General features: G+C 46.2%; 3 long non-coding RNA genes and 1 pseudogene across 7 annotated transcripts; 2 read left to right on the forward strand and 2 right to left on the reverse strand.

Annotated features, from left to right (window-relative positions):
• Positions 1-2,417: 2,417 nt before the first annotated feature.
• Positions 2,418-64,423, reverse strand: LOC309861809. The gene is made up of 3 exons (XR_014310213.1): positions 64,334-64,423; positions 3,400-3,508; positions 2,418-2,704 (listed from the first exon to the last, which is right to left on the reverse strand). It is a non-coding gene; the product is annotated as an uncharacterized lncRNA (long non-coding RNA).
• Positions 46,207-54,520, forward strand: LOC309861806. 3 transcript variants are annotated; one of them, XR_014310208.1, is made up of 5 exons: positions 46,207-46,270; positions 47,945-48,019; positions 51,650-51,769; positions 52,001-52,093; positions 53,826-54,520. It is a non-coding gene; the product is annotated as an uncharacterized lncRNA (long non-coding RNA). The 3 variants fall into 3 exon arrangements; XR_014310209.1 differs by adding an exon at positions 46,730-46,897 and having other exon boundaries at positions 46,208-46,270; positions 52,001-54,520; XR_014310207.1 differs by having other exon boundaries at positions 52,001-54,520.
• LOC309860802 (GTP:AMP phosphotransferase AK3, mitochondrial pseudogene) lies at positions 56,227-56,948 on the forward strand (annotated as a pseudogene). Its single transcript has one exon. The product of its transcript is annotated as a GTP:AMP phosphotransferase AK3, mitochondrial pseudogene (transcript).
• A 41,261-nt stretch (positions 64,424-105,684) lies between the features above and the next one.
• On the reverse strand, positions 105,685-118,190 carry LOC309861807. Of its 2 annotated transcripts, none has more exons than XR_014310210.1 (4): positions 118,066-118,190; positions 114,267-114,365; positions 112,489-112,569; positions 105,685-106,081 (listed from the first exon to the last, which is right to left on the reverse strand). It is a non-coding gene; the product is annotated as an uncharacterized lncRNA (long non-coding RNA). The 2 variants fall into 2 exon arrangements; XR_014310211.1 differs by lacking the exon at positions 105,685-106,081 and adding an exon at positions 111,491-111,790.
• Positions 118,191-144,179: the final 25,989 nt, after the last annotated feature.

Below are 144,179 nucleotides of genomic sequence, written 5' to 3' on the forward strand. Positions count from 1 at the left end.
ATCAAAATCCTTGGGAGTTCAAATGTAATCGTTACTTTGGAGAACAAAGTTTTTTTGTTTGTTTTGTTTTGTTTTTAATTTTTTTATTTAATTTTTAAATTTTTAAATAAACATATAATGTATTTTTATCCCCAGGGCTAAAGGTGTGTGAATTGCCAGGTTTACACATTTCACAGCATTCATCATAGCACATACCCTCCCCAGTGTCCATATCCCCACCACCCACTCCCGTCCCCCCTCCCCCCAGCAACCCTCAGTCTGTTTTTTGAGATTGAGTCTTTAATGGTTTGTCTCCCTCCCAATCCCATCTTCTTTCATTTTTTCTTTTCTTACTCCCTCAACCCCCCACATTGCATCTCTGCTTCCTCATATCAGGAAGATCATATGATAGTTGTCTTTCTCTGATTGACTTATTTTGCTAAGCATAATACCCTCTAGTTCCAACCACGTCATCGCAAATGGCAAGATTTCATTTCTTTTGATGGCTGCATAGTATTCCATTGTGTATATATACCACATCTTCTTTATCCATTCATCTGTTGATGGACATCTAGGTTCTTTCCATAGTTTGGCTATTGTGGACATTGCTGCTATAAACATTTGGGTGCACGTGCCCCTTCGGAGCACCACGTTTGTATCTTTAGCTATACCTAGTAGCGCAATTGCTGGGTCATAGGGTAGCTCTATTTTCAGTTTTTTGAGGAGCCTCCACACTGTTTTCCAGAGTGGCTGCACCAGCTTGCATTCCCACCAACAGTGTAGGAGGGTTCCCCTCTGGAGAGCAAAGCTTTTATGGTCAAATCAACTCCATCTGTGTTAAGTACTAAATGCAGATGGAGAGAAAGACAAGTCAAAGAGAAAGTTTGTTCGGTTACATTTTTGAGCCCCAAAGCTTACCTTCTTTTTTTTTTTTTTTTAAATTTTGTATTTATTTATTTGTGAGAGAGAGTGAGCACATGAGTTGGGGGAGGGGCAGAGGACGAGAGAGAAACTGTCGAGCAGACTCTGTGCTGAGTGTAGAGCCGGCCCTGAGGCTCCATCTCACGACCCTGAGATCATGACCTGAGCCAAAATCAAAAGTCAGAAGCTTACCTGACTGAGCCACCCAGGCACCCCCAAGGGTCATGTTCTGTATATCATTTCTAATACCATAAGGCTCCCTTTCTAGATAGGTCTATCAAGGAAAAGCTAACGTCTGCAGTGGAAATTGATCTTCAGGACTCCTGTATTTCTTTTTCGTATTATTGTTTTAAGTTTTTATCTTGAGAAGAATTAGAGAATTACCAGCAGTTGCAAAATATCTATGCAGGGAGGTCCCACATGCCTTTCTCCCAGCTTGCTCCAATGGTACCACCTTGCAGAGCTGGAGTTCTACATCAAAACCAGGACACTGATATTGGCAGAGGACCCAGAGCTTCACCAGGCATCACCAGTGTTATATGCTGGTGTGTGTGTGTGTGTGTGTGTACACTTCTATGCAATTTTATCACCAGAATCAGAATGCAGAACGGCTTCATCAATCCAAGCTTCCCTTGTGCTACCCTTTTATAGCTAAGACCTCTCTCCTTCACAGTTTTTTCAGCCAGTGATTTGTTCTCCATCTCTGTAATTTTGTTACACTTCAAGAGAGTTCCATAAATACAGCCAGAGGGTATATAACTTTTTGAGACTGGCTTCTTTCCTTCACAGAATTCCTGCTGCATATATCTGGAATTCATCCTTTTTATGGCTGACTAGTGGTCCACAGTATGGACATAGCATGATTTGTTCAACCATGCCCAGGGAAGGACACTGGGGTCATTTCCAGTATGGGACAATATATTGTAAATAAAGCTACGATGAGTACACATAGGCAAGTTTTTGTGTCAATGTAAATTTTCATTTTTTCTAGAATAAACACCCATAAGTACAGCTGCTGGATGATACCAAGTACATGTTTCATTTTTAGGAAACGGACACAGTGTATTCCCAAGTGACTAGACTATTTCATGTTTATTTGCCTTTAAAGTATAAGTTAAACTGGGGCTCCCGGGTGGCTCAGTCAGTTAAGCATCCAACTGTTGGTTGCAGCTCAGGTCGTGATCTCAGGGTCGTGAGACCGAGCCCCATGTCGGGCTCCATGCACAAAGGGGAGTTTGTTTAAGCTTCTTTCTCTCCCTTTCCCTCTGCTGGTCCCAGCTCAAATAAATAAATAAATCTAAAAAAAAAAAAAGTATATGCTAAACATAAAAACTCCTTTGTGAGTTCAACATTAACTATAATACCTATCATGCATATTTGAAGATTTAACTCACTGATTTCTTTGGCTATCTGATAAAGTACAAAATTCATCATATATCAAATCTACTTTTAACTTAAAATTCACTCAGTGGTGGAGAAAAATGCAATCCTCTTCACGTCCCTACTATTGAATACACTTTATGGGATGTCTCTTTATTGATATCATCTTCTAAAAACACAACAATCACCACTGCATTCAAAAACCCATTTTTCTCCTCTTTTTCCAAGTGGAGAATATAAAGCAAAGTGAAACCACATTTTTTTTTCTCCCAATATCCTATAGTTTAAGAGCAGAAAAAAACAAGTTCTTACTGGGTTGACTCAAAAGGTACACTTTAAAAAAAAAAACTTGATTTTTTTCTCCTTTCTTTTCCTTGACCTCATGTAGGTAGACCAAAAGATCAAACTGTAGAAATTTCTTTTTCTAAAAAAATAATAAAAAAAGAAGTCAGAATGTGCTTAGACACAGGTGTCATTCTCTATAAAAGAGCAAACAGAAACAAGGGCAGGTAGAGCCACAGGATCTCGGGGGCTGCAGGAGAAAAGGGGGTGTCTGAGCTTAGCTGCAGAACTTAGGAGGCAACGGACAAGAAGCCGTTCAGAACTCACTGTACGCCCAACACGGTGCCGGGGGGAGAGATGGGAGGGCACAGGACACGGGCTGAGAAGAACAATGGTATCCATCACCTCCTGTCCAGCTGGGTGCCATGTGGTTCCCCCATGAGGGACAGGAGAGGGACTCAGGCCAGCATATGCTTAGTGACAATGGCCCACATGTGTGTTGACCACGGGCCAAATGCTGGACAGAGAGCTTAGCATATATTACTTGTTCAGTTGTCCCCACTGCCCTGTGGAGCACCTGCCATCATTCCCATTTGACAGATGAGGACACTGAGGCTTGGAGAGTTGGTTAAAATACAACATGTCCTTTGCCACAGCCTGATTTTCCATGGTCACTGAAAATGTCTCTCATCTACGTTACCTGTCCTGTGCCAAGAGTAGAAGGTACATGCCCCCTCCTGTAGGCCACCACAATTGCCCTTGACCTGATGTGACTTTTGGCCAAAGCCTTCTTTGACCCAGACTTATTTCATCGTAGCGTCTGCATACTGAACTCACCTGAGCTCGGAGAAGAAGGAAGCAGAGCCCTTTTCCATTCCAGAAAACATGATCACCTTCACTTTCCATCTTTATTGGGACACAGAACTCCCTTTTTCAACAAGTTACACTGGAAAAAAAAAGGGGGGGGACAAACAAGGGATTGTTTTGGTTGAAGAAGAAGGTAGAGGAAGGGGGCGCTTGGGGTGACTCAGTTGGTTAATCCTCTGCCTTTGGCTCAGGTCATGATCTCAGGGTCCTGGGATCGAGTTCCGCATCGGGCTCTCTGCTTCTCCCTCTCCCTCCTCTCCTTCCCCTGCTCGTGCTCTCTCTCTCTCTCAGATAAATAAATAAAATTTTTTAAAAAGGAAGGTGCCGTGGGGCCCAAGGTCCCACCCATTCTCACAACTTTCCTCCCCTGGAGGCTTCTGAGAGGCTCATCTCTGAGCGGTTAACTGCCCACGGCCTGGCTGACTCCTATCCACCTCATCTCTGAACCTAAGAGGCACAAAAGCAACACCCTGTTTTGGCCACAACTGGATGAAAGCCCCAGGGAGACACTGGAAGTGGCACCCAGGTGTGCAGCTGACGGGGGCACTTTTTAACCACCTCACACGCTGGAATGTCCGGGCGCCCACATGGTCCCCCGCACCTGCTCCACACCTGCCCACTCACCCCAGGCTTCCGTAATTCCAGCACGTATGTTAACAAGCAGGCATTTTCCAAGCAGTAGAAAGCTGAAGCTAAAGCCATTCATTTGCTCCTAAATTTAATAAAGAATCTGAACATTATTAAGGGCTGGGAGACAGAAGAAAACACAAGAAGAAAAAGACTGCCCAAAATGGGGAACTAGGGTGCTTTAAAAAGACCAAAAAAGGGGTGCCTGGGTGGCTCAGTGGGTTAAAGCCTCTGCCTTCGGCTCAGGTCATGACCTGAGGTCCTGGGATCCCGGGTCCTGGGATCGAGCCCCACATTGGGCTCTCTGCTCCACGGGGAGCCTGCTTCCTCCTCTCTCTCTGCCTGCCTCTCTGCCTACTTGTGATTTGTCTCTGTCAAATAAATAAAATATTTTTTTAAAAAGGCCAGAAAACCCCCCCAAAACAAAACAAAACCCCAAAACAAAAAACAAACAAAAAAACCACAACAACTCTGCTTTGCGGCATTGCTGAGATCCAGCCTTGAGGCCGGGCTTTGTGGCCAGAACCCTTTCTGCTGATCTGAGCAGGTGAAATTCTGCGGTAGCTCAAGGTAGGGCACTAGTGGGACAAAACGTTTGCTTGGACTCTTGTACAGGACTTGAAACAGAAAACAAAATGCCTGGGTCCCGATTTAAGAGTTTCGTATGGGACACGAGGTCATTTTGCTGCTCTTGAAAACAAGCAAAGCTTTTAAAGGAGATTCTATTGCTTCCAAAAAATTATTCTTTATTCTTTGGAGGCTTTCTTTCTCTGGCACCATGGGTTTTCTTTCAGGCTCTTAGATTAAAAGTCTATGATAAATATACTCACCATTAAAAAAAAAAACAAAACACAAGCTCAACGTTCTACCTTTTCAAAAGAGAGAACTTTTACCCTTGCATTGGGATGTGAGTCTTTGATACTCTGCCAGGATTTGATTTTGAGCCATTCATCATTAGGGTGATATAAAAATGTCCATCCTCTGCTCCATGACCCACAGCTAGAGGCATTCACCGGAAAAACTAACAGTACACAAGATGTTTCACAGAGCCCATGGGCGGGTTTCAGGGTCAGAGATTTCCAAAAGAGAAAAATTTCCTAGAGAGTTTCTATGTAAAGATTCGGAGCCAGTGTTTCTCTTTTGACGGTTCTGAGAACGTGATGTCAGTCTGAGCCCAGAGGTCCACCTCCCCAAATCCTTTCAATTAACAGGATATATATTTTTAAAAATAAGTAATGCTTGGGGCACCTGGGTGGCTCAGTTGGTTGAGCAGCTGCCTTTGGGCTCAGGTCATGATCCTGGAGTCCCGGCATCGAGTCCCGCATCGGGCTCCCCGCTCAGCTGGGAGTCTGCTTCTCCCTCTGCACCACCCCCTCATGCTCTCTCTCTCTCTAACAAATAAAATATTTTAAAAAAGAAAAAAAAAAGTACCACAGCAACGCTAGAAGACAAGAGCTGCCATTGCATGGAGGATGTGTTGCAGACTCCCCGGGAGGCAGAAAGAAGACAGGATTGGATTGACAGAAGACACTGCTGGAGAAGGTTGCCGCATAGATGGGGAGCTGTTCTGCCCGAGGCTCTCAGCTCGGAGATGGTAGGTTCCAGATGTGGGGCAGACACTTAACCGACTGAGCCACCCAGGTCCCCCCAGGATCGGCACTTTACATGTGCATGATTTTCAGTTAGGAAATTCCGATTATAATTTATTGACCCCAGAAAAATACATGTACACGTGTATAAAGAGTATGAACAATATGTCCCCTAAGAGAGTGATTGATTTATGAATAATTGTGTGCTATGTCTGTAACAGTGGGGAGGGGGGGAACCTGTACTGACTGTAAATATCATGTATGAGCATGTGGTATCATGATAATGTCTTTTTAATTTTTTTTATTTTTTTAAATTTTTATTTATTTGACAGAGAGAAATCACAAGTAGATGGAGAGGCAGGCAGAGAGAGAGAGAGAGGGAAGCAGGCTCTCCGCTGAGCAGAGAGCCCGATGCAGGACTCGATCCCAGGACTCTGAGATCACGACCCGAGCCGAAGGCAGCGGCTTAACCCACTGAGCCACCCAGGCGCCCGATAATGTCTTTTTTAAAAGACTTTAAGGGGCACCTGGGTGGCTTAGTGGATTAAGCCTCTGCCTTCAGCTCAGGTCATGATCTCAGGGTCCTGGGATCGAGTCCCACGTTGAATGCCCAGGGTCCTGGGATTTAAAAAAAAAAAAAAAAAATATATATATATATATATATATATATAAATCATATATATGTTTATGTATTTTATATATGTTATATATGAATAATAAATATATATAAATAAATATAAATATATTTATATAAATATAAATTATACATAAATATATATATAATATAATATAATGTTATATTATATTATATTACACTCTGCTCAGTGGGGAGCCTGCTTTTCCCTTTGCCTCTGTCCCTAACCCTGTGCTTCTGCACACGCAGGCTCTCTCTCTCTCTGACAAATAAATAAATAAATAAATAATCTTTACTTAAAAAAAAAAAAAGAAACACAGGCCAGATGCATGGATTAAATATACATTAGGACAAGGCTGGGCACAGGACGAGCATTCCTAACTTATCAGCTGGTGATAATTGCTCGATTTCCCAACACCCCTGCATTTCACAAACACACATAGAGTCGTAGGTGCCCACAAGCTCCCTGACCTTCATCACTCTCCTTTGATAAGTTTTGGACAGAGGGGACAGGAAGCTAGATCTGTTAGTGACCATGGGGAAAGGGCCGGGAGCGAGATCTCAGAAGAGCAAGGCTGAGCGGGGGTGTGGGGGGGTGCGGGGCGGGGAGGAGATGGACAGACAGCTGGACAGCTGGATCTAAGGAAGGACGAGGGCAAAATAGTATGTAAGCAAAGTCAAGGTTGTTTTAGATTGAAAATGCCTGGCTGACAGCCTTCTGTTTCCAGCCCCGCTCACACACACACACACACACACACACACACACACAGTCCGTCCTCTGTGATGGAATTTGGGAAGGTGCTGGAGGAAGGCGTTTCTCCCCTCGGAAGGCGGAGGGGGTGTGAGACTGTCTACTTCAGAGACGAAGCAACAATGCTCTTCTCCCCTCTGCACTGCAGGAAATCAGTCCCTCCCTATCACCATGTCCACATTTGCTCTCAAATATAGGCTGGCCCGGAGAGGTAGCGCTTTTCCCCAGGTCCACCACTCCTCTCAACGTTGTTTTGTGTTTCTGTTTTTGTGCCTTCTTCATTGACTTGATCATTTCCACGCCTCCCCCCTTTAAACAAAGCCAGGTTAATCGGGCGTACGGTTGGAAGCCAGGCTCTACACAGGAGCAGTTAAATTCATTAGATCTTGGAGGGATGAATTAGTTCAAGTCATTTTTGTTTCCCCCCAAGAAACGGTACAACAGCATGAAACCTGTTTCACAGCTACATTCCAATGCCTTCAATATTATGAGAGAATACGGGCATTCACTCCTACGGAACTATTTATACTTTGCCATCCTAATGCAAAGGATCTTCTGTTGCTGAACTCCAGGGATGCGGAAGAATTTGAATAATGAATAGGGAACTTCCTTTAGGAACAGAGTCTCTGTCGTGGAAAGACTTCATTTCTTAGAAACAGCCAGCTGGGACTAGGCCACGATACCCCATTTATCCCGAGGCCTGTGCTGTGGGGACAGGACAAGGGACAACAGACATTCCCCATCAGGTACTTGCTTGCGCAATATTATACCTTGAGAGGGGGCGGGGCATTTATTACCAATTTTACCTGCATATGATTTTTCCCAAGTACAGGACATATCAATGTTGTGGAAGAGCACAGTACGAAGCTGAGGCTCTATATTCATTCCTCATAAACACCAATCTGAATTTATCTGTTTAATAACCTGAATCCTCCTCACTGATCACATTATTGGACTGAGTTCTTTTTTTTTTCTTTTTTTTTTTTTTATATGTTTTAGTTATTTATGAGAGAGAGAAAGAGAGAGAACAAGCAGGCAGTAGGGCAGAGGGAGAGAGAGAAACAGACTCACTTCTGAGCTGGGAGCCCAATGCAGGGCTCGATCCCGGGACCCTGGGATCATGACCTGAGCCAAAACCAAGAGTCAGCTACACCAGGGTCAGTGTCACCCGGCCGCCCTCATCAATAAAGGTTTTTAAGCAAGCATCTCTCTCCAGATTCATCCAACCTCTTCCATGTCCATTTAATTTAAGAAGAGGAGGCGTTATCTGGTTGTGGATGAGTGTTGTGTTGGATTTTCCACATCCGGGCTTGAGTTTCCGCTTGCCTGGGTCATTTGTCAGACATGCCAGTGAGAGCTGCCCCAGGGACCAGTGAACACTTCACTGTGAGTCGTCCTCATGGATACCGATCATACATAATAAGTTCACCTCATCTATTAAGACTTCTGGGGGGCGCCTGGGTGGCTCAGTTGGTTGGGTGTCTGCCTTTAGCTCAGATCATGATCTCAGGGTCCTGGGATCAAGTCCCCGTGTCAGGCGCCCTCCTCAGTGGGGAGTCTCCTTCTCCCTCTGCCACTCCCTCTGCTCATGCTCTCTTTCTCTCTCTCATATAAATAAATAAAATCTCAAAAAAAAAAAAAAAGACTTCTGATAAATATGGGTCCAGGAACATTTGGTCCCCCACCAACATACCATACACAGTGCAATTCTTACTCTAACAGAGGACTAGTCAAATGCCCCAAGTAAGAAACATTACACTTTCTGGCTATGAAAAACTAGTTCAACTTCTCTACTCACCACCCAACAGCAACTACTGAGAGATAATTCTCCCTGGGGTCTCTCAAAATGCTGCCTGCCTTGTGAAAAGAGGCACTGGCTGCCTTTGTTCTGAAATAGCTTCTCAAGGAGGTTTGTATGGAGAACAGCCTTCGAGAACAGAGATCCTGCCTCCCTCTGGAGCAAAGGGCAGGTGTGTTTCCCGCACCGCATAGAAAACATTGGGCTTTCTTACGCTCTGGGTTCCTCTCTTGACATGCAACTTGCTGCACGTGGAGAGGGTCATGGGGTCTTCCTGGAATGGCCCTGTGGGGCTCGGGCCTCAAGGACCTGACCCAGGAAAATGCTGATACCCTGGCTACAGCTCCCAGTACTGAGGTTCCATGTCTCTGCCCCACGAGCGCGGTGTCCTTTGCCAAGATGGGTTGAATGACAGCAGGTTAACTTGTGAAGCCTGCAAGTGGTGTGAAATCTCAGGCCCTTCACAGTTCCTGACAACAGTGATGCCACTATGACCGCTTTGAATGTGACTAACCGCCATCTGTCGAGGACCTCTTGGGAGCCAGTGAATCAGACTCGGTTCTAGAAATGCACCACCCGATGTCATCAGGTCCTCACCGGATTGTGGTCTGGGAGAGAATGCCGACAATGAGAATATTCTGACTTTTGTTCCAATATCCATCCCTTTCTGACCCAGCGGGGAAGTCCTCCCTCCCTCCCACTCACCTTAGGGGTAACCCGATCCCCTTTGCAGGTGACTAGATCTGAACTTTATTCTAAAACGAACAAGGTCACGGGGTGCCTAGGTGGCTTGGTCGGTGAAGTGTCTGCCTTTAGCTCAGGCCTTGATCCCAGGGGTCTGGGATCGAGTCCTGCATTGGGCTCCTTGCTCTGCAGGGAGCCTGCTTCTTCCTCTCCCTCTGCCTCCCCCCCGCTTGTGTTCTCTGAGAAATAAGTAAAAGAAGTAATAAAGCCATAGGGAAAGACAGGCTGTCCTCCTGCAAATGTTAACATCTGTTGAATCGATGCCTATTTATTGCGATGGACGTTGGATATAGCCAAAGCAGGGTCTAGAGTTCCCCAGTGTGCCGTACATCGCCCTGTTAGTGCTGGACCAGGGGGAGGTTCTGGGGGTCGGGGAGCTATAGCAGCTGATGTTGGGAGAGCTTAGCGGGTTCAGAGCAATAGTGACTCATCAACGGGTACCGAAGTATTTTACTACGCAAATAACGGGTATAGCTATCGTCGGGTTGGCAGGTGTGATCCCTGGCAACCGACCCACCCAACTCACAGCCGTTGGAGGAAGACACTCACGCACCAAGGAGGGCCCAGGCAGAACCATCACAGAGGGATGGCGAGACAGCCAGTGGACTGAGAGGACCCCGACAGCCTTCCTCCCTCGAGTCTCTTTTCCAATGAGTAGACTACAGATTCCCTGTTCACGGGAGCCAGCCTGGGTTTGGCTCTCAGTTACCTGCAGCCAGAAGCACCCACCTAAGCATGAAGGAACAGGTCCAGGAGCTCAGAGCACAAAGACGGCCACACTAGAAAGGAAGAAGGGCAAGTCCCTCTGGCTTCCCTGCGCCACGGTGCTCCCAAGACTCAGACGGATATGAAAACGTTATTTGCAAAACCGTAGAGGCCATATTCAAATTTTAGTCCCAGACACTAAGAACTCCCGGAAAAATACGAAGAGGATGCAGTTACCTTCCCGTATCTCACTGAGAGTTCGCCCTACCCTGACTAGAAACATCTCGCTTAATAACAATACTATGGTAGAGAAGAAGATATATTAAAATGTATCTGATGTTCAGATTATTTTCTGAGCTGACTGGTGATTATTTTCTTCATCTGACAGCTGAAGTCAGACCAGATGACCGGAAACTGGTTCCAGGAAAGGCCTCTTGAGAGCCGTCTTGAGAGCACACAGGAGCAAGTTCTGAATTCGTCCCAGGAATATTTTGAACACTGTCATCAGCATGTCCCCATGATCCTAACACCTCCCAGAGGCCTGCACAGGGAGAATTTGCTTCTTTTTTCATCTCACAGTCAAGCCAAAGTCCAAAAAATTAACCACTCTTCCATTCTTCGCACAACCAGGAATCCATGTGAACAAAGGCTATTCACATGCGTCTAGTTTAATTTATGGCCCCTAACCATGTATTCTGGTAACCAAATCTATAGGCCTTGAAAAAAAAAACAATTAAATTGTTCCTTTTCTGGTAGATGACATCAAGTAAGAGTTTGCTTTTAAAATGAGGAAAGCCTTAGCTACTGACGTCTGCCAATATATATATATATATATCTCCAGAAAATAAAAATGACTGGAAATCTGGCTGTGGTGTCATTAGAAATACAGCTCCAGAAAGTGTAATTAGAAATACAACCCTGGTAAATTCCTTCCTGGCTGACTATTTTACCACTTGGACAATAAAGTCCGTTCATAAATGCAGGTGACACACAGATACCTCTTGGGTATGCCTCAATATTTGAACTTATGGGGTTACATCTCTTTAATTTTCAAAACAGTATGCTTGGAATGACCATCCCAGCTTTCCCCAGGTATTTCCAAGGATTCTCAAAAGCTGACACATCTCTGGCCATCTCTGGTCCAATTGTTTCCTTCCTCTGAGTTTTTAATTTCTGCTTCAGTCTCTCATCTAGGACAGAAAGAGACCCTTTCCAGGTTAACACTGCCTCATGCTAGCCATTAGGAAACCCTCCAAGGCACCGCGAACAAAGCTTGGCCGCCGAGTTTAGATGCGTTTACTAAACGTCTCCACGCTTTAGAATACAACAATGCCCACCGCTACCTTCAACCTGTACTTTGAAAATCACTGTTTCAGGAACCTAAGGCAAAAAAGTCAAACCCTTTGCAGGTGTGCCAGCTTCCCAGCCTTTCTGCCTGCATCAAGGCCCACCTTGCTCTCATTTATGGGAGAGGACACCCTTTTATAAATTAAGAATGTTCCACTCAGGGCCCCTGGGTGGCTCAGTGGGTTAAGCATTTGCCTTCAGCTCAGGTTATGATCTCAGGTTCCTGGGTTCAAGCCCCGCAGTGGGCTCTCTGCTCAGTGGGGAGCCGGCTTCTCCCTCTCCCTCTGCCTGCTGCTCCCATTGCTTGTGCTCTCTCTCTGTCAAATAAATAAATAACAATCTTAAAAAAAAAAAAAAAAGAATGTTCCACTACCTATAGGAGTTGGTTTTCCTCTGGGACTCATTAGACACCCTCAGAACACATTTCCAAAGTCAACGCTGTGACAGAAGCAGGGAGCAAGTGGTTCGTACCTAGAGCGGAACACTACAGGACGGCTGTTGGCATGATAAGTACGGTCTATGTGGAAGTTTCTGGGCCTCAACCGAAGACTGACTGTAAAGTATAAGGAAGCTCTAGATGGTATCCTACAGCTAAGAGAGTTCTCAGAAGGGGAAAGACAAACATGAGAGCAGTTCAGACCTCACTGGAGAAGGTGTAGTTCAGCCCAGTTGACAGAAGAGAAGTTGACTGGTTTGCCCCAGCAGGAGCTGGTTTGGAGTCACTGGGTAAGCAGGAAGCAGATGGAGGCTTCAATGGCAGCCCTCCAGACCGAGGGTGAGCTGAAGCCGGGAGGTCTGCAGAGGGAGTCCAGGGTGCTGTTGTGAGAGGAGGCCCATGCCATGTTGAGAGGCAGGAAGTTCATTACTTACATTTCTGTGTATCTGACTGCAATAATTTTCCCTTCGCCTGAAAAACTTCATTTAGTGTTTCTTAATTCAGGTCCATGGGTAGCAGATTTTTCTCAGAATTATCTGGAAATTACAATTTTGCCTCATCTTTGAAAAATATGCTGACGTGTATAGATTTCTACGTTGGCAACTGTTTTCTTGTAGTGCTTTAAAGACGCTATTACATTGTCTTCCGACTTCCAGCATTATCTCTTGGGAACCAATTTGTCACTCTTCTTGTTCTTCTGAGGATAGTGCTTATTTTTCCAGCTTCCTTTACTCCCCTTTTCTGTCTTTCTTTCCCCTCCTTCTGTTTTCAGAGATTCCCACTTTGTCATTTTTAGCAGCATGACTACGATGGGCCCAGCTGTGGTTTTCTTTGTAGGCATCTCTACCTGGGGATTGGAGAATCCACTGAATTTGTGGCCGAATGTACTTTATCATTTTTGGAAAGTTCTTAGCCAGTATCTCTTCAAACACCCCATGTCTTCTCTGCCTTGAACTCATCTTGAACTCTCTTCAAACACCCCTTGTCTTCTCTGCCTTGAACTCATCTCACATTAGGCCTTTTTACCATACTTCATCTGTACCTTCTTCATGTCCCATATGTCCAGTCCATTTCCTTAAACATATTAATTACACTTAACATAGAGTTTGTGCCTCATAATTTCAATAACGGGGTCATCCATGGATCTCTTTCTGTTGTCTGTTTTTTCTCCTTTTGGTCTTGTTTCTTGATACACTTGGAAGGATTTCTTAAATTAAATGCTAGGCATTGGGTCTAAAAATTGTGGAGGCTTTGGAAGACATTGTATTTCTCCAGAGAAGGATTTACAGTATTCTCTGTGGCAGGTAGTGGGTTAGGCTTTTGGAAAACGGAAGCGAATAAAGCAGGCAGAATCCCTGCCTTCACAGAGTTTACATCCAGTGTGGGCACTACACGACAACAAATGAATAAATAATAATAAAGCAAACAGTGATAATGGGATACCAAGCAAATAAAGTAAGGGGATAGAGGTTAAAAGATGGTGCATTTAGAGAGAGTCATCAGAGGCAACATTTGAGCTAAGACTGAATAAAGTGAGGGGAGACAAACATGAAAATATTTAGGGAAAAAATGGTCCAGGCAGAGGGAGAAACAAATAGAAAGGCCTCAAGGTAGTGGAGTGTTGGACTTGGTATAGGAATGGCTACAATGGAGTGATGAGTGGGGATAGTGGCAGACGTGAGCAGGGGCTGTATACAAGGACCCTGGAGCCTACAGGAAGGACTTTGGATTTTATTCTGTGTGGGATGGATAGCCATGAATGGTTTAGGGGAAAGGGATGATGTAACTGGATTTCGATTTAAAAGGATCATTGTGCCTGACATGTTTGGAACAGAGGGCAGCAGAGCAAGGGGGGAGAGTTGCTAGGGGGAGAGTTAAGGGCCAGAAGCGTAGGCAACCATGCCATTGCTGGTGGTGGGTTGGTTTAGAGAGGGAGTAGTGGATGTCAAGAGGAGCAGTTGAACTTGGGACATATTTTTGAAGCTAGAGGCCAAGGACAGCTATGGTGGAGGGTCAGTGGAGGGGGGCTCCCTGTCACTTGCACAAGCCCACCCAAAATCAATATTCACTTGTGAACTCAGCTTTGTAGTCTTTTTCTTATTTTTTTTTTTAAAGATTTTATTTATTTATTTGAGAGAGAGAGAGTGAGAGAGAGAATGAGAGGGGAGAAGGTCAGAGGGAGAAGCAGACTCCCCATGGAGCTGGGAGCCTGATGTGGGACTCGATCCTGGGACTTTGGGATCATGACCCGAACTAAAGGCAGTTGCTTAACCAAATGAGCCACCAGGCAGCCCTAGTCTTTTTCTTAAAAAGAACCCTTGCTCTCCACCAGTGTATGAGATTCATTTCCATAACACCTGACCCTGTCCCTGGGGTCTGAGAGAGAAACAAAGTGAAAGATGATGACTCTTAGGTTTGGGCCAGAAAAACAGGAAGGATGGGAGGGCCATTTGGGAGCCATGTGACCCTGGGAAGAGAAGAGTTTGAAGGCGATCTGGAGTTCTATTCTGGACATACTCCTCCCACCGGTACTCAAGACCTCATCCAACTCACAGAAGTTGCTCTTCTACAGCAACTTGGGCTTCTGTTGGTAAGAATTTTCAGGTGACAATGTCTTTTCCTGCTCTTATTCATTTTTATTCTTCTGTTTTGGAAACCTTACCCCCTCTTCAAGGTTTATTTCAAACAAAACTTTTCCAGAAGGGTTGACTTCTTCCTCATGTTGCAGGGTTGGAAACATGGAAGCCCACAATAGGCCATGGGTGATTTTTTTTTTTCAATTAAATGTGAGTGTTTTAGAAGAGCAAGCATCCTCCTGTTTGTCTGCTCCTCCCTCCTGCCTTGGTCACAGCCACACATCTGCGTTACTTGCTTTGGTCCTGAAGCCTTCTGAGTTTGTGACACGTGATCATCTCAAGTCACCGCATTTGTGTCTCTTGCCTAGGAGTTACCCACGAGTACTTTATAAATATCTCCTAAACCAATGGAAGGCAAAAGTGCTGCATTTTCCACACAGATACACTTTTCAACCAACAGCGATTTTGCCAAGCCCTATTTTACATATTTTCATCGCATTCCACATTTCTTATTATTTCCACTCTTTAGTTCTTTTTCTCTGCTGTTACATTTTTCCCCCTGATGGAAAATTTAAGGCTGGTGGGAAAGGAGGCAAAGGTAGAGGAAAAGACCTGTTACCCAACCTGACTGCTGACTTTATCTGACCTGATTTCAAACTCCTCTCTGAGTTTATTTTGTGATGGAGCAAACAGTTTCTACTCCTGCTACTGAGGACGGAAGGTAAATTTTATCTTTTACGAGGCTAGGGCTATGTGAAATAGGTCAGTTTATTTTGCATTAGAAATGCACAAGAACAAAATAAATATTCTGACTGTGAAGCCTTTGAAGTGCTTTTACGAATAAAATCCACTCCTGGGGCGCCCAGCTGTCTCTATTGGAGGAGCACGTGACTCAATCTCAGGGTCATGGGCTTGAACCCCACGTTTGGGTGTAGAGATTACTTAGAAATAAAATATCAAAAAAAAAAAAAAAGAAAAGAAAAGAAAATCCCAAGTCCACCTCTTAGGTCAGCCCTTGGGCGGGGGGCAAGAATGAAGTCAATCCACCTTTTATCAGAATAATGTCTTTGAACCTATTTGCAGTTGATCAACACAGCCAGGTGGTCAAGTCCATGGGCGCCTTTCACAGAGAAGGGCTTGGTGAAGCCCGATGACTCAGTGTTTGTCTGATTTAGCATTTGGAACACATACTCTTGCCAGTTTGTTCTGTTCCCACTTAATTCCCAACTTCCCATGTCCTTTCTAATGAAAAATCAAGTCTGAAACACAGCTCACCAAACCGCCTTCGGCGTGTCAAAATCTCCTAAGATAGCCCTGATTGATGGAGTCCCTGGAATGCTGGCTATTTGCTAAGTTACCTCTGGGAATCAGTCGGTGGGGGAGCGATGGGGGGAAATGAGCTGACAGGACAGACCCTTTCTTTTCAGCATGTTCCAGAACCAGAGTGGGGTTGTAACAGTGATTGCTTTGGTTTTTCTCCCATCTCTTTTCGGAGATTTCTTTTCAGAAATTCTCTCTGAGGAAGTGTCTTGAGGTGTCCGGATGAAGAACATTATGTAAACTCAAGGTGTTCAGTGCATCTCTGGTCTTTGCCTTGGGGAAAAGGAGGGTTATTCTGTAGGCTCCACAGACAAGAGAAGAGGGACCTTCTAGTCCTACCTACCTCGGCTGCAGAGCTGACTGTGGGGGGGATGGCTGCCATTTCACATGGTCTCTGGGCTCTCTGTTGCTTGCAGCCATGGCCAAGTGCACCCAAGGTGCCATCTGCCCCTGCCCAGTAGCTCTGACACCTCCTGTAACTTAGTCAGAAGATTCATGGGTCTGTCTCTATGCTTCTCCAGGGTTCTCATTCCAGGCGCTGATGATAGATACATGGAGGGAATCTTTTCAGTTCCTCCATGGCCAAAGGGCAATATAGTGTCAGTGGCAAAGCCATTAGTCACATTTAACCTCGTGCGAAATGGAGGGAGCCTCTTTTCGGCTCCGAGAGCTGCCATTTTGGGCAAGAAGATGGCGGCAGGTAGGGTCCTTCTCCATGAGATTCACCTGGCTTTCCTCCCTGAGGTGCCACCAAGTCATGAGGCATCCCCCCCCCCCCAAAGAGGCTATTGATGGGGAAAACACATGCCCCTTTCAATGCAGACCTAACGAGTCCAATGATGGGGTCAGGGCCCGAGGGTGAAGCTGCCTATAACCATTTTTTCTGCTCACACTGGGGTGGGATGCTTCCCAGCAGCAATGCCCAACATTTCCAAGGGGGAGCCATGAGCACTGAGAGAGGGGTTTTCTCTCCTTCATACGCAGGAGGCTGCACTCAATTCTGCATTTCTTCCTTCCCAAAGTTAAAAAAGCAATGTGTGTATACACACCATACATACACATGCGCACGCACGCACGCACACACACACATCAAAATATATAGTCTATATCGGATGTCAAACAGAGATGTGATGTATATTAAACACAATGTGTCTTGTACAAATACACGCCTTCTGGGTATAGAGACACGGCATCTGTGTGGGTATCGGGAAGATCTCAGTTTGCATTCCTGTCCACGGTCAGGCACGTGCTGGCCCTTCTTTTCTTCAACAGACAATAAGGTACTCGAATCAAACAAGACCCTGATGTGTCAGGATCCCGCTCAGCCCCTCGCAACTGTAATTCTGTTTGGGAGAATTACTCCCTACCACCTTAAGACGTGCATCACAGGCAATGCATGAACTCTGCTCTAGGCATTCATGGCAGCGCTTGTGATGGCTTATCTGGCCTCTACGCGTCTAGAATGGTATGTGCCATTCTGAGCAACCCGCTTTACTGTCCTCTCCTGAAAGTCTGGACCCTGGAGAGGGATGAGCAGAGACTTTTTCCTTCGCTTAGATGGCAGAAGCAGACAGCAGGGTGGGAGAGACACAACAGAAAGTATACGTCCCCTGTGCAGTGTGGGAGCTGACTTCACACTTTCTTCCCTGAGCACCCCCTCCCCCGCACCATCTCCTCCACCACCCCCCCAACTTCCAACCAGGGCTGCGGGAAGACTCCACTCAGACAGTAAGGCACCTGTAACATGTGAAAGTACATTCTGGAAGCATTCCAGTCAGGCCACGTGTAATGTGCGTCCGATGCACTGGCTCCCCGAGGGAGAGACTTAAGACCACCCATTTATATGGTGATATAAGACGTACTTTGCTTGATAACAGGAGCAAATGCTGCTTGTGCTGTCGAAACAATCTAAAAATAAAGATCCGAAGACCGGCTTTCAACGCCGATGTGTTGTTGATGCTTCAAGGAGGTAACATTTTCTTCGTCTCACGCACCTGACTCTCGGCAGCCCTGCTCGGCAGTTGAGAGGACGGAACTTGCTTTCGCCCTAAGTAAGAAGCTCACTCCTTAACCTGCATTATGCAGCTACTATGTGTCAAGCGCTAAAGATTAAATAGCATCATATAAGTAACAGCAGCTTAAAAAGAACTAGGACGGTGGAAAGCACACTCCTTGTTGTTCAACTCTCAGAGCTGTTTCTTGTCATGCACTCAGAGTGTGTGGTTCACAATGGAATCCACCTTGGCCTCCAGCGTGGTGGGTGCGGGGTGGGGGCGGGGTGGGGGAGTGGTGTGTGGTCCACAAACCAAAAAGGATCCACATGACCCTAGACCCCTGAGGTTCCAGAAGAGCAAGACCCTTTTCTGGACAATTATGCAAGAGCTCCACATTTTTTGTTTGTTCATTCCCTCATCCATTTTTAAAGATTTTATTTATTTATCTGAGAGAGAGCACGAATGGAGGGCAGGGGCAGAGATGGAGGAGGAAGCAGACTCCCCACCAAGCGGAGAGCCCGATGCAGGACTCGATCCCAGGACCCTGGGATCATGACCTGAGCTGAAGGCAGACGCTTAACCCACTGGGCCACCCAGGCGTTCCAGAACAGAATTTTTTTTTTTTAAAGCTAGATCCAGAAACTGTGAAACCAAGAGAGGTCCTTCCATCAGGTACTTGCTATCAAGACCACAGGCAACCCTAGGCAATAATGTCAACATGATAAATAAGAAAAACCGTCTTTAAGAGTCCGAGGTCTTGGAGATCAGAGACAAATTACACTCCTCTGCCTCCCTGAAGGGGAGCCACAGGAAACAATGGCTTTGTGGGAAGGTAAACAGACTCTTCCTTGGGCAGACGCTATGTTAAGTCAAGTTGTGTTCAGACACCATCAGTTTTAACTGCTAAAATCAAATTGAGGAATGCTGTCCTGGCCCTTTACAGCGTTCCCCTGTCTCATGCAGCTCAGGGCAAGGGCCACAGCTCAGCAGTGCATTTCCTATCTTTTTAATTTGCTTATTATTATTTTTGAAAACACTTGATTCCAAAGTTTTGTCAGGTAGGATCCTGCTTATCATTTTTCTTGGCTCTGTAGATTTTCACAAGTATTAAAACAACAATAACAACTCCCTGGGTGAGAACTTTTCCCTGAGATTCTAAAACTCTCAACGAAGTCCTCAGTTTTGCTGCAATATTCCCCGCAAAGCAGAGGTGAGGACCCGGGGTAAAGGGGCAAGGCAGGCTCTCCCATGAGAAGCTGACCCCTCCCCTTAGAAACTGTTCCACTGCATGTTCTGTGTCTGATTCCAGGGACAACTAATCTCGTCCCTATAAGAATGGACACTTTGATTTTTAAAAACCAGACTGCTTGAATGTTTTCTGTTTGTCTCTGGATAGGATCTAACCCCTCAAGGAGGAGTGCGGCAGACTGCATTTTCCAGAAAGGACCACAAAAATGTCTCTGGCACTGGCAACAGGATGTTGGGTCTCCCACTTCAAGGACTGGAGGTCACGCCTCTGTCCCCCCACCCCCCACCCTTGCGCTGGGGCAGGCCCTGTGACCGCTCCGACCCATGGCACACAGAAGTGATTCTGTGTGGTTTCCAGTGGTGGTCCTTAAGTGCCCCTTTCCTGCCTCTTCCAACCTAGCTGCCATTTATGCCCACTGTGAAGCCGGCGTGTTATGAAAGCCACGGGGAGGGGCCTGGAGGTTGGGACATGATGAAGAAAGAGAGAGAGAGAGAATGAAGACAAGGAGCCAGACGGATCAGGAAAAGAACCATCCCCTGTTCAAGAAGATTCCAGCCAGCAACTGTGGAACGGCAACTGCACGAGACACCTGTCAACCCCCGGAATCAGGATAATAATAAATTGCTGTCCTAAGCTACTAATATTTGGGGGTGGCTTGGTAGATGCGGCCATAGCTACCTGGAACAGACATAATTTGCCTACCCGGGGATCCCTTAAAGTGGAGTAGATGAGGTAGACGTTTAGAAAGAAAAGAATGGGGCGCCTGGATGGCTCAGTGGGTTAAAACCTCTGCCCCACATCGGGCTCTCTGCTCAGCAGGGAGCCTGCTTCCCGGCCCCCCGCCGCCTGCCTCTCTGCCTGCTTGTGATCTCTGTCAAATAAGTTTTTTTTAAATTAAAAAAAAAAAAGAAAGAAAGAAAAGAATGAGTTTAAGATAATAATGACTCCCGGATTAGCTAGAGATCTTTATAACAAGCCACAGAAAGCTAATTCCAGTGGAGTTAAGCAGATGAGTTTTTTGGAAGGAGGAACCATAGGAAGACGGACAAACGCTATATTCAGGAGGCACAGGAAGGAAGCGCAAGGGAGCTATGGCTCGAAACCACGCTGGGAAGCTCACTATGGCAATGACAGAGTTCCTGGCCCTTGGGTTTAGCGTCACTAGCTCCCATAGCAAAGACTTGGCATGGGTGGCTCTGGGGGGCAGAGCGAGTGCACAGACCTCTGCCCTTGCTGAAAGGGTGGGGGTGGGCAAATGGTTATCTAGCCTTTCTAGACTCTGTATCAAGAGGTAATCTTTGTCCCCATGGAAGTCATAAGGGCATGGATGACACCTCCAAGGACAGAAGTTTAGGGGCTGGGAGATCAAGGTGAATGACAAATGTCTACCATTGCTACCAAGACTCAAAACATACATATGGGGAGGTACACATATGTATGCACATGTATAAATGTGTGAATGTGTGTATACATATCCGTGTATATGTATGTGTCTACACATGTGTATATTGTGCATGTGTGCACATGCATGCATTTGTTTTGCATCATGCAATTTCTGCTTTACTACAATCTCCGTCTTCCCGATCAGTCCAGCACTCTGCAAGATTCAGACTAAAATGCGCTTTCACCCTTAAGCCAGCAGGGCTTCTGCGAAAATATCGGTAGGAGTGTATCTCTTAAAATCTACAAAAATTCATAACCAGGGCATCAACAGAAATCATCCTCTTAATAAAAACATGAGTACAGTAAAAAACAAACAAACAAAAAGCACATTCCTAACAAAGAGATAGATGCTACAGTAAACTTGATATTTTTACCTAAAAAAATTAGGACGTGAATGTATCTTCACAGGAGGGGTGTAAAAAGGCCCGTGGGCCTGCTGAGGTAGGGTGGTGACAGAAACACGCCCCCAAGAGTGGGGGAAATTACATTGTGAGCACTTTCTGAGAGCAGCGGGTTGAACTGAGCCAAAAATGTGACAGGCAACCCGTCATCACCAACAGTGCTGTGCTCCTTACACTTGCCATATTGAAGCTCTGTAGGTAGATGTGGTCAACTGCTGCTACCCCAGTGGGAAGAGTTAGTGGACTGGGGAAACTCATCAGGACCTCCATGTAATACTGCCATTATTCCAGGATTTAGCAATCAGATATGAGCTAAGTCATGCTTACAGAAGCACGAGTGCAGCAGAACAGAATGTTCTGTATGCGTGCGTGGGTGTGCATGCACACCTGGGTGCTTGCGTGTGCATGTGTCCGTTCAGATAACCTTTGCAAGCTAGCTGTTACTCTCATTCCAGAAATGAGGACATGGAGGCTCACACAAGAAGGACTCTGATCTAGTTCAAACAGATGTTAAGTGTTCGGCTGAGATTTGAACCTCATACTGTTAGGTTTTCAGATCAATGCTCTTTACACCCTGTCTTGTCACTTGGGAGGAAAACAGCTTCCCCCTTTATTTTACTGTATTTTAAATGCCAGTATAGTTAACCGACAGGTGTGTGAGGTTCAAGTGTGGAGTACAGCGATTCAATATTTCTATGCATTACTTAGTGCTCATCATTGTAAGTATGCTCTTCATCCCCATCACCCATTTCACCTGTCTCCCCACCCACCTCCCCTTCAGTAACCACCAGTTTGTTCTCTAGTGTTAAGAGTCTGTTTCTTAGTTTGGCACTCTCTCTCTCTCTCTTTTTCCCCCCTGCTCATTTTGTTTCTTAAATGCAACATATGAGAGAAATCATATGGCATTTGTCTTTCTCTGGCTTATTTCGCTTAGCCTTATACCCTCTACATCCATATTGTTGCAAATGGCAAGATTTCGTTCATTCTTGTGACTGAAAGATATTCTATTGTATATACATGTGACCTCTTCTCTATCCATTCGTCAACTGATGGGACATTTGGACCGTTCTGATAATTGGGTTATTGTAAATAATGCTGCTATAAGCATCAGGGTACATGTATCCCTTCAAATTAATGTTTTTGTTTTGGGGGGCAAATACCCAGTAGTGCAATTACTGGATCTTGTTAACTTTTGGAGGAACCTCCATACTGTTTTCCACAGTGGCTGCACCAGTTGCCTTCCCACCAACAATGCATGAGGATTCCTTTATTGCCATGTCCTCCTCAATGCCTGTCGTTTGTTGTGTTGTTGGTCTGAGCCATTTTGACAGGTGTGAGGTGATGTCTCACTGACCTTTTGATTTGCATTTCCCTGATGATGAGTGATGATGGTTGTCTTTTCATGTGACTGTTGGTCACCTGGATGTCTTCTTTGGGGAAATGTCTGTTCATGTCTTCTGCCCATTTTTAATTGGATTCAATGTTTTTTGGAGGCGTTGTTTCAGTTCTTTATGTATTTTGGGTACTAACCCTTCCTCAAATATGTCATTTGCAAATGTCTTCTCCCATTCGGTAGGCTTCCTGTTAGTATCCTTTGCTGTGTAAAAGCTTTTTGTTTGAACGTAGTTGCAATAGCTTATTTTTGCTTCTATTTCCCTTGCCTCGGGAGACATACCTAGGAAAATGTTGCCAAAGCTCATTTTTTAAAAATTTTATTCATTCATTTGACAGAGAGAGAGAGAGAGATATCACAAGTAGGCAGAGAGAGGGGGAAGCAGGCTCACTGCTGAGCAGAGAGCCCGATGCGGGACTCTCCTGAGATTATGACCTGAGCCAAAAGCGGAGGCTTAACCCACTGAGCAACCCAGGCACCTGCTAAAGCTCATGTTAAGGAAATTACTACCTGTGCTCTCTTCTAGGATTTTTATAATTTCAAGTCTCAAATTTAGGTTTTAATCCATTTTGAATTTATTTTTGTGTATGGTGCAAGAAAGTGGTCCAGTTTCATTCTTTTGCATGTAGATGTTCAGTTTTCCCAGCACCATTTGTTGAAGAGACTATCTTTCTTTCACTGCATATTCTTTCTTCCTCTGTCAAAGATTACTTGACCATATAACTGTGGGTTTATTTCTGGGTTTGCTATTATGTTCCGTTGATCTGTGTGTCTATTTTTGTACCAGTACCATACTGTTTTGATAACCATAGCTTTGTGATATAACTTCAAGTCCAGAATTGTGATGGTTTTGGTTTTCTTTTTCAAAATTGCCTTGGCTATTCAATGTTTTTCATGGTTCTGTATAAATTTTAGGATTTTTTTTGGTTCTAATTCTGTGAAAACTGTTGTTGGCATTTTGATTGGGATCACATTAAATCCGTAGAACAGCTTCCCCTTTTAGAATTATGACCTGGATCTCCAAGTTGGTAAGCAGTCATGACCCTCATGAGACTGGACTTGGATGGTCAATGGTGTCTTTCCAACTAAAGATTGTTCAACTTGATTTTTCCCCAAAATGGAGACTTGGGTCCTTGGGCCCTCCAGCAACACAGCCTCAGCCTGTTCCAAGCTGCCTCCAGAAGTCCCTGAAACTGGCAGATGACTTTCCTTTTTTTCTGCTCTCACCCAGGAGTTAGCATGCAGGCGATACAGAAGTACAATGATATTTTTCAAGGGGAGTTTCCTCTTTGAATAATATGACATTTTCCCTTGCAGACTGATTTCTCATTTCTCACAGAGATCAAAGGGAGAGAAAATGTTTCCAGTGTAACACAGATGTCTGCTAATTCCTTTGCCTGTTTCTAACTTTTGCATAAATTCAACGCGCTGAGTAACTGAAAATGCCTGAGCTGGGGACCTGCCAAGGACTGGATCAAGTTCCATCCCTTAAGGCCAGAGGAGTCTGCCAAATGTGGCGCAGCTGATAAAACTTCAAGGGTGCAGTTCATCTAATTGAGCATGAGAGGTGAAAAAGACGCGAGCAGGCAACCGCCTTCCAAATCCTTCCAGAACAATCCTTCCAGAACATAGCCTCCTGGCCAGGCCTGTACTTTAAGAGCACTGTCAACCCATACTTCCTGGCAATAGCTATATGAGCTGAGATGTTTATAGGAGGGGATGTGGGATGTTAGCACTGGATAAACCCCCACCACTTAGCAAATAGGAGGGAGGAATCATTTAATGCGCTACTTCCACACGGCCCAAGCCCCTCAGGGGTTCCCAGAATTGATAGCACCTTCCTGACACTTAAAACTTGTTGGCTCTCAGAGCCCTGGTTCTCATCATGATCACCCCAAGGGCTTGTTAAAAGCAAGATCGTGGCCCCACCCCATAGCCTTGGAAGTAGATCCACCGACCTTTGATTCCCTGAGTGGGGAACACCTGGAGAATTTGCATTTCTAAAAGTTTCCAGGTGATACTTTGAAGACTACTGTCCTAGAGAAAGCCTGGGCCGCCCAGGAAGAATGCAGTCTCACCTTGTTCCAAGTGGCAATGGTAAGATTTTTTTTTAAGGTTTTATTTATTTATTTGACAGACAGCCATCACAAGTAGGCAGAGAGGTAGGCAGAGAGAGAAGGGAAGCAGACTCCCTGCTGAGCAGGGAGCCCGATGTAGGGCTTAGGCTGATCCCAGGACTGAGATCATGACCTGAGCTGAAGGCAGAGGCTTCAACCCACTGAGCCACCCAGGCGCCCAGGTTGTTATTTTTTTAAACTTCTTAGAAATCAGTGGATTTTCAAAGAAATTATATTTTTCAAAAGTCATCCATATTTCTTTGTATGTGAGCTGTCTCTGCCCTAAAGTTCGTTTGGTTTTGATTATTTCAACAGAGGGAGAAAGAGCAAACTATTTCCAGAGACTCAGAAACACATTTTTTTCTGCTGAAGGGCGTGCTAATAGGCCTAATGTGTTTTCAATGGTGTGTGTGTGTATTTCACAGAGTAAATATGTTATACCAGTGCACACTGTATGTTCACGTACATAAAACCACGAATACATGCATCTCATAAGAATTCTAAAAAGGACTTTTGCTTTATTGATCCTTTTTTTTCTCAAGTATTTTATTTTTTTAAGATTTATTTATTGGAGAGAGATCAAGGGTGAACACATGAGCAGGGGGAGGGGCAGAAGGAGAGGAAAAGAATCTCAAGCAGACTTTCCCGCTGAGCAAGGAGCCTGACGCAGGCTCGATCTCAGGACGCTGAGATCAGGACCTGAGCCAAAATCAAGAGTCAGAAGCTTACTGCCTTTCAAGTATTTTAAAGAAAGTATCAGGCATATTATCATTTCACCCCTACAAACTTCAGCATACATCTTTAAAAACTATGGGAACTTTCTTACTGCAGTGCCAATATCATAACCAACAGAATTAAGGATAATTCCTTGGCATCATGCAGCCCATATACAAGATTTCCTAACTGCCTCAATCCCCGCCCAAAACACACACACACACACACACAGACACACACACACAGTTGTAATTAGGATCCAAATAAGGACCATATATTGCATTTGTTTATTATGTCCCTGAAGCAACTTGTTTGTTTAAGATTTTATTTATTTACTTGACAGAGAGAGACACAGTGAGAGAGGGAACAGAAGCTGGGGAGAGGGAGAGGGAGAGGGAGAAGCAGGTCTCCTGCCGAGCAGGGAGCCCAATGAGGGGCTTGATCCAAGGACCCTGGGTCATGACGTGAACTGAAGGCAGACGCTTAACGACTGAGCCACCCAGGCGCCCCTTGAAGCATCTTTTAACATAGAGCAGAGCCTTCTCCCACATCTTTTGCTTCTTGTCCTTCTTCTTTCTTTTTCTTACTTTTAAATCCCAGTGATGTGTTGAAACAAAACAAAACAAAAAAAAAACAAGGTCCGGGGCACCTGGATGGTTCAGTGGGTTAAAGCCTCTTCCTTCGGCTCAGGTCATGATCCCGGGGTCTGGGGATGGAGCCCCGCATCATCTGGCTCTCTGCTCAGCAGGGAGCCTGCTTCCTTTCCTCTCTCTCTGCCTCTCTGCCTACCTGTGATTTCTGTCTGTCAAAATAAATAAAATCTTAAAAAAAAACCACACAAAAACAAAAACAAGGTCCAGTGACTCAGAGAACAATCCAGTACCTGCTTCCTGAAAGGATCATCTAACTTTGTTCCTCTACCTACGTATTTCCTATAAATTGGAAATCAGACTTCTAGGACTGATTCAACATAGGTTAAGATCTGAGGGCAAGAAGGGTGCCTGGATGGCTCCGTCGTTAAGCGTCTGCCTTCAGCTCAGGCCAGGATCTTGGGGTCCTGGGATTGAGTCCTTGGGGCTCCCTGCTCAGTGGGGAGTCTACTTCTCCCTCTGTACCCCCACCCCACTCGTGCTCTCTCTCTCAAAATGAAATCTTTTTAAAAAGTGGGGGGGGGGGGACCAAGAACACCTGCCAGGTGAAGCTACAGATCACCTAGGGTACCACCAGGAGATGCAAGTCCAACTGTCCTGCTCTAAGAAACTCTGAGCTTCCTTACCTAGAACCTGATGTGTTCAAGTAGGGCCATCTAGATCCCTTCTCCATCGAACTTTTGTTCTATGGTTTTCTCTACTGATGACCATTTGGGCAGGGCTCCTGCCTCCCTGGGTAGATACCCAAGGGCTGAAATCAGAGTTTCTTTCAGGGCCGCTGCCTGTGACCCCCCATCCTCCCTGTCCTCACCCCTCCTCGGCAGTAGGCAGTGGAGAGGAGCTGAAAGTAGTAAGCTCAGGGTGGTGGGACCCCTCTCATTTGGAAGGAGACTTTCCAGCTCATTCTAACATCCCCACAGGCGTTGCTCTAAATGTTCCAAGATGATGGGCCATGTCCACGGAGGAAGAATGTTTAAGCTTGGAATGTGATCTCACAGTATTTACTAGAATAGTGGAAACTGGGAGAGGTCGCCATGGCTGTCCATTGACAGCTTCGCATGCCAAGAAAGTATTTCTGTGCGGAGACTTAGGGCCACATTCTTGTACAATTAGGCACAGTATTTCATATTTCTCGGCGAGTCCTTGGAGCACCAACACTTCCCTCTTCAAAGCACGTCCTCAACAAAAAATGGGCTAATGTTTCTGTTGATTTTTTAAAAAAGATTTTATTTATTTATTTGACACAGAGAGAGATCACAAATAGGCAGAGAGTTAGGCAAAGAGAGAGGGGAAGCAGGCTCCCTGCCGAGCAGAGAGCCTGATGCGGGGCTTGATCTCAGGACCCTGAGATCATTACCTGAGCCAAAGGCAGAGGCTTCACCCACTGAGCCACCCAGGCGCCCCTCTGTTGATTTTTTTTTATTTTATGAAATTCCAGATTACTTTATGTCAATGTATCAATTTTATGGTCATGGTGTCAATTCTCATTCTTTTTTTTAAAAATATATATGTGATAGGTCCCCCAATAATGGATCCGTGATCAAAGGAGTGAGACTGATACAAATCGAAAGTCAAGCAAAGCTTTATTTTGCCCCGAGCATCAAGAATCAAATCAACCCATCGGGTCCGTCTCTTACAAAGAGGCGACCCTTCCCAGCCTCACAGACTAACTTTTACAGAGCAAAGGCCATGTGGTTGGGCCTGGCCACACACAGGTGGCCAATGAGATTGTAACACACAGAGAAAACTGCACAGTCATGCTAGGTCACACACAGGTGGCCAATCGAATTACAATTTACCCTAGTAGATATTTGAACTAGCCTATCACCTTGGTCAGAATTGGCGCCCAAAAGGCGGGGCCCACTCTCCTCGGTAGCTAGGGAGACAGTATGCACGCCCCACTGATGGGATGTCTCCACCTGGCCTGACCTACCCTTGTATCTGGGCTTTGCTCCCTGGGACTGGTTTCCCGGACTTGCTTTTAAGTAAGTTCCTCTGGGAGAAGCAGGGTCAATCTAAGTTTATTGCATAAACAACAAATGGCTCCCTCTGGCTAAGTAGGCCCTTACATATGGTTTCTCTAGAGGTTGCTCTGTGATGGGCCTGACAAATCATCAAAGGTTTCTAGAAGCTCCCACTTGTTGTTTTTTTATTTTCCTTATGGGTCACTGCATCTATTTCTGGAGGACAGAACTGGGTGAACAGAGAGAATGGTCAGGCCAAATACTGAAGAGAGAAAACGCATCTTGGCCGTGACCTTCAGCCCTGACCCCCTTCCTCCTTCACCTCCTCCTCCAACACGAAATGCTTCTTAGCTGCTTTTACTCTTGCTCTCCATTTTCTGCTCTTAACACCAAGGCAGAGGGCGGGATCTTTTGTTGTTGTTGTCTTTCTTTCCGTCTGCACTGCAGACACGGAAGTGACGTAGTTCCCAGCAAGCCAACTGGGCACAAATATAGTGTTGTGCAGATGAGTGGTTGGCGGTTGCCTGATGATGTGTAGGTGGTTTGTCACAAAGGAAAGTACTATCCTGCGGAGCAGGAGTCCATCTGCAAGCAGGGGGAATGAGGAAGAAAAGCCCTTGTCATTCTAGATGGACGGGACCATTCTGATGGTCTCTGGGTCCAAGGGCATTGTCTCCTCGATTTCTTTTTTCTTCTCTCTCTCCTTTTATTTATTTATTTACTTATTTAAACCGAGGTCCAATGGACAGTGAAATTGGGTCATTTGCAACAACATGGATGGACCTGGAGGGTGTCACGCTATGTGACGTAAGTCAGACAGAGAATGACAAATACTGCATGATGGTGCTTAGATGTGGAATCTAAAAACCCAACAAAATAAAACAGAACTCATAGACACAGAGACCAGACGGGTGGCTGCCAGAGAGGAGGGGCTGAGTGAAATGGGAGGGGGCAGTCACGAGGCACGTAAATAACTTCCATTCCGTGTCCCCTCCTCCCTTGCAAAGAGCCTGAACCTTCCAGTGCCACAGGCATGGCCCCAGCCTAGGATGGTAGGGGGAAAGAGGGTGGGGGCTGGTGTGAGAAGACCTTGCTTTCAGGATCTGGACCCCCAGGTCCAGCCTCCTGCCTGTCGTTGAAGGGCTGACCTGCCCCATGAACGGACCTGTTGTTTTACAGGCCTTGGGAGAATCAGGCTGGACCCAAAGCATGCTGCAAGGTCCACCTGTCCTCTTCATGCCTGGGCTGAGGACCACCAAGTCCTTACAGATGTTTATTTCGCTGCTCTTTCTCCTCGGGAACAGCAGCCACCCCTTTACCCAAGACCCGACAGGCTACTCTACCTTTGGGGGAGATGGGAGCACATAAACCCAAGACCTTAGAGAAGGAGGTGAGAGCCTGAGGTCAGGCTGCAGGCAGCGAGAGTGCTTTCCTCCCCCTCCACCCCAGACCGCCATGCAGGTTGATGGGTGCAGGGAGAAGCCAAGAGCCTGGCTCCTTCCAAGGCCTCTGATGCTCCGGTCCTCTTCTACTCACCTTGGACTCCTCTATTTCTTGTCCCTGTTTTGGCTCTTTTTGCCCTTCCTCATTCCATGAAAGACACAGATCTCCTCCAAGGGGTACTGATGAATCCATCCTCCGTGAGGGGCAAGGAAAGACCCTCTGCCTACTCAGTGACTTCCGTGGGACAGGAATGGGCCTCGGGCCCATCTGATCAGCCTGGAGCCCGGAGGACACCAAGGAGCTGGTTGGGCCTAAATCTGGAGTTGCAAGGGACATGGGGCACAGCTCACAGCCTGAAGGCCAAGTGCACACTGAGCTGGGAGGACTGCTAATAACCATGCCAGGGCCTCCCTCACCGGAGGAAACGGATTTGTTGCTATGGCGAAGGTGACCTGTCTTTTTAAAAAAGGCTACGAATTGTTATAGGAACCTAACGAGAAACGTCAGGCTGTTTGCAGATGACCGCGTTTTCCTTTTCTGCCTCAAAACCCGAAGGAGATAAAAGACCCCAGCTTCTCTATAGCTTCTCTATAGCTTATTCGCTATTAAAGCATGACACACACCTTGCTCTCAAGCAGCAGCTACAAGGTTCTCTGCGGGCGCAGGACTCCACACGTAGAAAGGGAGAGCTCTGGGCGAGGATCACAGACACTGTCCCATGTCTAAATGGGGGGACTGCTTTACTAGGAAAATGTTTAATTTGGGGGCGCCTGGGTGGCTCAGTCAGTTAAGCGTCTGCCTTCGGATCAGGTCATGATCTCAGAGCCCTGGGATCGAGCTCTGTCTTGGGTTCCCTGCTCAGTGGGGAATCTGCTTCTCCCTCACTTTCTGCCTGCTGCTCCCCAGCTTGTGCTCTCTCACTGTCAAATAAATAAATAAAATCTTTTTAAAAATGGTTCATTTTCTAAAAAAAAGAATACACACACACACACACACACATACACACACACACACACACACACACACACACAGATATATATTGTCCCCTAAGGCAGTCCTAGTCTGCTTTAATATCCAGTTATGAGAAGTAAATTTCCACTAGACTTTCTACTGCTCCCACCGTGGTTGGGGACATGGGGGGCAGGGAGGGGCAGCACGGGTAATAGGCTGGAAACTTCTTGAAAGGATATTATACAGAAGAGAGAAAGGTTCATCTTGTGTTATTCCAGAAGCTAAAACCAAGGAAGGGAAGTTACAAAGTAGGTCATTTAGCCTTAGTATAAATAAATATAAAAAAACTTTTTTTTTCAGTAAAATGTACATGAAATTAAAGTTTACTGTGCTAACCTCTTTGAAGTGCATTAACCACATTCGTGTTCTTGTGCAAACATCGCCTCCAACCCATCTCCAGAAACTTCTCATCTTCCTGAACAGTGACTCGGTACTAATTCCCGCTCCCTTCCCCCCAAACCCCAGGCAACCACCACTCTGCCTTCTGTGTCTAAGAATCTGAGTGGAATTATACAGTACGTGACCTTCTACGTCTGGCTTCCTTCACTCGGGAATGTCAAAGATTATGATGCTTTGTGTCCACGGTGCAGTGTGAGAGAGAGAGAAAAGGGGTGCAGGGTAGGGCAAGGGGAGGGGCAGGGGGAGTGAGAGAATCTCAAGGAGACTCCATTCCCAGGGTGGAGCCCAACGCGGGGGCTCGATCCCATGGCCAGAGATGACGACCTGAGCAGAAATCGAGTCAGACACTAAATTCATGGAGTCACCCAGTGGACTCACCCTCGAGTCCCTGCTTTTATTTTTTTGCTTTTGGGCATGAAAAATATGTTGTAACGAGCTATGCCAGTCGGAGGATCAGTCTGCCACTGAAGACTCTAAGTTCCCTTTTACCGGAGCCAAAATAATTCTTCCAAATGCCCCACCTTCAGAGACCCCCCCTGCCCCCTCAGGACGAGACCCCCCCCACCCCCCAACCTCAGAGCAGTGTAGTTGACTGGTGAATCCCAAATGGGACTCTGCATCAGAATCACACGGGAGCAACTAAAAATATCCGAGGGCTAGAAATCTGTGGGGTACCACATCCACCAAGCAGTTAAATCTAACGTCCCGGACGATGAGACAAATGGACATGGTGTGTCTGCTAACATGACACACATCATCTATGCAGTGTTGCTGCCAGAAACGCTCCAACTGTATCTAACCACGAAGAAACAGACATCCCCACTGAAGGCCATTCTGCATCACTGCGAAAATGTCAAGGTAACCGAAGAACAAGTTGGAAACTGTCCTGAGGAGGCTAAAGGGCTGTGAAAGCCAAGGGCATTGAGGGCTCTTGATAGGATCAGGGATGAAAAACAAAACAAGAGAGGGCACGTAGGGTATGGAGCACTGGGCGTGGTGTATAAACAATGAATTTTGCAACACTGAAAAAATAAACTAACATTAAAACAAAACAAAAACAGCAACAACTATGAAGGACATCATATAGGACAATGGGAAGTGTGAAAATGGATTGTTAGATAATAGTCTTCTTAGCAAAATCTCCTGAGGACGACCATTATACGGTGGCAATGGAGGTAGGTATCTCGGTTTTCAGGACAATAATGTGGAAATATAAAAAGGTGAAGAGAAATTTGTAACTAACTCTCAATGGGCTCCAAGAAGAAATGTGTGTGTGTGTGTGTGTGTGTGTGTGTGTACATAAATACATGGAAAGATAAAGTAAATGTGGGGAAAATGTTAAGAATGGTGAATGAGGGACGCCTGGGCGGCTCAGTGGGTTAAGCAGCTGCCTTCGGCTCAGGTCATGGTCCCAGGGTCCTGGGATCGAGTCCCACATCGGGCTCCTTGCTCGGCAGGGAGCCTGCTTCTCCCTCTGCCTCTGCCTGCCTCTTTGTCTGCCTGTGCTCGCTTGCTCTCTCTCCCTCTCTCTTACAAATAAATAAATAAAATCTTTTAAAAAAAAAAAAAGAATGGTGAATGAACCTGGGGGAAGTATGCATAGCGATTATTGAACTACTCATGAAATATTTATATGCAGTTGAACAATTTCAAATAAACAGGGGAAAAAGACAATAATTTAACCCTTCACGACCTGAGGCCCTCAGCATTGGAAGGGCCGGGGGCAGGGACCTGTATTTTTAGGAAGCCCCTCCTGAGACGGTCAAGTGACGGGTGTAAGACCAATCTGCAAGCCAACATTCATGAACCACAGAGCGAGCTGTGTCCCTAGGAACCTTTCCCCTGCAAACTCTGGGATTTTCTTGACAGCAGTGTTTCCAAGCAGTGGGGAGAAGAAGAATCGTTGAATGTTCAACAGGCTAACAATGAGGACAGAAGGGAAACAATGCCTACCTTACTCTGAAGTAAGTAGCAGGTGAGTCAAATGTTTAAATATAAAAAATATAAATATAAAATATAAATATATGTTTATATATTTATAAGTATATAAACATAAAAAAAAAGAAATGATGAGGTGCTGGCTCAGTAGGAAAAGCGCAGGACTCTTGATCTCAAGGTCATGAGTTCCAGCCCCACATTGGGTGTGGAGATTATTTAAGTAAATAAAAACTTAAAACGGAAATAAAAACCATAAATGCCCCTGAAGACAATATGAAATAATTTGAAAAATCAGTCTTGGCATGAAGAATGTCTTTGTAAGGAAGACACAAAACTTAGAAGCATAAACTATTAATAAATCTGCTTGTATAAAAGTAAAAAAAACCAATTTGGCCATCTTCATGGCCAAAAACACTTCAAAGAATGACAAAGGACAAACTACAAATGGGAATTACTTTGACAGATGGCTAAGACCAATTTACTCCACATATCAATAAGTTTACAAACCAAAAAGAAATAGTCCTTATAAAAACCCAACCGAAAAATGGGTAAAGGACATGAAAAAAGTTCACAGAAGACACACAGAAATACAAATGCCTTATAGACGTACTAAAAAGTCTGTCAACTCTTACCATAAATAAGACAGCCGGACATTAAAATTAAACTGAGATATTATTTTTCACTTTCCAGATTTCTAGGCTGTGTTCCTAAAGGCTAATGCCAACCTATTTTGCTAAGGCTGTGGGCAACTGGGCAGGTCCATGCACCGTTGGTGGGGTTCCCAAATGTGTAACCTCTTTAGAGGCCATTTTGGCAAAATCAATCAAAATATTAAATGCACATACCTTTCCACCCAGTAGCTTCACTTCCAGGAATCAATATTCATCCGTGTGTTCAAAGATGTGGGCGTCAGATATCTATAGCGACATCTTTTGAAGTAAGAGTCTAGAACTACCTAAGAGACCATCAACAGAACATTAAGTAAATATTGGAATGTCTCCTTTATGGTCATTGATCTGTTGGAACACCTATACATTGCTCCACTCCTAAAAGTTAGATGGTATGTGTCGCTATGGAATTTTCTGTAATGGAGAAAAAAGCAAGATGAAGGGTGTTTTTATGTTAAAAAAGCCAGTCAGTGTGTACATTCTATGTTTCCATATCAGCAAAGAGTTGTGGAAAATATACAGTGCACTGTTAATAGTCACTGTCTCTGACTTGAGGGTAGGATACCATTTTCAGGGTAGGATACCATTTTCAATCATTCATACCAGCAAAATCTGGGTGGTAATATTCAGGGGAGGTAAGGGCATAAAAATAGATATTCTTATAGACTATAGGAGGTTGTGGAAATTGGTCCAGCTTTTTTAGAGGCCAATTTGACAATGCCTACAACATATTTAATACTGTGTTATCAAACGATTCCCACTTTTGAGACTCTTATTTCACAAAGATACTTGAACCAAGTCATAATATTACAGGTACCCAATGACAATTTGGGGCCAAATTAAAAAGTTAACCAATGAATAACGGAGAGGCCATGATATAAGGTCTGGTGGTCCATTTAATGTGGGATTAAGGCTAAGCAACTGTGGGAATTACAATCCCCAATAAAGTATAAATTCTATTATAAATCTTGATGATGTAAAAATACTAATACAAAAAACAATCAGAAGATAGAAGAGATGTGAGACAATAGGTGATAATTCTTTTTTTTTTTTTAAAGATTTTTCATTTATTCATTTGAGAGAGAGCGAGAGTGTGTGAGTGAGTGCAAGAGCAGGGGAGAGGATCATTGGGAGAGGGAGAAGCAGACTCCCTGCTGAGCAGGAAGCCCTCCGTCGGACTCGATCTCAGGACCCTGAGATCATAACCCAAGCTGAAAGGCAGATGCTTAGCCGACTGCATCACCTGGGCACCGTGGTAAGTGATTATTCTAATAACCACATCTCTCATGGCAAAGTGAGTTAACTCAGTCTGTCAATCTGGAACATATAATTAAACATATTTGCCAATTACTTAAAGATTTACATAATCTCTTTCCTTCCTCTTATTTTCTTTTGCTTTCTTTCTTTTTTTTAAGTAGGCTCCAGGCCCAATGTGGGGCTTGAACTCACAACCCTGAGATCAAGTCATGTGCTATATTGATTGAGCCAACTAGGTGCCCCTGCTTTTCTTTTTCCATAATCAACTTTCCTTACTTTACTAGGATCATTTAGGAAATAATATTTCTTTTGGTGAAGAAGCATTTACCCAAAGTTCATCAATCCTTCAGGCTACTCAGGGCCATGGCATCCACTTGTGGATACTGTGTTCTCCCCAGCTTTAACAGGTGTACTATAGGGGCTGTAACATAAACACATGCCCCTCTGGAGTTGGGCAGTGCTCACCTGTACAACTGTACATGGCAGCCCAGGTTTATGACAGTTTTTTTTAGTTCTAATATTTAAGTATAAAGTTAATGATTTTCCATTAAATGTAGTTTCTATAACAAGAGCCCAAGTACTTTTCTTTTTTTTTTTTTTTTTAAGATTTTATTTATTTATTTGACAGAGAGAAATCACAAGTAGATGGAGAGGCAGGCAGAGAGAGAGAGAGGGAAGCAGGCTCTCTGCTGAGCAGAGAGCCCGATGCGGGACTCGATCCCAGGACTCTGAGATCATGACCTGAGCCGAAGGCAGCGGCCTAACCCACTGAGCCACCCAGGCGCCCCCCAAGTACTTTTCTTTAGAGTACAACATGGTAGTTGGCATGCTGGTTTGAGAGTCAGACTGCTTGGGTTAGACTCCAGATTAGCTAGCTGTGTGATTTGGGGAAAATGACTCAGCCTCTCTGTGTCCCAGCTTCTTCATCCATAAAACACAATAATTAGAGCCTAACTGGTAGTTGAGACGATTTTGCAAAATAATCCATTTACATTCTTTAAACAGTGAAACTAAGACAGTCAACCTGATTGGAAGGAGAGAAACAAAACAAAACAAAACAAAAAGGAGATAAACAAAACAAAACAAAAGGACTCCGGTCTCTCACACTCTTCTGTGGTCTGAAAAAAGGTGGCTCACATGACTGTAGTCCAGAAGAGAATTCTGCCCACCTCAGGCATGTGCTTATTTCCCAATTTCTCATGGTTTAGGGTAGCAATATGAATAGTATGGTATGAACTTTTTAAATGTCCATCAAATGCAAATACAATGGAACAAATCTTGTGCATGTCTTCCTTTCCTAAACCAAAAAAAACTCCACAAAACAACAACAACAAAAAGCCTCTGAAGTTTAAAGACTGTGCAGAGAAGCTATGACAGAATCTTCATTCAGTAAGCTTATTTTTAATATTTTTATTTTTTATTTATTTTTAATTAACATATTATGCATTATTAGCCCCAGGGGCATTCAGTATGCTCATTAAGTACATCCTAGTTTTTGCCATTGGCGTGCTCTCAAGATGTTTCTTTCTTCTTCTTCTTCTTTTTTTTAAACTTATTTATTTATTTGGCAGAGAGAGATCACAAGTAGGCAGAGAGGTAGGCAGAGAGAGGGGGAAGCAGACTCCCCACTGAGCAGAGAGCCGGATGCAGGGCTCAATCCCAGGACCCTGAGATCATGACCTGAGCCAAAGGCAGAGGCTTTAACCCACTGAGCCACCCAGGCACCCCTGCTTTGAAGACTTTTTCCTGCTGCTAGCCTGCTGCGGTTGACCTGCACATTTGCAAACCAGCTAGCTTTCTGGTGAACAGTAACCTCCTCTCTGGGGGCTGTGCTGGGAGGGCTCTGTGGTAGGCTCCCAGTGTATTAAGCTCATCTGTCACTGAGAAAAAATGACAGGTGTACACACAACGGATTACAGAAACAGCCTTAACCAATACTGTGAAGCAATCTCCGTATACATTATTTATTGTTTCTGCCAGGGAAGACAAATTTATTCTGTTTTGAGGAGAATGGAGGTTCATTAAAGGAGACGCTGTGACAGGGAATCATCGAAACCCAGCACCTTCCTGCCCAAGACGTAAACAAGTCTCACAAAATTAAACACTTGGTACGTTTTCTGATCCCTAATTGATGGGGGGCCCCCACGGAAATGCACACATGCATTTATGCAGACTTGAGCACAACTGGCAGGCTCCGCTGGAGAGACCACTCCGACTCATGAGGGCTTTCTAGATGTTTACCTCCAGCATCTCGTGTTGGCCTGCCATTGGCCTGCCTGTCTGCTTCCCAGTCACGGGCCAAGGGAACCCAGCACACACACACATACACATTCATGAGGCATGTCTTAATACGTATTTCAGAAAAATGAAAAAACCACCACAAACAAAGAAACCCAACCCTAATTCTGCACAGTTGAATCTTCTTCCTACTCCTGTGATTTCCTGAGGGACTCGCGTTGTCTGTACTTGCATACTCCTCTCATCTCTTTGCTCCATTTCCGGTTACCACTAGGGATGGTACCTCCTTGAGTCACAACACTCCCTCACCCCCTTTTGGAAGACTTCATATTTAAAAATGGATTTTGTTTATTTTTTTTTAAAGGCTATAATAGTCACTCAGTTTAAAATTCAAAAGGATAAACAGGGAAAACCTTCTCTTCTCCCACCCTGACTCTCAAACATCCTCAGAGATGACCAATGTTCAAGCTTTCTCCCTACTTTTATGAGAAAGTAGTGGAAGTCCAGAATCAGATGCTAGGGATATAGTCACATGAGGACTTCAGGGAATATGGTGGGCCCCGCTGCCTACATTTTCCAAAATCCATGGAAGCACATGGTGATAGTGCCAGCAACAAAGTCCTCAGAGATCCTAAAGCTCTTCTAAATTGGCAGAGAAAGGGTCCACTAATTTAAACAGTGTCCGTATTCAAGCATTTCATTGAATTCTGATTCTTTGAAAGTTGATAACCTGGGTATGACCACAGTGGATGGCTCAGTAAGACACAGTGATGAATCAGGACACACCAGATGCCTATGATGCCAACGAAGGAAGTCTTCCAAATCAAGAAACGCATTACTAAGTCATCCGCTGAAGACAGAGAATCTTCTCTTCCACTGTAGACTATTAGGCTCATACCAAAACCACACTTGCAAAATAAATGTCTTTATATCAGGGTTTGCAGATTCAGCAATGTAACCTCTCTACAAATACCTGTGGTGACCTGAGGCCAAGCAAGAGGAAACCACCCTCTTGTGAAATCTTGTTCCAGAGTAGACAAAGGTTAAAGCTTATTATAGGACAGCTGGGGTTTCACAGCCGATGTCAAAAGTCCATATATTTAGAAATCTTACTCAGTTTGCTTTGTGCCTTGTCTGCCCTGGCAGTCACTGCTGGCTAGCCACTGGTGGACCCAACAATGAGAAGCTTGTGACTTTGTGTGCCTCCCACGTGTCCACAAACCATGGCCCCTTGTTTTGCCTGTCCCAGTCCCCTGATCCTGCACCCGAGGGTTCACTTCTGTGGTGCTGCCACCCCATAAGTGCACCCCTGCTCTGCTCCCTTAGGTGCCTCATCGTAGGCACCACTAAATCAGCCAAAGCTACTTATTTTTATGTAATTCTTGGAACTTACTCATGTTATGCTATCTTGCTATCTTGAAGTTGAATCTGTATATTAGAAATTTATCAAAAATATATTTTTCCCTGGCATTCATTCATATCTACCCATGACCTATGACTTTCGGGATCCTGCAGCAAAACAATTAAGAACTGGAAGATGAAGTTAACCATCAAGAGGAGTGAGTGTGGGAATTTGACAGAAAGCAAAGACCAAATGCCTCGCTGTTTTTATCATCATCATCACCATCATGATTATCAAGATCATCACCACCACCACCATTATCATCATCATCATCACTACTATCAAGATAATCATCACAATCATTACCACCATCATCATAACCATCACCACCATCACCATCATCACCATTACCATCATCACCATCACCATAATCATGAGCATCATCTCCACACCACCATCATCATCATCACCATCACCATTATCAAGATCATCTCCACACCACCATTATCATCATCATCACCATTATTAAGATCATCATCACATCATCACCATCATTACCACCACCATCATCACCATCACCACCACCATCATCATCATCACCATCAACAATATCATCATCACATCATCACCATCATCACCATCATCATCATCTCCATCACCACTATCATCACCACTACCATTATCATCATCACCGTCATCATGATCATCATCATCATCACCACCATCACCATGATCCGAAAGAAGAGAAGCTCACACTATTGATGCTAGGGCCTATCCCAGGCTCTTCATGGGCATCACCTCACCAAATCTTCCTTATAAATAGTGTCTGGAAGAAGCAGCTATTGTAATCTCCATTGTACAGATGAGAAAGCTGAGGCTTTGAGACAATGAGTTCTCTAAGAACACAAACCTAGAAACCCCAGAGTCAGAACAGTCTGACTCTGGAACCTGGGCTCTTCACCACTAGGCAATACTGCCTCCTCTTGGGCTGGCTGAACTCTTGCAAAGACCACTTAAGGCCTTTAAAAGGGCAATTCCATGTTGAGATGGAAAATCCAAGGAGGGCTTTCCTAATCTGCTATAAATGCAGCAGATGATAGCTGTATGTAAATCAGATTTTTGGAAATGAAATCCTATTCTAAATCCACCAGTGAAGCTAACTTCATTCCTTCACCAAGCAAAGAAAACTAGGATGGCAACACAATTTGTTGCAGTAGATCTACTTGGTAAAGTCAGATTTTTTTATATCTATGACTACCTTAGAGTTGGGTTGGAGTGCTGAGCTCTGACCCTCCCCTTAGTCCAAATGCACTCCCTGCTAGCACTGAGGATACCTTGTGATCAGACAGAAGAGTGAGAAAAGTCCACATCCCCATCTGCCATGCCAGGAATTGCTGGCTAAAAGCTAGGGTGGCAGGAATCAGGGCTCCTTTGGGAGGAAGAGGAGGAGGAAGGGGAGGAGGAGGAGGCATAAAATATGCATGAAGCAGACTTGCACGGATGGCTAAGTGAGTTCCTCAGTGAGCCCACCACTTCCAGCTCAGCTCCAGCAGCAAAAGGAAGGTAGCAGTCCTTTGAGTCAGAAACTCATCACGAAGTTAGTTATCTGCAAGCTTCTGAGGAGAACAACAGTCAATAAATATCTCGCATTATGTGTCCATGCAGCTTCTCCTGCAGACTAGACTGGCTATAGGTCGTTAGCTAGAATCTCCCTGTGATTCCATGAACATTCTGTTGAATCCAGAAGGAAGGACCTTCAGCCCCAGAACTGTAATCAGCAGACAGCCTTCACGTGTTGGCACCATCGGGGATTGTCTCATCTGTGCCCAAGGTCATGTCCTTCCCCAAAGACTCCCACAGATGAGTGGTTACGAAGGGCCCAAACCTACTGGCCCAATCTGGGACAGCCCTCGGACAGGCTCCTGACAGGAGAGAGCTCTCCACAGCTTGTCTGAGGCCGTGGGCCTGCAGGTCCCTTCCGCTGCTCTCTACTCGACCCTCCCTCCACGGCAGGTGTTGGTCCCAGGTGTGCGCCTCGACACAGACCTTTTTCCCGACATTCTGTCTCCAAGTCGACCTCCCACAAACCTCAGCCTGCAACAAGCATCCACACAAACATTTGCAAAACAGAAATGATTGTAGCGTGAAGGGAAAGGGCCTCACATTTATTGGGTTTATAACATCTAGGACGCCCGACTACAGCTCGCTGAGAATTTGCCCCATGTTCTCTGTTTTCATGGCGTCAGTATCAGCAAGAATGACTGCTCACAACCACTTCAAATAAGGTACAGATCTGTATAGTTTTTTGTCAGCCCACTTCTCTTCCATGGAAAAATTCCCCTGCAATCAAATTATTTGGATACACTCTCCCTTTTTTGGTGGGCATCACAGATTGCAAAAAAATGGCTCCCACTCTTCTTCCTGCATCTGTTGCCTTCAGCAACGTAGTCCTTTCCACCCTTCCCATCAAGATAGAGGCTAAACCTTGAATCAGGGATGACCTTGGGTCTTGCCTTGGCAAATGGAATGTGATGGAAATGATGCCATGCCAGTTCCAAGGTAGGCCTTGAACACTTCTGCTCGCTCTCTCTCAGAAGCTTATGCGGACAACTATGTGGAAAAGCCTGGGTAAGCCCCCCAGGAAGGGTGAGGAGGTTATATGAAGCAGAACGAGCTGAACAAGTTGAGACCACCCCACAGCTCTCAGCCAACCTAGCCAACTCGTGTCTGAGCCCAGCCAAGACCAGAACTGCCCAGAAAAGCTCAGCCCCCAAATTGTCAGCTACAGAAATTGCTCCTGTCTGAACCCACAAGGTTTCAGGTAGTCCACTACGCAGCAAACACCGTCTGCTGAGAGAAGAGTGGTGATTTCCAAGACTGATTCTGAGGACTGCGTTTTGGGGCAAACTGGTCCATTTCCAAAAACCTATTAAGATCCGAGTCAAGGATATTAAGTAGATGGGAAGGAATACAGAAAATGCTCTCTAGAGGTAGAGTTAAAATTGCAATTTTAAAAATGGCTCAAGACAAAACAGCTTAGTCCAAGAAACAGAGATCTGCGCTCAAGTCGGTAGTTTGAGAACTGCGACCTTGAAACTTTTAGTCCCCGTGTGACCTGCTATTGCCTTCTCCGTCCTGTGCATACAGAAGTGGAGAACTCCAGCTGGAACTTAGAGAAACTTTAGGAACCCAACACTCTTCCCTTGCCTGCCGTGGATCACAGCACACGAGAAAAAGAATACCTCCATTTGTCCAGGGACAGAATAAACAGTCTTTGGCTTTTTTAAAATAAAGTTATTTCCTAGCTTGATGCTAATAATTGTTCCAGTATCTGGTGCAAAAAGGTCATTGTCCCTGCAGCCATTTCCTAGGGGCAGAGACAAAAAAGCCTCCCCCGTCCCTGGTCCAGGTCCTGACATAATCCCGGTTCCTTTTCTGCCGCTCTGCTCCCCCAGAGAGATGTGCACAGAGCAAGTGTTCCCACCCATCGCCTTGACTCAGAGAGAGAGGCGTGCGTTCCTCTGATGATCTGGGGCCTTGTGGTGGTGGTTTGCTGAGTCATAGTCAGACTTCAGAAATCAGACGCCTTCACCTCAATCTCCAACACAAGATTTCCTGCAAATTCGACATTGGTTCACCCAGGGTTCTGAACTTCTTGAGAACCCTAGGACTTCCTGGTAGTTTGCATTTCTCCCCTGCTCGACACCTCGGAGGCACCTGCATTAATGGGGCTACTTCCTGCTACCCTGCAGCTGGAGGAAGCCTCAAGAGGCAGAATGTTTACTGGCCTCCAGGGGTGGGATTCACCTACTGACTCACCAGGTAGCCCCAGAGAACCTTCCACGTGGGCAGCTGGCCCTCGGCCAAATACGGAACTAGCATGGAGGCTTTAGCAAGGTACCCAGAAGGTCCTGTTACCAGGTCCCATTAAATCCTCGACCTCTCAATAACTTCCTTATAGCTGCGTGAGTCCCTCTGCCAGGTCACAATGGCATCGGAAAGGACGGGGTTTGCACTCAGAGGATGACAAGACAGCGACGATGGCGACATCCCCTGCTGTCCACCAGCATCAGCATCAACGGTGAGGAAGACCTGAAACACGCCATTCTTCTTCACAGACTCCCCGGGGGTATTTTCTATCTGAGCCAGCTCAAGCGAGTGTGCTTATATGCAAGTATAGTTTCGGCAAGGTGGCCGGCGGGGTTGCGGGGGGTGGCATGGGCACACTAGTCTACTCCTGGGACACAGTCTCTCTCCCCTCCCTTGTGTAGAGATAAAATCTGATCAAGGTGAACATCAGGTTCATATGGGTATGTAGGTGTCTAAGGAGGAACATGAAGCCCTTCGGCTCTACCCATGGGCTCTACCCGTGGGTTCACACAACAGGAGGGAAAGCAGACATGCTTCCTGCTGACTCATCTGAAGGGCGTTCTTCCCGGGACCCCACCAGTTAATGAATGGACAAGGACCCAGTGATCACATACGTATCTGTGAATTAACAAACTGCCAACAACGTCAGGGGACATATCGTCATGATGTTATGCATTTCTCAGCTTTGCTGGTGGCGGAATTTTTGTGTGTGTGTGTGTATGTATATATACATTTTTAAAGATTTGTTTATTTATTTGAGAGCAAGTATGCACATGGGAGTGAGAGCATCAGGGGAGGGGCAGAGGGCAAGAGAACCACAAGGAGACTCCGTGCTGAGCGTGGAGCCCGATGAGGGGCTCAATCTCACAACCCTCAGGACATGATTGGAGCCGCATCCAAGAATCGGACGCTTGACTGACTGAGCACCCCCAGTGCCCTTGGTTGCAGATTTTAAAATAAAACCTTGAGTTTCTACCATTAGAACTTTAAAACAGGTGCTCAGTACTTCGAAGCTAATAAATATGGACAAGTGCTCATAAGAATTGCACACGCTTCTCTGTGTTTACAGTAAGGATACTTTCTTGTGCAGTTTGAGCATTTATGTAAAGGTTTTTAAGTTTAAGAAATATATATATATATACACACACACATAAAACAACCAAACAGATGAGCTGTAGGTAGGAAATGTTAATGCAGCATTAGAGAAAAGGTCACATAGATATGAAATGAATAAAATGCTACAAATGAAGAGAGAAAAAGTAAGAAGCAAGTTAAAAAATCTGAAAAGTACATATAGGCTAACACAATCTCTGGATGTGAATAAATCAATGAGCTGTAATGAAAAAAGAGAAACCCAAGAGCCACCCGGTATCAACAGGCCTGGAAAGCAAGACTTTGGGGACAAAAGTTAAATGCAATATTTAATGAGTAAAGGTGAACATTTTCTCAGACAGAAGATGTAGCTGAATTGAATGTACAAGATGGCGGGGTGTTTTGGCACCCATGTAGATGTGTGAGTTTTAATTTTTCTCTTTAAGGATTTTATCTATTCATTTGAGAGAGAGAGTGAGTGAGAAAAAGAGAGAAGAAGCAGGGGAAGGAGGAGAAGGGGAAGAGGGTTCCCCGCTGAGCAGAGAACCCCAACCTGGGGCCCCGATCCTGGGACTCCAGGATCATGACCTGAGCCAAAGGCAGGCACCTTACCGACTAACCACCCTGCACCCCCCGCCCCCTGACCCTGGCCCCAGGACACACAGCTGCTGGAGCCACCAACTTCTCCTACTGATTTTGAGTCACTGGCCAGTCAGGCACCACGATACCCAGGGCCTTGTCAAGACTTAATCGGCTGTGGCTCTGTTTCAACACTTTGTTTTCAAGTTATAAGCACAGCAATAACATAGGTAACAGTAACAACTTAAGTATATTATTTGCATGGAAGCTTTATCGAGAACTCATGGTATACGATGATTGGTTTCAATCCTTGGCATGTAATGTGGCCTGGGTCCTTTGTACAGGGGTTATGACCCTCACAGTACAGACAAGGGGTCTGAGATGGGGTTACTAGTCGTAAGCTCGGATCCGCGTTTATTGCTTTTCCAGTGTCAGAATGTTCTGGGCTGACGCAAGGTGGAAACCTACGCTCAAAGCCTGGCACACACACAGCCCAGGAGCTTTTTGTCTTCCTCTAGCACCATGCTGCACCCTGACCCACCTCAGTCTTGCCTCCATTGGCCAGTGGTTCCCAAGGCAGCCTGTCTTGGTGACAACGGCTGACATGGGGCCCAGGACACAGAGCTAGAGACATACACACGGGTTTGTGGCCAATGGTGGGCACGACCTCTAACCTGAACTTGCTAAGGGACTGAATTATCTCGTCGGCTGAACAATCCCCCTGACTAGGCAAGGCAGGCTCATGGGTCAAAGAACAAAAGAGAAGGCGGTTTAGCATCGGACAGGCCGGGGTCCAGATCTCAAGCCTACCACTTACTTACGAGGAATGATTATGGACAATTTAACCTCTGGTAAGCCTCTGGTTTCCTTCTACAGCAAAAAGATGAAAGGAATTGCATTTTACCTGCAGCTTGAAAAATTTAAGTTAAAAAAAAAAATCAATAGACTCAAGTTTCCCAGAGTCAGCATTCCTAATAGCTAGAAGGTTTTTGCCAGAGAGGTTATGGAATCCTCTTTTTTATAAACCTTTAAAACAATGACAGAGATTCACTAATTAGAGAGGGGTTTTAGATGAGACCTTCCTCTCTCTGGATTGCAGTTCTGGTGGTCTGAGAAGGGCTTGACAGGTCTCTGGTCTCTCAGTATCAATACTGGTGACACTCTTCTGCTTCTAATCTATTTAACAAAAGTTAATTTGGGGGCAAAAAAAAAGTTCATTTGGGGGCACCTGGATGGCTCAGTAGGTTAAGCATCTGCCTTCGGCTCAGGGATTGAGCCCTGGGATTGAGCCCCACATTGGGCTCCCTGTTCAGTGGGGAGTCTGCTTCTCCCTCCCTCTCCCCCTTGCCCTGCTCATGCTCACTCTGTCAAATAAATAGATAAAATCTTTTTTTTTTAAAGATTTTATTTATTTGACAGACAGAGATCACAAGTAGGCAGAGAGACAGGCAGAAAGAGAGAGGGGAGGCAGGCTCCCTGCTGAGCAGAGAGCCTGATGTGGGGCTCGATCCCAGAATCCTGGGATCATGACCGGAGATGAAGGCAGAGGCTTTAACCCACTGAGCCACCCAGGCGCCCCAAATCTTTTTTTTTTTTTTTTTTTTTAAGTAACTGTGCCATAATCACTTTTTTGTTTGCCTCTACCCACTTTCCAAACGTCACCGAAATGCATTAAAAATCAAGCTATTTGGGGGCACCTGGGTTAAGCCTCTGCCTTCGGCTCAGGTCATGATCCCAGGGTCCTGGGACTGAGCCCCGAGTTGGGCTCTCTGCTCAGCGGGGAGCCTGCTTCCCCTCCTCTCTCTGCCTGCCTCTCTGCTTACTTGTGATCTCTCTCCCTCTGTCAAATAAATAAAATCATAAAAAAAAAATCAAGATATTTTGGTTCAAAAATTATCAGCCACCTCTCATTTCCAGATTCAGAATGCCCGCCCCATTCAAACCCAAGATGTATCCGAGAGTCTCTACTAGTATGCCAAAGGTAGCAAAACCAGTCGATTACTTCCACGCATCAGTGAAATGAATAAGGAGAGACAGACCCAGGACGAGTAATGGTTACGTTTAACGAACAACTTAGCAATTCCCTTTCTGTGTCCAAGTCCCACATTTCATTAAGTGAGGTCTTGTCTACTTTTCGTGCTAGCCAGAAAGTGGGGAGAAAGACAGGTGGATCAGGTGGATGGGTGGACAGAAGGTGCAATTGTGAATTTCAGGCACTTGTGGAGGAAGAGAACCAGCCTGAGTACGCGAATGAATGAGGCAGGGGCCAGTTTTCTCCAGGGAGGCCTCGCTGGGGAAAATCAGCTCAGGGCTTCAGCTCAAGGGAAGACCAGACCCAGAATGGGCTTTGGACTGAGCGTCGCTCAACAGTCTGAAAGTATAGACAGATTCATCGCACCCATGGTGCCAGCCTACCACGCCACCTTCTGAGTGAGCAACCCGGAGAATTCATTCCATGATGTCACAAATACTGACAGCGTCCTACACGTGCCAAGCTTCAGGAGGTGCTGGGAACCAAGACCTCATCCTTCCCTCAGGACACGTGAAATTCAGTAAGAAAACAACAGAGTTATAGAAAGAGTTATAGGAAAGCACGATAATCCCGATGGGGGAACCGAAGTGATCTGGTCTGGAGTGGGGGGTGGTTGGGACATTGTTAAAGAGAAACCAAGCTGGACCCTAGGTCAAGGTGGTCAAGGCAGACATTACTCAGTAATGACTGGAGAAAGAGATTTCAAGATGGACTGAGCTCGATTCCAAATACAGCAGTGATAACTGCGGATCGAGAGCCAGTAAGAAGAACCAGGGGGTCAGTGGATAAAAAAATCACAAAGAGGAGACATCAAGGGTTGCAGATTCTTGCTGCAGTGGCCAAACAGGAATTTTGCTGGAGGCAGGCCAGGGAGTTAGGTGTCCAGGGTGGGGGATGAGGAGGGTGATCAGATACCCAGGTAGGGGAGGGCTCACTAAACAGACTGAGCAAAATTCTTGCTAAAATCGCACCTCGGTAGGCCAAGGAAGGGCTCAAGGTCAGAGCCTAGTCAACAAGAGGGCTCCCAGGAGGCTTTGGTCAGGAGAGAGACTTGGTCAGAGTGCTTCCAGCAGGAAAGGCCTATTTGGGCTTCAGAATGAAAGCCGACAGACGTTGCACGGCGGCAGATTTCCAAGCAGAGAGAAGGGTGAGTGAGAACGCCCCAGATGGGAGGGAAACACCACATTTTTCGCAAAGAAGACAAAGCTGGTCATATTGGCAGACGACGTCTGGGGCAAAGAGGATGGGAAGGGGGGCTAGAGACAATAAGCGAAAGGGAGATTTTGCAGGCTTTGCAAACTGTATCAGAAGATTGGATATGTCCTGAGGTCCAGTGGGGAAAGTTTCCCTGGGGAACTAAGAGAGTCTGATTTCTCCAGCCTGGAGGCTACAAGACGGAGTGGTGGGGTAAGGCTGGAGATAGGGAGTACAGCTGGGTGTGGGCCATAGTAACTGGGGGTGAGATCATACAAGTGATGAGAGTGACAGTCTAGGGCTGGACAGAAATGGAAGGACAAAGGTATTTTGCAATTGGGAATAGTAGCACTTTGAGAGGCACCTGGGGTCAGTCAGGGAAGCGTCTGCCTTCGCCTCAGGTCATCCATCCCAATCCTGGGATGGAGTTCCACATCAGGCTCCCTGCTCAGCGGGGAGTCTCTGCTTCTCCCTCTCCCTCTGCCCCTCCCCCCTGCTCATGCACACATGCTCTCTCTCCCTCTTAAATAAAATCTTTTTTTTTTTTTTTTTTTTTTTAAGGAATAATAGCATTTGATTTAGTGGCAGGATTTAGTGAGAGAGAGAAAGACAGGAGTCAAGAACAGCTCCCAGGAAGCTGTGGTGACCAGAGAGATGTTAAAGTTGGCAATATTGATGCAAGAGGAGCTTACAGGGGAAGACCATGACTGGCTTGACACACACTGAGTCTGAGTTTTAAGATGTCCAGGTTTGGGGCTCAGGCACTGAAACCTTGTTCTCTTCATTTCTGATGGTGCCTTGCATTGCCTCTGGAGGGCTGACATGGTGGCCTCCTGTCATGCCTCACTGATTATAAGGGACTTGCTCTAAGGGCACACGTACACCAGGGGAGGTGAGTAGCCAGGGCAGAAATAAGAGTGGAAGAGGCAGCCAGTATTTAGAGAACATAGGAAGCAGCAAAAAAGATAACCAGTTCCTCTTTTCCCTCTTCTCTTTCTAGAACCTTCCCCAGTCCTGCTTCTAAGAACAAAGTCCAGGAGGTGTCCTGTGTGTCTCACCAATTCACAAACCAAAGGTATGATTAATAGCCTGTAGGAAACAGGGCGTGTGCGCGGTTCAGCCACCTAAGCATCCGACTCTTATTTTCAACTCAGGTCCTGATCTCAGGGTGGTGAGATCAAGCCAGACGGGGGGTTCTGCGCTGGGTGTAGAGCCTGCTTCAGATTCTTTCTCTCCCCTGTCCCTCTGCCCCTCCCCACCACCTCCCTCTCAACAAAACAAAACACTTAAATAAATAAATTAAATAGCTGACAGGAAAACTTTCTACAAAGAACCCAATTCGTAAAGGGATTTGGGGGCCATTTACCGGGAAGATTATGATGCCGTCCCATATACATTCTTCAACCTGAACAGTAGCATAAAATTGCATGAAGAAAACAAGTTGCATAATGCAACAGAAATACTGGACGTCCTCTTACAGAGACAATATGGAGATAGCTAGCTGCTCTGAAGGGAAGGAGAAAGGACAATGGGATAATGGAGAAATAGGAGGGATACCTCAACCATTTCTGTCACGATGTGTCCAAGTTTATTTAAAACAAAGAGTTGGAACACCTGGGTGGCTCACTAGGCTGAGCGTCTGATTCTGGGTTTGGGCTCAGGTCGTGACCTCAGGATCATGAGATCCAGCCCCGTGTTGGGCTCCATGTTCAGCCGGAAGTCTGCTTCTCTCTCTCCCTCTGTCCCTCCCCCTGCTTGCACTCTCCCTCTCTCTCTCTCTCTAATAAATAGGTCTTTAAAATAAATAAAAATAAAGAGTTGATACATCTTTGGGAAAAGGTTAACATTTGTTTAATGTGGGAGCTTGGCAGATGTATTTATTTAAACTTTTCATTATAATGGCTGCATGGGGTATCTTTCTTACAGAAAAATTCCAAGTAAGTAGACACTGGCCACCCCTCCAGGAGGTGGCGCTAAACCCCATCCGTCCCAAGGGTGGGACTTCGTGACCCACTTCCAGAGTCTTGACAGAATGGGGAAAGAAATAAGCAAAGAAGGAAGGAGTGAGAGGTTGTCACAGACCAGAGGACATGAGGGAGACGTGGCCACTAGAGGCAACACAGTCATGTAGACTGGAGTGTGGAACAGAGAGAGGACATTGATACAAAATGGGGTGAAATCCAAATTTAGTCTGGAGTTGAGTCAATAGCGATGGAGGTACGTTAGTTTCTCAGCTGGGAAAGATACACCTTGGTTGTCCTGTAAGATATTAACTAGAGGGGGAACCAGATGATGGGGACGTATGAAAACTCTTGGTCCTGTCAGTGCAACTTTTCTGTACTTGTGACATTATTCCAGTAGAAAAGTTTGTTTGTTTGTTTTAAGGATTTATTCATTTGAGAGAGAGAAAGCATGAGCAAGCAGAGGGGGAGAGGGAGTAGCAGGCTCCCCGCTGAGCAAGGAGCAGACATGGGGGCTTGATCCCAGGACCCTGAAATCATGACCTGAGCCAAAGGCAGATGCTTAACCAACTGTGCCACCCAGGCATCCCAGAAGAGTTTATTTTTTTTTAAAAAAAGGACTGGGGCGCCTGGGTGGCTCAGTGGGTTAAGCCTCTGCCTTTGGCTCAGGTCATGATCCCAGGGGCCTGGGATCGAGTCCCGCATTGGGCTCTCTGCTCAGCAGGGAGCCTGCTTCTCCTCATCTCTCTCTCTGTCTGTCTCTCTGCCTATTTGTGATCTCTCTCTCTGTCAAATAAATAAATAAAATCTTTAAGAAAAAAAAAAAAAAGGACTCCATGCATCAAGAACTCTGCAATTCAGATGGAAACCAACAAGGGGTCACCTGCGCCTTTGGGGCTCACAATACATGATGAAAACACAGGGGTCCCTCGTTTCCCCCTGCAGATGAAAAAGGAAGCAAGCCACGGAACTCCGTTTTTCAGAAAGCCAAAACTAACCCTAATGTGGCCAAAAAAAAAAAAAAAAGCAGCTTACTTTTTCAGCTCTTTTGGGATGGCAAGCTTTCAAAGGATGATCCAATCCCCCGCCCTTTCAGAGGACAGTACGTGTAAGGGAATCCTTTCTGGGTAAGTCGGGGTCACTGGTGAGAACATCAGCTAGTACGTGATGCCAGGCCAAGAATGGGTCTGCCTTCAGTTCTTGTCACCGTGGAAGGGAGCTGGGGAGGCAGTCGCCACCCATCACAGCTAAGAAATGGCTCAAAAAAGGCCCCAAAGGATGGATGTGGATGAAGATGTCCTAACCTCAGGTGAGCCTGCCCCGGGTAGAGTGCACCTTGCACCTTAAACAAGCAAGTTAGGTGAGGAGGGCAGCCGGCTGCTGAGTTTCCCGTGTGTCTGTTAGTTTCCCCTTTCACGGTTAGTAACAGCCTCTCCTGTCATTGGCTGAACTTGCAGAGCGTGTCCTTTGGACATGGTCAGAGATTCTGGCCTGAAACTAATTGTCAGCTAACTCATCTGAAGCAGAAGTCTGACTGAGGAAAAGATACCTTAATGTCCAGACTGGGTCCCCCTTCCCCTCGGAAAGCATGTAAACATCTGTACTTCATTGAGGGTGGGGTTTTGCAACTTGAGTACCGTTTAGACTTGGGGGCTGATAATCCTTCCCCGTGGAGGAATGTCCTGTGCACTGCAGAAATATTTAAGCCGCTAGGGTGGCTAGAGTTAGCAAATCAGGATACAAAGGTCTCCGTTAAATGTAAATTTCAGATAAACGACACGTCATAGGTATGTCCCCTGCACTATTCATAGCATCCCTGGTCTCCAGCCACAGGATGCCACGCGCCAGACCCACCCTGGCCCAAAGTTCTGACAACTGAAAATGTCACCAGACATTGCCCAACGTCCCCTGGGACGGGGGCGGGCAAAGCTGCCTCCGCTGGAGAGTCACTGATTCAGGATGACCCAACAGAAGGCCTCCAGTTCCAATCTCTTTATCCTCACTTTCAGAGCTCAGCTGAATCCGTCTGGTAAAAGCACCAGCCAAAGAGAATTGAGCACACTCTTCTGTATATTTCACTTAAACATTCTGAACATATTATGTATTCTGCTTTTCTTTTTAGAAGATTTATTTGTTTATTTATCTATTTATTCGGTGCAAGCTGGGGGAGGGGCAGAGGGAGAGGGAGAATCTCAAGCAGACTCAAGCAACCAGCCAGGTGCGGGGCTCGATCTCATGACCCTGAGACCATGACCTGAGGTGAAATGGAGAGTTGGACGCCCCACCTCCCGAGCCAGCCAGGCCAGGTGCTCCTTCTTTATTTTGCTTTTTAATGTCCCTTGGGATGGATTCCCTGTAGGTTTTTATGCCACATAAATTCTTGGCTCTCCTTCAGGATTAGCAGGCTCATTTCAATCAGATGTTTTATTTTTCCGTCATAGCTGGAAAGCTTCGAGGTAAAATTAACACGTGAGGTTGCAGAAATCACCTAAGCTCACGTGGCTGGTGTTCCATTCTTTTAATCAAATGTCTACATCGCAGCTTCTGTAAGCACCTATGTTTTAAATGCTTTACAGATCTTAACTCCTTGAATGCCTCTAACTTCTTAATTACTTATGGGTTCATACTACTATTATCCTCCTTTTCAGGATAAAAAAACTGAGTTCCTTTTTCAGGTGTTTTTATGGATTATTTCCTCTTTCATTGCTGTCCTTGTTTTACAAGTCCGCCCCCCTCCGGTTCAGTTTGGCAGCTGGTCGGGCCGAGCTACGGGATGGCACAGCAAGACTGCTTCCGACCCTCAGCCTCACCTGTCTCTCATTCCCACGGCCACCCTAGCCACCAGCACCTGTAACTTCTCCCAGGTACCCCCTCCCCGAGCCCAGCCTCACACCCATGCACATGCCTCTCATCTCCCACCTTGGCTTCCCTGGGAACCCCAAGATGTGGGACAGTAGGGGACCTTGCTTCAGAGCCCAGAACCGCACGATCCCTAATTGCAGAGGAATTAATATGACACCCCATGGTCTAAATATTGCACCATGGGAGATGGAGACGGGTAGATAAATTCACTCTCTTTTTTTTTTTTACTCCAGACTGTCCAGAGATGCCGCTTTTCAGAGGTGGTGCTATGAAATAAAGTCGTCGGTGGGTACTTCGTGGCAAACAGCCCAGCTGTGCCTGCTCAGGTGCCCTTCCTCCTTCTCTGTCTCATTCTTTTTCTCTTGCTTCAGAGCAAGGTTGCGCAGCAACCTGCTATTGTCAGGTTCGGCTTTCTAAGGACTGCAGACTATGATAATTACAATTACCAACCAAGAGCACACTGGATGGAAGCTGATCTGGTTCTTTTCATTAACTTCAGAGTCAGGACTATTTACCCTGGCCCAATCGGAATCCAATTCTGGAACGTTCTCCCTAGTGGGGCTCTTGGGGTCAACCCCATGATCTTGACAGCTGAGGACACCAAGACCCAAAGAGGGAAGGGGATTGCTTGAAATCGCATATGCCCTGTCCGTGGTGTGTGAATATAGCACACAGACTTAGTGCCTCCAGCGTCAGATTTCCGTAACCCATTATTTCATCCTGTGCTTGCAAATTGGGTCATTAGCACTGCTGTCCCCGTTTGATGCATAAGTCACAGAGGCTCAGAAAAAGTGCAGTGAGATGTTCAAGGTCACCATGCTAGCAAATGGAAGAGTCAGGTTGATGCTGGGAATCCCAGCTAGGTCTTTCCCTAGCTGCCTTCTGGTAGTCTTGGGAGCCGGGCAGAAAACTAAACCTGGCTTTTGGAGGAACGCAGGCTTTCAGTTCAAGCCCCAGTCCAGCCACTGAAGAGCTCTGTAACCTTGAGTTACTTAATTTCTCCAAGACGATTTTTTAATCCCCAAACTGGGGATCCTGTCATCTACTCCTAGTGGGGCTATGAAGAGGAAGTGAGATATTTTAATCTTTAAAAACAGTATCTGTACACAGTAAGTGTTTAATAAATACTAGCTAGCATCGGTTTCTGGAATCAAAGATGCCTTCCTAAAACAATACTAGCTTCTCTTCTTGAGGTGTTTACTAAGCGACAGGCATGGCGCTAAAGGTTTTCCATAGAAGGAATCTCTCTGACCATCGTAACCTCACTGATGGAGGGAAGATGAGGGGAACATCTGCTACCCCCTCTTCATTTCTTGTTGCCTCTGCCAATAGTTCAAAACTTCCCGTCACTTATGTACCCTTGTTGGACTTTGCCGTATCTGTGTACCAGTTTCCACTGTTTTTTAAAGCAAACTCAACCCACAATATGAGGCTCCAACTCAAGCAAGAACACTACCAGATATTGGGTCTGAGTGCTAGTTATATTTTTCCTTATACATATTAAAACACACACATCCACCATTAAAATGGAAACCGCTGTTATTTAAAATATCCCAGGGCGGGGAGGATAGGACAAGATTGGAAAATACTCCAGGAAGAAATAAGATAGGATAGTGTTGGGAAAGCATCAATCATTCTGATTCTAATTCTAACATCAATCTAATTTTCTGTGTCTTTGACGTTTTCATAATAAAATAGTTTTTTTAAAAAAACGAAGTAAAACACAGTTGTCAGACCCAGAGGTGGGGAGGAGAATGTTCTTTCGTGGAGACCTAAAACCACGTCACACTCCCCAGTAGGAAACACTAGCCCATGATACCTACTAGAAGGTCAGAGTCATGGGGACAGACGCTCAGGCTTCATTCTTTCACATGGGCTACACCCCCTGTGCTTTGAACAACCAGTCCTAGAGATAAACCCGCATGAAAGTCTGCTGAATCGATGAGTGAAGGATTATCAAGCCTCTTACCTTCCTTGTGGTCTCCTCGGATGCCCTGACATGCTAACTCTCTCCAGAAAGGGGGCAACCAATTAACTTGGAGATTTGTCCCCCAACAGGACTAGCACTGCAAAAAGAAGCCTTGTGGGAGGAGCCCCAGCTGTTTTCCCATTCAAGGCCACACCATTTGGCACCTGTGGCCACGGAAAACATCCAGGAAGTCTCAGTAACTGTCCACAATCACACTCAGCGGGTACAAGACATTGTCTGCTAAATGCGGCCAAATGGATTCCGTGATGGGCCTAGGCTATTGGGCTTTATGTATTTGGTCAGAAAGTCTCCTAAACAGATGCTGTGAAGTTGTACAACCAGTGTGTCCCAAGTGGCTTTAAGTGCCATCAGCCTGGGAAAAGAGGAGGGACCGAGGTGGTCTTGGGAACCAGAAATGACCCTGTGCTTTAGTAGGAACCCGACGTCTACCTGCAGCCCAGCATCCTCTGTGCCTCTTCTGAGCTGCTGGGAAACACATCCTCGCCCACTCACACCTGCAGCTGAGCAAAACGCCACCTTCTCTCCGAAGCTACTCTCTGGGATATTCTGGGATCGCATCCGGGTACCAAATTAGGTGCCTCAATTAACGGTTGAATATACTCCAAGTCTAAATCTATCCGGGAAGATAGAAAGACCTCGGTGGGATCACTTTTTGTGTATATAATTAAAAGACAGTAAGAGTATGCTGCTTTATCACGCAAAGCAATTACAACATCATTTCTCTTTTCCTTTGCTGGAGGATATGGGCCAAATTTCTATTAAATATCTGTACACCTTTTGAATCTTCTTATATATTCAATGTAACTTTTTTGAATATGGTAACAGTAGGAGATTATATGACTGACTTAAAGACCCAAAGTAACAGAAACAATTAAAAAAAAAAAAAAGTCTTAGCGTTTAGAACGGCAGTTCTATCAGTTCCCACAAAACACAAATACAGAAATTGGGTTTCTATGCCCCTAAATCTTTCCCTCTTGCTTATCGGAGGGGAACAGCCCATCACCTCATTTCTGTGGATCTTCTTGAGAAATGAAGTAGATGCTGGGGTAGTGGGTCAGCACTCTCTCTTGAGCTAATGCTCCCTACAGTCCAGGGTCCCACACTGTACTGAGCCAACTGGACCACCCAAGACCAAGCTGAGGACAGATCTGTCCCACGGCTTGTGTAATAAATGAAACCTAAAGCATCCTTCCAAGGAAGTGATCAGCAGATAATTATCAGTTTAAAAATTCTACATGGAGGGTGACTGGGTGGTTCAGTCCGTTGAGCGTCTGCCTTCTGCTCAGGTCATGATCTCAGGGTCCTGGGATCGAGCCCTGCATTGGCCAATGGGGGGGGGGGGAGCAAATCCCTGCTCAGTGGGGAGTCTGCTTCTCTTTCTCCTTCTGCCCTTCCCCACTACTCACGCTCTCTCACACACACACAAACTTGCTCTCTCAAATAAATAAATCCAATCTTAAAAAAAAAAATCCTACACAGAAATAAAGTAGAAATGGCCCACAGTCAAATGAAAAGGTGCTCACTCTCACTCCTGTCGAGGCAAGAAGAGTAAAAATGGTCCTCTCTCACCTGTCTGCTGGTCTGCTGAAGTAGCCTAATCCCAGCACCTTCTCACTTCATTGACGCAGACGGAGCCATCTGTTAAATGCAGAAATCAAACTGTCTTTCTGCTGCTTGCAACCTGGCTTCCAGTTCACGCCACAGATATATTTATATAAATTGTAACATACCTTAGCATCAACCGAATGCACATGATACCATGCTGCAACTCTGCATTTACTTTCATGTTAGCACACAAGATCTGTCTTTGTAGCTGCTATGAAGGGCCGGTCGGGCTAAGGTTCATTTCTTTCTTCTCTCATTAGTGAGCACTTAGGTAATGAGCAATTTTGCACTGTTGCAATATAGCCGAATTGAACATCCTGTGTGTGCCTTCTTGTTTTACTTGGAGAGTTTGTCTTAAGGAAGATACTGACAAGTAATTTTATAAAACCTCCAAAGCCACCGCCAGGGCTGCCCTTCCAAACCAGCTGTGATGGTGAGGACACCCCTCCCCGCTTGGAGTGCGAGAGTCCTGCTTACTCACACCTCGGCCAGGGCTTGCTTCTCGATGTCCTGGACTGTCTACGCCTGTGACTCCCATCATTCCTTCAGCTGGTGAAAGAAACGCCCCTGTGCTCTTGAATTGTTTCTCTAGACCCCGTCTCTCTCCATGCTCCCCATTTTCTGCGTGTGAAGGGTGGAACTCTGAATCGACAGCTCCGGTGTCTGGGTTGCCCTGCTGCTTACCATCTTTCCCACTGCGAGCTGCGAGGAGGTGGCTGCTCCGTCTTGCAAGTCACAATCCGACACCTGCTTGCACCTGCTCGCAGCGAGGTGGGAGGGGCTGGGGAGGCGGGGTCCCGGCCGCACACGCCGCAGGGACCCGGAGGCCCAACAGTCCGCAGACCCCAGCCGAGCCCAGCAGCCATGGGGGCGCGGGGACGGCTCCTACGTGCGGTGCTCATGGGCGCCCCGGGCTCCGACAAGCGCACCCTGGCGTCGCGTATTGTCAAACACTTCCCGCTGCAGAAGTTCTCCAGCGAGGACCTGCTCGGGGACAACCAGCTGAGGGACACAGAGTTTGGCGTGCTGGCCAAGATCTTCACGGACCAGGGGAGGCTCATCCCGGAGGACATTATGACCTGGCTGACCCTTCAGGAGTTGAAAAGCTCCCCCCGGGGGGAGCTGACTGCTGTGCGGGTTCCCCCAGGGTTTATCACATACACCTGGCGATAAACATGGACGTGCCGGTCGAGGTCATCAGGCGACGCCTCTCGGCTTGCTGGATCCATCCGAGCAGTGGGCGCGTCTACAACCTCGAATTTCACCCGCCCCAACTGGTCAGCGTGGATGATCTGACTGACGAGCCCCTGGTTCAGCGTGAGGTTGACACACCCAAGACACTCACCAAGAGGCTGAAGGCTTACAAAGACCAAACCAAACGCGTCCTGGACTATTACCGGGGGAAGGGGGTGCTGGAAACCATCTCCAGATCGGAAACCAACAAGATCTGGACCTGCGTGCGTGCCTTCCTGCAGACAAAGGTTGCAGAAATGGACCCCAAGCTTCGGTGGCTCCGTGGTGGCCGATGCTTCTAAAGAACCGAGAAGAGCAGATTCGCTTCCTCCTTTCTTTCAGAAGTTCCTTGTTCTAAGGCTCCACCGCGTGTGAATTCCTTGAGACTCATAGTAGTTTCCTTTCTATGAGTTTTATTTTGGATACTTAATAATGCCAGATGAGTCTCATGCTGAGATTTGTCTTTAGAAGCTGCCTAGTGTGTTTTATCCAGCTAAGGCAAAATTAAAAGAGCAAGGGGTATTAATCTGACTTCTCTTCAGGAGGGAAAAGCAATTGGTTTCATATTTTTCTGGAAAAGTAGAGGGGGAAAAATGACACTAATTTGAAGACAATATCTCATCAGAGGCTTTTGTGCAGCCAGATGCCAAAAAAGACATTTCTGGCACATGGGGCATGGTTTTGTGAGAGGCTGTACCTCTAAAATTCCAGATAAAAATAACTGGATTTTCATATTCCAGGCAGGAGGAGAATTCATGGCTGCCTTTAAACTAAGAAACCTATCAGGTGGCTGGCTAAGTTACATTTATTTTGTTGCTAAACATACTTTCAGTTTACTCGGATCTTCAAGTTGCTATAAAAATGTATCAAGTAACATTTAGGAAAATGTTACTTTGGTGGGACTTGTTTTCTTCTGAGGGATATAACTGATGTTAGAAATTGACATGATGATACAAGCTCTTGAATTAGCCCCAAAGTTGAATGGACATTCTTTAATGGAAAATGTAATTGCCATCTTAACATTTTCAGAGGTTAGGAAAGGTTCAGGGGTTAAGAAGTGTGTGCTTTACAGCAAAGGAAACAGTTAACAAAACCAAAAGACAACTGACAGAATGGGAGAAGATATTTGCAAACGACATATCAGATAAAGGACTAGTGTCCAGAATCTATAAAGAACTTAGCAAACTCAACACCCAAAGAACAAATAATCCAATCAAGAAATGGGCAGAGGACATGAACAGACATTTCTGCAAAGAAGACATCCAGACGGCCAACAGACACATGAAAAAGTGCTCCATATCACTCGGCATCAGGGAAATACAAATCAAAACCACAATGAGATATCACCTCACACCAGTTAGAATGGCTAAAATAAACAAGTCAGGAAATGACAGATGCTGGCGAGGATGCGGAGAAAGGGGAACCCTCCTACACTATTGGTGGGAATGCAAGCTGGTGCAGCCACTCTGGAAAGCAGCATGGAGGTTCCTCAAAATGTTGAAAATAGAACTGCCCTATGACCCAGAAATTGCACTATTGGGTATTTACCCTAAAGATACAAACGTAGTGATCCGAAGGGGCACATGCACCCAAATGTTTATAGCAGCAATGTCCACAATAGCCAAACTATGGAAAGAACCTAGATGTCCATCAACAGATGAATGGATCAAGAAGATGTGCTATATATACACAATGGAATACTATGCAGCCATCAAAAGAAATGAAATCTTGCCATTTGCGACAACATGGATAGAACTAGAGTGTATCATGCTTAGCGAAATAAGTCAAGCAGAGAAAGACAACTATCATATGATCTCCCTGATATGAGGAAGTGGTGATGCAACATGGGGGCTTAAGTGGGTAGGAGAAGAATCAATGAAACAAGATGGTATTGGGAGGGAGACAAACCATAAGTGACTCTTAATCTCACAAAACAAACTGAGGGTTGCTGGAGGGAGGGGGTTTGGGAGAAGGGGGTGTGATTATGGACATTGGGGAGGGTATGTGCTTTGGTGAGTGCTGTGAAGTGTGTAAACCTGGTGATTCACAGACCTGTACCCCTGGGGATAAAAATATATGTTTATAAAAAATAAAAAATTATTTAAAAAAAAAGAAGTGTGTGCTTTAGGATTTACTTGATAGTTCTTTTTGATCATTATGCCTTGAAGGGTAACAAGTCTTTCTTTCTTTCTTTCTTTCTTTCTTTCTTTCTTTCTTTCTTTCTTTCTTTCTTTTTTAACAAGAAGAAAAACTGGTGACACTACATAAAACACACATGCTTTGTCATTAGGAGATAGAAATAGATCCGGCATACCTGGTGGGAAATTTCCTTGATAAATACAGCAGTCATAATTAATAAACAGGTGTAGCAACAAAAAAGCTTTCTATGAGAGGTAAAAAGGACCAGGAAAGTGAGTTTGCTGAAGGCAGAGTTCTTTATTTCTGATCGAAGGTGATACCGGGGAGCATTCACTGACATCCTCTCTTAAGGGGAGAAGTCCTGGCAGTGTGTGTAATCTGACCAGCCATTTTAAAATCCTTATTTTAGGTTCCTTCATGGGGTTGGGAGGACACATACATACCTACTATGGCCTAAAGGAGTTGGGGAGGTAGAGAAGAAACACACTATTATCTTCAATGACATATTTATCCTTATTTTAGTTGGTGCTACATCAAAGGAAACAAGTTTTTGTACATGTTGGTACTTAACTGCCTTTGAAAATGAGGCCCATTTCATTCGGGGCACTTAAAATACAAAAACCAGCGAAGATCTCTTAGATATATGGGAGAAAAAACTTACTTTTCTTTCTTTCGATTGTATTTATCATTCGTCATTAATTTTCCAAAATGGACCGAGTCTTTTTAAAAGGGTTACAGAAAACATTTCATCCTTCAAAATACTCTCTGTAACGACCTGCTTGGATACTATGTACTTTCTAGAAAAGTGAATTACTCAACTTATGAGCAATCATGAGTCCCTAGGTTATAAGACACAAGTTAGTCTTCATTACAATAAAATTACACTTCAGAAAAAAAAAAAAAAAAAGCTTCATCTGCTTATTCGGGTTACTTTAAGGATAAAATCTTTAATCTCTATGACCACTAGTTGGTTTGTTTGTGACTGCTGTATCCTCACACAGCGGAGAAATTTACTTATGCTTATTTTTCTAACTGAAGCCTAGTTTACATATAAATTTCAGATACACGACACAGTGATCTGACCATTCCGGACAGACACAGTACTCACCACAATAAGCGTAAGCCACTATGTCCTATTGACTATATTCACTTCACTGTACTATTCATTTCTATACCTTACTCATTTTATAACCGGAAGTTTGTATCTCTGCATCCCCTTTCCCCATTTTGCCCATCTCTCCCCTCCTTCCTCCTCCCCTCCCCTCTGGCAATCATCAGTTATTTCCCTATATTTATGAGTCTGTCCCTGTTTTAGTTTGTTTGTTCGTTTATTGTGTTTTTGAGATGTCACATGTAAGTGAAGTCATATGGTACCTGTCTATGTGAAATCATAAGGGAGTTGTCTTTGTCTGGCTTATTCTTAATTCCTCTTCTCCTTGCTGTGTGCTTTATCTTGCTTGGGTGTTAATTGGCTATTTTGTTCAGTTGTCTTTTGCACTGTTGGGTCTTCTTCCAGTGTGTGGTGATCCTGACCCTGGGATCTTCTAGATGGGCTGAGACTCTCCATCAGTCTATATTCCCTGCCAGCGGACATCATTTGCTTGGGGACATTGCTGGTCTGAATTGGATGCCTCTCAGGGAAGCCACTGAGTGAGATTTCTCTGGGGTGTTCAGATCTACCCCATTCCCCTGGCAATGGACAGCCTCAAGACACATGGCCATACCCACCTAATTTGGGCTCCCTGGCCATGACTCTATTCTGTCACTGCTATTCAGGTCAAGAGCAGACAGAAGGGCACCAGTGAAGGATGAATCATTGGCCCCTCCTGCAGCAATGGCCCAAGGGCCTACATGTTGATTGTCCTTGAAACCCTTCTGCTTCTGGTGCCTGCCACCTTTGGGGATGGAGCAGACTTGGTGCCCCTCGCACCTTTCTGACGATAGCCTTCTGTGTGCATTTTAGATTGGATTTTCTGTCCTTGCATCAGCCAGCTCTATGAGCCACATTTCAGGATCTATCCCGATTTCTGGTTCATGGGAAGAGAAGAATCTGTAGGACTCAGTAGGCTCCTTACTCCACCATCCTGAAATGGAACCAGATTTCCTTGTCTAGCCTCAAAATCTAAATGCCACCACACCTGCAGCTGCAGCTTTCAACTCTTGGCTGCACACTAGAATCATCTGGGGAGCTTTAAGAGAACGGTGACAACCCTGACAATTTGACTGAACAGTCAGGTGTAGTGGGAAAGGGAACAGAATCATGCTCATTGCTATGTTTGCTGTATTTTAAGAGCTCCCTACTTTTTATAAGTCACTATAGTAAAGTAACAAGTTGATTAACTGAAAGCACCAGACTACAAATCCATGTTCAGCAGAGACTCAAGACCACCAGGCCCTCTCACCAGCTGGAACTTACATCACAAAAGGTTCTGAGCCCCTTACCCCTTTTCCCCCTGACACACAGGGATATTTAAGCAGTGGATATTTCCTCATTATTCTCTCGTGAGTCATTACCACGGCTACCATTTTTTCATTTTTCACTTTATCTGTGTTGTTGCTGATCAAATGTCACCCTAGTGAACTAGGTTCCCTGGCTTGTTTAAATAAACACCTTTTCCGGGAGGCCAGGGATGGGGGGAGTTGGTCAAGCTCTCTGATGACTCTATGGCATTTCAATTTGGCTGTAGTGATGCTTATTTTCCAGTGTGCGGGTTGTGAAGCCAACTTGCAGTGAAATCATAATATATGGGTTTAATGTTGTCTGATCTTCAAAATAGCTTTTGTTCAGTTCCAACTAAAAACCTGAGTTTTAAAAAGCCAATTAAGCGGACTCTGAAGATTAAGTAGCCCTAAAACACAATTTGTTTCTTGGGAAACAGCTATGTTTTATATTAGTAACTGACTGACATACACTTAGATCAGCTGAAATGGCAATTGTGGGATATCCTTATTCTCCAGTTCAGCCCACGACTGAGGTCGAGGTCCCTGGTCTCATGAGGTCCTTGCACACTTTTGGTGCTTGACCGCCCAGACAAGCTTATGGTAGTGTCTTCTCCAGCAAGGGGCAGGGAAACTCCGGGTATTCGGAATAAATGGTGAGTTTGAACAGAGGACGGCTGGGGCGGAGGTATGAGGAAGAAGGAAGGCACACTGAGGACACATGGAAGAGGACTTTGAATAGGGCACAGTGGTACCACCCTCCCTTCAGCAAGCTGACAAAATCTGCAAAATATAGAGAGACTAGAAAGTGTATTCAAAATTGGTGGTGGTAGCCAGGATTTTCTGTAGGTAATCAGAATGTATGTTTAATGAAGTGGACAGATGTCCGGCCACACGGATACCAAATGTGGCGATGGTCAAAGTATTGAGGATTTGAGTAAAGCTTTGAGGATTGATCAAACACCCAACCAGTCATGATTCTATGGGTAAGGGCAGGGCCCACTGAGTGGGAGAAACGAAGTTAGGGTTAGATGTTGACTGGAAAGACTCAGAAGAGAATGGGCAATTGCTTATTCGATAGGACATGGGATTTGAGGGTCCAATAGATTAGAAGGAAATCTCTAGAACTAAGAAAGAAATGAGAACAAGAGAATGGATGGCATTGCAACAGGAGTAAAGCAACAGACCCATGCTTATTGGTCATGAGTTCAAGTTCCCCTTTCTTGATGTTTTTATTTCTTATGAAAAAATCACTCTGACTGGGACATTGATAAGAACCATTAACTGTGATAAGTGAAGAGAGGTCCAGGTAATTACTTTGAAGCAAATGAAGTCTTTTTTTTTTTTTCTTAAAGATTTTATTTATTTATTTGACAGAGAAAGAGATCACAAGTAGGTAGAGAAGCAGACAGAAAGAGAGGGAGAAGCAGGCTCCCTGCTGAGGGGCTTGATCCCAGGTCCCTGAGATCATGACCTGAGCCAAAGGCAGAGGTATAACCCACTGAACCACCCAGATGCCCAGCATCTGAAGTCTTAATGGGTTTTCATCTAGCAACGATAGGACTTGCTTCCTAGAGTCATTACCATTTGGAATGGCCATTTCATGAGATCCTCAACGGTGGGAACATTGCATGCAATATGTCTTCAATGGTGATCATTTCAGAAATCTCTGGAGCACCCATGAAAATCTTTAGCAAGTTTAATAGTCCCAGCGCCTTCTTTTTCTTAGTCTCTAGGAGAGTGCTCCTAAAAGTTAACACATTTAAGCAGTAGTTTGTTAGCTCTCTTGTCACTTAAAATGCCCTTGTGAAATGCAGTAGCCAGGAACTGTCAGGAGAGAAAATCTTACCAGGAAGCTGTAGGGATTACAGGGCCTCAAAGAGATGTCAAGAGCTGGTCAGTGCTGTGTCTGCATTTGAGGCCCCAGGGGAAGGGAAATGTCAAGTCCTCAAAAATAAAACAAAACAAAACTGAAACTGAAACAAACAACTCTAACAACAAGAAAAGCAGCAACACATAAGAGCAATGCCAAGTCCCTTTTGGGGACACTGTCCTTCTGTGTGGGTGGTTTTAAACTCCTGGTCCCCATTAGATATGTTGTTTGCTTTTTTTTTTAGTGCCCTAAACCCTGATCTGCAGGTTCAGGAAAGTAAAAAAGCCCTCCTGTTACTAAACAGGCAGCATCCTCTTCCACCTTGGCCGCAACAACTTCTCGCTAGGCATGCCTCCAAAGGCAAGGGAAACAAAAGCAAAAATGAACTAGTGGGACTTCATCAAGATCAAAAGCTTCGGGACGCCTGGGTGGCTCAGTTGGTTAAGCGGCTGCCTTCGGCTCAGGTCATGATCCCAGCGTCCGGGATCGAGTCCCACATCGGGCTCCTTGCTCAGCAGGGAGCCTGCTTCTCCCTCTGCCTCTCCAGGCCTCTCTGCCTGTGCTCGCTCTCTCTCTCTCTTCCTCTATCCCTGAAAAATAAATAAATAAAATCTTAAAAAAAAAAAAAAAGATCAAAAGCTTCTGCACAGTGAAGGAAACAGTCAACAACACTAAAAGGCGACCTATGGAATGGGAGAAGGCATTTGCAAATGACATATCAGATAAAGGGCTAGTATTCAAGATCTATAAAGAACTTATCAAACTCCACACCCCAAAAACAATCCAGTCAAGAAATGGGCGGGAGACATGAACAGACATTTCTGCAAAGAAGACATACAAATGGCCAACAGACCCATGAAAAAATGCTCCACATCCCTTGGCATCAGGGAAATACAAATCAAAACTACAGTGAGCTAACACCTTACACAGTCCGAATGGCTAAAATGAGTAAGACAGGAAACAACAGATGTTGGCGAGGATACGGAGAAAGGGGAACCCTCCTACACTGTTGGTGGGAATGCAAGCTGGTGCAGCCACTCTGGAAAACAGCATGGAGGTTCCTCAAAAGTTGAAAATAGATCTACCCTATGACCCTGCAAACGCAGTACTAGGTATTTACCCCAAAGATACAAACAAATGTAGTGATCCGAAGGGGCACCTGCACCCCAATGTTTATAGCAGCAATATCCACAATAGCCAAACTATGGAAAGAACCCAGATGTCCACCAACAGATGAATGGCTAAAGATGTGGTTCATATATACAGTCTGAAAGAATGAATACATACCGTTTACACTGACCTTGACGGAACTGGAGGGTATTTTGCTGAGTGAAATAAGTCCATCAGTGAAAGACAATTACATGGTTTCACTCACATGTGGAGTATAAGAAATGGCGCAGAGGATCACAGGGGAAGGGAGGGGAAATTGAATGGGAAGTCATCAGAGAGGGAGAAAAACCACAAGAGACTCTTAACTACGGAAAACAAACTGGGGATTGCTGGAGCGGCGGTGGGTGGGGGATGCGGTAACCGGGTGATGGGCATTAAAGAGGGGACCTGATGTGATGAGCGTGCAACTGACGAATTACTGAACTCTACATCTGAAACAAAGGATGTACTAGATACGGGTTAACTGAATTTAAACAAATAAATTTTTTAAAAGCCCTTCTATAGCCCCCATGCCCTTCCTCTTCTGGTAATAATTGCCAAAGGGGGACACGTTCTTCTCGGCACGGTTAACAATAATGCTTAGCGTCATCTCAGAAGACTTTAACACAGTGACTGATAGGCAATCACAGGATAAAAATGGAGAATTTAAGAGGGCGGAGGGAGTGATGGTTGCTTCTGGCATGGCTGGTGGTGAGGTGGGATGTGGTGAAAGCCAAGAGGGAGGTCAAGAAACTGTTCTAGAAAGGGAGGTTGATGGATAACCTGTGCCTAGGGCAAGGCTGGGCGGTGATGGGATTTTTCCATTGGTTCAGCAAAACCTTCCTCCTCACCCCCCTATAGAGCGATCACGAAAATTTCCTCCGACCCAACAGGTACTTGCCAGTGACTAAGCTTCTTCGGCACCGGTGTTTTGCAATTCTTCTAAGCAACTACCTCCTTCCTCTGGCTTTTCTTCTAGGAAAGAATGTCTATTTCTGTGCTCGGATGCATTACAGTCAGGGATTGGGGAGGGGGGACGGGGGGGGCAGTTAGCTCATCACCTCCTCCAAGATGTCTCAAGGGCATTTGCCAATAGTCATGTGATTACTCTTTCCGTGATCTACAGCTAAGCCACCCGCTAAGCCTTACCAGCCCCAGGTTGCTTTAGAACTGAGCTCTTGGTGCCACAATCAGCATGAGCTACTGGGTAAACGTTCCCGGGCACATCTCCAGGATACGTTTGCGGGCGTGCACGCACATGTGTGCATGTGTCGGAGAGTGTTGGGGGGGGTACCTCATTTCCAAACTTACATGTAAACATGTAAACAGCCCAAACATGCCTTAGTCTTGAGCTGCATGAAGGAGCACGCACCTTCCTTGCTAACCCCAGGTTCTGGACAGTTTATTGGGGAAGCCCAGCCCCAAGGACGTGCCTGCTTCATGTCCAGACATCTGGTAAAATGCACCTGCTCCCACCTCCCTGAAGAGGCAGCAGGAAGGTGCATGTGTGGCTCCTGGGGGCAGCGAGAAGCCCGATAGCGCAGCGGGCGGGTACGCTCCGTGCGATCCTGGCGCAGGTCCCGTGCAGCCTCGCTGAGGCTCTGGGGAAGGGGCCACCTCTCCCTGGGAATCAACTCCATGCCTTGATCTGGGGTTTGGACTACCCTGCCCACACCCTCCACCTATTTTAGACAGCACATGACTCTGACTCACGCGAAAGAGCAAAGAACTGCCTGATGGCTTGAAAACATGCCGCACACCCACTACCTTGGGCGAGAGGCCAAAAGAAAATTCAGGTCTCCGAGTGCCCCTGTCGGAGACCCTTTCCCCTTCTGGTGTTTATGAAGAGACCCAATGAGTGAGGTCATCAAAATACAGCAGGAAAGAAGCAAACATTTAAAAATAGCCCCCAAAGGGACAAGTGGAGTACCTGTGCCAACATGTGGGGGCCAAAAAAAAAAAAAGAAAAGAAAGAAAAAAAAGTCATGTCGTTTCTAGCTTGTTGTCTTCTATGATATAGTTAGCTATGCCCAGATGCCGTGGGTGGGAAGAAGCCTAAAAGCATCCGTATCAACAGGGTCCTGAGGCCACCAAGAAGGGGCAAGGAGAACCTTGCTGCAGGGGCCAGCGGCTTCAGGTGACGGGCCTGTTGTCAAGGGCTCTTCCCTCAGGCGCCTTTCCTTGGCCAAGTTAATCCTCAGAAGTCGTCTTAGCCGAGAGCTCTTTCGGCAGAGAGGTCTGAAACCCACTCAAATTTGCTCCCAGTAAATTTTGTGTTGTGTGGGGGAAGCAGGGAGGAGGGAGAAATCTCACTCTCTGTAGGGTTAGGGATTGGGGAATCATTAACGAACCAGACCTCCATAGGGGCAGGAAGTGGTTCATCAGAAGCCCCCACAGCCAGAACCAGGATCTTTCTCTTAGTGCAGGCTCCCTGACTCCCCTCTGGTGGGTTTGTGGGCGTTCACACATGCCACAGTGGGTCTAAAACAGAAAATCGCTTGAGTCACTCGGACTCCGGGTCTGGGGAGCGAAGGCAGAGGTGGGGACTCTGGGCCACTTATATAAAATTCTTCATTCATCCTGTGCCCCGTTAAGCTTGCTAGAAGCTCCGTTATTCTAAGTAGAACGCCACAGACTGCTCCAGGATCTGGAGGGTGGCCAGTGGTGCTCCTAAAGGGACCCTCCTGGGAACATGTGTGATCTTTGGGGACTGCAGGTCCCCAAAGTCTGAAAAGTCCCAAATGCACCCCAAGTGACTTATTCTTAGAAAGTCACAATTTCCCCTCTCCCTGTGTGCTCCAGAAGCCCACCCATTGTAAAATGTGAAAGCGTAGAGTTTTTTAAGGGTTGGCAATCATTTCGAATTTCAAACCCTGTGGGCCAAGCAAAACATGTTGTGCCTCAGATATGTCCTGTGGGCGGCTGGCTTCCAGCCACCGGTGCCCCGGTGACTCTCCTTCTGTTCCACGTATCTACTTCCTTCTGTTCCTCAAATGTACTGGCAAATTCTGTCTCTGTCTCTGAGTTCCTAATCCCTAAAGAGTAATTTCAGTGCTGCTGCCTTGCTAAGTGGCCATCGCTGGTCCAATGGTTGGCTTGGGTGGCCCTTTCTAGAAGTTGTGGGTGATCGTTGTTGACACTGCCAGATTTGGGTTCCTCTTTGGGTCGCGTTCTCAGACTGAGAAGGGAGCAGAGGACCTGTCTTCCCTGATCTTTCTAATCCTTCCTATAAGTAAAAGGAGGTGGCAGTTGGCAGTGATGAGATGCCCTGTGAAAATTTCCCAGCATGCTTTGGTCGGGGGGTTGACATCTGAGAGGAACTGTGGTGGCATCTTCTCTGCCAATTGCTTCTCAGTCAGGGTTTCAGAGCAGACTTGAATATGGGCCATCACCCCAGCTTCTTGTGCGGTCAAGATGGACTCTTTTATTTTATTTTTTTTTCCTTCACATTTACAAATGACACTCCTCCTTTACTCACTCTTGCTTGGAAATAGGTCGATGCCTGATGGCCACTCCTGTAGGACCAGTTCCAGAATATCCTCTCACCAGTAAAGAAGAGAACTGACGGCTATCAGGTTCTGAGGGGAGCTGCTTGTCTTCACCCACTTCTCGTTTTCAGAAATGAAGCAGAGGGCTGGTGATGCTGCATTTCTCTCTCGGCTTCCTTGGTCTGATCACATCATTTGCATTCGGGTCCAGCCTTTTCCAAGTCTCCGTAGATTCTGCTCAATCTGTGTATTCTGTAAGACGACGCTGCTCAGTCTTACAAAGATTTCTTTTGAAACATCCCATTTATTTGGTTTGTTTGTTTTTTTTAAGATTTTATTTATCTGACGGAGATCACAAGTAGGCAGAGAGGCAGGTAGAGAGAGTGGGGGAAGCAGGCTCCCTGCTCAGCGGGGGCTCAATCTCAGGACGTTGGGATCATGACCTGAGCCGAAGGCAGAGGCTTAAAGCACTGAACCACCCAGGCGCCCCACAAACATCCCATTTCTGGAAGGCGGCACCAATGTCCTTTGCTGCTCTTCCTACCCTCTCACGGCAGAGCAGAGGACAGCCCGCTTGACCAGGACCAGCACGCCTGAATGTCTGGCTCACCATTAGTAAAAGTCTCTAAAAACACAGGCAAATATGGAACGAAGAATAAGTTAGGCTGGCTCCTTTAGGTTTGGGACAGAAAAACCCCAGGAATCCCCTAGGAACACTATGGGATTATTTTACCTTTCCAAGGGGAATCCTAGACCAGGAATCCCTCCATGCTTGGAGAATATTCCTAAGAGTATATATATGTTTTCAAGTCCCAATTTATTTTCAACCCCAAGCTCAGGATAACCACAAAACACAAACAAAACCCCAAAGATCCTAGAGCAAGCCCTAAAGCCTTGGTTGTGGTCTGGGAGCCTCTAATCTCTAACATTTCAAAGAAGGATTATATACTGGGGGTCTGGGGAGTCCCCTTTCTGCCTTTTATTTAGTACTGGGAAGGAACCTGAAGCTCGGAAGTATACACTGGTGTAGTGGACATTTATTTATTTTTTAATTTTTATTTATTGGAGAGACAGCACAAGCAGTGGGGAGGAGTAGAGGGAGAGGGAGAAGCAGGCTCCCACTGAGCAGGGAGTCTGATGTAGGGTTCCATGGCAGGATCCTGCGACCATGGCCTGAGCCACAGGCAGACGCTTTACCAGCTGAGCCACCCAGGCGCCTCTAGTGTAGTGGACATTTAATTGTCTGACGAATTCCCACCCCCCCCCACCCCTGAGAACAACATTCTGATTTTTCTTTGAACGTGCACCTCCAGCGGTGGCCCCCCTAAACATCTGCTGTGACCCAGGCTCCAGGCTTCGGCACCGCGTCTGCAGGGGCTGTGTTGGATTCGGAGATGGGCATGGGTCCCAAACGAGGCGTGGAAGTCAGCCCAGACATTGTCAGAGCTAGAGAGAAAGAAGTGTCTGACGTGGGGATTGCAAAGCTGGTGGATGGAGCCCCTTGTAGGGAATGCCAGCCCCGGAAGGAAACTACCACAGCGGAAAGCGCGGGGGAGGGAGGGAGGTGGTGAGACTGTCCTTCACGCACTGCTGAAAGCCTTGGATCTAAACGAGCTTGAGATCGCCTTCCGAGTGTTCCAGTTACAATAAATTCCGATTTTCCTTCAAGCCAGGTCAAGCTGGGCATGCCTTTCACAACCAGAGTGCGTGGGACCCATACACTGGAGATCCCGTAATTCCCACATGCCCCTCCCCCTTCGCTGCTCAGACTTTGTCAACTCGAGTTACTGTATGTGAGAGTCTGTCCCTGAGCAGCCCTGGCATTCCCACTCCTTAGATATGAGTGTTCTTGATCATCCTACGTAATCCTTCCTGCACCATGGGGCTGCCAGGGTTCGGATCTTCTCCTTAAAGCATGCAGTCCTCTAGAAACCTGCTCATTGAGCTGCTCTTGTGAGCTCTCCAGGGCCTGGAGATCCTTTGGAAACAAATGTTACCTTTCCAGCCATCTGCCTCCTGGCACATGGCTGTCTTCCCGCTAGCTGCCTGCTGTGTTCCCGTCCGGCTCCCATACGCGGAGCTCTCTTTTTTTGGGAAGCCTCAGATACACCCATGGAAGCCTGGGTCGCTGACCTCCAGGACAAATGCCAACTGCTGTCAGAGAGCGTGTGTCCTCATTCATCGGCAAGAAACAAACAAGACGGCAGGTGAACACTACCTGGAGGCCACTGAGTGTTACCAGGACTCTGCGTTCAGGAGGAGTATCACCACCTGCCCTAGGGCCGACGGCTGGAATCCCTAGCCAGCCCAGCACTCCTGCCAGCTGCTTTCCTGGGCTCTGGTCTCCCCGCTCCTCTGCCTGGGCCCTGGGAGGATGAGGTCTTTGGAGAATCCGTAACATCAGACACTTATGGAAAGTGGAGAGGAGGGACCGGAGAGAGAGAAGGACAGGGAGATGGGAGGGGACGAAAATATCTTTGCTGTGACCATCTCAGTTAGTTCAGATGGGAAATCAGACTGTACCTTAGATCTGAAGATAGTGATGGCAGAGAAAGTCTACAGACTAGAAACTATTCCCTGGGATCATGACCTGAGCCGAAGGCAGAGGCTTTAACCCACGGAGCCACCCAGGCGCCCCTATTCATGCTACTTTTTTTCAGAAATTAGGCTTTGAGCAAAGGTGTGCTATCGGAAGTAATTTTTTGTATTAGTATTGGGTAAGAGAGAAAATCCAATCTGTACAAAAGTATATTCCCTGACAAAGTAAAAACCTCTCTCCATGCTGACCCCCTGGCCCTCTCTCCCTTCAGTTGGCAGGTTTGTCTTTCCTGCTAGGAAATAAACGCACATGTTTTTATATTTATTTCACAAAAGAGATCAAAGTAAACACGCGTCTTAAAATAACTTCCTTGTTTTCAATTACTAATAAGACCCGAGGCTCTTTCACAGAAACACAAGCAGGCCTGTCTCACTCTCCAGCGGCTGCCTGATCTCCCACTGAAGGCTCGTTTCCATAACCAGTCCCCATGCCTGGATGCTGAAGGTTTGCTGTGTTTCATTTTTAACAGCGTTTGCTCTTGCAAACAATACTATTCTTGATGCAGTCAGACTGTATGTCTACAGTCTGCAATCCTGATTCAAATTGCCAAGTCAATGACTCTGTGCACGTTGCTTTTTTAATATTTATTTATTTATGAGAGAGAGAAAGAGAGAGAGAGAGAGAGAGCAAGCACAAGCAGGTAGAAGAGCAGAGGCAGAGGGGGAAGCAGACTCCCTGCTGAGCAGGGAACCTGACGTGGGCTTGATCCCAGGACCCCAGGATCATGAGCTGAGCCAAAGACAGACACTTAACTGATTGAGCCACCCAGGCATCCCAGCACTTTGCTTTTAGATAGATGATGCCATATAGTGCTTTACTCATTTACACACACTCTCCTGTATCAATCAGCAGTTAACTCTGCCCATTATTAAAAACCTAAGGGGCGCCTGAATGGCTCAGTCAGTTAAGTGCCTGCCTTCGGCTCAGGTCATGATCCCGGGGTCCTGGGATCGAGCCCCGCATCGGGCTCCCTGCTCTGCCAGGAGCCTGCTTCTCCATCTCGCTCTGCCTGCTGCTCTCCTTGCTTGCGCTCTCTCTCTTTCAAATAAACAAAATCTAAAAGAAAAAAAAAAAAGCCTAGAGCAATTTTGGCTTAACCACGTGAAGGTTCACTCTTCCTTCCTTCAACCAGTTCAGAGACTCATCAGCGACCCAGGTTCCTCCTTTATTCTTCTGACACGTAAGGTGTGCGCCTTCTATCCTCAAAACCACTTCATGGGCCAGCATGGGTCCGTGGGGGGCTCTGCACCCCATGCCCACATTCCAGGCAGCAGGAAACAGATGGAGGAGAACAGAAGAGGGAGACACCTCCTACAAGAGTCAGCTCCCCTGAAGAAGCCTTCTAGAAAGTTCCACATAACACTTCTGCTACATCTCACTGGCCAGAACCAAATCACATGACCATGCCTTGAGATAAGGAGACTGGGAAGTGTCTGGCCCACAGTGAAGCCTGCCAAACAATTAGGGTTCAGCTTCGAAGAGGCAGAAGAGGAGGGGGACAGCTAGCCTCTCCCACACATCATGACAGGCGGACCTCAGAGATATTCAATTCCAGGCCACCAGAATGCAGTCAATATCTCAATAAAGCAAGTCAAATGAATTTTTGGTTTCCCAGTGTATATGAAATTTATGTTTACATCATACCGAGGTCTATTAACTGTGTAATGGCATTGTGTCTAAAAAAGCAACATTCCTACTTCGATTAGCGTTCTTGCCTAAAATGCTATCCTCTGAGCTCTGGGCAAGTTGTAATCACCGATCACCATAACAAACGTGATAACCACGAAAAAGTCTGAAATACTGCTCATTACCAAAACGCGAAACGAAGGCACGAAGTGAGAAAATGCTGTCAGAAAAGCAGGTTGCCACAGATGTTCAGTTTGTAAAAGCAACAACAACAACAACAGAAAAAAAAAAAAAAACACAGAAAAAACCCCAAACCCCAAACCCAGTGTCTGTGAAATGTGAGATGACGATGCCTGGAATCCTCTGGGTAAGTTCCAAAATGCTGCTTCTCTTCCATTTTTAGCAGGAAGGGCTAGAGCTATCCATCTAAAACACACAGTGGAGCTCCCCCACCTTCTGGAGGCTGTCTTACGTCCCTACCAATAGGAGTATCTGGACGTCTTTGTCCTCGAGCGATAGGAGACTTCAGAGATGGAAGGAGCAGACACGGAGCTCTGAGAAGTTTCTGGGGCGCGAGCAGCTGTCATCACAAGGAAAGCCTTGGCTCCATACACAGTGAGCTCCTGGAGCCCATCATTCAGCTTTAACACATTGTCACTCAGAGCCAACCCAGTTTCAGCCAACGCCAGCCCGCTCCCCCATATTTTTTGGGAGAAAACTCAAGTCATCTAATTTCATCCAAAAATGCCCCAGCATAATCTGGAAAACATAAAAACTCTAAAAACAACAACAACAACAACAACAACAATGCCACAATGCCAGGATCCCATGTGAAAATGACTCGTCCTTAATACAAAGTCAGTATTCCACATTCCATCTCTCCTGAGTCTTTCTCCCGTTTGCCTGAATAAAGACCCCAAATACGCTCTAGGCATTCAACGGGTAGATGCGTTGGAGTCTTTCTTCACCTGCAGGTTTCTGGTTTTCTAGGTCGTGTTTTCTCATGATTGACAGAAATTTATTAAGGTGTTTCGATTTGCAGTCTAACTAGCGTTAACTAGCTATTTGCGGTCTAACTAGCGCTCATCCGCCTGCCTCTTCTGCATCTCCAACCCCCTCCTGCTCTAGGCCACGGTCATCTGCTCCTGGACGCAGCGATGCCTTCCCAATAGACATCCGAGACACCCATCCATCCTCTACCTGCCAGACATTCGGTCTTGCCACCCCTATGCTTCCGTAGAAAGGGTAAAATAATAAAACCATTGACAAAGACCTCAATATATTTGTTTTTCCCTGTGTTGCCCCAAAACTTGTCTCTGGAAACAGTTTCCAAATGTGTCTTCCCAGAACGCTGGGTGATCATCTGAGCAGATAACTTCATGTAAGCCTGTAGGGTATCCGAGTATTCGGGTAACAGAATCTGCTGCCCACGGTACAGACCAGGAGCCCTCTGGGCCTTGTGGCGGACGCTCCTTTCGCTAAGCTTGATATTTCAGGAATGTCCCGGGTCTTGTCAAAGCCCAATTCCCTGGTTCCCATTCCATACCCCCTTCCTGTCATAGGACAGCCCTTTCCTGATTTGGTTCCTGCCTTCCAGATTTGTCCCTGCTCCCATGCCTCAATGTCCCTGCTTTCAACCAGCTGTGAAGGTTAGTTTTCACCTCTCTTTCCCAGATCCTGGTTTGGCAGTCCCTTTCCCAGCTTTGGACCTACCCCCATCCCCCGCAAGTGAAAATGGTCATTTCCAATAGACTCCACACACCCATCGCACCCATCACTCACACACACACACACACGCACGCACGCACATCACCACCACCACTAAAACCAAGAGTTCAGATAATCTTTCCTTAATTAGTCACATGAGATGATCCCTTCGTTCTGTCCTCAAGAACTAACCACCTCGCATGTGCAGGATAACGGCCCTTCCAGCAACCTGACTACAATAACCAGTGTTCAGCCTGGCACGGGGACTAGGAATCATCAGGATTTACTGTACCTATTTATGCACAATCTGTACTCAAATCTAAGTGTGGGTTGGTAGTGAAGACAAAAACCACAGTCTTTATAAGTTCTATTTTTTCTAAATCCTGAGGTTGAATCTGTACAGTAGCCGAAGGAGGCCATGGTGACAGGAGGAAGAAGGGCTCCTGTCCAAGTGTGCGCTCCCTCTGCTTTCTTCCCCTGCTCTGATCCCAAATGTGCTTGGCACATCGGTACAAAAGAGTGTCCCAAAATAACGCTCTCCCTAGGCGTCTCTATCTCCGCTCCCTTCAGTGGAGTAAATGAATGTCTTGCCGGTGGCTACCCTTCAGCTGAACTTTCTGCCTTCCAGAAATAGAGCCTGGCTGTCACCGGCTAATCCCGGGTCCTGGTGAGCTGTCCCCGCAGGGAGGGGCAGGCTGGGGCCGCCGAGTCTTACATAAGGCAGGCCACGTGAGGACCGTGCCCGGCAGAAGCAGGAATGCACAGGAGGGCCTCCCAGCTGTCCTGGGGCTCTCTGCGACCCACCTGTGAGCTCCAGAGTGGGTCCCAGCGGGTCACTGAGTCTCCGGTTACTTTTACTGCAGCTCTGCTGCTGCTGAACCAGGGAATCTGAAGGAAGGTATCCTTCCACTTGCCAAGTTCTGATCAGGAACACAAGACCTTTGGAAGAACAAAGGTCTTGAACCTGCCAGAGGGCTAATACCGGAACCCCATCTTCCCTCAAACCATTGTGAAGAGCACGTTTCCAGAGCTGAGTGTGTTACGTGCCCCACGGATGGTAGTTCCTGAGGCACCGAATCTTGGAACCAGAGGCGCCTTAGTAAGAGAGACTGTCCAAGGGGCACCTGGGTGGCTCAGTCAGCTAAGTGGCTGCCTTTGGCTCAGGTCATGATCCCAGGGTCCTGGGGTTGAGTCCCGCATGGGGCTCTCTGCTCAGTGGGGAGCCTGCTTCTCCCTCTCCCACTCGCCCTGATCGTATTTGCTGTCTCTTTCTGTCAAATAAATAAATAAAATCTTTTTTTAAAAAAAGAGAGAGAGAGGGAGGGAGAGACTGTCTGGGACTATCCTCTCATGATTCCAGTCTCGGGACATTGGGGGAAGTGTCCCGTAGGCATCCCCCCCCCCCCAACCCCTCCCCGGGAGCACATACATGGAAGGGAGCAGTTTGGAGAGCAGCCCCAGATGCACCCATGTCTACTCCACTTCAAGCAAAAATCTTACAACAAAACTCTGGGAGGAATGGCAAACCTGGGATGTCACACTCCTGGCCCCCGTGGTGGAAAATTGAGAAAGGTCGTACACAGGGAGGGATCGTGGTTAAGTGTCGTATCTGAGGAATGCAGACGCGGGTGAAACGTGAGGCGGTCTGGCAGGTACATTCCTCCCCCGAACTCGGGCAGCTCTGTGATTCCGTCCACGCGGCCATGACCCCTTTGGTAGCTGGTGTTACGATGTCAGAAAGGAGAAGGTCATTCACACAGACCTGCAGCCTCACTGTCACAGGCCAGGCCACCGACCCTGCCAAAGGGAAGTCTGGACACCGAGTCCTTGCTCTGCAGGACCCAGATGGCAGCTCTGAGAGCCAAAAGCTCCCCGAAACTGCCACAGGGTCCCGTCCCTCTAACGCAGCTCTCGTTAGCCTATGAGCAGCTTCTAGTGGAAGCCCTTCTTCCTCCTTGAGGCCAGGCACAGGGGCAGAAACACCCTTCCAAGGGGATCAGGGTCCTTCTCGTTGTGTGTCATTGTAGATTCCCACACCTTCTTACTTCCATATGTGGTTGGGCCTTAGCAGAAGCCCCTGAGCCATGCAGGGCTGATGGCATTACTCACACCTCACTCCCAGAAAGAAATGGTGTCGGCGTTGCTGGGTGGCTCAGTTGTTTAAGCGTCCAACTCCTGATTTAGGCTCAGGTCATGATTTCGAGGTCCTGGGATGGTGCCCTACGTTGGGTTCTGTGCTCAGCGTGGAGTCTGCTTGAGATCCTCTTACCCTCTGACCCTCCCCCATTTGCACTCTCTAAATAAATAAATAAAATCTTAAAAAAAAAAAAAAAAAGGAAGAAAAAGTGTCCCAGAGAGCCCAATGACCTAGCCAAAGGTCAGATGATGTTTGTGGCAGAGCTCCCCCTCCCCGCCCTTGCTTTTAGGTCTCCCCCCCACATACCCTTTCATTCTGCAAAGATTCCTTGTGGGCTCCGAGCCCGACAGCAGCCCCACACCAATACCTGTGGGGGTGATGGATTCTTTTAGCTCTCCCTGACCCCGTCTGAACGTACCATTCCCTACCCGCCTGGGGTGGAACATCTCTCTGAATTTGAAGATTTCTATGATGGCAGGAGAGCGTCCCCTGAACGGACCCTAAGGTGTGCCGTTAGGTAGTCTCTGGAATTCTGAGAGGAAAATCATTAAGTGAGGAGCAGAACTGGAAAACCCCAAGGAACCACCCAGCGCTGCCTGCACTGACTAGCAGGGTGAGGCAGATGGCTTGAGGCACATGGACCAAATCCCCAGCCTGGCTGGCCACTGGCCGAAGGGGCCAAGACCCCAGGTTTTCTATCTGCTCTTTTACTTAGGCTGCTGGTCCTCTTCTGACAATGTACGCTTTTCGGTTGTTTTTTAAAGAAGGAAAAAAAAACCCCACAAAAAAAAAGGGGAAAAAAAGGCTACAGGCTAAGTCATAAATCCTATGTTGGAATTCCAACAACTAAAACTTCTTCCTTTTCTATGATAAGATCCTGCGGTTTCTTTATTCATTCCACCCAGTGCAAACACTGGAAAAGGACAGCTAAGGGAAACAGTGTTTCATATGTAAAGGTCTCTGCCTTCAGCCGTGTGGAGGCATTTTTCTTCAAGTAGCGGTGAGGTCTAATTCCTAGACAATGCGATCTCCTTTCCCAATGGAGACCAAACGTCCAAACGAGCAGCGTGAACGTCGTGCTCAGCGCGGAAGGTTTTGGAATCCTAGGGAATTTTCTTTCGCATCTCTGGGACATTCTTTTGCAGGTCGTCAGTGAAACAATTCTCAGTCTTGGTGAGATTGGACTCTCCGCACCTTCTCTAGAAAAGCCTGCAAAAAAAAAAAAAGCCCATCGTTCCTCACTTCCCCGTGGGGGTGATTCACAGCATGTTGACCACTCGTGTGAACCTGAGTATTTCCACCGTGACGAAATGAGCCTCAGATGGAGAAACTCTCAGAGCTGTGCTTGTTCTCAACCATCAAGAGAGCAAATCAGTCTCCCTTCAAGGCCTGATCAATGGCTCCAGTGAGGTTTGGTGGCAAGTCCCCTTCTTCCTCCTCCTCCTCTTTGTCCCAGTCTTGGGGCCTGTTTGCCCGTGCTAACAGTTTTCTTTTAACGCTAAAAGAAAACATAGCTAGCAATTTTCTTTCGAAGATGTTTGCACAAAGAAGGAGAAGGCGGAGTCTTAGTGGGGGGAGAGAAGTGACTGCAGTAGTGAAGGCTTTCATTCTGCAGTAAAAGATTTAAAAGTTCAAGGTAAACACCTGGGTTGAGTCACCCTGTCAGGGGAGTCAGTAAGTCTCCAAACAAATGCTTTGTGTAAATGATCCATTTTCAGAGTCTCCGGTGCTGGGGTGGGCAGAGTGGTGGAGAAATCAGGAAGCAGGAAATATCTTCAAGAGAAGGAAGGATGTCCATGGATGGTTGTGGGCAGAGTTGTTTGGGGCTCTTTTTCCACCCGCTTAACCAGAACAAGACGTAATAAGGCCAACAGAGGACGAATGACGAATGGCCACATGACGGGTGAAGCGTACGCTCAGGGTTCCTCGATGGCCCAAACTCCTTCCAAGGCTCCCTAGCTAATTTCCTATTTCAAAGCAGTTTCCCTTTCCTTCAAGAAGCCCCCTTCCCAAGACTGAATAACTTTCAGTCTCCTAAAATCGGGAGTAGCCCCTGAATGTGCCACGTAGAGATTCTGAGGGGCAGAACTGTGAGCGCAGGTCAGTCTGATGTGGGTCATGGAGGAAAATGCTGACAGCTGCTGCCTTTCGGTGGCTGTGCAAGAAGGACCACATCTCTCTGTATTTTATGTGAATCAACCTGATTTCCCTTTGGAAGCCCCACCCTACTGGCGCGCGCACACACACACACACACACACACACACATACATACACCCCTCTCTGAGGATGGCTGCCCTGTCTGTTCTTGAGACTCAGCAGTTCCCACCAGGACCCAGAACCCCAGAGCCAGTGTCCTCAGGCCCATCATCCAACCATCTCCCGCGAGGACTGGCCACTTCCTTAGGAACCTGGACTAAAAGACAGGCACATTTCCCTCTCCAGGGACCCACAGACCTCTTCCCTCTCCTGTTCCAAGAGAAACTCCTCTTTCCTAAGCAGCTTCCTCTAAAACACAAGCCTCTTGTCTGTCCTGTTCTTTTGCAACCATTCTTTAGGCCTATTCTTCCCAGAGCGTGATGATTCACAAAGCAGATGTTGGTTTGTCTTTGATCAGCAAACTTCTCCAGGAAGAAAGGAGACTTTGCATTTCATTCCTTGAGTGCAGACACGGAAGGGAGGGGGAGAAAGAAAACAGCACATTTCCATATGAAAATAGAATGGCTATTTCTGGGGCGCTTGGGTGGCTCAGTCCCTTAAGCATCTGTATTTGGCTTAACCTTTGGCCCTGAGATCGAGTCCCCTGTCAGTATCCCTGCCCAGCTTCTCCCTCTGCCTCTCCCCCTGCTTGTGCTCTCTCTCTGTCAAATAAATAAATAAAAGCTTTAAAATAAAAATTAGAATAGAATAGAACGACTGTCTCTACAAGGCCACATGTCATCAAATACAACTCATCTTGCCTCCTCATTCTTCCAACTGCTGGAAGAAAAGGCTCTTCCAAACCGGAGAAGAAAGCCCTTTATGAATTCAGACAGGCAGAGAAGACACCCCCAAGGAAGACTACAGGTTCCATGTAGAGGAGCGCTCGTTTCTGGGCATGATCCCAGGGCCAGCAGAGGAGTCCCGCGGGACATACCCAAGCACTGAGTGGGGTTGGCCCAGCTATAAACCACGTTTCTTTTCAGCTTCCTACTCCGTGAGTCAATTCAGCAAAAGAGCTGCAAATACTGCCTTAAGGAAATGTTACAAGGGCAGTCCTCTGGAGGTGCCTGGGTGGCTCAGTGGTTAAATCCTCTGCCTTTGGCTCAGGTCATGATCTCAGGGTTCTGGGATCGAGCCCCACATCGGGCTCTCGGCTCAGCGGGGAGCCTGCTTCCCCCCTCCCTCTGCCTGCCTCTCTGCCTACTTGTGATCTCTGTCTGTCAAATAAATAAATAAATCTTAAAAAAAAAAAAAAAAGGGCAGTCCTGTGGTCTCATTTTCATGGTATTTCATGTGTATTGTTTTTTTGTTTTTTGGTGACTCTAGAGCCATTACAACATCTCTTATCAGATGGTTTGCAGCCAGGTATCAAATGGCATTCTGCACACAAACAGCCACCTCACTGCTCCTGACGCCCAGAAGTGACAGAGTAAACCCTAACCTCTTCTTGCCCCTTTAGTTCCCAGGACTGCCCCCAAGGGCAGGAGAGCTCGCACCGTGGGGACAGACCAGCTCAGTGTGCAGAAGCGGTCAGGCCATACTGTGAATAGACCAGCATAAAGAAATGGGTGAGTCGGGGTCGGCACGCTGTGAGTTTTGTTTGTTGGTTAGTTCTGGGGACACGGCATCCTGATTCATGGGAGTCCCTCCCATTGACGGGACAAGGAAAGGCAAGAGGGGGTCTTGCGCTCAAAGACGTGCAAGAATTAGATTCTGTAATGAACCAGGTCCTTGAGGGAGACTGAGCCTTTCCTAGGCATCTTCTGGAAGGTTCTGTGAACTCTGTGGTACAAACCCAGCTGCATGTCTGCAGTCCTGAGGACCGACAGCCTCTGGTTGAAGCTGGGATGCCACAGACTCACGGGCCCAACACTGGCTGATGATGTCCTTAATTGCCCCCGATGTTAACCAGCTTCATGTCAGACACACACGGGGAACTGAGTAAACAGTCCTCATTGGACTCCGCCTCTCTCTGTGCAGCCTGCAACTCGCATGCCCACGAGGAGAATTCCTCCTGATCGGCTTGCTGATGCTGGACACTGTTCCAAGCATCCCTGACACCCTTGAGTTTTCTCGCACGATCATCATTCTGTAGCTACAGCCGATTTGCCCCCTACTGAAGTGACGTGAAACCCTGCAAATGGGACAGCCCCCCAGTTCATGAGGCTTGGCTATTGCAATATTTACTAGTAGAGGAACTCTATAGCAAGATGAAGAGGAAAACAAACAAACAAACAAACAAACACAAAAAAAGAGAGAATACTTTTTTATACCTCACTATGTTCTTTGAATATGTATTTTCCTTTACATTTCTGCCTTTAATTCTTTTGTTCCAAAGATTGTGCATTTTTTTCTTTTTATTTTCTTTTTTTTTTTTTTAACTGTGGTTAAAAAAAAAATAATGCAAAAAAAAAAAAAAAGAAAAAGGAAACCACTGGAAGGCTCCCTCTGCCTTTGGCCACAGCACCCCCAAATTCAGCCCAGGATGTTCACCAGCGGTTACTCATCAGAGTGCCCCTGCAGGGCTGGGGGCAGTCACCACTGGCATTTTAGGGGCCACGGAATACACTCTTGATGACACACAGGGAATGAGAGACACTACTCTGTTCAGGACTCCAGGGCTGCACATGACCCAAGATGAAAAATACTCTACTGAATTAGGTGGTCTTTCGTCGTTTTCCAATGGCCCCATTCTTCAATGCACTACCTTCTCTAGAAAGCCTTTCTCAACCACTCCAGTCCATGGTGACCCTTTCTGAGACCTGCCCCCCCACACGCCAACTCAACCACCTCCCCAGCTCCTAACACATTGTATTTGCAGGTTACCTTGGTCTTTAACACATCCTCTTGACACAATCAGTCATTATTAATGGATTATATAACCTTCCCTCTGGAACGTTTCCTCCTTAAGGAAACTCTTGACTCCCAGCACCATGCCTGGTCTCAGATGGGGCTGGGAATGGACTGCCCAGGGACCAACACTAGCCTGAAGGGCTGCTGAGGACAGTTAGCTAATACAGACATAAACTGGAATGGGCTCCTCAGCTTGATTCAAAAAAACGTGCGGGAAACCCAGCCCAGCTACAGCCTCCCCGGTGGCCTCCTATGTCGTAAGCAAGGGATAGCCAACTGCCTCCCCATGGCCCTTGCAGGAGTCTGGCTGGGCACAGACCATCTGTGAACTGCCCTATTGGCCTTGCAAGTTCATGCAGAAGCAGACTCATGAGCTAACCTTGAAATGAGCACCTACAGATTGTCAGATTGCCCTGGGGAGTTGGGCTGAGTTCCCGGCCCAGTAACCGAGCCGAGTAACAGCCTGCCCTCTGCGTCCAAACCAACGAGCTCAAGAGGGAAGTCCACCTGTCCACCCAGCAAGCTTCCCATTTAATCTGATCACACAGAGAAAACCAAAAACCTGTTTACTTATTTAAAAAAAAAAAAAGGCAAAAATGTTCAACTGTAGAACATTTGGGAAAGGAAGAAAAGCACAAAAAGTCGTCAAATTCTCCATCACATCACTGCCCAAAGATAGACACCGTTTAACATCCTGGAAAATTTTTTCTAGTCTTTTTTTTGGTTGTGTTTTTCTTTGTGTAAAAAATTTTTTTTCTCACATAACTGAAATTGGAGTTTGAGAACCTGCTCTTTTTTACTTAACAAAAACCATTTCACTAGGCATTTTCCTGTTCTTAAAAATTCCAAAAGCATACAGCTTCATAATATGGCCCAGCGCTCAGATAATGCAACCATGTTTTTCTCTTATGTTGTTCACACATCACGTTATGGTTACTGGAGGGTGCGAATGGGAAATGTAGCCCAAATCATTTCGCTGGAATCTTTTTAGGAAACAGTCAAGTAGACCCTCTTCCTGCTGGAGAAAATAAACACAACTTCTGAGGACAAACCTACAGTTTTCCACCAGATAAAAATGGCCAGTGGACGGGTCCCATTGATGGGCACCCCCATGTTTCCCTCTATCTGTTCAGCTGCAGCCACCTTCTTTGTCCCCTGACAGCCTCTCATGGAAGCCCCAAGCCATTCTCCTCTGCCTGGGGTTTTCTCAGGAATTCAAAGACTCCAAGAGCAATCCTTGACCGATAACAGGGAGAGTTGGTTGATAAGTAACCCAAGTTCCTTGGCCTTCCCTGGGAACTTTCTGAAGCTCATGCTAGTCTCTTACTTACAGATTCTTGGTAGGATCTGGTAGGATGGAGTTGTAGGGACCTGGGATAGTGACCCACTGATTTACTGGCTTTCTTCCCTTCTTGCGTGACCATACGCATCCTTCGAGGCGGCTTTCTGGAATCCGCTTCTGAATAACTAGCTAAACTCAGCCTGGTCTCTGGGTCTCCTTGGGCGAACCCAAAAGCATGTGGTCCTCTAAAAGCTTATCTAAGAAAGAACATAGACACGGGAAGCCCAGTATTTCCCAACGGGCCACTAAAATACTACTGTGACTCACGCACTCCTTGTAGAAAATACGAGTTTGCCTCACTAACATGAAGACAGTCTGGAACCTCCTTCCTTTCTGAGCCATCTTGACTTCCCTCTACCCGCCCCCGCCCCCCCCCCCGCCTTTGAAATGTTTCCCCATGACTTTGAGTGTCAATAGAATGCCAGTCCCTATTCCCCCAGCGGTTGTTCTTTTGAACACACGTTTGTCACAAGGGCTATTTAGAAATAGCCTCGTCACCTTCAGTTGTTGTCCCACAAAGAATCTGAAGACCAAGTAACTGGAAATTCCAGTGGGCATGTGCAGACCAAAGTGTCTCCGAAATCTAACCAACAGGTTGACAGTCTTTGTTTACACAGCTGGGGCTTGATACAAACCCACAGCGGCTGTCAACATTAACAGCCTATCAAGGAGGGCTCGAGGCCACTTCATAAAGCAATGAGTGTTTCAAATAAATTAGAAAGCCAAAGAGTCTTTGAAACCTCAAACCGTTTACGAAAGAACCGAGACTCCTCTCTCTGCATAAAATAATGCAAACCTTTAGCACATTTCTAGAACATTCTCTACTAAGAAGTGTCTGGTATCCCAGTGATGAAAAAAGTCAAGGCCCATCCCTGCTTTCCCATTCTTGGGACCCTCATTCCCCATGCTAGCACACCTGTTCTTCTTCAGTTCTTGCTGGCAGGCTCCTTGGCGTTTAGAGACAGATTAAAATCTTCAGAGGCTACATTACGGTACTTTTTCCACTCCCCTACTGTTGGGTAACTGAAAATCAGCACAATTCTAAATCACCAAATGAGTAGGGGGAGGAATAAGCCCCACAAAGTTCTCTAATATTTCCTACGATGTATGTTTTTGGCGCTTCTTTGGAAATGTCAGATATATCCCCTGAAATACTTACTGTCTTTTCTGGGACCAAAAGCACAGACTGAGTTTGCCACATCAGTGACCTCATCAGTGACATATCCATAGTCATGGATCACTTTGTAGGGCAGAATTATGCACTGCAAAGCCCCTTAATGTCCCAAGTCACGTATTCACCCACATCCCACATATATGCTAATAGCCAAAGAATTTACAGGCATGCCAAATTTGGTCCTCTAGCTAGTATTCAGACTAATGAATTTATTTCACAGGCAAGTGGTAAGTTTCATCAAGAATGACTTTTGAGGGGTGCCTGGGTGGCTCAGTTGGTTAAAGCCCCTGCCTTTGGCTTAGGTCATGATCTCGGGGTCCTGAGATCAAGCCCTGCATTGGGGTCTCTGCTCGGCGGGAAACCTGCTTCCCTTTTTCTCTCTCTGCCTGCCCTCTGCCTACTCATGATTTCTGTCTGTCAAATTAAAAAAAAAAAGAAAGAAAAAATCTTTAAAGAATGGCTTTTATGATGCTAGAGCCCCACCAAAAAAATCAAATTAATCTACGTATCACGAAACAAATGTCCTCAGCAGTTTCTCCATGGGCCCCTGAAAATAAATTGACCTTAAAGTCTCCACAAGACAGGTCTGGCAGCCCAGCTAATTTATCACCACTCATGCTGGCCAAAAACCTCAGCTGGGTTTGACGTCCCAAAGATGAATGGGAACAGACTGTCCAAACAACTCAAGTGGTCGGAGATAAAGCTCCATGACTTGGGGCTCTTTTGGTCGACAAGGAGAAAAACCCAACTCCAGCTAGTTCAAGAAGAAAAAAAAGGGTCGGGGCGGGGAAGGTGAGGAGGTTTTGATTTATGTACCTGGGAAGTCCTGAGGCTTCAAGAAAGCCTGGAGGAGTTCAGGCAAGGCTGAATCCAGGGGTACAAGTAGTGCCATCAAGGAAACACCCTGTCTCTCTGCCCTTAGCTCTGGTTGCGGGGCCATTCTACAGACTAGAGACCCTCTTTACAACTCCAGTGAGTCTTAGGGCTGCCCCTATTTGGCTTAACTTGGAGTACTTGCCCAGTCCTTAGTCTTGGGCTATTCTGGCCAAGACTGGGGTTTCTGCGCAGCCATAAACCTAGAGCGGGGGGCTGCCCACATACATACGAACTGGGAGTGAGAAGAGTAGTTTCCCAAACAGAAGATGTTGGGCAAGCAAGAAAAGATCTTCATTCTGATGGCTCATCCCTCCTTTGTGTCATATGTTGATTAAGATGAGGGAGCAAAATGTAAGCTGAGGGCAAAGCCCAAGCTAACACCCCACAATGCTGCCCTCCCCCACCCCACCCCCACCCCTCTGGTACTCCTGCCCACCAGAGATCAAAGGAAAGGGAAAAACAAAGGGCCAACTGATAGAGATCACTCTTGTCTCCTGGGATGAGAGACTCCATCAGTTTGCAACAGTGTCAATGGTTTCCAAGGAAAAAAGCAAGCTTATCAATAGGCAGACCTCCAGAAAACCAGAGACTCCGTTTCTTGGAGCCGTAACGTCACCCTCCCCTCCCTAGGATAGAAAATCTTATATAATCAGTTATTCCTCACACTCACAATGCAGCTCTTTCTGCCCACAGATCCTGTCCCCGTGCTGTAATAAAAACACCCTTTTTTGCACTGAAAACGTCTCAAGAATTCTTTCTTGACCCTTGGCTCCCGAGCCCATTTCAAACCACAGCAATCAGAAGCAGCAACCATGTCATTCACCTTTCACGCTCAAAGCAGCTAATGCAAATCCTCACTGCTAGCTGACCAACTGATTGACTAGCACAGAACAATTAAAAAAAAAAAAAAAAAAAACCATGGGGTTTCCTGGGTGCAAAGACCGTGTGCGGCAGTCTGCAAAGACAAAGGACCCCGCCAAAGAACAGAATTTACTCATTCAGGTTACTAATGATTCTCGGTAGACACTTGGCCTATTTTAGCAGTTCAACTTCAAACAGGAAGCCCAAAGAGGGATAGGCTAGGAGACAGGGCTCCAGCCAGATCTAGAGACCCAGCAACCCAGTCCCATATCTAGGGGCAAGAGTAGCTATTTCCACAGTATTCTGACAACTTCTCAAGCACTGGTAAGTCCCTAATTTGTCCCCAGCCAATCGACCAAACACCAAGGGGTGTTACAGAAAAAAAACACTGGGGTGGGTTCTAGTCCCCATACTGCTATTAAGAAGGTATGTGATTTCCCGCAAATCCCGTGGTGTCACTGAGCATCTGCTGTTTCCTCTACAAAGCGAAGCATTCATTCTTGTCAAGCTTGGGCGTTCTGCACTCCATAATGTACTGAGCTCTGTGGGGCTGCCAGCCTTGGCTTGCACATCGGAGATAGATTTGAGAGCTTTAAAAAGAACCCTGACTACCTGGGCTTCAACCCAGATCAATTATGTCAGAATTTCTGGTGATAAGGCCCAGGCATCAATATATAGTGTAAATCTCCCCAGGTGATTCTGAGTTTCCACCGAGAGTGAGAAGCAGGATCCTATTTCCTTATACTGCAACCTTCTCGAAGAGCAAGCTGAGTGGGGTGAAAAGCACACCTCCCAGGGAACCCATCAGTAGCCCACGTGACCCTGCAGCTAGGGTCGTATGCCATGTGCAGTCTACTCGCTGCATTAGAAATTATTGTCTTTGGGGCACCTGGGTGGTTCAGTGCGTTAAGCCTCTGCCTTCCACTCAGGTCATGATCTCAGGGTCCTGGGATTGAGTCCCGCATCGGGCTCTCTGCTCAGCAGAGAGCCTGCTTCCCCGACCCCCACCTCTCTCTGCCTGCCTCTCTGCCTACTTGTGATCTCTCTCTCTCTCTGTGTGTCAAATAAATAAATAAAATCTTAAAAAAAAAAAAAGAAATTATTGTCTTTTATCTATGCTCCCTAGGGCCATCTGCCACTCAGCATATTCTGAGGGCAGGTTTCCAGAATTAGGTTGTCATTGTTTGGGGCGTCTTAGGACCAAAGAATTTGGCCGAAACCATTTCAGCCGATAAATACTTTTCACTCTTAGGAGAGGAAAAGTCAAGGTGCTCCCCACATTGCAGAATGAGCTAGAAACAGGCGGCACCCCAGGGACAACTCAATCGTTTCCCTTCTCTTATGTAATAACGCATATTTCTGTTCAATTATGTGAATCACCAGATTTGTTCTAAGATCAGAAACACAAGGAAAAGCAGGAGAAAATATATCGTGGGCAATTAGCTGCTTTTTAAAAGAGGAAAGGAAATCATAATCAGCCGAGCTTTCTATTGTGCAATAATATTAACCAGCATTCATGTCACTTTCAATGATAGGTTGGTCTGCTTCATTGAACCATTTTTTCCCCTGGGGAATCAAATGGTTATACAATTTCGTGATTCATATCCATACCTCCTGCCACATAATCGCATGTTCCATGCGAGCCTGCCTCCCACGAGCGAGGACCAGGTCTTCACCTCTGTTGTTTGTTCCTTCTCGTCTCTGCTCTGTGAGCTCTGACACCCTTTCAAAGTAACAAGACAGAAATAACTTGGCTTGAAGTTTCAGGAAGTTACCTTGTCCTCCTGAAGCTCCATTCATTTCAAGCCTTTTTAAAAACATGCTGGACGGGATTAAAATACAGGATATGGGGACCCCTGGGTGGTTCAGTTGTTAAGGGTCTGGCTTTTTGGCTCAGGTAGTGATCCCAGGGTCCTGGGATCGAGTCCCGCATCAGGCTCCCTGCACAGCAGGGAGACTGCTTCTGTCCTGCCTGCCACTCCCCATGCTTGTGCTTTCTCTCTTCTGACAAATAAATAAATAAAATCTAAAAACAAACAACAAGACATGAGTGAAGCCGATAAAAAGAGGAGCCCTCTTTATTCCTCTCTTTCCCTCTAAGCATTAAAACAAGCAAACAACGTAGTGATTAAATAAAAGCAAGTGACTCATTAACCATAGTTCACATAATTAATTTTCTTCGGAGATGCTCAAACCCATGGGATATATTTTCCAGCTCATATAGAGAGGACCCTGGGTGGGAAGGGGGGCTTATGCTTACTTTATACGGCTTCATACAAGCATTTCCTACACTTCAGGATATATTTTGTTTCTCTGCAAATGCCCCAAACCTTCCTTTTCTACAAGACCTTTTCTATAGCAATTTTCCCTCATGAGCTGGATTTTGGCTTGTCTTAATTAGTCAAATTGTCTGATAAAACCAGACTCCATTCCCCATGGCAACCCTTGCCTGGAGTTGAGGAGAAGGCACTCCTTTTAGAAGGAGTTTGAGCCCCCAATTCACCACTGTCCCTGCCATTTCTACTTGACTGGCATCAGTGATCACTTCATACCAGCCAGGGTAGTCCCCATTATTTTCAGGTTCCCCGAACCTTTCTGGGACTTTTAGGGAGCTTGTATTTGTCATGGTTTTTCAGACACACAAAACCTTATAGGATAGGTAGAAATAGTTAGATATCCTATGTATACATACACACACTTACCCAGAAAGTGATCTTAAAGAATTAGCTTATGGGATTATAGGGACTGTAAGATCTAAAATTTAAAGAGCAAGCCAACAGGCTGAAAATTCAGGTGAGTTGATCTTGCAGTCTTGAGTCCAAAGCCTGGACACGCAGGCAGAGTTTCTATATTTCAGTCTAGGGGCAGAATTCCTTCTTTGGGAAGTTGGCAAGATGGCGGAGGAGTAGGGGACTGAAATGACATCAGATCCCAGGAGTTCAGCTAGATGCTTATCAAACCATTCCGAACACTTACAAACTCAAGAGGAGATCGAAGAGAAGAGCAGCAATTTTAGGAACAGGAAATCGACCACTTTCCGGAAGGTAGGATGTGCGGAGAAGTAAATCCAAGACAACCTACTGGAAGATTGGCCATGAAGGGAAGGGCAGGCTCCTGGCAAGTGATAATAGTAGCAGAGCACAAAATCGGAACATTTATAAGTCTGATCCACTGAGGGACATTGCTCCAGAGGCTGAGCAGAGGTGGAACCCTCATGGGAACAGTATGGTCTCAGGACCCTTGGGGTCACAGAAAGACCAGGGGTGTCTGAGTGTGGCAGAGCTCCCAGGAATTGGAGTGGGGAAGCCGGCTACAGAGACAGAGCCAAGGAGGGGGCTTTCAGTTCAGGGTTACCTTAAACAATGATCTGAGGCACAGCCAGGCTACTGCTCTTCGAGCAGGGATATATCCTGTGGACCCCACAAGTGGCAGATCCAGAGAGACTCACCTTCCTTCTGGGAGGAGTGGCAGGAGTTCGTAGCAGAAATCTGCAGGGTTTGGAGACTTCAGTCAGGGCCCTGCGCCAGAGACAGAAACACTTGGTCACAGGCCAGTGAGCTTGGAGCACGGACTGAGACCAGGGAGAGGAGAGGCATTGACTTCTTTTCTTTGAGGGAGCACTGAGGAGTGGGGTCCCGAGCTCTCGGCTCCACTGGGCTGGAGACTGGGAGGCCGCCATCTTCATTCCTGGCCTCCAGAGCTCTACGGAAAGTGTTCAGGGAAAAGGTCCCCAGAGCGAACCCAAGCCGATTACTTAGCCTGGCCCCCAGCAAGGGTGGTACAATTCCACCTCTGGCAAAGACATTTGAGAATCATGGCAACATGCCCCTCTCAAAGATCAGCAAGAACATCCAGTCAATGCCAAGCTCATGGATCAATAACTGCAAAACCTCATAGATGTGAGAATACAGCACAAAGAATTCATGGCTTTTTCCTCATGATTCTTTTTCTGGGGCCTTTGCCACCCTTTTAGTATTTTATTCTCTCGTTCTTATATTCTTATCTGGATAAAATGACAAGGGGGAAATCTCATCACAAAACAAAACAAAAACAAGAGGCAACACCAACAGCTAGGGACCTAATCAATATGGACATTTGTAATATGTCAGATCTAGAGTTCAGAATGACAATTCTCAAGGTGCTAGCTGGGCTCAAAAAAGGCATGGAAGATATTAGAGAAACCCTTTCTGGAGAAATAAAATCCCTTTTTGGAGAAATAAAGGAACTAAAATCTAACCAAGCTGAAATTAAAAAAGCTATTAATGAGGTGCAATAAAAAATGGAGGCTCTTGGGGCATGTGGGTGGCTCAGTGGGTTAAAGCCTCTGCCTTCGGCTCAGGTCATGATGCGAGCCCCGCATCGGGCTCTCTGCTCATCGGAGAGCCTGCTTCCTCCTCTCTCTCTCTGCCTACTTGTAATCTCTGCCTGTCAAATAAATAAATAAATAATCTTTTTTAAAAAATGGAGGCTCTTACTGCTAGGATGAATGAGGCAGAAGAGAGAATTAGTGATATAGAAGACCAAATGATGGAGAATAAAGAAGCTGAGCAAAAGAGAGACAAACAACTACTGGACCACAAAGGGGGAACTCGAGAGATAATCGATACCATAAGACAGAACAATATTAGAATAATTGGGATTTCAGAAGAAGAAGAAAGAGAGAGAAGTCCAGAAGGTTTATTGGAGCATATTATAGTAGAGAATCCCTAATATGGCAAAGGGAACCAACATCAAAATCCAGAAGGCACAGAGAAGCCCCATCAAAAACAATAAAAATAGATCCACACCCATCATCTAAAAGTAAAACTTACAAGTCTTAGTGACAAAGAGAATATCCTGAAAGCAGCTCAGGACAAAAAGTCTCTAACATACAATAGTAGAAATATAAGACTGGCAGAAGACTTATCCACAGAGACCAGGCAGGCCAGAAAAAACTGGCATGATATATTCAGAGCACTGACTGAGAAAATATGCAGCCAAGAATACTATATCCAGCTAGGCTACCATTGAAAATAGAAGGAGAGATCAAAAGCTTCCAGGACAAACAAAAACTAAAATAATTTGCAAACACCAAACCAGCCCTACAGGAAATATTGAAAGTGGTCCTCTAAGCAAAGAGAGAGCCTAAAAGTAGTAGACCAGAAAGAAACAGAGGCAATATACAGTCGCCTTACAGGCAATATAAGGCACTAAATTCATATCTTTCAACAGTTACCCTGAATGTAAAAGGCTAAATGCCCCAATCAAAAGACACGGGGTATCAGACTGGATAAAAACAAAAACAAAAATAAAACAAAAAATAAAAAAAAAACAGGACTCATCAATTTGTTGTCTACAAGAAACTTATTTTAGACCCAAAGACACCACCAGGTTTACAGAAGGGGGTGGAAAACAATGTACCATGCTAATGGACATCAAAAGAAAGGTGGGGTGGCAATCTTCATATCAGATAAATTAGATTTTTTAAAAGATTTTATTTATTTATTTGACAGAGATCACAAGTAGGCAGAGAGGCAGGCGGGGGGGGGGGGGGAGCGGCAGGCTTGCCACTGAGCAGAGATCCTGATGTGGGGCTTGATCCCAGGATCCTGGGATCATGACCTGAGCTGAAGACAGAGGCTTTAACCCACTGAGCCACCCAGGTGCCCCTTAGATAAATTATATTTTAAGCCAAAGACTATAATAAGAGATGAGGAAGGACACTATATCATACTTAAAGGGTCTGTCCAACAAGAAGATATAGCAATTTAAAATATGTATGCCCCAAACATGGGAGCAGTCAATTATATAAACCAATTAATAAAATCAAAGAAACACATCAACAGTAATATAATAATAGCAGGACACTTTAATACCCTCCTCACTGAAATGGACAGATCATCCAAGCATTCTTTAGTGCACATGGAACATTCTCCAGAAGAGATCACATCCTGGCTCACAAATCAGGTCTCAACTGGTACCAAATGACTGCGATCATTCCCTGCATACTTTCAGACCACAGTGCTCTGAAGCTAGAACTCAACCACAGGAGTAAAGTAGGAAAGAACGTAAATACATGGAGGCTAAAGAGCATCCTACTAAAGAATGAATGGGTCAACCAGGAAATTAAAGAAGAATTGAAAAATTCATGGAAACAAATGATAATGAAAACACAACAATTCAAAATCGGTGGGACACAGCAAAGGCAGTCCTGAGAGGAAAATATATAGCGATATAAGCCTTTCTCAAGAAACAAGAAAGGTCTCAAATACACAACCTAACCCTAAACCTAAAGGAGCTGGAGAAAGAAGAGCAAAGAAAGCCTAAACCCAGCAGGAGAAGAGAAATCATAAAGATCAGAGCAGAAATCAATGGCATAGAAACCGAAAGAACAGTAGAACAGATCAATGAAACTAGGAGCTGGGTCTTTGAAAAAATTAGTAAGATTGAAAACCCCCTGGTGAGACTTATCAAAAAGAAAAGAGAAAGGACCCAAATAAATAAAATTATGAATGACAGAGGAGAGATTACAACCAATACCAAAGAAATACAAACAATTATAAGAACATGTTGCAAGCAAACATACACCAGCAAATTTGACAATCTGGAAGAAATGGATGTATTCCTAGAGATGAATAAACTACCAAAACGGAACCAGGAAGAAGTAGAAAACTTGAACAGACCCATAACCAGTAAGGAGATTGAAGCAGTCATTAAAAATATCCCAACATGGGGTACCCAGGCAGCTCAGTGGGTTAAGCCTCTCCCTTCAGCCCGGGTCATGATCTCAGGGTCCTGGGGTCGAGTCCCACATTGGGCTCTCTGCTCAGCAGGGAGCCTGCTTCCCTCTCTCTCTCTCTCTCTCTCTCTCTGCTTGCCTCTCTGCCTACTTGTGATCTTTCTCTCTGTCAAATGAATAAATAAAATCTTAAAAGAAAAAATTCCCAATAAACAAGAGCCCAGGGCCAGACGGCTTCCCAGGGGAATTCTACTAAACATTTGAAGAAGAATTAATACCTATCTCCTGTTCCAAAAAATAGAAATGGAAGGAAAACCTCCAAACTCATTTTATGAGGCCAACATTACCTTGATCCCAAAACCAGACAAAGACCCCATCAAAAAGGAGAATTACAGACCACTATCCTTGATGAACACAGATGCGAAAATTCTCACCAAAATACCAGCCAATAGGATCCAACAGTACATTAAAAGGATTATTCACTACGACCAAATGGGATTTATTTCTGGGCTGCAAGGTTGGTTCAACATCCGCAAATCAATCAATGTGATACAACACATCAATAAAAGAAAGAACAGGAGCCATATGATACTCTCAATAGATGCTGAAAAAGCATTTGACAAAGTACAGCATCCTTTCTTGATCAAAACTCTTCAAAATGTAGGGATAAATGGTACATGCCTCAATATTATCAAAGCCATCTATGAAAAACCCATAGTGAATATCATTCTCAATGGAGAAAAACTGAGAGATTTTCCCCTAAGGGCAGGAACATGGCAGGGATGTCCTGTCCACTATCACCACTGCTATTCAACATAGTACTAGAAGTCCTAGTCTCAGCAATCAGACAACAGAAAGAAATAAAAGATATCCAAATCAGCAAAGAAGGAGTCAAACTACCACTCTTTGCAGATGATATGATACTTTGTGTAGAAAACCCAAAAGACTCCACTCCAAAACTGCTAGAACTCATACAGGAATTCAGTAAAGTGTCAGGATATAAGATCAACGCACAGAAATCAGTTGCGTTTCATACAACAACAGCAAGACAGAAGAAAGAGAAATTAAGGAGTCAATCCCATTTACAATTGCTCCCCAAACCATAAGATACCTAGGAATAAACCTAACCAAAGAGGCACAGAATCTATACTCAGAAAACTATAAAGTACTCATGAAAGAAATTGAGGAAGACACAAAGAAATGGAAAAATGTTCCATGCTCCTGGATTGGAAGAATAAATATTGTGAAAATGTCTATGCTATCTAAAACAATCTAAACATTTAATGCAATCCCTATGAAAATACCATCAATTTTTTTCAGAGAGAGGGATCAAATAATCCTAAAACTTATATGGAACCAGAAAAGACCCCAAATAGCCAGAGGAATTTTGAAAAAGAAAGCCAAAATTGGTGGCATCACAATTCCGGACTTCAAGCTCTATTACAAAGCTGTCATCATCAAGACGGCATGGTACTGGCACAAAAGCAGACATATAGATCAATGGAACAGAATAGAGAGCCCAGAAATAGACCCTCAACTCTATGGTCAGCTCATCTTCGACAAAGCAGGAAGGAATGTCCAATGGAAAAAAGACAGCCTCTTCCGCAAATGGTGTTGGGAAAATTGGACAGCCACATGCAGAAAAATGATACTGGACCATTTCCTTACACCACACACAAAAATAGACTCAAAATGGATACAAGACCTCAATGTGAGAAAGGAATCCATCAAAATCCTTGAGGAGAACACAGGCAGCAACCTCTTTGACCTCAGCCGTAGCAACTTCTTCCTAGAAACATCGCCAGAGACAAGGGAAGCAAGGGCAAAAATGAACTATTGGGATTTCATCAAGATCAAAAGCTTTTGCACAGCAAAGGAAATGGTCAACAAAACCAAAAGACAACTGACAGAATGGGAGAAGATATTTGCAAATGACATATCAGATAAAGGACTAGTGTCCAAAATCTATAAAGAACTTATCAAACTCAACACCCAAAGAACAAATAATCCAATCAAGAAATGGGCAGAGGACATGAACAGACATTTCTGCAAAGAAGACATCCAGATGGCCAGCAGACACATGAAAAAGTGCTCCACATCACTTGGCATCAGGGAAATACAAATCAAAACCACAATGAGATATCACCTCACACCAGTCAGAATGGCTAAAATTAACAAGTCAGGAAATGACAGATGCTGGAGACGATGCAGAGAAAGGGGAACCCTCCTACACTGTTGGTGGGAATGCAAGCTGGTGTGGCCACTGGAAAACAGCATGGAGATTCCTCAGAGAGTTGAAAATAGAGCTACACTACGACCCAGCAATCGCACTACTGGATATTCATCCTAAAGATACAAATGTAGTGATCCAAAGGGGCACGTGCACCCAAATGTTTATAGCAGCAATGTCCACAATAGCCAAACTTTGGAAAGAATCTAGATGTCCATCAACAGATGAATGGATAAAGAAGAGGTGGTATATATACACAATGGAATACTATGCAGCCATCAAAAGAAAGAAATCTCGCCATTTGCAAGGACGTAGATGGAACTAGAGGGTCTTATGCTGAGCAAAATAAGTCAATCAGAGAAAGACGATTATCAAATGATCTCCCTGATATGAGGAATTTAAGAGGCAACGTGGGGGGTTTGGGGGGTAGAGAAGGAAAAACAAAACAAGATGGGATTGGGAGGGAGACAAACCATAAGAGACTCTTAATCTCACAAAACAATCTGAGGGCTGCTGGGGGTAGGGGGGGTTATGGAGAGAGTGGTTGGGTTATGGATATTGGGGAGGGTATGTGATATGGTGAGTGTGTGAAGTGTGTAAACCTGGCGATTCACAAACCTGTACCCCTGGGGCAAATAAAACATTATATGTTAATTTAAAAATATCAGAAGCTAAAAAAAGAAAGAATTCTTTTTTTAAAAGATTATTTATTTATTTATTTATTTGACAGATAGAGATCACAAGTAGGCAGAGAGGCAGGCAGAGAGAGAGAGAGGAGGAAGCAGGCTCTCTGCTCAGCAGGGGCTTGATGCGGGGCTTGATCCCAGGATCCCGGGATCATGACCAGAGCCGAAGGCAGAGGCTTTAACCCACTGAGCCACCCAGGAGCCCCAAGAATTCCTTCTTTTGGGAGGAAACCTCCATCTTTGTGCTAAAGGGCTTCAACTGACTAGGTGAGGCCCACCTACACGATGGGGTATCATGTGCTTTATTTGAAGTCTATTGATTGTACATGTTATTTACATCTTTTACAAAATACCTTCAAAGTCACACCTAGACCATTGTTGTGCCAAATATTTGGACGTCATAGCCTAGCCATGTTGGCATAGGAAACTGGCCATCACAGAGCCACAGGCAGTGGACTGGGTTCTCAGGAAGCACAACGTTAGCACCTCCTTTGCTTCCCCTTCAACACTCATCCTTCTTCAACCAGGAGCTCTTTATGCAGTCACAAGTCCAGGGAGCCTCATATTCCACCAAAACTATTTTGCCCATGGCAGCACGCCTTCCCTGGGACTGAACATACAGCAAGGCTAGGCTGCCTAAGTGGGGGGAAAGGCCTGGAGTATAGGACATATGGGAAACCTGTCATCATCGCATTCTCTGTGTGTTCATCTGTACTGCCGGAGCTCAGCCTGCTCTTTTTCTCCCCAGTGACAGAAAGTTCCCTTCACTCTTGTTGTGACTTCTTCATCACCCATGTCCTCTGAAACCCTTCTGCGTCCTGACTTCTGCTCTCCACCTGCACCTAAGTGACGCGGCTCCTTGGAGGTTTCTCAAAGACTCATTAATGATTAGACGCTCTTGGGCCCTCCCTGTCTTTGGCCTTCCAAAGGGCCTCTCGGGACTCTTACAACATCTTCCGTTTGGGTTCTTGTTGTGATCCTCTGTTTGCAGGGGAATCCCCTCCATCTGATGTCCTGAGTACGGTACTCCCCAGAGTGTTCCTCTGGCCGGGTTCTCTTCCCCACCACCGTTTTGTTAACAATCATACCTACCTTCAAAGTACATCATCTTGTCAGAGGAGATTCCACCACACATATCTCCAGCTCCAGATTCTCTCATGAGCTCTAGATTCGTATTTTTTCCCTGTATTCAGGATTTCTCCTCTTAGGTGTCTCTCTGGTACTTAAATTTTATTATGTCCAAAAGTCATTGTCCATCTCCTTATCCAAAAAGCCGTGTGTGTGTGTGTGTGTGTGTGTGTGTGTGTGTGTTCGTTCCTACTGACCTCTCTACGAATTCACCATAACTTCCAAGTACCTGGGCTTCAACTTGAAGTTGAACAGTAGTCTCTGCCCATTGCCTTGCCCTGCTCCCCACAACCACCTCATTTCCACAGTTTATCCCATCAAGACGTGTCTCAGAGTCTCTCACATTTCTGTTCTCACGGCCACCACCCAGGTGGCCTCCTTGTCACTCATCTCCTCCCCTGTCGTAGCAACCTGAGTGTCCTCACTCCACCAGCAACTGAGCCCCCCAATATTCCTGAGCATACCTGGGCTCTCATTCTCCCTGTTTTGCTCAGGCTCTGTCCTTTGCACCCCTCTTTCCAAAGGTTACCCTTTAAGCCACAGACTTCATTCTGCCATCTTGGCATTTTACTACCTTGCCTTGTAGTGATTTCTGTGCTTCTGAGTTTCTATTAGGGCCTTAATTTGTCTTGGAAGCCCCTGAAGAGGTCAAGAGCTTTCGATATGGGAGGGCAAATTGGCTCTATCTGCCCCTAAAAAGTTTTGCTCACGGAAGGTGCTTCGTAGATATTTGTGGAAGGAAGTAATAGGTGCTCACCTGTGTCTCCTCCAAAATACAAAGTGAGGGGGTAGGTACTTGGCCTTCTCCTCTCCCGTTCCTCTTCCTGCTCCAAGCCCAGGGTAGTGTGGGACACAGAGATCTCCGGAAACCTCTGTCACGTGAGGGACTCGGGAACTTCAAAAGACCTGGAAAGTATCGCCCTGCCTCAAGTCCCCCTGCCCCGCAGAAATTTCTCAATGGACTACAGGGCTATATATTGCTTGCAAATATATTTTGATAATCCTCTTAAGGTTTTTAAGTATTTTTCAATTATTTAAATTAAATTGCTTTAATAAAGACATAAATAGTAAAACCTTTAATCAATCAAAAGACTGCATACAGAAACCCGGATATCTACTGTCTCTTGAAAAACAATGACATTTAGCAAGATTGGACCCCTAGTCCCACTGGGTAACCATTGGCTGGAATTTATTCAAGTGTTTCTTTGCTCTGGGGCCCAGACGCTCCACGTTGCTGCAATTCCTTCCCATCCTTTTTAAAGTTGGCAGCCTGGTCCCCACACACTCAGGAACCCCTCCTACCTGATCTAAGCCATTTGGGACCCTAACTTCTTTCTGTGGCCCACGCACCGGTCAGGCTCTTCCTATGACCACATGCTAATGAGTATTCCAAGTTCACGCTGACATCCCTCTCCAGGCTGACAAATGAAGGCCCCCTTCCCTGGGGGACCCGTAGAGTCAACCCCATGCCAACTGCTGCCTGTGACCTCATTTTGTTTCTTTCTGCCTTTCTCCTCTGCTTCCAGGGAAAGGGAGCCAAGACCCTAAACAAAAACAAGCTTTCATCCTCCCTCTCCTTAAAGAACAAATGAGAGCAGTGATTGCCAACCCATCTCCAGTGTGAGTATCTTCCCGGAACAAAGGCCAGCAACAGTTTGGCCTGGCCTGGTGGCCGATCACAGGCAGGGGGGCTGGGGGTGGGCGGCTGTGGAGAAACCAAGGGAAATTCTCAAGTTAAGCAAGGAGTCAGCACTACCGGTTCCAGAAGGGTTTTCGGATCAAGGGTGGATGCTCCTTCCAGAAGCCCTCGGGAAGTCTGGTTTATACAACAGGTATCTGGGGACTTCCAGGAATCTTCCAGATGATGAACTGAATCTATCCCTTGCCATCCAGTCACCCCATGGACGACAGACTTGGCCTCTATAAGCTGAGCAGGAAGGAATGGTCTGGAAATAGACCATACTCCCATGACCCCGTTAACCTAGCACAAACGCTCATGATGAATTTAACATGGAAATTGCTGGGTGGGGCCCCAGCTCAGATGAGACTCGAAAACAGGGCATTTCGTCAAAGGAAAGTAGGAGATCAATTCTTGTGTCATCAAATTCCTCAGGTTTATACTGTGATCTGAGTCACTCCCCACAGCCAGGCTTTCCTGAGAGAAGATTTATATACATACATATGTAGTTTATCGAATTCATATGCATTTATGAAGATTAATATCTAATGTATAGGGTTAAAATTTATCTATAATTTTATAAAATTTACACACACACACGTATACACACACACATACATGTTACAATAGCACATACATTGGTTAAGCTTTGATACTGCTTTTCTTCTTTCAGGACTTTGAGAAACACAACGCCCCAAGAGTATGTTTCCTAGGCTGATTTTATTTTATTATATTTTATTTTTTAAGATTTTATTTATTTATTTGTCAGAGAGAGAGCACAAACAGGGGGAGCAGCAGGCAGAGAGAGAAGCAGGTTCCCCACTGAGCAGGGACCCCCCCGATGCCAGACTCAATCCCAGGACCCCAGAATCATGACCCAAGCCAAAGGCAGCTGCTTAACCGACTGAGCCACCCAGGCACCCCCACCTCCACCCCAGGTTGTTTTTAATGCAAACAAGGGGCAAGATGCTATCACCTTTCCTGGTGCAACTGTAAAGAAGCAGGGGCTTTTCAGGTGAAACCTAACTCCTTCACCTTCTCCGCCACTGGAAATGTAGCCAATATGGTTCTTGGACGAGTGGGTTATTAGGGGGCACCTGGAACCGTGCAGCTCATCAGGCATTGGAGGAGTTCAGGCTCAATGATTTCATTCATCGGTGCCTCTAGCCTTCGTGTGCAGGATGTGCCCTGTGGCTGGGAAACAGGGCCCTGGGGGTGGGCTGGGGGTGGACTCCAGTGGCCCTAGACCAAGTTCCTGCTCCCACATGCAGTCTCCGGGTGACCGGTAATGATGATTAAAAAAAAAAAAAAATCCTCTGAGCATATACAGTTCTAGACCTCTGAGCTGCCAATGGTACTCCTCAGCTGGGGTTCCTAGCTTCAGACAGATGGGCTGAGGGCTACACTTAGTGGGGATTTTCCCAGGACATGGCCCTGGACCCCTATCTCCCAAGGCACCCCGCACCCCCACGTTCAGTATGTGCCCTCTGTCCTTTCCAGCTGGAAAGTCAGAGCTCCCACCACGTCTCCCTCTCTCCCCTCTGCGCGCATGGAGGTCCTGGCAGCCCAGAGTTTCCCAAAGTGGCAGCTGAGGAGTTCCATCCTGCCTGTGGGATGGCTTGTTCACCCAGTGGAGTGTTTTGTTGGTTCTAAGGTACTAGCTTGTGGGCTAGGGGCTCCCTGTCCTACCAAATGACCTGCACACTTCTGCTGGAAACAGTGAGCTCCTTAGAAACATGGACTTTGGGGGGCGCCTGGGTGGCTCAGTGGATTAAAGCCTCTGCCTTTGGCTCAGGTCATGATCCCAGAGTCCTGGGATCGAGCCCCGCATCGGGCTCTCTGCTCGGCAGAGAGCCTGCTTCCTCCTCTCTCTCTGCCTGCCTCTCTGCCTACTTGTGATCTCTGTCTGTCAAATAAATAAACAAAATCTTTAAAAAAAAAAGAAACATGGACTTTGGGTATATTTCACAGGGATGGGCTGGGGGGTATGATAACAGTACCATGGAGAAGATGGGGTGCGTGGGAAGGGAAGAAACCGGCGGCGAGGGACCAGTCCATTAATTTTCATAATGTCCTCCAAGAGAAGCAAAAGAGAGTCATTCCACCCATTCCGCAGGTAGGACCACAGACTGTGATTAAATCAACCACAGATTATTTGTGAGGATGGCCTGGGTCAGAGCCTAGATGTTCAACTCAGACCTCATTCTATTACGTTGTCCTGTCTTCCTTTGCCCTATCCAGATATTTCCCTAGGAGAGAGATGGAGTGTGTGTGTATATATATATATATATATATATATATATTTAAAAGAAAGACACCAATGAAAGAAAGACACCACTAAAAAGCTCCCCTTTCTGTAGAGGGTCCAGAAATAAACCCGCACTTACATGGCCAATTAATCAATGACAAAGGAGGCAAGAATATCCAGTGGGGAAAAGACAGTCCCTTCAACACATGGGGTTGGGAAAATTGGACGACGGCCACACACAAAATGAAACTGAACCACTGTCTTACAGCACACACAAAAATAAACTCAAAATGGATGAAAGACCTAAATGTGAGACCTGAAACCATAAAACTTCTGAAAGAGAACATAGGCAGTAATCTCTTGTCTTTAGTTTGAATATAGTGGATACACAAGTTTATACCTTCTGCTGCCCTCACCCCCTGGCCCGTGACCTCACTGCTCCTAGACCACTGACTGTATTCCTTATGCTCTGCCCCTTGTTCCCAGGACTTATTCATTTTATAACTGGAAGCCTGTATCTCCCACTGCCCTTCACCCGTTTTGCCTAACCCCTACTTTCCTTCCCTCTGACAACCATCAGTTAGCTCTCTGCTTACTGTTTGTTTATTCTTTTTTTTTTTTTTTTTTAGATTCCATGTGTGAGTAGAATCATATGGTATTTTCTTTCTCAATCTGACTTACTTCCTTTCACATAATGCCCTCTAGGTCCACTCACGGCAGTAATCTCTGGGACATCGGCCTAAGCAACATTTTTCTAGATAGGTCTCCCCTCAGCAAGGGAAACAAAAGCAAAACTAAATGATTGGGACCACACAAAAATAAAAAGGGTTTTCACAATAAAGGAAACCATCAACAAAACAAAAAGGCAATCTACTGAATGGGAGAAGATATTTGCAAATGACATATCTGATAAGGGGTTAATGTCCAAAATATGCCGAGAACAGAAACAAATCAATCAACACACACGACGACAAGCCATCTGATGTAAAAATGGGCACAGGACCTGAATAGACATTTTCCCCAAAGAAGTCACACAGATGGCCAACAGACACATGAAAAGATGCTCAACATCACTCATCATCAAGGAAACGCATATCGAATCCACAGTGAGAAATTATAACACACCACGCAGAATTGCTAGTAATGAAAAGATAAGAAATAACTGTGTTGGTGAGGATGTGGAGAAAAAGGAACCCTCGTGCACTGTTGGCAAGAAGACTGAGGTACAGCCACTGTGGAAAAGAGTAGGTAGATTCTCAAAAGATTAAAAATAGAAAGACCATACAATCTAGTCATTCCACTAACTGGGTTATCCAAAGAAAACAGAAATAATAATTTGAAAAAGTTATATGCATCCTTACATTTACTGTGGTATTATTTGTAAGAGCCAAGACACGCAAAAGCAGCCCAAGGGTCCATAATAGCTGAGTAGATAAGGAAGATGTGGTATATACATATAGAGGATGGGGCATGAAATATTACTCAGCCATAAAAAAAAAGAATGAGATCTTGCCATTGGCAACAACATGGATGGACCAAGAGGATACTATGCTAAATGAAATAAGTCAGACTGAGAGACACATACCATACGATCTCACATATAAGTCGATCTAAAAAATGAAACAAATGAACCAACAAACAAGAGCAGAAACCCATAAATACAAAGGATAAAATGATGGTGGCCAAGAGGAAATGTGGGAAGGGAGCTAGCCAAACCGGGTGAAGGGGAGTGGGGGGTATAGGCTTCCAGATAGGGAAGGAATCAGTTACGGGGATGAAAGGCATAGCATAGAGACCAGTCAACGGTATCATAATAGTGTTGTATGCGGACAGATGGTGGCCACGCAGGTGGTGAGCATAGCGTAATGCACAGACTTGTCAAATCGACATGTTGTATACCTGAAACTGATGGGATGTTGTGTGTCAACTCTACTCCAATTAAAAAAACAAAACAAGGGGCGCCTGGGTGGCTCAGTGGGTTAAGGCCTCTGCCTTCGGCTCGGGTTGTGATCCCAGGGTCCTGGGATTGAGCCCCGAGTCAGGCTCTCTGCTCAGCGGGGAGCCTTCTTGCCCCTCTCTCTCTGCCTGCCTCTCTGTCTATGTGTGATCTCTGTCTGTCAAATAAATAAATAAAATTAAATTAAAAAACCACACACACAAAAAAACAAAACACAACCTTTTTCTGTCTTTCATGGTAGAGGCAAATGAGTGGCCAAATTAAGATGGGCCAAATTAAGCCACTTTGCTCAGCAGACCCCCTACTTTCTTGGCATGCTTCTATTCCGCCTGTAGGGATAGCCCAGAGGCTCCTGTGTGCTTTGTGCTTCCTTGGGTCCCCAAGCCCTTACCTGGGGCTCAGGGGGACTTAAGAGTGTGCTCAGCTGGTTCAAAATTGCTAACAAATGCAGCTGACCTCAAGAGGCTCTGAGCTGCGTGTGGCATGCAAGCCTACTGCTTGGCAGGGAAATCTGCTCTTTTCTGCCTTCTTTTCATGGCTCTAAGCAAATGGTAAGATGGACTAAGTCCCTCCCACCAACTGTCCCCACCCCCAAAGAGTGGAGGTGGTCCAGGACCACCAATAGTGATCCTCAGGGGTCCCTGCTGGTTCTGATGGTGAAGCCGGATTCACCGAAATTTGGTCCTAGTGGAATGGAGGCCAATGGGGCTTCCTGAACGGAACCCATACCAAGAGCCAGAGGAGAGGGGAACATCTAGGGAGCGCGAGGTTCGTGTTAGGAGTGAGGGGAGGGATGGGGCGGTGGGATGGTGTAGCTTCCCCCAGGCAGGCCCGGAGCAGCAGGCACTTGGTTGCTGCTGAGTGGGGAACTTCCATGCCCCTGGGGTGGTTTAAGGTCTCCAACGTCACCCTGATAGCAGAATGGAGCGGTTGGTGCCAAGACCTCACTCCTAGAAGCCAGGCCTCATTCCAGGCAAGGCCAGACCCGGCGCAGAGCTGGCATCCGAATATCTGTTAATTCTTAGAATGGCGGATCCCGGTGCCCCAGGACTCGGCCAAGCCAGAGCGTGGCTGGACAATGACCTGGGGATTCACCTGAGCTCCCATCAGTGCAGCCCCAAGTTCTGCAAAAATCCAGAAGTCATGAGAAGAGCCCAGGCAGCTGCTCGGTCCTCTAAACCGTCACTCAGGGCTCCCCTTCCTCCTCTTCCTATCTACATTTGGGGTGACACGTTCTCTCCAACTGGCTCCCCTCAGGTAACGGCATGCCCCCAGTGACTTGGATGAATTCCTGGCCACAGAGCAAGGGTCGAGGATTTGGATTCTGCTCGAATGCACGGGTTTCTGGGAGCCTCCACCTTGGTTGGCTGGTAGGGCCTAGTTGCTCTGAATAAAGATTCCATTAACATGCTTCAAAACTTACAAGGATATAAAATATTCCCCCCCCCGCCAAAATCTCACCGCCCCCCCTCCCCGCAATGGGTGCTTGGGTGGCTCAGCCGGTAAAACGTCTGCCTTCAGCTCAGGTCATGATCCCGGGGCCCTGGGATCAAGCCCTACATGGGGCTCCCTGGTCAGGGGAGAGCTTGCTTTTCCCTCTGCCCCTCACTCTGCTCATGTTCTCTCCCTTGCTCTCCCTCTCTCTCTCAAATAAATAAATAAATACATATAATCTTGAAAAAAAAAAAAGTCTGACCTCCACTTCCTCCACCACACTGCACCCATCCCATTCTCTGTCCCCCCCAAAGTAACTGTTCTATTCATTCCTCAAGCATCTCTCCAGGGTTCCTTTATGCAAACATAAGCAAACACACACTCACTCCCCATACCCTTCACAGACTATAGCGCGCTATGTACACCATTTGCATGCTGCAGGCAACCATCTTCCACCAGCCGACTGAGAACTTCCTCACTCATTTTTATAGCTAGGTAGCGTCCATGACCTTCCATCACAGGGCACCTACTGGTCCTCTAGACACAGTCCCTTTGAGCGGGTTCCATCTCTGCTACTATAAAACGGGCCGCAGTGGAAAAGCTTACACACACATCTGACAATCCACGAGGAGGGAACCTTCCAGAAGGGAGAGTCGACGTGTTTGATATTGGGAGGGGATACAGCCCCACCATGTTCCATGCCGCTGGCCCGTTTGCTCCTCGCAGACATCGGAGGGCCGTGCCTGCTTGGCAGGGGAGGTGTCTGAGGTGAGATGGGGGGCCATGGGGAGCCTGGCAGACACCCCGTGAGAGAGGAGTGGAAGGCAGCAGACGGTTCTAGGCTGTCCAGACCAGTGTCCCAGAGGGCATTATCTCAGAGTTGCCAAGCCCACTTGAGCTACTCCAGGTTTAAGGAAGGGCTCAAAGGCCCCCTCGCCTTTGGGGAGGCCTCTTTCAGAACAGAAACTGAACAGATGCATAGACCCTTGAACTCATAAGTGATTCGATGCCCTCGAGACCAGTTTTTGAGCTCACGTGACCTTCCATGTTTGTGGACCTAACCCTGGTGTGCGGTGGGATGGCGGTGTCACTGTGGGTCCCCCGCCCCCTTTCTGTGACTTAACTGGCTCCCTGAGCTTATTTCAAGCCCCTCACCTGAGCAGTAAGTTCCATGCCCCCTGCCCTGAACTTCTCCCAGGCTCGTCCAGGCAATCAGATGATGTGGATGGGAAGCCTCCACCCCAACTATAAAGTACTCTTCAAATGTCCAAGTTATTGTCCCTGAAAGGCAGCGTCCAGTCCAATCAGCATGCCGGGGACCTTGGATCAGGCAGGGCGAATGAATGACAACCCTGGGGATGTGTGTCCCTTGGAGGGGGTAGCCTGAGCCGTCGGAGGGGTAGGGGAGAATACAGGTGACAGACTGTAGTCCACATTGCAGACTTCCCTGACTCCTTCCCCAGCCCTTAGCTTTGATAAGCTCAGCCCTGACTGCAGGAGGATCTTCTGTCTCTTTCTGTGGCAGAGGCTGACTCATTCCCCTCTTCTCTGCAAGAAGCGCAGAGACCAACCCCAGCCCCCTCTCTTCTACCAAAGACCCCATCCACGCCCGGCTCTGAGCCTCGCCCTTCCAGATCAGCGCTGGGGAAAATGCATCCATGAATATTCATTTGCGACTCATTTCGGAGTGTTCTGTGTAAAGCCCCTTTGAAAGCGGCTGAGAACTGGCATAAAAGGCTTTGATTAATTCCTGAGTCAGCTGGCCCGTACCCTAGAACACATGCAGACGGTTGTCACAGAGAGCGGGTTGACAAAAGACAATGTCTGTGCAGATGTGTGGGCTCCCCCCCGAAGCCGCTTCCCACCCCCCAGCAAGAAGCAAACTGATGCTAGCCCGGAGCTGAGCCCTTAAGAAGAAAGCCACAGAGGTGGCTCAGGGTTTGAGCATCTGCCCTCCGCTCAGGTCATGATCCCAGGGTCCTGGGATCGAGCCCTCAGCTCAAACCCTTCCAGCTCAGCTGGAAGCCTGCTTCTCCCTCTGCCTCTGCCCGCTGCTCCCCTGCTTGTGTTCCCTCCCCTACTCTGTCTCTATCTGTCAAATAAATAAATGAGATCTTTAAAAAAGAAGAAGAAGAACAAGAACAACAGAACCAAACACCAAATTATACTTCCCCAAGGGGATGTCCTCTTCCTGCACAGTAGGGAGCTGGACCTAAACCTGCCTCCTTCTCCCCCCTGCTTCCTGGGTTCCCAACCATCCTACACAGAGCATTTGGACCCCACTGCCACCTGGGGAAGCCTTCCCCCACGGCCCCCTCTCACAGGGAAGCTTCACTCTACAGTCAAGGGAACTGCTGGTAGGCACCTCTCTGGAGGGAATTAATTGCACTCCTTGTCACCTTGTCACATCTCCCTGCCCTGCTGGCCTGTTTTTAGACATATATCTTGTGGGGGGCGCCCAGGTGGCTCAGTCGGTGAAGCATCTCACTTTATTGCAATGTTCGCTTTGTTGTTCTGGTGTGGAACCGAACCCGCGGCATCTCCCGGGGATGCCAGCCATGATGCTGATGATGTAATGGACCATTACAGTGTTACCATTACAGTAACAACAATGTTGACTAAATACTATACTCCAGCTTCCGTGTCTTCCTCTCTGCCACTTAATTATGCCAACAACCCTCAGAGGGAAGGTGTATTTTTATCCCCATTTTACAGATGAGGAAACCGAGGCTCAGAGAGGCTTATTAATTTGCCTGAGGTTCCACAGTTTCTCTGTGATAAAGTCACCAATAAGTCCTCAAAAAGCTCCTGGCTTGGTGAAGAGAGAAACCCCTTTTAAAATCTGTGTTTCTGAGCAGCTCTGCGCCGTCCGTATGAATTGCGATTAGCTGGAGCTCCATAAGGGCCATCTGAGAAACCTGAATTCCTGCCGAAGAGATGGACACTGTAACCAGAAAAGGAGAGGGGTGTCTCAACAAAATCACACAGACTGTCAGAGGCCCAGCGGAAAGCCAAGACCCTGACAACCCGCTATCCAGGTATATCATTAGCTGTTTCCCGTGTTCATGGTTTCAGGACCCAAAGAAGGGTGGGAGGAATAACCTTATAGAGCAGACACTGTTAAAACCTAACAACAATCAGGGTGCCTGGGTGGCGCAGTTGGTTAAGTGTCTGGCTCTTGATTTCGGCTCAGGTTGTTATCTCAGGGTTGTGAGATTGAGCCCCAGGTCCAGCTCTGTCATGACATGGAATCTGCTTAAGACTCTTTCTCTCTCTCTCTCTCTCTCTCTGCCCCTGCCCCACACCCTGCACACGCTCTCTCTAAAATAAGTACATAAGTCTTTTTAAAAAAAACTAACAACAATTATTCACCTGGTTGCCCCCTTTCTTTCTTTCTTTTTTTTTTTTTTTGATAAATAGATAAATAGATTTTTATTTATCTATTTGAAAGAGATCACAAGTAGGCAGAGAGGCAGGCAGAGAGAGAGGAAGGGAAACAGGCTTCCCGCTGAGCAGAGAGCCCGATGCGGGGCTCGATCCCAGGACCCTGGGATCATGACCTGAGCCGAAGGCAGAGGCTTTAACCCACTGAGCCACCCAGGCGCCCCTGGTTGCCCCCTTTCAAACGGCGAGAGAACAGAGTTTTGTTGATGCTCCCTAAAGGACCCGTGCTCTTCAGGGATTGCTTAAAGCCTCTGGGAGTTGGTTTAGGATGGACAAATGAACCCCAGCTGGCCAATGAGACATAGAGGAAGGCTTCCGGAAGACTTCTGGAAGTGTTTTCTTCAGCTCTTAAAAGGTGTGAGAAGAAGCAAGAGTACCTTCTTTTCTGCCTCTGCACACTGCAGAGGCAGTGTGTGAAGCCTGGAGCTATGGCAGCCATCTTGGCACCATGGGAACCAGACAAACCAACACACAGTAGAACCTGCTCTTTGATGATACTATTGAGCAGCTAAATTAACCAATCCTGGAGGTGTCTTTCTGCCAGATTTCATATCAAATGAGATCCTAAATCCCCTTCTTGTTCAAGCTCGGATGCATTCGGTCATAAGTATTTGTATATGATTTTGCTCTGTGACCATTGCCAGCAAGTCTCCCCAGAAAGGGAGGGAAGGGTGATAAGTACTCCCTGCTGTCCACAAACTGCCCACAATCCCCCCATTTCCCCTGGCTCTCCTGGCTGACTCTCCTTCTCTAGCTCCCAGTCCAGCCCTCAGATGCTGAGGATAAAGAGCAGACATCTGGTCACCCGAGCCTGACTCCTCTGCAGGTCAGGTTGTGGATTCTCACCAAGCTGCAGATGACCTGCCCTTGCTCCCTGGGTCCATTAGAGGACACAGAGGTGGGGTGTCCCTGATGACAATGCTGAGAAAACTGCATGGACTTGAACTGAGGGCTGAGTAGGAACAAGTTCAGTCCACAGTGCGGAATTCTTGAGGAACAGGAAGTTAGAAACTACCAGTGTCTGTGCCAACAAGCTCTGCTTACAGAACGCAGAACTAAAGAACAGGGAATGTCAAATGTTATAAATGTTAGTCTGTGAGGCTGGGGTAGCACAGTCCTCGTCATCTTCTCTTCATAAGAGACGCCCCGACCAGTTGGTTTGATTTTTGATGCTTGGCATGAAATAAAGCTTTGCTTGACTTTCGCTTTGTGTTGGCCTCGTTCCTTTGATCATGGACCCTAACACTTACAACACCCATGCTCTAATGTGGATATTTCCACTGTGCCTGTATCACTGAGGAAAATCAAGGAGATGATGTAACTTTCCCAACTCTGTGCTTCTGGGAAGTGGCAGAGCCAGGATTCAAACCCACTTCAGCTGACTCAAGAGCTCACGCTCCACAGACTACCACATGGGACCTCCCCATCCATTCCTTTGCTCATTCGCTGTTCTGGTGGGAATTTACTGAGCACCAACACTGAGCCGGCCAGGACTTGCGTTGAACACTGAAGCTACAAAGACAAGTAAGACACAGTCTCTGTCTGGGGTGCCTGGGCGGCTCAGTCGGTCAAGCGTCTGCCTTTGGCTTGGGTCATGATCCCAGGGTCCTGAGATTGAGTTCCGCATGGGGCTCTCTGTTTAGTAGGGAACCTGCTTCTCCCTCTCCCTGATGCTCTCTCTCTTTCTCTCAAGTAAATAAGTAAAATCTTTAAAAAAAAAAAAAGAAGAAGAAGAAGAAGAAGACACAGTCTTTGTCCTCATGAAGCCTACAGACCAGTAGGGACCCAGCCATGTCAACATCTCCATTTGCACCACAGAAGGATACCCTGCATCAGCACAGAAGGGGCACTCAACTCAACCCCGGGGCAGAGACACCATGGAAAGAGTCCCGGAGGAGATGAGAGTCGCACACAGAGGGTGCCATGTTGCAGAGGGGACAAACTGAGAGCGAAGGTTCTCAGGGTCTGCTGGTCCCTCTATCTCTCTTCAGGGAGCATTGCATCCCCGCCCCATAATTTCTCCAGCACAGTACTCAAACTTCTTACCTGGGTCTGGCTTTCCCTAGAGTGGGTGCCTCAGAGCAACAGTTCCCAAATCCAGTTCCAAACTGACAGGTCATCACTTCTGCCGTATTCTGCTGGTTACAGCGGCCGTAGAGCCGTCCAGATTCAACAGGAGGGAAGGGGCCTTAACCTCAGTTCTCAAAGAGAGGAGCATCAAAGAACCTGTGGCTTTCATTAGTCTACCCCAGTGGCTGCGGGAAGGAAATGCGCTAAGCTGTCCAAAACACCTAGAAGAAGTCCCAGCACAAAGCGAGCCTGATCCCCATGTCTGCTGTTGCTGCTACGACTTTATTACTGGTGGTGCCTGTAAGAGCCCTGCTGGCAAGGCCAAGGAAGCAAGACCTTTTACAGTGGACTCCCTCTACAGAGAGTCAAGCATGCATGCGTGCATTTCCTCATTCACACGCTGAACCAACACTTACAAAGCATGTACGGCATCTGAGACCCTGAGCTAGCTAGATCCTGGGGGACATGCTGAGCGAGACAGGCAGATCTCAGCCCATATAAAGCTAATATTTTAATGGAGGGAGCCAGAAGATAAACAAGTACAGGGAGAGGTAAAGTGTGAGATACAGGTTCTGATCATTGCCCGAAACGAAGCCAGGGGACCTGACAAAGGGAACTGAAGGAGCCTCTTCTACTTAGATGGGTCGTTTTGGAAGGGCTCTTTAAGGAGGTGATATCTGAGTGTGGACCTAAGAAATGAGAGTTTGGAGGGTGCCCGGGTGGCTCAGTTGGTTGAGCATCTGGTTGTTGATTTCAGCTCAGGTCATGATCTCAGGGTCTTGAGATCGAGTCCCACGTTGATGGGCTCTGTGCTCCATGGGGAGTCTGCTTCTCTCTCTCTCTCTCTCTCTCTCTCTCCCTCTGCCCCCAGAAATAAAAAGAGAAGAGGAAGAAGGAGGAGGAGGAGAAGGATTAGAAGAAATGAGAGTATGCTAGCCTCTTAGAAATGTGAGGAAGATAATTCTAAGCAACATGGACACAAGGCCAGGACATTGAAGTGAGAGAGGGTTTCATGTGTCTCTGGTCCCAGGCTGAGCACAGAGACAAGAAAGGTTTGTGATAAGACGCAAGTCCAGGCAGGAATCCAACCCTGTAGGAGAAGCGAGCCTGGAAACCCAACTTAAACGGGGAATGTACTGGCTCAGCTGAAAAGTAGAGGCACGGCACGGGACTGAACTGGGTTCAGAAAGAGTCAACAGGCCTTGCACGCTTGACACTCTGTCTAGACGAGTTCCCAAAGCCCCCGGTGTTCATTGCCTATGCAGCCAGCAATCCCCACGGTTGCAGCAAGAAGACCTGGGCTTCAGTCTTACTGGATCAGCTCAGGAGATGTGATTCCTCTGTGGGCCAATCGTTGTGACACAGAGAAAGAATACGCTGACTGCCCATGTTGCGGTTACATGCTGACCCCCGATACAGGGAGTGGAGTGGAGTCAGCTTGCGGTAAGAATCAGAGAGAGAATAATTCTCCACTGAAAACTGGAGAAGCAGCTGTCAGAAGCAGGTGCGTGGGTGCTGAGCAGGCATGGGGTGGTGGGAGGGAGGTATCCATAAGGCAGGCCGGTGTGGACTGTGGTAAGGATTTGGGATTTTATGCCAAAGTGTACTGGGAAGCCATCCAAGGGTTCTAAGGAGGCGTGAGGTGGGGAAGGGGAGCAGCAACCAGCTGGCATTTGATCTGATAACATTCAGAAGGGTTACTTTGACCACTGAGTAGAGAAAGGATTTTAAGTATCTAAGCCTGGAGAGATGGAGATCAGGGAACTATTACAGAATGGCAGGCTAGAGAGGTTGGGGCCTTGAACTTGGGGACGTGGGTGACAGCGCGAAGAGGCAGAGAGACGTGAACCGGTCCGCGATGCTCTTGTGAGCGAGGGGATGTTCTTGCTGATGGAGTGGAGGGAGGGCAATCAACAAGAGAAGCCGAGCATGGTTCCCAGGGTTGGGTGAATCATGATGTCATTTACCAAGAGGGGAGAAAGGCAGGGGAGGTGGGAGGACGGGGACAAGTCACGACAGTAAAAACCAAGAAGTCCGCTGTGGGTGTGTTCGGTTTGAAATTCCGGTGGGATTATCCGGTGGAGACGCTGAGTAGGTGGTTGGGTGAACGGGTCTGGAATGTAGAAGAAAGGTCTGCGCCTGACTCCTAAAAGCTGGGATCATCTGCACTTAGGCGTTATGTAAATGTGAAAGGCTAAATGAGATCACTTTGTCTGAGCCTTGAACACCATGGATCTGAGCTGAGTCCACTTACAGTTGGACCGGGGAGGGGATAAATATGGTACAGTATTGTGAATGTAGTTCCTCCTTCTTGTGATTCTCTTAATAACATTGTCTTTTCTCTAGCTTGAGTGTAAGAATATAGTATACAATACATAGAACACACAAAATACGTGTTCATCGACAGTCTACGTGATCAGTAAGGCTTCTGGTCAACAACGGTAGGCTTTTAGCAGTTACACTGTGGGGAGTCAAAAGTTATACATGAATTTTCAACTACACAGGGCATGCTGTGCCCTTAAAGGCCACGGTGATGGAGGAGGAGGCTTTTGTACTAGTTCCCTAACAAGATTTCCACTCAGTTCAAATGGTTTACTTAGGTTCTAGGCAAATGTGGGCTCTCCCACTCCTGGATGTGTGTGTGTGTGTGTGTGTGTGCCATTCCATCTATTTGCAGTGAATTCCTCTCACTCCTCTGTGCTCCCGGAGACTCACACCATAACAATCAACTTAAATATACCCTGTCCAGCAATCCTGGGAGCTCCAAGTTTTAGCTTATTAGCTCTATTGCAAATGTCAATAGAGCTATAACCTTCATTTTTCCTATAACCTTCATTTTTCATTCACCAGACATTTGGCATTTACAAAACACTGTCTCATGTCCTGTGTACATCTTATATTTCCCCTAAATAGATTATAAGCCCTTAGAAGGCAGTCTTCAAGCCTTTGCACTCCCCAAACCAGGCAAGCTGCCCCAAAAAGAGTTAAGAAAAAGAAAAAACAACGCCAAGGTCTGTCGATCAGAGATAACATCTGCTCATACTTGCTTGCGATGTTTTCGATCCGGTGGCTGGGAATTCATCTCCGACTCGCACACTTGGTGAGGCAGGGGCTCAGAGAGGGCGTCCCACTCAACCTCCTGAGAATGAGGTAGGGATTGTTCGGTGCTTTTAAAAAAATACTTATGGGGGCGCCTGGGTGGCTCAGTGGGTTAAGCCGCTGCCTTCGGCTCAGGTCATGATCTCAGGGTCCTGGGATCGAGTCCCGCATCGGGCTCTCTGCTCGGCAGGGAGCCTGCTTCCCTCTCTCTCTCTCTCTGCCTACCTTTCCATCTACTTGTGATTTCTCTCTGGCAAATAAATAAATAAAATCTTTAAAAAAAAAAAAAAAAAAAACTTATGGCATGGGGCGCCCGGGTGGCTCGGTGGGTTAAAGCCTCTGCCTTTGGCTCAGGTCATGATCCCAGGGTCCTGGGATCAAGCCCCACATCGGGCTCTCTGCTTAGCAGGGAGCCTGCTTCCTCCTCTCTCTCTGCCTCTCTGCCTACTTGTGATCTCTGTCAGATAAATAAATAAAAAAAATTAAAAAATACTTATGGCAAATAAATGCTTGTGGCAAATAAAGAGAATATGACTCAATCCCACACTGAAAAGAACCAGATGAAAGCAGTTCCCCATCGAGGAGAACCAAAGAATTCAAATGAATGCCTACGAACCACTTCAGCTATTTCTGCAGCTATCCCTGAATAATACTCCGCTCAAATGGAACACATCTCAGTGTGTTTGTGCCCATTTAACACTCGCTCTTCCTTTCCCAGCCCGGGGCTCCATAACTTACAGTTCAGAGTCATCCCAACATGTTTGCAGGTGGTCAACCTGGATTTCCAAGCTCCAGAGGGCTCCATCAGCACTTGGGGATCTGGAAAGCCCTTCACTGTCATTTCTTTTCTGTTGTACGGCACATGACCTCCCTGTCCCACCTCCTCTGCAGATAACCCTTTCATTCTCTACTTGGACTTGTCTCAACCTGGATCCCAACAGTTTGTGGCTCTTCTAGGCTCCCTCCATCCGGGCTCTCTTTGGTCTGCTGCCCACAATGGAGTTTTCCCATTAGGCAAATCACCCTTCAACCCCAAATTTTTCTTAAAGCCACAGCCAACACACCCCCAAGTGGGCGAACTCCAATGGCCGGGACAGTATTGAACGAAATGAAGCAAGTCTGATTCAGTTCTCTAAATTTGACTTGCTGCTGATTGAGTTCTGTTTTCCAGAGGTCAGAGTACTTTCCCTTTCTGATTCACGGTTCACTTCAAAACTAGTATAACCTGAGTCTGCTATTTGAACATGACCCTTCATTTTTGCCTCTGCAACCTCCAGCTGCACTTGGGTCCTAGGGCTCAGCCTGCAGATGGGACAAAGTGAGCTGGACAAAGACCCACCCTGGAATAGGAGTCTTGGGCCAACCATGTAAAATGACAGCATGGGGGAACCTGGGCGGCTCAGTGGGTTAAAGTCTCTGCCTTCAACTCGGGTCATGATCTCAGGGTCCTGGGATCGAGCCCACGTCGTGCGCTCTGCTCAGCGGGGAGCCTGCTTCCCTTCCTCTCTCTCTGCCTGCCTCTCTGCTTCCTTGTGATCTCTCTCTCTGTCAAATAAATAAATAAAAGCCTTAAAAAATAAATAAATAAAATAAAATGACAGCAGGATCACCTGCTAGCTAGACAGAGCCTATTTTCTTAAGTGAAAATGAAGGTGAAAAACACTTGGAAGTATGGTCATGATGATTAAATAAGGTAACATGAGGGAAATGCCTGGAATCAAATCTTGCATCTAAGTAGAGGTTCAGCCACTGTATGAAATGGCCACATTGGCATAGGACAGAAAATTGGGCAAATATTGACAATGTCCTATGGTTCAGCCTGCCATTAGCCTGCTATTCAAGCATTAAGGACACTCGTGTCCAACTGGCTGGAGTCCTGGGTACAGATGGGGAGGCATTTTCGGGTTGGTACCTCAGACTTAACTTTTATTCAAATCACCAAAGAATCGAGGAATGCCAGCATCCTGCTAAGTTCTTTCTATGCTGGAAGATTTTCTTGACTCTGAGCTGCTTAAGCAAAGCTCATTTAAGAGCTAGGACAGCAAGGCGGTCTGGGGAGGGATTTCCTGAGCTCTGCTGCTCGCCAGCTTCTTGACCTTGAGCAAGTTTGTTGGATAGTCTGAGTCTCAGTTTTCTCCTTCAGGACATAGGCTAATACAGGGTTGCTATGATGACGACTAAGTAAAGGAAGTTAATATACATAAAATCCTTAGAACCCTGAAGTGTTGATTGTCATTAACTTGATTTAAAATAGGTGGTGTGGGGAGGTGAGGAATGCTTGGGTGGCTCAGTCAGTTGAGGGTCCGACTCTTGATTTTGACTCAGTTCATGATCTCAGGGTCGTGAGATCGAACCCCACATGAGGCTCCACACCTGGCGTGGAGCCTGCTTAGAATTCTCCTTCCCTCTCCCTGTGCCCTTCCCTCCCGCTTCTCTCTCTCTCAAACTAAACTAAACTTCCCAGCCCCAGGCACTAAGCTCATACTCCCTGAGCGGATGGGCTCCAATGGCTGTACCTTGAATACAGACCCATGTTCTCAGGCTAGTCCAGGATCTCAGGCAATGACTCGGTTGTTCATGCTCTGTGGAGTCCCAAAGCAGCATCTGGGCAGTCCCTTGGAGGCACGAAGGGGGCAAAAGGAAAGGACTTCACCAGTTTGTGCCAGAACAGATTGGGTGTCTCACACACGTCATCGGCATACCTATGTCCCTTCTCTCTGTAACCCTAATGACAAGGGAGACTGCCCATCACCTCTTGGGCTGCCATTTATAACCCACTTGTGTGTGTGCAAAACAAGGGATAAAGCCTGCCTTATATGGAGGTTTTGAGGTATGTCTCCTATTCATATATAACATATTTATATAATTGAAATTGTTTGTGTGTATGTTGTTTCCATACAACTATTTTAGTTGACCTCCATGGGAGGGTTGGTTTAGCCTGCAATTAAGAGAATTAAAAGTCCTCCAGTTGCTTTTTAAAAGGAGAATAAGAGCAGCTGTGTGTGTGTGCATGTGCGTGTGCTTGTGTGTGTGTGTGTGTGTGTGTGTGTGTGTGTGTATGCATGTGTGCATACAGGTACAAAGATTTGCTTAGCAAGTACTCTTGGCAAGTAGTGCCCTCATCTTATTACAGACAGATCTGCACAGAGTACTTAAAATTATCTCAAGAGAGTCTCCGAAGGCACTTCTTTTCTCGTTGGACCTTTGAAGAAAAGATAGAGACATAGAGAGAGAAATAGAAGATCTGGACCCGAGCTGGCTCAGTCTTGTTCTGGGCTTTTCCCTCATGCAAAGGATAGTCCTCTCTCATTTCCAAGCAGAGGAGATTTTAACGCTAAGGGTCCAAGCTCCTGTTCTGTTGCCAAGAGTTTTGGGGGTTCTGAGCTGTTGGAAGGAGGGAAGGAGTGGGTGTTTCTCTAAGTGGAGCAGGTTTGATGAAGGACCAGGGAATCTGGAGTCCTCACCACTGTCTGGAAGATAGAAGGACCCTGGGCCACGTGTTGTTAGTGGGTGGTCCCTCCGTGTTGGCGGGTCCCGTGACAGACACAGGAATGTGATGCTGGAACGACTTCCAAGGGCCTTTGGGTTCTGGGGACAGATGATGCTTGCTCCCAAGAGACACTGTATTGGCAGCTTTGACCTTCTGGCTCTCTAGCCAGTGAGTCTAATTTGTCTGTGATGACCAGAGAAGGCCCTCAGGGTATAAAATGATGTAGCTCATCTTGACTCTCTCAAATCCCTTAGAACTTCCTTTTTATCTTCTTGTTGCCCACAATGTGGAGTAGGTGGGGTATGTGTGTGTGTGTGTGTGTGTGTTTCTTCATTCTGCAATTGTAAGAAATTGTATGCTTTCCTTTTTTTGGCTCCTTCCCTTGATTCTCTCCTGTTCTTTTTTTGTGAAACTCTTCCTAGGAAGGCTGTTGGGGTGGCTGGATCTGCTGTCCACATCCCTTTGCCCTTCCCCTCATGTTTTTTCTCTTTGTCCTTTTATGTTACGTTCTGGGTCAACCTTTCAGGTCAACCTGCAAGCTCACAAATTTGTTTTTCCTTTGTGCCACAAGGGCTCTTCATCAGAGGAATACTTTCAGGGACAAACCGAATGGGAAGAAAACAGTGAAACCTCCCGGAAGCTCACCGTCATCGAAACAAATGGAGAGATTCACCATGTTCTTGAATAGGAAGAATCAGTAACATAGAACTGACAATTCTCCACCCAGACATCTAAAGCAATCCTGGTAAATCCTGGTAAAAACTTAAGAACTTTGTTTTTAATGAACAAGCCATCTAAAGTTAATTGGGACACGTTTTGAGTAGGAGGAATTTTGTTTCTCGCATCTCCTGCTCGAGATGCCACTCATTTGATAGTAAAGGAACTACAACAACAGAAAGAAGGTAGAAACCTATAAAAGACAAAGATGGAAGCCAGCCAGAGAACAGAATCTTGGAAGATAGAACCAGATGAGGGAGAGGTGAGTGACTTTAGCATGGCAGAGGAAGCAACGAGCCAAGTCATCCACAAGGAAAACCCGAGATGTTCATCTTTGGAGAGAGCAGGATCGGTGAAGCGCTGGGTTGGCGTCAAGGGCTAAATTGGGCATTTTTGAAACCATGTCTATGGAGTAGCCATATCTTCCCCTCACCTCAGGCGGTCAGGCTACTCATCTCCCAGACTGCTGATTCAAGAGTTATTTTCTGTTTAATTTAATGGGAAAGGCTGAGACTCAGGCTTACCAGATGGAGGCAGCAGAGGGGAGACACATGGAATCCTGCAGAAGACATGGCTGCACTACACAGTTCCCTCCCGCCAAATGACCCTCCATATGCTGACAGGCGCATAAAGAATCTCAGAAGATTCTTTCTTCCACAAACTAAATGGCTCTAAAGACAAAGCTTCCAGTTCTCTGTTCCCTCCTTCCCTCCCTCTCGGCCTCCCCACTTCCTTCCTTCTTCTGTCTTCTTTCTTTCCTTCCTTCTTCCTTTCCTTTTCTTTCTTTCTTCCTTTCTTCCTCCCTTCCTTTCTCTTTATTCCTTTTTATTTTCTTTCCTTCCTTCCTTTCCTCCTTCCTTCCTTTTATCTTCCTTCCTTCCTTCCTCTTATGAACTCTCTTATCAGTTGCCCCTAAATGGAGGCACAGGCCAACAGGTCCTGCCCACCCACTCAGGGCCTCCAAACAGTATTTTAGAGGCTCTTAGATATGATCAGGTGCCAACTCTCCCAGACAGTGGACGAGAACCTCTAGCATGAAAGAGAAAGACCACCCGAGCATAAAGGGGGAAAAAAATCTCAAGGAAACAAGTGGAAGAGGATGTAAGATTTAAAATTCTACAATGCTGGGGAAAAAAGTAAAGAAATTATATCCCAATACCTAGAAATAGAGGTTATATAAAGGATCACTAACACAAAGAACAAGAAATAAACATTTCTCCTGGAAATATACATTTAATTGAAATACAATATTCAGTAGGAAAGTTGGAGAATAAACATAAGGAAATCTTCCAAAAATGAGCACAAAAAGACATAGCACGAGAAATTAGGGAAGAAAAGATAAGTGATGTCGAGGATGAATCCAACAGGCTCGCCATCCAACCAAATGATTTCTTGAAAAAGAGAAACTACAGAGGTGGGAAACATGAAAGGTTTGTGGCAATACAATTTCTAGCACTGAAAATAAAAATCTCCAGATTTCAAGTGTCTCTTCTATGCCCAAGAAACTGGACAAAATAAGACTGATACCAAAGTACATAAGTTATGAGATGTCAGATTTCTGGGGGACAAACGGAAGATCCTAACGGTTCCCAAAAAAGAAAAATAAAATAATAATAAAGAAAGAAAGAAAAAGAAACTCATTTCCCAGGAAAACAGATATGAAGTAGGACTAGCATTATCCATAGCTACAATGAATGCTACAGATCGATAAGGCGGCACCTTCAAATATTTAAAGGAAAATTAAGTTTCAAGCTAGATTTCAAATCCTAGCCAAATTATAACCTCAGGGAGTAAATGAAAGAGACATTTTCACAAGGGTGAGAACTCCAAAATACTCCTCTGTTCTTTCTAAAAAGCTACTGGAGGACTTTCAATTCTCTTACTTGCAGGCTAAGCCAACCTTCCCATTGAGGTCAACTGAAACAACTGTATGGAAAAAAAATACACACACACACACACATACACGCAATTTATATATATACAAATTTAACTATTTAAGTATATTATATATCTGTAATTATTTCATAATCAATATATTTTCATTTATAAATATTAAATATATTACTTAATTATTTTACTATATGATATTAAAATATATAATTATATACCTTTTGTAAATATACATAAATACGTTTTTTTTTTTCTTCCTGAAAGCACCAAAAAGCTGATCAGATCGTGCCGGATTACGATGCCAACATTTCGGAGAATCCGGGAAGCAAGCTCCCAAAGCTGGTTTTGCTCTGCTCGAGAAGCCACGGCCGCAGCTTGGAGCTGTGGTATTTGGCAGCCTGTCTGGGCCAAAGAGATAAAAGGGCCGGCCCAGTGGAGAGCCTGATAAACACCCACATGTTAAATGCAGGTGCCTAAGGACTTTGCTCTCAGGGCAGAGCTTCCCATATATGTCTGTCTGCCCATTAGAATCTCCGGGGAGCTTTTAAAAATTCCCAACTGCAGGCAGCACCACAGACTAATGAAGTCCCCATCCCTGGGGGCGGGACACAGGTGGAGGTCCATTGGGAGGCTCCCCGGGTGATGCTAACACGCAGGGGAGTCTGAGAGCCTCCGGTGTGTGAGACAGCTTGCACGAGGGGGACTCTGGGAACCTCAAGTCTGGAACTTCGGTTCCTGTGGTCCCAGACTGTCAGAAACAAGTAAATATTATTTCTACAAAAAAAAAAAAAAAAAAAGTTTGAACGCAATGTCAAGTGTTAAGTTCTCTGTGAGTGAGAAGTGGTTGTGGGAAATGATGACAAAAACAAACCCACAAAGACGTATGGACTTAGGATGGTGAAAGTATTGGGCGCAGACTCCTAAACCATGTTTCCTGTCTGAAAAGAGAAAAACATAGAGCTTGGAAATTTCAGCTGGGAAGTGGGAACCCAGAAAAGGTGACTTTGATTTGAAAGAGTATCGAGTAGAAAGTCTAAAACTAAAAATATATATATATACAGTAACTATGATGGAGAATCCAACACACAGTTTAACAGTCGAGCAGAGATAGCCAAAGATTCGACCAGGGAACTTGGAATATAAATCAGGAGAAAATATTCAGAATGCATTAGAGAAAGGCCAAAAGGATGAAAGAGGAAACAGAAGAGAGGATAAAGAACATCAAGTAAGCTTTGGCAAACTTTTGCTTGAAAGGTCAGAGAGTAAATGCGTTAGGCTGTGCAGGTCATACTGTACTACTGAGTAGTTATTACTACTCAGACCTGCCACTGTAGCTTTAAAAAGGAAAAAGGAAAAAAACAAAAAACCAAAACAAAACAAAAATCCAGAGACAAGAAGCAAACAAATAAGCATGACTATATTCAAAACTTTGTTTACAAAAATAGATGGCTAACCCAGAACCTATCGTTTGTCATTGCATAAAAAGATCTAGCATGTATATTAGATCTTGGAGGCATATGTCTCCAATTAGATCCCAGAGGACAGTAGCAAGGAATAAGGTAAAAGCAGTAACTGGGGCACCTGGGTGGCTCAGTGGGTTAAAGCCTCTGCCTTTGGCTCAGGTCATGATCCCAGGGTCCTGGGATCAAGCCCTGTCTTGGGCTCCCTGCTCAGCAGGGAGCCTGCTTCTGCCTCTCTGCCTACTTGTGATCTCTGTCTGTCAAATAATAAATAAAACCTTTTTTTAAAAAAAGTTAAAAGCAGTAACTGAAGAAAAAAAATCACTAATGTTCAGGAATTGATGAAAGACAAGTTCAAGTGTAAATTCTGTATGAGTGAGAACTTGTGGCGTTAATCAATTCACAAGTCTGGGAGTCCAAGAAATCCCTAGGACAAATTGAAAGGAATCCATACTTCCTTTGGTTTGCAAGAAAAGCAAAGAGAAAGAGAACATCTTAAAAGAAGCTAAAGAAAAAGATTGCTTTCAGGCAAGTGACAGAGTGACTGCTGACTTCTCAGTATCAGAAAATGAAATAAAAAGCCAGAATATAGGGGAATGTTATTTTCAATATATTGAAAGAAAATAACCACCTACCTAGAAGTCGAAACTCAGCAAAATTATACCTCAGAAATGAAGAAAACATAAAGACATTATTGGACAGGTAAAAGCATTGGAAAGTTTGCTTTCTGTAGATTTGCACTAAAGTATATTCTAGACAAAGCACATCAGACATAAGGAAGTTAAAGGTATTTGCCCAGTAGTAACGTAAACGTGAACCACGTATTTAGCCCAAATCCAGGATATACTGCATTGAAGAGGGAGTGGAGTGCGATGTCAGAGAAAGAAACACATATTAATAGAAGCCAATAAATGATGTGTAAAAGTGATAAATCAAATGATTAGCAGTATAATCACTTTAATTTAGAAATGTAAAGGTTAATGCCAGAGCTATCAGCTTAAAAGAAGTAAAAGTGATTACGTCTGAGAAGAAATGAAGAGTATCAGGACAAGTGCTGTTTATCATTATAAGCCAGCCTCCTTATTTATTTTGTTTTTAAATTATATACATGTATTATTTTGTTTAAATTTAAACTTAAAAGTGAAAAATAAAATCAGAAAATAGAAGCCATGAAAGGGACTTTTTTCTACCAGACATAAAAAGTAAAATAGAAATTAAAACGATAAATTACTTTATGCAGGACGAGCCATACAGCTATCTGACTACATCATAAATCATATAAGTTAGCTAATAATTGGCACAGAAATAAACAAATAGATCAATGAAACAGAATCTCAAGTCTGGAACTCGAGAGCACAAAATTCACATTCATATGGGAATTCAGTGCCCGATAAAAGCAGCATTTTAAATCAATAGGGAAGGAGAGTTTTTAGTGACTGGGTGAGACATCTGTTAATTCATTTAGAAAATCAATGGTAGCTGGGGCACCTGCGTGGTTCAGTGGGTTAAAGCCTCTGCCTTTGGCTCAGGTCATGAACTCAGGGTCCTGGGATCGAGCTCCACATCGGGCTCTCTGCTCCGCGGGGAGCCTGCTTCCTCCTCTCTCTCTGCCTGCCTCTCTGCCTACTTGTGATCTCTGTCAAATAAATAAATAAAATCTTAAAAAAAAAAAAAAAAACAGTGGTAGGGGCACTGGGGTGGCTCAGTCAGTTAAGCCTCTGCCTTTTGACTCAGGTCGTGACTCCTCAGTGCCCCATCCTGTTCTAGCCTCAGGCTCCCTCCTAATCAGGAAGTCTGCTTCTCCCTCTCCTTTTGCCCCTCCCCTGACTCATTGCACAGGCACATTATCTCTCTCTCAAATAAACAAATAAAATTAAAAAAAAAAAAAGAAAGAATATCAATGTTAGACCCCGTCTCATACCCCACAAAGAAATAAATCTCAGATTAAAAAGTGAAATGCCGGGGCGCCTGGGTGGCTCAGTGGGTTAAAGCCTCTGCCTTCGGCTCAGGTCATGATCTCAGGGTCCTGGAATTGAGCCCCGCATCGGGCTCTCTGCTCAGCAGGGAGCCTGCTGCCTCCTCTCTCTATGCCTGCCTCTCTGCCTACTTGTGATCTCTGTCTGTCAAATAAATAAATAAAATCTTTAAAAAAAAAAAAAGTGAAATGCCAATAACAAAATTCTAAAACATGAATGAGATATTTTCTCATTCTGAGCAGGGCATAGGTCTATGCAACAATTTTTTTTTTTTTTTAATTTATCAGAGAGAGAGAGGGGGAGAGAGTGAGCACAGGCGGACAGAATGACAGGCAGAGGCAGAGGGAGAAGCAGGCTCCCCGCCAAGCAAGGAGCCTGATGTGGGACTCGATCCCAGCACGCTGGGATCATGACCTGAGCCGAAGGCAGCTGCCCAACCAACTGAGCCACCCAGGCGTCCCTATGCAACAATTTTTACATGAAAAAGGAACATGGTATAATTAGGATGGTTATGGTTTTTTTGGTTTTTTGGTTTCCTTTTTAGAGAAGGAGGTGAGGTGGGGGGGAGGGAGAGAATCTGAAGCAGACTCCACACAGCACCGAACCTGAGTTGGGGCCTAATCTCACAACCCAGAGACCATGACCTGAGCCGAAACCGAGAGTTGGTGGTCCAACCCACTGAGCCACCCAGGTGCCCCCATTCTGCATTGATTGTTGTTTTTTTTTAAAGTAGATATACATGTGAGTGAGTTTGTGTTTGTGTGAATGTCGATATAGATGAGTGTGTGTTTGTGTATGTGTGGATGAGAGTCTAAGAGTCTAAGAGTATGAGTGACTGTGTGTGAGTGTGTGTGGGTGTGTGAGTGTGTTAAGAACAGTGACTAGATTTGGGTGGTGGTGATAACAGGGGAGTTTATAGTTCTCAAAAACATGGCCAAGTTGGGATGATTATTATTTTCATTTTCTCCTCTTATCATTTGTCCAATAAAAAAATGATAAAAGAAAAAATTTTTAAATATTTCAAAGTTTTCATCCTAACCTTTGAATCTCTCTGTCTGCTACCTAGCAGGGAATTTATAAAATCTGGGCTCTTTTGTAAAGGCTGGAAGCCCGTCTCTCTGCTTCAACTTCTCTGATCTTTATTATTCTTTTTTTTGGTAACCCTTTTATTCAGCCTTTGTAAACAGGAGATGTTCCCGTTAAGCACCATTTCTTGAACTATTATAACTTGCAGGACATAGGGCTACATGTATCATGTAATTTCTCCTCACACAGGGTAATTTTCTGAGTAAAACTGCAAGCCAAATTAAAAGAGGGAAATGTTCCTTCTAGATCATGATAGTAAATACCTTCAGAACTGCAAAGCAATCATGACAACGCTTTAAATGGATTCCTGTACAGCAGGGAAACTGAAAATACTGGGATGGCACGAAAAGCACCCCTGTGTGCCATCAGTTGTAAGAATTGCAAAGGAAAAAGATGCACTGGCCACAGTTTTTCTGGAAGCATTCAATTAAAAATAAATCCTGTTTGCCCTAGTCGTTTCGAAAGCCGCAACAGTGAGGTCGTTGTTACCTCTCTAGCTCAGAGAGTAGATCGACAAAGCCAAACTGAAAGCAACAGAAAAAAAAAATGAAAATAGAGGTTTTATATTATCTTGGAGAACTGGCATGAACATCTGAGACCTTGAGGAACACGGGAGCTCTACCTCCACCTCTGTTCCGCACCTCCGCTCTTTGCCATCTCTTGCCAGCATTTATTCCAAGACATCCTGGAGGCCTGCTTTTTGCCAGGCACGGTGTCAGGCACCCAGGATGTGACAACCTCAAGTTGCTGGTAGCAGAGGGAGTGGAAGAGTTGGGTAAGCGGCGGGCAATTCCAACTCAGAACTCAACGGCCAGCGTGGAGGTGTGCGCAGAGAGCAGGGGCGCTGGGATCTCCAGCTGCTTCCCCAAAACCTGCCAGTGTGTCCGCAGGCGTGAGGAGCCACACATGGAGAACAGCAGCAGAATCTAAAAGCATCTTCACTTGTTTTTTGTTTTTGTTTTCTTTTTAGTATTTACGGATGTATTTATTTGACAGAGAGCACAAGTAGGCAGAGCAAGAGGGAGAGGGAGAAGCAGGCTCCCCACTGAGCAGAGAGCCTAATGCGGGGCTCCATCCCAGGACCCTGGGATCATGACCTGAGCCGAAGGGAGCCGCTTAACCGACTGAGCCACCCAGGTGCCCCCAGGCATCCTCACTTTTGACTGCAAAGTGAATACCCCGTTAAGATCACTCAGACAGGAAAGAGTGCAGGTGGGCTTGGGCAGGTGAGTCAAGCAGCTGATTCATGATTCACAGATGGTAGGAAGGCCTTAGCGGGCAGGCTGGCTCTGCCCCGTCCCTGGCTCCGACCCCGCCTCTCCACGTTCCTCCCCTGGCCCCAGCTCTCTGCCCCTGCCTGGTGATTACCACATTCTGCAATGGGCCTCCTGCCACCGCCTCCGGGGAGGCTGTGGTAGCACTGTGCACAGCTGAGCTCTGCTGGAGACACCCCCGCACGCCACCCCCCTCCTGCTCCTACCCCTCAGCCCTCAAGGGAGGAGGACACTTCTTTCCCTCCGGTCTTTTCTTTGCTCACCCGTCCCTTCCCTTCGTTCTCCACACACAAATATCCAGGCAGGAGCATTTCAGGAATCTGCACCCAACATTCAGAGATGACGGATTGGATTGGAAGCACAATCCAGTGAACTGATTCCAGGAAGTGCCAGGACCCAGATCCGCTCACAGGGTCGCTGCCGTCCCTCTCCCTCTTGATGCCTCGCCTGCTGCCTTCAAGGCAGGGCAAGCCTCTCCTGCCTCAGAGCCCCAGAGGCAGCGTCTTTGCTTATTTCTCTCAAGTACCCTAAAAGGGAATGGCTTTCAGTTCCTGGCTCGCACCGGGTGCACCCCTGTAATTATTAATAGTCCCCCTTTCGGTTCCCAAACAGACCTACTGTGGCTGTTCAGTTCCATGGTCACCTTGCCTGGGAATAAACAGCCAGCTTTAGGACTGACAGTGAGAATACCCACTCCTTATGGTGCAAATCCTACTCCCGGCCCCGGGGAACCCAATAATACTCAGCCTCCAATTGTCTGAAAGCAGTAATTCTACCAAAGTCTAGCTCATTCTGTCTTGAGATCACGTGTGGGACATCGGGCCATCCAATCCAGGGTGCACTGTGAGAGAAATACTGTCCCTTTTCGGCGAGAGGCCAGCCCAAGGCTAATTAGCAGTCCAAATGAAGTTCAAGTGTAGGCTTGTTACTTGCCATTCACACCAGCCACCCGTCCACGGGATAGCTCATCCAGCCCCGTTCCCCTTCGATGTTAGGAGCCCTCCGTGTTAGAGGACTGAGCAACTTTAAAATATATGCAAGCAACTAAATTTGTGAAGGAACCTGAGACATCGCTACCACCTTTATTGGGGGTTGGTTTATAATTGCCAGCTCACAAGTCGCGATCCCTCTGACTGTAACAGTGGGCCGCACATGGCCCTATCCCAGAGGCTATCCGATAAGCAAGCTTAGGCTACTTGCATGGAGGCAATACATGTCAGATTAGAGAGGAAATTGGTCTTTCACACCCCGTTCCCTCCCCACTTCCCTCCACTCCCCCCTCCCAGGTCACCCTCAAACCTGATCAGCCTGAATTAGGACAAGAAGGGTGGGGGTTGCATAAGCAGACCCAGGTCCTCAGTCAGGCCCAGGTCCTCAGTCATTCTGGGCTCTATGTGACGTGCTGTTCCCCTGCTCCGCTACTCATCTCAATGCAGTTATGGATCCCGCGCCTGCTTTCTGCGCCTCCGGGCCCGCGAGCTGGCTATTGCATAGGAAACATCGATTCTGTCTGGGCTGCCCGTGAACCTCGCGGGCTGCAAGAGGCTAAGTGTTCAAGACAGCCCGGCATTCAGCTCCTGCCAGATTTGCAAGCTGCGAGGCTGGCCTCGCGTGGCACACAGCTATCCCGTGGGCGTGAGACACTCCAGCTTTGCCATATGTCTGCGTCTATATGGAGTGTCTCGGTTTCTAAATTGAGGCAGAAAATGTAGACCTGAGTTCTAATTCTAAGTTTTTCTTCTAAGGAGCTCACATCCACTCCGGGGGCTGGGGGGTGGGGGAGGCTGGGAACCCTCTGCTGGGAAGCACACAGGTGGGGCTAGAAAGCTGCCCACCTCCCTTCTGCTCTGACTTTCTGTGGGGCCATGCCTCCGGTGTGAGTTGCCTGCTGGTGGTTAGACCTCAACAAATATTCTCTGGGCCTCAGTTTCCCCATTTGCAAAAGCGGTACGGTGGCACCCATGCCATAAGCGCCTCTCCAGGAGGCTGAAGGCTCTGAGTAGGACAGGGTAGGTGGAAACATGCAGCAAATGACAGCATACAGTAAGAGCTCAATAAATGTGAGTTTGCAGGGCCTCCTGGGTTCTCTGTCTGGGAAAGCTCAGGGAAGCTTGCCTGTCTGTCTTTGTGAAAATTTAAATGAGCTCTGGAATGAGATGCAAAGCACTGGGGATTAAGAAAAGCACAAGCAAACAGCAGGAATAATGATCGCAGGGAAGTGGGGGAGAGTTGAAGACATAGCGGGTAGCGGGTTTGATGAGCCTGGTTAATTTATTAACCCAACTAAAAGCATACGTTGAGACGTCTGCTGCAACCCCTGAACTCATCCCCGCTCGCACTGAGAGGGAAGGCAGAGGAGGACTCTCAGGGGGCTCCAGGGCTCCCTGGACCCCAGGGCAAAAGGGGGAAGCGTGCAGGGGGAGGGGGAGAGGGGAGAGTGGCTGTTGGGGGGTGGGGAGCCGTCAAAGCCAAGGGAGCAGCTGGGAACAGAGGCGGTGAGCTGGAGCAGAGGACTTATTTTCAGAGCGGCTCACTAGGGCTCACAAAGCACACTGGCTCTTTCTGGCATGAGGGGGCCGAGCTGGAGGGAACTTTGCTTTGCCCCTTATGAAAAAGGGTGAGATTTTTGCCTAGGAGGGAAATCACTGCAATAAACAGTGCATCTGTTTCTGGTTACGCTGAAAGCTCAGACTGAGGCAGAAGGCCTTTTCCGGGGGTGGGGGTGGGGGGGCACCCGGAGGGAAGCCTGAGCCATGGGCTGGTCAGAGAGATAAAGCTCTGGCCAGGAAACGGGCCTTTGCTACTGGTTGCTGTCTCTCTCCTTTGATTATGAAAAATCTCCAACACACGGCACAGTTGAAAGCACCAGATACCTGGATTCCTTCGTGCTCCTTCGACTACTCTTTCTGTATCACATCTAGCCTTCCATCTCTCCCTCTCTGCATCCCTTGCTCCATGTTAATTTCGGGGCATTTCCGAGTCCCTTACAGGGCCTCAGTACACTTCTCCCTAAATATGGCATGCGTGCGGTTAACAAGAGCTCCACGGCTGTTTTTCCTTCCCATGAAAAATGTACGTGCCATGAAATGCACAAATACTCGGTCTGTAGGTGCTGTGTTTCGACAAATCATCCATCTGTGTAAACCAAACCCCTGTCAAGATCGAGACCATCCCCAATAACCCCAAGGTTGGCTAGAGATGTGTTACACGACCTCACACAGGAGCCCCTGTTTAACTTTGATTCCAGCGGTTCCCAAACTTTTCTGATCATAGGACCCTTCTCCCAAGGACCAAGAGCAAAAATTTGATCTTAAACGATTAAGCCTAGATGGAACACAGAAGGCGATTTAGCTCGAGTCCCCTACAATACAGTTAAGGAAACCCGAGGACCGTAGATGTTATTTATCCTAGGTGTTCAAGGACGGTGACAAGAGGAAATTGATATTTACTGAACCGCTGCTCCAAACCAGGAAATGTACTAGGTGATATATATGCAAACCCTTACTGCCTCCCAGGGTCATTGTAAAAATCAAAGGCAACTGTGTATGTGGAGCCCCCAGCATCCTGCTGAGCACAGAGAGGACACCAGCCGTCCTCGGTGATCCTCTCCTCGGTTCCTCACTAACATTTTCACGTGTTCGTGTGGCTAGCACTGCATGTGTACATGTGTCATTTCATTCTGTTATTGCAATAACCCTGTGAAGTCGGTGGAGGAGGTATCTCTATTCATGCTTTTCAGGAGATTAAATGGTTTGTCCCTGATCATTATTTGTCAATGAGGGGGACGCCAGAACTGCAACTCAGTCTCCTGAGACCAAATAATTTCATCAGGGAGATTTGGGACTTTGGTCCATGTTCCTCCCAGGCCATCAGGGACTAGAGTGGAAGGGCAATTTGGAAATGGTAAAAAGGATACATTTGGTTCAGTGACAGCCACCCAGCTTGAACTGGCTAAAATGAAAAGGAAATCAATTGGCTCCTGCAGTAGAAAATGTCTTCCCAACCCCCTCGGCCCCTTCCCCACACTCCCTCCAATGTCCTCTTGCCCAGGCTCTACTCTCAGGCAACAACACCCCCATGGAGGCAAGAGGACCACCACAAGGTCTTGGTTTCCATCCATTCGGGTTAGCAATCTCAAAAGAGAGAGAGAAGTTTCTTTTGTGATGTCAGGCAAAGATCCAAAGAGTGGTTTTTACTAAACTACCTTGTTTCATGTCCCCATTCTTGAAACAGTTTTTTTTGTTTGTTTAAAGTCTGGAGTCTGGGAGGGAGGTCAGGGGGCGGTCAGTGCCCCCTGTGGTCTGAAAGGGAGGGAGGGATGGTGCCCTCTGGGGAAATCAACGTGCTGTTATCAGAGGAAAGGGAAAATGGATGGTGAAGGCCTGCCAGCAAACTTTAGTTAACGAAAATCAGTTTAACAAAACTAGTGGGTGACCTAGATGAACTTGAATTATTGAAAGTAGGTTTACCAGTGCTCCCTTGGAGCTTTCTAAACCCGGTCTTTCAGAGATTATCATGGCTGTTTCCTTACACAGGCATGATTGATTGCATTGCTGGTGACTGAACACTGTCTCCGCCCCTGTGGAGTGTAGGGTAGAGTGCTGGTAGGGGGCTGATCATTCCAACCCTTGAATCACCTGTTTGGTTTTCCTGGTGTTAGCCCCCATCCTGAAGTGGCCCAGCCCCGCCCCCCACTCCTCAAGACTCATGCGTTAGCATATACTCGGGTAAGGATGAGAGGACGTCACTATGATACCAAATGACACTCCTAACACAAGGTCCAGCTGAAGCTCCTGCCACTAAGAAAATGCTAAGGAGTTCCCCTATTTTCTCAGAATAAAGATTTGGAGTTATCAGGTCAATGCATTCATGTGACATCCTTTCCAGGAAACCTGATTTTTGCAGCCTCTGCTTAAGCCCAGAGAGCCAACAGATGGAGCAGTCCACTCCAATCTCTTCCCAGGAAGCCCCCAGGAAGCTATGGTCTTGTTCCCTCTTCCCCGAGGATGACAGGTACTGTGCCCTCCTCCCTTTAGCACTCCCTTGCTTCCCACAGAGATTTCTGGGCCTCAGGAAAATTAAAAAATGACTCCTTTTTGGAAGGAGGGGGTTTTTCATTTTGCATTGTTCTCCAAAGGAATCACTGTTGTGGCAGCCATTTTGAATGCCAGGTTCACGTGGGCCTTTCATCATGGTCCTTCCCACTGTGATGGGGCATGAGAGGTAGGCGGTAAAAGGACAACTGCCCACAGCTTCTCTTTTTCTAAGCACAGATGACAGAAGTTAGAAAAAGCTGTGGCAAAAACTGGAAGAGGTCAGCAAAGCCTTCCGTTTTGGCTCCCATCTCCACAGCCTTTCCCTTCCCCTTCTGACGGGTTTCCTTTGACTTCCTCCTTTCTGACCCCCTCGCTGGAAGCCACACAGAAAGGGGACAGGAACAGGAAGGATATGACAGAAGACAGAACCCAGGGATGATCAGAAGTTGAAAAGTCAGAATCAGGATAAGACACTTTGGAGTCTGCTAATGTTGAACGGGGAAATGGCATCAAACATGAAAATGGCATTGGAGACAATTATTAAAGAGCAAATCATAGATCCTTCAACACTCAGCAAGTGGCAAGAGAAGAACCAAAGATGCAGTTTGGCTGGATAAGATTATTACTAATTAGAGAATCATCTTGTTCTCTAATCCCAACACAGACCCCACATCACTGCCACCCACATTCCTCCCAGCCACCATCACCCAGACTCGTCATGCTCCATCTCCTTCAGTCTTTCTAATGACAGCCAGAGATTACTTCTGAAGACATGAACTGAGTCCTGTCACTCCCTTGCTTAAATGTTTGGCCATATCCAAGTACTCTTAGAATAAAACCCAAAATCCTGGCCAGGACTTCAAAAGCCCCATATCACCTAGCCTTTGCCTACTCCTCAACCTGATACCTTATCACTCTCTCTGTCCTATGGACACCAAGGTTTACTTTCAGTTTCTAGAGGTACCAGGAAACTGCCCCAGGACCTTAACTCATGCTGTTACCACTTCCTGGAAAACTGTCCTTGCTCTCCCCCTTACCGACTCCTGTTCATTGGTAAGACTTCACAGTACTTTGTTGATGCCTCCTTCTTGATATAAATTAAGTTCCCTGTGTTTGGTTCCTGTCTCTGGGTATCCTGTGCTTTCCATCTGTTTGTTACTTACATATGAATACATATGCTTATTTGTTTAAAGTCTGTCTCTACACCAGAGTAGAAGCACCGTAAAGGCTGGGACCATATTGCTTTTGTTCACTGTCATATCCCCAGTTCCAAGCAGAATACCTGGCACACAGAGACACACTACAAACGTTTGCTGAATGAATCATGAATAATTGAGCTACTCTATACTCATTGCTCCAAGAACCTACATCCCCGAACTCCACTGGTGCACCTGGACATTCTCTTCCCCCGCCCAGGTCATGTTCCTTCTCCTGAGGCACTAGCCAGTTTCTCCCAAGTTATGGTTATGTTTTCCCTCCCCTATTAGCCTATAAAAACATTTAGGGCATATCTGTTCACCTTTCTGCAGCCTCTGTAATGTTCAGTACATGCCTTGCATGAAAGCATTTTTAACGAAAGTTTAAAACAAGCTTAGATGGTTGACATCTTACCTTTTCCTGAGCCTATATTGTTAAATTGATCTTTATATTCCTGGTGAGCAAAGGATAGTGGGATGGGGCCAGAAAGAAAGAAAGGGGTGTCAATGGGGGGGGGGGTGGGGAGTGATGGAAAGGGAGAAGGAAGAAGCAAGGGGAAAGGAGGAATGAAAGAGGAACAAAGAGGGATGGGGCCATCTTTTGTTATGATGAATGGAACGCATGTGAAGTCCCACTTATCATTAACAGTTTACATTTTTTGTTTTACCCTCTTCTCTTGCCATAGTTGCATTTGGTTACTGGTATAGCTTAGGCTTTTTGCTGAAAGTTGATGGGTCTGAGAGTGGCATTTCATTATTTTGAGTCTTGTAGCTCCTGCTGATGATTCTCCTAACACACCTGGAGGGACTGAGAGGGGACAGTGATGGTAGCACCCCTGTTTCACAGATGGGGACAATGGCTCTGCAAGAGTTGGCCAGTTGGCACTAGAGAGTGAAGCATGAGCAAGTTCAAGTTGGACCATGAACGGAACTATCTCCCACGGGTTTCGAAGGTCTCTATTCAATTCAGAAACTTTGCCAACTCTGGGCCAAAGTGTGTTCTTTAGGCCAGTGTGTTCTCAGGACATGTCTGCATAATTTTTTTTTTCCTTTCACAAATGGCTTTGCTCTTTCTATCAATTAAATACATCATATATATTTCCATAAATCTCATAAAACCATATATCTCAATGGTCAACCACTGTGTCATTCCATTCGACCTAGAGAATTAACGAATTTCTAACCTATGTACTAGGGAATATTTAGTTGGAATGGCTTTCAAATGAAGTCAAAGTTTAAGTGGAGAATAGCTGAGAACTCTTAATATATTCTTAAAAAGATATACCTATTTGTAGATGAAAGAATCTAATTGTCTAAGTCAAAGAGTAAGTGGATAATTTGGCCTCAACAGTATAATTTACTTCACAGCAGTTTCCAGAGAGTAGGTCCCTCAAGTCCTAACAGATTTTTCTCCATTGTCCCATTCATTCACCGGATCCCCTTAGGGTAGACACAGCATCAAAGAAGTTGAGAAGGTGTATGGAATCTTAGAGTGAAGAATGGCAGGTAGCCAGAAATACACTGAGACAGGGATTAGAAATCTCGGGGTGCCTGGGTGGCTCAAGTGGGTTAAGCCTCTGCCCTTCAGCTGAGGTCATGATCTCAGGGTCCTGGGATGGAGTCCCGCATCGGGCTCTCTGCTCAGCAGGGAGCCTACTTCCTCCTCTCTCTGCCTGCCTCTCTGCCTACTTGTGATCTTGGTCTGTCAAATAAATAAATAAAATCTTTAAAAAAGAAAAAAAATCTCGACTCTCGTCCCCTCTCTGCCAATAGTGAGCATGAAGTGGGGTGAGTCAAATCCCTGTTCTAGATCTTAACCTCCTAAACGTGGGTAATAATCTCTAAGATTCCTTCTTGCTTTTCTTTTTCAAGATACAAGGCGATCAGGGTTAGTCCATCCCCCTCCTTAATTCAGTAATTTCTCCTAAAGTGCTCTAATGGAAACATACATTCCTTAGCTGGGACACCTGAACGATAGGGAACCCCACTTACGAAGGCATTCACTCCTCATTAGTCGATTTGTGGTCTTAAAACGTGCCTCTCGGTAACATCCTCTCATTGATCTTGGTCGGTGCACCAGAAAAATCGAGAACAACAGACCTTATCTGGCTGTGTGACTGCGGTTGAAAATTTGAAGACCTTATCCCGGCCTCCATTTTCCAAGAGAAACCTCTGCACTTCCTTTCACTCTATAGAAACGCTTGCCAGACACTTCGCCATCCATCTTGCTGAGCGCCGCCCCCTCTCCACTTTACCAATGTCTATCTTAAAATGTAGTTTCCCAGATTAAATTGTGGACCCTATCTGTGATCTCAGCAGAGACCAAAGTGTGTCTCCTGGCATCTAGGAAAAACACTTCTCCAAGGAGTTTGCTTTCATTGGTAATGAAATAAAAGCAAGCACTGGTGGTGGATCTGGCCGCTGTTTTTATTTGTTTTAAAAGCATCTGTGCATGGGGTGGGGGTGGGGTGGGGAAGCCTGGGTGGCTCAGTCGGTTAAGCGTCTGCCTTCGGCTCAAGTTGTGATCCTGGGGTCCTGCACTGGGCTCCCTGCTCAGCGGGGCATCTGCCTCTCCCTCACCCCCTCTTTCTATGTGCACTCTCTCTCTTTCTTTCTCTTTCGCTCTCAAATAAGTAAATAAATCTTTTTAAAAAATAGTAATAAAATTAAATCATCTACACCACACTGTTGCTTTTCAGGGCTCTGGTTCCAGGGGAGCCTAAAGCGGGATTCAGACTCTGAGCGGAGATGAGCAGCTGGTACTAATGTTGACTAATGACCCACGGCATTGGTCATTGGGCATATGGTGAGCTTCATGGAGGAAGCAGCTTCTAGGGAGGTCTTGGTGCCAGAGCGCCTGGGGATGGAAATGGGAAGTGAAGACAGGCGTCTACCAGAACTGTGGCCTTTGAGATATCGTGGGTGTGGGCAGAGTAGGGCTGGGAATGATATTAAGGTACATGCAAGGCCATGTTAGCAACCGGGGGAAGTGGCACATCCCCACCTTTCTCATGACTTAGTAGAGTCTTTACTATTATTTTTTAATAAAATGGGTCTACATTTTGGGGGGGTAGAAAATTGACACGCGATATTACATTAGTTTCAGGTGTACAACATAGTGATTCTGACAAGTTTATCCATTATGCTGTGTTCACCCCAAGTGTAGCCAATACTCGTCCCCACACAGCACTATTTCGAAGCCATCAACTACACTCCCTCTACTGTGCCTTGTATTCCCACGACTCTTGCAGGCTGTAACTGGAAGCCTGTATCTCCCGCTCCGCTTCACCCATCTGGCCCAACCCCCCACTTCCCAGTGGAGTCTTGATGTAGTGAAGACTGAACAGAAATATGGCCCTTGAACATGTCCGCCCATTGGAGGGGACTTGGGCTTGCCATGAAACACTCCAGCAGGCAGTACGCGACAGGCCACAGTGGGGGAGAAAATCTGATCCTCAAGTAGGCGTGGGTGACCTTCTGAGGATTCTAAGAAAAGCTTAAAGGTACTTGGAAGGTGAACTGAGATCCCGGTTTAGGCACCGTCAGGGAAATCTGAGCTAGTGAGGTTGAATTATTCCTGATAATGAGAGCTCACTGGGACCATTCAGCTGAGGAAGTAGAGAAGTGGGTGCTTGAGAAACAAACTTTAAGAGGTCACATGATCTCTTTCCTTGTTAGTGGCAGTCTAGAGCATCCAAGACTCTCCTGAAAAATTCCAAGTGATGCCAGATCTTCTGGTCTGCGTACTACACCTTGAGCAACAAGGAATTAGGACGACATGTCCGTAGATCCCTTAAAACGTAGTATTGGGTGAAAAACTGCCCGGACTTCAACTATAATATTTGATCGCACTGCTCCTTGCTGACTTTCCATCTTCTTGAATCCTCTGAAACCTCCCCCTCATTGTGAAAAATGAATCTCTCCCCCCAATATTGTCGCCATATTTGTGTGGCCCCTGAAAACAAAGAGAGAACAGCCATGTGCAAAGGAAACGTCTGGGAGGCAAAGCGGTCTACTTTGCAGAAGGAGAAGAATCAGCTTTGCTTCAGGAGAAGCAAATCATAGAAACAAGATTTTGAACTTTCATTATGTTTGACCTGATATTTGATGTTCCAGAATGACTAGTAAATGAAAGAAGGGAGAAAATGCTAAGAAGTCATTTTAATATGATTTCTCCGCTCCTTTAATCCCCATACAAACTGCCTAGGGTTCTGTAGAGATTTTAACGCCATCAGATCAAAATGTGTGCCCACAGGAGACACCCTGGTGAGCTCCTAGATCTTCTGATTATTGCCATCAAGGCCCCGTGGCAAGGCTGTGAGGGGTGCGGTGGGAGGGGGGGCAGAAGCTACAGGAGTAGGTGAGGGGTTAGAGAGAATGGAAATGAGCTCACCCTAATGACAGACCCTGCACTCACTCAGCCTCTGGCCAAGGAGCTCATTTCTCTTCCTTTCAACATTATCAGAGAATCTCCTCCATTCTCCTCCAGCATCACATTCCAAAATCTCACATAGAAAACCCCTCCTGACCACCGACCCTAAACCACAAGGCGCTCAGCGACCAGGACGCCCGCAGAAATTTCACATGATGCTCAAGCACAGAGAGATATGCAGACCCACCATCGCCCTTGGAAGGCGGCATCCCAGAGGAACACTACACTGACTCAGGTTCACCCCCCAGGTCAAGCTCTGCACCCCCCGCCTCACCCCTTCTTGCCCCTGCTACAGTCTTCAAGTCCTGGGGCTTCGGCTCTCCAACAGGAGTAGTTTAGTACTCAATTCTGAAAAGTTCAATACTCCTGCCCACTCAGGCTCTAGTAGGTTCTCTTCAACACTGCGTGAAGAGAAGATGTGTGCACACAGCACTTCTCTTCAACAGAGTCCCAAGCCCTGCAGAACAGTATTAACCACAGAGCCAAAATGATGGCCAACTGGCTTCTTTTGGCCAGCCAGGACCAAGCGAGTCCTAGATGAGAGAATGTATGCCTTGCATGTAGGTAGCCGGAAAAGCAGCTGACTTGTGCAAAATGCAGCCCGGTGGGGATCTACACTGGGACAGGTGATTGAGAAAGGAATTTTCTATGACCCTTCTGTTTCCGCCTGCCTGACAAGTGGTTCCTGTCTCCTTCCATCTACCAATCTTTCGTCCCTCATCTATTAAACAAAAACGAGGAAGTTTATGACAAAAGGCAAAAATCCAACTGACCCATCAAAACAAAAATGAGATGACAAGGGTCTGGATGGGAAAACACTGAACTAGACTATGGGACAGTCATTGGAATCAGCTTAGCTCTGTGCTCCTGGTAGCCAAGGCAGAAAAGGTGATCTTATTAATTTTAAAACCCTTTTTTACAAAACGTGTTTATTTGAGAGGCAGCATGAGGGAGAGACAGAGAGAGAGAGTGAGCACGAGAACACAAGGTGGGGGGAGGGGCAGAGGGAGCAGCAGACTCCCTGCTGAGCAGGGAGCCCGGGGGCAGGACTCCATCCCAGAACCCTGAGATCAAGACCTGAGCCTAAGGCAGCTGCTTAACCAACTGAGCCACCCAGGCGCCCCAATTTTAAAAGTCTTATAAAAGGAGTCACATTTGTTCACAAACAGAAACAAAAATGCCCCTTACCTCTAAAAGGATCTGTCTGTACCGTTGGTTTTCCCAACTTGATTAAATCAGAGACAGAGACGTCCTACTGTCCCTGGAAAGTGGTAGCAGCAACACGGAGGGTCAGAAGGCCACTGTCCTGGTTCTGGACTTTACAGACACCTCTGTGATGACAGTCAAGTCTACAAAATCATACTTCTGGAATAAAAATGAATTAGTGGGTATGAGCCGTCAAACAACCCTAACCATGGACATCTCCAAAAATGGCAATTATTTCAGTATTAGCGTCCCAACCCGATGGTGGGAGCGTCCATGTTTGTTAGATATGGGGTCGGCGAACCTCACGTCCTGAAATCCTCCCCTTCCATTTCTTCTTTTTCCTTTTCCCCGAATCAGGACAAGGTTTGCTTGTTTGTTAATGGTAACTATTGAAACTTGGGCTTTGGGGACATTTTAAAAACACAGGTAACATAAAAAGAGCCACTTGAACCATTTTTGAAAAGATTTTATCTATTTGAGAGCGAAAGAACAGGAGCGGAGGGAAGGGGCAGAGGCAGAGGGAAAGCAGCAGACTTCCCGCTGAGCGGGGGAGGGGGGTCCCTGAGATCATGACCTGAGCCGAAATGAAGAGCCAGACAGACGTTCAACTGACTGGGCCAAGGCGTCCAACCACTTGGACTGTTTTCAAGTCTACAATTCTGCAACCTCACCACCGCCCTGGATCCTTCTAGAAAGAGAGAACCTACAGGAATTATTATTTTTCTTAGGGCTTATATCTATGTGTCTCTTCAAAAGAGGTCATGTTTACTGTAAAAGAAGGCAAGGAAGGATTTTCAGAGAGGAGAGATAATGAGACCAAGAACTTGGCCTACTTAGAAACAAGTGAATCGAACACTGGGTGACTTTCTAATGTCCTTAATATAACCCTTGGTCTCCCTTCTGCTCTCCTTGGGGCATGGAGAAAGAAGCAGGAGATTCAGAGGTGCGACTCTGCCACGTGTTAGTAGCGTAACTTTTCTGCTATTATCTTTTCGTCTTTCCACCTTATTTATGTATTTACCCGTCAAATGGGGGTAGTATTATGGATCCCAATGTTGCTGTCATTTAAATGAGGTAATACACAGCGGGGCCTGGGTGGCTCAGTGGGTTAAGCAGCAGCCTTCGGCTCAGGTCACAATCCTGGGGTCCTGGGATCAAGTCCCGCATCGGGCTCCCTGATCAGTGGGGAGCCTGCTTGAGTCTGCTTCTCCCTCTCCCTCTGCTTCTCCCCGCTGCTTGTGTACTCCTTTCTCTCTGTCAAATAAATAAATAAGGTAATACACATCCGGAGGGATCTTAAAATCACTGCACAAATTGGTTATCATTTATGTGAAGTTGTGGGTCCCAGTAATATCATTAGGTTGCAATTGTGTGCAGGACAGGGTCTGGGTCTTGAGCAAATAGTGGTTAAATAATACGGAGGGATGAGATCTCCCCGGTTTTCCTGAAAGTTCTTAATATAGCCAGGCTAAAGAGAAGTAAAACCTTCAAGAAGAAGTAAACACATTAGATGAGAAAGTGTCAGTGTGTGTGTGGTCTCTTGCACTCTGGGTCCCAAGAATTAGCATCAGGACTAGAGCTCAAGTCATGGGCACTCGTGACCTCACACAAACTTCCTGCAGGGTGATTCGGCAAAGGGCAGAGAAACCGCAAAACCAATCACACCTTGACCCCAAATTCTAAGTCGAAGAAGTGATGAGAAACATCCAAAGACACACGCACATTTATGGTCATAGGGGTGTTTTGTAACAGAAGGACAAGATACCGCTTTCTCCCCCAACAAGAGAGACTAGGCAAATCAACCATACGTGTCCAGACAACAGGACACAACCAGCCACATTTTAAAATGACGGCATAGAAGTGTCGTTATCAACCAGGAAAGATGTCTGGAATGTCCTCAAGTAGAAGACCAAAAAAAATAAATAAATAAAAGATTGGCAAGCAATTCACGCAGAATGAAGGACACGTGTGTCGCAAAATGTTAACAAAGATCACCATGAAGATGACCACAGCATTTCATTTGGTTGAATTTTCGCCTGATTCTGTAATACGCATGAGTTCTTTGTGTGACTTTAAGGAGAGGGAACAACAGAAAAAGAAAAAAAAAAATAGTCCCAGATCAATGCTTTAAGGGATTTGGGATGCTTTGAAGACACATGAGGCGTCCCAGAGAACAAAGCCTCATATTTAGACACTCAGCCAGGCTGAGGGAGAGCTGAAGGGATGCTAGAACCAACCGGTCAGCTGAGGAGTTTCTGTCCATGGAGGCATTAGGTGAAGGAAAACACGGGTGCCCCCTGCCTCCGACTTTCGCAGCCAGGACCACAGTGACCTCTGGTTATCAGCATCGGCCTCTTTTCTCCTCCATTTGAGGTCTGGGCATTGCACGAAGCAAAGAGGAAACGTCTGCCCTCTGAGTCACTCTGCCACATCCCCAGCTGGAGACCCTTCCCTCTCCTTCCCTTTTCCCAGAAGAGAAGAGCTTGGAGACCTCAGGGCAAGCCCCCAGAGTCCGTGTCCCCCTAACGGTGAAAAAGACCACAGTCCAAGGCAGAGGGCCTGCAGGATATCATTGCATCAATAATTGCCTCCTGCTTAGTAAACCCTGAGGAAAATCTGAGGGCTGGATTTTTTAACTTTGTTCCACCAAAAAAAAAAAAAAAAAAAAAAAAGCGCTCTCAGTAAGGGTGGCCGAGGAAGTGTCGGTTCTGTTTTTTTGCAGTTGTGACATTTTCCGGTTGAAAATTGCTTCATTATCTACAGTGTCCTTTTGGCTTCCCCTCTCCAGCTTTTTGGCTTTCTTGAGAGTCCTGAAATTCCCCCAAGCTTCTAGAACGTACAAGCTTTTTAGAGAATCCAAGCCACGATTGTGTAAGTATTGAAAACTCTACATAGCATGTCCTTTCTCTGAAAAATGCCTGCATGCTGGTGTCTCTCTAATGACCTTCAAGCTCATCATGGGCACAGATCCCCCTCAGTCTGTGCAGAGGGGTCTGGGATGCTGGCAATTCCAGGAAAGATCTAGACCAGGTGCCCGAAAGAATAAAGACCCTTCAGTACAAACATCTCATGGGACCCAAAGCTCTGTTGGTTTGGTTTGTTTGTTTGTTTGTTTGTTTGTTTTTATTAAATATATATTTTTTAAGTTTCTATTTAAATTCCAGTTAGTTAACATACAGTGTTATATTCCTTTCAAGGTTACAATATAGTGACTCAATACTTCCATACATCGCCCATACATACAGCAAGTGCCCTCCTTAATTGCCATCACCGATATAACCCATCGCCCCCTACCCACTTCCCCTCTGGTAACTTTCAGTCTGTGCTCAAAGAGTTCTGGTTTACAAAGTTCTGGAGAACCAGGCTCAGATCCTTCTGAGCACGAAAATACTGTTCAAAGGCCAAGTCCAAAGCCAGGCCTTTAAGACCCTATGTTGGGTCCTTGCTTACTTTCCTACACTCTAGGGGAGAAAGGGAAAAGAGGAGGAAGAGCCGTTGTTGGTGTTTGGGGATGAAAAGTACTTTGTTCTAGAAGGTAAGAGCATAGGCTTAGCAACACAGTATTAGTGATGCCACTCGTTGGGTTGATGAATCTGTTGGGACTCTGAGTTCCAACTAGGAAAAATCCCAACGTCAATAGCTGCTTTAGCAAAGGAGAGTTCATCGTCTCAGGGAAATGCAAATGTCAGGGCTGGGTCTGTCTAGAGACGTCATTCGGCTCAGACGATGCCAGGAATCAGTCAATCTCTCTCTTGCTAACTATTCGTCTAATTTCCTCTGGGTTGGCTTCCTTTTCGGTGTGCTGGCAGTGCTGAACTCCCAAAGAATCCTGGCTTTCACCCAAGCGGATTAAGGAAAGAGAGCCTCTGTCCTTTTTAAGCGCTCCACGGTAGCCGCAGGACCAGGTCATGTTGGACTGACCTGAGTCAGCTGCTCCGTAGGAACAGCTCATGGGGTTTGGGAAATGAAAGCAGCCGATGGGTCCGGTTTGGCCCATGCACCCTCCTGTGCCAAAGGAACATTGTGATGTTTCCAGAAGAAGGAAGAGATGGAGGCCCAGGGCCACCCAGGCGCCCCTGAACTATATTGATTGAACACAATCGGACCTGTGGAGTTCAAACCCGTGTTCTTCAAGGGTCAGCTGTATGTTCCTACTTGTATATGTTTAAAGTGTCTTGGATGTGTGTATAAACAACCTTAATGAACATGGTAGCAGGGACTGGGGTATGTGTATGTGGGGGAAAGGGGCGCTGGGAATGGAAGGGAAATTTCAGCAATTTCTCTGGTGCAGTTTTTCCTGAAAGAAAGTACTATGAGGGGTGCCTGGGTGGCTCAGTTGGTTAAGCTTCTGCCTTTCGCTCAGGTCATGATCCCAGGGTTCTGGGATCGAGTCCCACATCGGGCTCCCTGCTCCGTGGGAAGCCTGCTTCTCTCTCTCCCACTCCCCCTGCGTGTGTTCCCTCTCTCGCTGTATCTCTCTCTGTCAAATAAATGAATAAAATCTTGGAGGAAGAAAAGTGTTATGAGAGCAAAGGAAACAAAAATGGGGGTACTCTGGCTTATGATGTTACCCCATAGATCCACAAAAGAATGAAACATGTACATATATTATTCAAATAATTCAGTAACTGAATAATAATTTAATAGTACAAAGAATTTGAGGGCGCCTGGGTGGCTCAGTGGGTTAAGCCACTGCCTTCGGTTCAGGTCATGATCTCAGGGTCCTGGGATTGAGTCCCGCGTCGGGCTCTCTGCTCAGCAGGGAGCCTGCTTCCTCCTCTCTCTCTCTCTCTCTCTGCCTGCCTCTCCATCTACTTGTGAGCTCTCTCTATCAAATAAATAAATAAAATCTTAAAAAAAAAAAAAAAGAATTTGAATAGTCATACAATTCTATGGAAAACTGGAGGAGGCAAAAGAGAGAAATGCATTTCCTAGTGAAACCAAGAGGAAAGGAACTTCACTTGTAGCACTGGGGGGGCTGGTTAACAAAGATGTCTTGGGGCGCCTGGGTGGCTCAGTGGGTTAAGCAGCTGCCTTCGGCTCAGGTCATGATCCCAGCGTCCTGGGATGGAGTCCCACATCGGGCTCCTTGCTCAGCAGGGAGCCTGCTTCTGCCTCTGCCTGCCATTCTGACTGCCTGTGCTTGCTCTCTGCCCCCCTCTCTCTCTGATAAATAAATAAAATCTTTTAAAAAAATAAAAAAAATAAATAAAAAATAAAGATGTCTTGATCCCTTTCAGAGACCAAACATAACCTTTTCACTCCACCCTCCCAGGAGCGAAGTTGTGTGCAAATGGGATATTTTCATTTACTTTATTATTATTATTATTTTAAAAGATTTTATTTATTTATTTATTTGACAGAGAGAGATCACAAGTAGGCAGAGAGGCAGGCAGAGAGAGAGGAGGAAGCAGGCTCCCTGCTGAGCAGAGAACCCGATGCAGGGCTCGATCCCAGGACGCTGAGACCATGACCTGAGCCGAAGGCAGAGGCCTAACCCACTGAGCCACCCAGGTGCCCCTATTATTATTATTATTATTATTATTATTATTATTATTATTATTTTAAGTAGACTGTGTGCCCAGCAGAGAGCCCAACACAGGGTGTGAACTCACCACCCTGAGATCAAGACCTGAGCTGATACCAAGACTTGGACCCCCTAACCGACTAAGCCACCAGGCACCCCAAATGGGATATTTTTAAAAGAAATCATTGGAAAATCCTGAATGGCTTGATGGATGTAGGGTTGATCCAGACCTGGGATTTGCTTCAAGAATTTTTTCCTTTCTTTCTCTTGGCTTGTATGGACTCCTTCCATAGTAGAAACACAATAGCCAGCATTTATTTTCTAAGCTTTGGAGAAACAATTATACCTGGGCCAAGGAGCCAAGAGGCACAGGAAGAAAAAGGCATGTAAATAAATGCTTTAGGCGACTTCTCAAAAATTCCTGAAACATGCCCAGAAACGTGGAATTACAGATCTGCTAAAGAGAAAGGAAGTGTGGGAACAAGGCAAAGGTGAACAAAGACCCTCATGAAAGAGAAACCAAAGTCCATGTTCTTCTCAAAGGGGAAAGAGACTAGGAATTCAAATAACTGTTCTGTTTATTTATTTGTTTGTTTGTTTTACTCAGGCTCCACACCCAGCATGATCAAGAGTCAGACGCTCAACCAACTGAGCCACCCAGGTACCCCTCAAATAACTGTTCTATTAACTAAATACTCCTATTATTGCAAAATAAAGAGTTGCGGGGATGTTGTTGACATCCCAGGTATACTTAAGAAAACATATTTTTAATTAGGAGAAAGGCAACAGAGATGACATCAGTTACTTAAAAGAACACAGGGGTCCTCCAGCACCGCTTGGGAAACTGTTTTTAAAAATGTGCTCTCGGGCGCCTGGGTGGCTCAGCGGGTTAAAGCCTCTGCCTTCAGCTCAGGTCATGATCCCAGAGTTCTGGGATCGAGCCCCGCATCGGGCTCTCTGCTCAGCGGGGGGCCTGCTTCCTGCTCTCTCTCTCTCTCTCTCTCTCTCTCTGCCTGCCTCTCCGCCTACTTGTGATTTCTGTCAAATAAATAAATAAAATATAAAAAAAAAAATGTGCTCTCATCTGTTAAAAATGGAAATTGAGGAATGGAAGGACTCCTGGTGCTTTGCTCCAGAAGAAGTCCCAAGTCAAGGGGGGCAAAGGATACTTCTAGAACGCTACCGTGATCACAGACGGGACTGCCCTGGCTTGATCCTGAAGCTTCCCCAGGATCCCTGATCAGCCGGGATGTCTACCCCATCATCATGGGCAACAGGAACCATGCGATTTGGAGTTCAGTTAGCCCATAGCTCCCCTTCTCTCAAGGGGGTCTTAGCTGGTGCATCCAGCCTTCTAGAGAAAAGTGCGGAAGAAGGATGAAGCCAGCTAGGAAATCACGCACTAAAAAGAAAGGGAAGGCAGGGAGCAACCTTTTTTACCGACTGTGTGTGGGCACTCACAAACAGCGTCCTCTGATTTAATCCTTACAATAGCTCATGGTCAACAGAGACAGGAGGAATGAAACAATGAGGAAACAGGCATCAGGAGGCTAAGTACTTGCCTGAAGCCACTCAGCTCCCCACAGGTGACTCCATGGGGAGTGGGGGAGGGGGCACGGAGCAGTGCTGATGGGGGAGGGGGTTCGCAGCTCACGCTCTCCCACCTGCTCCTAACCTCACTTCTATTGGGGCCAACCTAATTTCACACTTGGCCTGTATTCCCTGGTGCTCAAGTTAATTTGTAAGATTGCCCTACTTATTTTTTTTTAGACAGTGACTCTATTTGAAGGCTCTTCGTCACAAGGGCACAAACATCTTTTCTAAGTGTGTACTGTTTCTGCTAATTTGGGGAGACTGGAACAAGCAGGAGGGCAGTCTCTGACTCACCGTCTTTGGCTCCGTCCATGAAAATGGACCCCGGAGATTGCCGAGAAGAGAGACGACGAAAGAAATGGCTCGGGCGCTTACCCTCCAGTGGGTTGCAGACCTGTCAACGTGGCTTCCGTCTGACCCAGAAACCGGGCTTCTACAACCGAAATCTGTTCAGATGCTCGTCAAAAAAAATCTCTGCCTCTTCTCCCCCCGAAAGTGCCTCTGGAGCCTCAGCAGATCTCGGCTCAAATATTCCAGAACACCTCCTCCCGTTGGCAAAGGAGGACTGAAGCTGTCTAATTTTAGGGTCTAACAGTTGGCAGGCAATTAAAACTGTATTTATGATGGGCTTCAGAGGAGAATAATTTATTTATGGGTAAATTAGGATCATTGCAATACAAACATGCTCCCACGGATCAGGAATTCACTCTGCTCAACGCAGGGACTGTAAACGCTCTGCCATTTTTACAGTATAGAGCTCCCTGTCGCAAAACAAGCAAAACGATCTGACACTTCTAGTCTACTTTCAACATTGGTTGGGGCATCTGGGTGGCTCAGTCAGTTAAGTGTCTGTCTTTGGCTCAGGTCATGATCTTGGGGTCCTGGGATCGAGTCCTGCATGGGGCTCCCTGTTCAGCGGGGATCCTGCTTCTCCCTCTCCCTCTGCTGCTCCCCCTGCTTGTGTTCACTCTCTCTCTGTCAAATCAGTAAATAAAATCTTAAAAAAAAAAAAAAAGAAAAAGAAAAAGAAAAAAAAGAATGGGTGCCAAACGCTAAAGCAGAGAGAGTCATGCTGTATTATTTACCTAATGGGAAATCAAACAAAAATAAACAAAATTGCTCACACTGGGCTATATTCCCAGCCGTCATCCTGAGAACGAGGCTTCTGTAATCTTCCTCTCCGCCTTCGATTTCCTGTTTAAGAGTCTTTCGAGAGAATGTCCTCACCTCCGCCACTGCCGTTTCACAGAAAGGTACAAAGCATAAAAATAAACACAAGCATGAGTCCCTTCCAACGCCAAAACTGTATCGCAATGTTCTATGTGGGGTAAGACATTTTTTTAACTTGTTTTTATGTCCTGATGTAGAAAAAAGTCTAAACCCTCAAGCTAGGATGTAGGATGTATTTGTATAACTTTCCACTATATGATCTACTCCCCCCAGATTAAGGACAGATTGGTAACCTGGGACTACACACTTGGAGTTATGTGTCTCTGTACCTTTTTTTTTCTTTTGAGAGAGAGCGAGCTAGCAGGTGGGGAGGGGC

This window comes from Mustela nivalis, assembly GCF_964662115.1.
Source record: "Mustela nivalis genome assembly, chromosome: 3".
NCBI lineage: Eukaryota > Metazoa > Chordata > Mammalia > Carnivora > Mustelidae > Mustela > Mustela nivalis.